General features: G+C 38.2%; 1 protein-coding gene and 1 pseudogene across 10 annotated transcripts; one reads left to right on the top strand and one right to left on the bottom strand.

The window, feature by feature from the left end:
* Positions 1-27827: 27827 nt before the first annotated feature.
* CPEB2 (cytoplasmic polyadenylation element binding protein 2) lies at positions 27828-98175 on the bottom strand. 10 transcript variants are annotated; one of them, XM_026514419.4, is made up of 12 exons: positions 96282-98175; positions 93101-93382; positions 92203-92292; positions 83612-83702; positions 67501-67551; positions 59747-59770; positions 45854-46024; positions 44586-44675; positions 39884-40002; positions 39278-39392; positions 36672-36853; positions 27828-31821 (listed from the first exon to the last, which is right to left on the bottom strand). In XM_026514419.4, the coding sequence occupies exons 1-12, from the start codon at positions 97962-97964 to the stop codon at positions 31594-31596; spliced, it is 3126 nt and encodes a 1041-aa protein (XP_026370204.2). In that variant the 5' UTR covers positions 97965-98175; the 3' UTR covers positions 27828-31593. The 10 variants fall into 10 exon arrangements, with proteins under 10 accessions (XP_026370204.2, XP_057165567.1, XP_026370206.2 ...); XM_057309584.1 differs by lacking the exon at positions 96282-98175 and adding an exon at positions 95785-95857; XM_026514421.4 differs by lacking the exon at positions 92203-92292 and having other exon boundaries at positions 93092-93382.
* A 9672-nt stretch (positions 98176-107847) lies between these two features.
* Positions 107848-123495, top strand: LOC123001900 (60S ribosomal protein L32-like; annotated as a pseudogene).
* Positions 123496-144179: the final 20684 nt, after the last annotated feature.

Below are 144179 nucleotides of genomic sequence, written 5' to 3'. Positions count from 1 at the left end.
AAAACATTGATGATGTTAAATGGCCATAAATAAATTTAACATCTACTAAAAATAAAAATCCTAAATATGTAAGAACTCGAAGTCTACATTATTAGAATGACAAAGTACATTCCAAGATAGCCAATATTGTGCTCAATGATAAAACTCCAGAAGTTTCTGCACTGAAATCAAGAATAAAACCAAGCTCCAAGCTCATAGCATCCCAATTATTATTTAATTGTATCTTACATGTCCCGGACAGCCTAATAAGGCCTTGACCAGATATAAGTGTCATAAATATAAGAAGGGATATTGTTATGTGAGGATGCTATGATTTAGTACTTACGAAAATCCAAATGAATCAGTTTTAATGCTTTTAGAACTAGTAAGAGGTTATGGGTAAAGAGGCCAGAGAGAAGATAAATATATAAAAATCAGTGGCATTTCTCTAAGCTAGCAACTGCTAGTTTGAAAATGTAAGGAAAATACAAATCAAAAGCAGAATGATAGTTAATTATAAAATAAGAAGCAATAATTTTGACCAAAAGAAGTGTGTATATTTATATGCCTTCACTAAAATATAAATGTTATTTGAATATAACTCTCCCTAGCCCCCGCATAGGGGCAGAAAAGGAACTGGAGCCATGCACTAACCAATGGGGACAGCCTAAGAGTCTTTCTTTCTATTGGGTGTCACATCAACAGAACAGGAGTCAGAAGCTGGGTCATTCATCTTAGGTAGTGGCCCCACTAGTGGTAAAGGAAGAACATTCTAGGAATAGTAACAGCCATGAGATGATGTTGTATCCTAATTGGTCTGATCTTTATCCAATGTTCCTGGTACAGACTTTCTGAAATCCTTGTAATTTCCCAAGTGATAGAAGTGTCTCTTGTTCAGGCATCCCTTGGACCACATCTGAATTTATGCTAACGAGATGACTCATGGTTGGCCCCTAGATAGTTTCAGGATGGGGACTGGTCACCACAAAGACCAACCACATGATTAGAGGGCTGAAACTTTGAGCCAGCCTAACCTCTACAGAAGGGAAGGGGACTGGAGATTGACGTTAATGATGTGGCCAACAATTTAATCCATCATGTCTACATAATGGGGCTTCAGTAAAAAAGCTGGACACCAGAGCTCGTTGGAACTTCCTGGTTGGGGAAGACATCAGTGTGCTGGTACGGTGACATGTCCTGATTTCACGGGGAAGAGGCACAAAAACTCTGCATTCAGGACTCTCTCAGTCCTTGCCCTACGTGTCCCTTCCTTTGGCTGTTCCTGAATTGTATCTTTTATAATAAAACTGTAATTATAAGTATCGAACCTTCCTGAGTTCTATAGGACTTCCTAGCAAACTGCCAAATCAGAAGGGACCATAGAAACCCCCAAATTGTATCCATTTGGTCAGAAGTGTGTTTGGCTCAGGGACTTCACTTGTGGCTGGTTTGTGAAATGATGATAGTCTCTTTGGAGCCGTGCCCTTTAACTGTAATTCACGTGAATTACACACTAATTCTGGGTGGGTGGTGCCAGAATGCAAGATGTTCTTCCCTGAGTTAGAAGAGTTGGAAGACATCTTTCCCTGAGCAAATAATGATGTTTATTTGCCAGTTAAAAAGACTTGCAGTATGATGTCTCATAGCCTTTAACAATAGTCTGCACTATCTTAACTAAAACCCTTAGGTCAGAGTATTTAGCCTTTTTTCCTTTTCCAGAATTTAAAATTTTTAGAAAGCTAGGCCCTAAAACTCCTAGCAGAGTCTGGGCACACCTCACAATACCCAATCCCTAATGCTTCCCCAGAGATACATAGAAAATCAATGCTGAGATAACAAGGACTATAAGTAGCTCCACTTGAATTCAAGTTAGCTGTTGCCACCATCTGAGTTAAGTAAAGCGTTTGTTCAGAGTTTTCTAGATTTCGGAGTTGTGGATAAGGACTCGAGGGCCTCTATATGCTGGAAGGAGATCTGACACGCAACCCAAACTCATCTGACTAGAGAACATGTTTTTTGTTTTGTTTTCAGAAGACAGACAAAGGTAGTGAAGAAGAAATAAAGGATGAGATGTGAAGATCCCGGAAACTAATCTTTGGAAAATTCTTTCAGTCTTGCCATGTGAAATCACTAAGAGGGAATTCAGTACTCATCAATGCCTAGGCCAAACAGAAACGGTTCGGTTAGGGATATACATGAAAACGTACCACGATAGTCCCGAAGGGGACGGCACTGTGAAATATATCAGAATCACTGCATCTCTAAGGCACAAGTGTGTAATAAATAATGCCTCTGTAGGCAGAATTGTAAGATGATCCCCAAAATACATATTAAAAAAATTATAACCTGGCCCAGGTCTACACACACCTTCTTCCAATTATTCAGGCAAACACTAATCTAGGTACTGCTATCAAAGGACTTTGCAGATGCAATGAAGCTATCAAATCAGTTGACTTTAAATATGGAGATTATCCAGGGAAATGTGGAGGGGCTAAGCTAATCACAGGAGTCCTTTGAAAGCACAGATTTCTCCTCTGGCTGATTGCAGAAAAGAAAGTCATAGAGACGCACCCCAGCTAGCTTGGAAGAAAACAAACACACATGATATGAAATTCCTACTAGGGCCACGTGACAAGGACCCGTGTGCAGCCTCTTGATGCTGATGGCGGTCTCAGGCTCATAGCCCAGTCCTCCAGGTGCAAGAAAATGAATTCTGTCAATAACCAGTGAACCCAGTGAACTTGGAAGAGGACCCTGAACTCCAAATGAGAACTGCCATCCTGGCTAATGCCTCTTTCCTGCCTGGTGAGATCCTGCGCAGAGAACCCAGCTACACTGTGCCTGGGCTTTGGACCTGGAGAGATCACAACCTAATGATTTGTGCTGTTTTAAGCCATAGGTTTCTGATAGCTTGTTACACAGAAGTAGAAAGCTACTACAAGTATCAGACAGGGAATACACTGGCCCAAGAAGTCCCTGTTTGGCATTCCAGCACGTGCAGATCTGATGTGTTGCCCCAAGGAAGCTGGACATTCTGGTTGAAACAACGCTCAGAAATGCCATTGATGAAGTGAAGGCTTCTAAAGACACAAATATCCCAGTGACCGAAGTTCTACAAGTACACCAATGTCAGCGTATGCAATACAAAATTAATTTGCACATAATTATGTAGTTCAATAAAATGCTTTGAATTACTTTTGTGTTTGACCTAATTTTATGTTCTTCAAAATTATGGATTATACCAATTTAAAATTTATTCTGGGTGGGTAGGGCAGATAACTAAAATATATTATTTTGTGGTGTTTGTGGTATTTGTGGTAATTTATTAAATTTAAAAAATATATGATTTGCATATTTGTTCTCATTTTAAATAAATATTTTTCCATACCTAATTTTGTATAGGATATTTTTGCCTACAAAATATAAGCTTCATAACCCACAAAACCTGGATCCACACCTGAGCAAGGCTACATTCTATAATCTGTTTTCCAAAGTACAGTTTGAGCAAACTTGGTGGTAGCCATTGTTACTCCACAGTCAATGCCCTCCCTCCTGCCTCCCACTGTCTCTTATTTTATTTTTATGTTTTCCCTCTTAAGTGCTCAGTGAAGCTGGCTGTGCTCTAATCCCGTCACGTGACTGGTGAGTGGCCAAAACCAATCAGGGCAATTCCTTCCATGAACCACTGATTGAAGTGTGCATGGTCACGTGACGTCAACCTGTCCAGTGAGATGTACGGGAAAGTTGGAGGGAACACTTCCGGGAAGGACGTTCCTCCTTAATAAAAGTAAGGAGCCACTGCCCAGCATGACTACGGGCTGTGGTAGGATGCCATGGTTCCCTGATCTGGGGCTGCAATAGCCACAGGGCTGACCCACTGAGAGTGGGCCACATGGGAAAACACAAAGCTTTGCAGACATTGTGGAGCTGCTGAGCTAACCCAGAAAAGCCCTGCCTGAGGATTTCCTCTTGGCGAGAGGTTAAGTCACTGTCCGTCGTTCAGGCCACCTCATTGTTGGGTGTTGTGTCGCTTGGAGCAGAAAGCCGCCAGCTGCAGTGGGGAAGCCCGAGAGGGAGACCATGAGGCTTGAGACTTCCTGAGGCGAGCCACTCCTGCTCCTCATGTATGTGGTCTTGAGACTTCCTCCTGGGACAGACTTGACTGAATGTCAGTGGGAATGCTTCACTTATTAAAACAAGTTCTGTCGCAATGCCAAAGGGTTGGTTTTTTTTTGTAGGAATTTAACAAAATGATCCCCAAATTCATCTGGAAATGTAAACAGAAAAGACAACAAAAGAATAATGAGGAAAAAGCATTGCTATGACCAGCCCTAAACATATTAAAACATGTAAAGCCATAATAGATAATTGATAGCATCCTATGCAAGAATATATGAAAGTTAATAACAGCGGAGAGATCAGAAGAGACCTCATTACCCACCAGCAACAGAAGAAATGCAAATTCAAATAATACATACTATTTCATTTCATTATAAAACTGAAAAGTATCCTAGACCCGTAGCGCTGGTCAATGTGTGTATGATGGCCACTCTCATCTTCTGCTGGGAAGAATATAAATTGGAAGGACTTTCCTAGAAAATTGTTTGGAAATTTGTAGCAAGAGCCTTAAGTAAATCTGTACGCTTTGATACAATTGTCCCACTTTTGACAATATATCCTAAGGAAATAATTCTAAATATGGAAAATGCTTTATGCAGGCAGATGTTTATTACTGTAATAATGAAAAATGGAAACAAATTAGATTTGCAACAAGCAGCGAGAATTTAAGTCAATTATGGAACATATACTCCCCTCTTGTGCAGGTATTAAAAATGATGGTTATGAAGACTAAATGAACAATGAAAAATGTCTGTAATTTAATATAAAAAATGATATAAAGTTATATACAGTGTAATTACATCTTGAAAAACAACCATTGTATGTGTAGGAACATGCTGAAAAGAAATGAAACAAAATATGAATAATAGTTGGATTTGAACAGTGGGATTATCAAGTTTTTTCTTTTTTTAACTTCCTAAATTTCTATAAAATGCTTTCATAATGAGTAATTTTCAAAAATCAGAGTGATTGTCTTCGAAAATGTCAAAGGTGTGGTTATTTAGTAATGGTTCTCCAGGAAAATAGAAACAATAGGAGGGGTGTGTGTGTGTGTTTGTGTGTGTGTGTGTGTGTGTGAGAGAGAGAGAGAGAGTTATTAAGGGATTGCCTCATGTGATTATGGAGGACAAGATGCCCCACGATCTGCCATGTATAAACTAGAGACCCAGGAGAACAGACAGTAAGGCTCCTGTCGGTGTCAGAAGTCCTGAGAACAGGGAGAGCAGATGGCGTGAATTCCTGTCAGGGGGCAGAAGACCAATGTCCCAGCTTGAAAACAATCAGGCAGACAGTGAATTCTCTCCCTTATCCCACCTTTTGTTTTATTCAGGCATCCGAAAGATGGGCTGAGGCCCACCCACACTAGGAAGGTCAGTTGACCTTACTCAGTCTACTGATTGAAATGTTAATCTCACCCAGAAACACCCTCACGGACACACCCAGAATAATGTTTGCATAAATATGTGAGCAAGTCAAGGCCCAGTCAAATTGACACGTAAAATTAATCATCACTGATATTAAATCTTTGACCACAGTAGTAGTATAATAATCACTTCACTCAATCATTCAGTATATATATGTATGTAGATTATATTTTAATGTATCTTTATATCTCTATTTCTATCTACATATGTGTGTGTGTGTGATCTCAATCTATGCCAGGCACAGTTGTAAGCCCTAGAGAAACGGCAACACAAGATCCATACCCTTACAGAGCTTATGTTCAAGAGGGTGAAACAGATTATAACTGAAAAACAAAGAAAGAAAGAATAGAACTTTAGGCAATGAAACATACTACGTACGAAGAAAAATAAAGGAGAGTAAATGGTTGGGGGAGAGTGTTGTTTTCAATAGTGTTGATGGGAAAACCCCTTAGAGGAGATACTATTTGAGCACATTCCTGGATGAAGTCAAAGAGAGAGCCCTTGACAAAGGCTGCCAGGTGGATGGGACATTACTGATGCGGACACACTCGCCAAGGTAGCTGGAGCTGAGCGCTGGAGGGGTGTGATAGGAAGGTAGGTCACTGGGGTGGGCGGGAAGGAGAGATTGTGTAGAGCCTTCAGGGCATGGGGCGTGGTTTGGAATTTCCTCCAAGCGTGCTGGGGGCCAGTAAATGGTAGTCAGCTGGAAAGTGACTTGATCTGATGTCTGTTTCACATGCAGGCTGGAAAGTTGACCCTGGACTGTAGGACAAGCAAAGGTAGAAGCAGGGAGGAGAGTTAGGGGCTGTTGCAGTAGTCCAAGTGAGAGGTGTTCCCTGTTACTGGAAGGGGATGTCAGGGATCCCTCAGAATTGACTGAGGCTGGGAAATGCATGAAGGCCAAAGGAGCTCTGGAGAAATGGGCAGAACTGCCACAAGAGCCTGGTCTTCATGCTGGGGCCACAGTGATTACAAGGACCACTCGCTGTCCAAGGGGAGTGTGGTTGGATCAGCTTGTGACGCTCCTGCCACGGGGTGGTTGTGGGGGACACCGTGCAGAGATAGAAGATCTCTCCCTATCGATTTCCATCGTGGGAAGTGGGTCATGCTTCCCACCAAGGCTACACCCAGTGGCCTTAAATGGAGATTTGGTATTTGTGGAGTGGAAGGATTGTTTTGAGAGGAGGCAGGTGTTGTGTGCTATGACAGGCAAAGAATGACATGTTCACCCTCCTAACTAAATAAACACATCTATGTCCCACAGGTTGTTCTGGGCAAGTTCTTGTTGAGATGCAGGGTACTGAATGCACAGTCAGTTCTCCAGAAGCGCTTGTTGAATAAATTCATTTGCTTCTCCCTTAAATCCTAGAAGCAATATCAGGTATATTTAAAATACTTGGAAATGCTCCCTCAGAGGGAGTAAGTGGATTCACTGAGGCCCCTTGGTTTGGTAAAACACAGGAAGTCAAGGTCTGAAAGGTTTGAGCCAGAATCTCAAATCTGACACTTGCCAGCTTTGTAAACTTAGGAACATGACTCCAGCTCTCTGTGCCTCAGTTTACACATCGGTGGAATGGGGTTAATGGTAGCACCGACCTCACAGAGGTGTTGTGAGGATTATATTAGATGATGAGCAGAGCTGATGTTATCATTATTAGAGCTGAGGTTCTTTCCCAGGCTTTCTGGCTCCAAGTAAATGTACTGTTCTTGGTACTTATCTGACTTGTTATAAAATTATGCCAGTACACAAAATCAAATCAACACAGTCATCTGACATTTAATAGGAGCCAATTTCTCACAACTACCTTGCACATAAAAGTCTGCTCATAACCAAGATCAGCAAGGAGCTGCTCTTTCTTTTCCAAAGGATCTTTGTTTGGTAGAAGCATCCTGGTATGCAGGGAACAGCCTTGCTGGGTGAAAGAACACACCATCACTGTTTCTCCTGCATGGGCTGGTCCTTTTGCTTCTTCCAAGTCCAGTTTCCCTGAGGGTGTCATATGTCTCCCCAAATGGACCCTTACTGCCTTGGAAACAATGTGCCAAATATTGAACAAAGGCTCCGTTTAGGTCCTGCCACTGGAGAGCTGAAATCAAGGGTCACATACCGTTTTGGGTTTCTCCATGTTGCATCTCTGTTCACTTTGGCACATATTTTCAGAGACTACAGACTACAAAGCTCTCCCACCCACCCCCTGACACACAACCGCAGCTCTGTTTTGAAACTTCTCTTCCTCTGCCGTTGCATGGTGAACCTTCCACCTGGTTGAGGAAAACTCTTTGTTAGTGGTGCCTGTTAGGAAGCACATCCCTTCCAAAAAACTCGAGTGTGTCTCAGTAATCACTGCTCATATCACCCCATGGAGTTATGGAGGGAGGCTGTTTCCATTCTGTTAGTAGAAACTTATGCCCTTACTTAGAATGGGAGGAGTCATGGAAGACCATCTCGTGTATCTCCTTTCTGCTGCTTTGTAGTGCTCGACAGTGTTACTTCCAGATGGTGACCCTGCTCTGCCTTCGTTCTATTCCATAAGCTAGCTACTGCAATTTCAAACAAACTCACATTGATTGAAAGCTCGTCCTACATGAACAAGGCCAACGTGTCACTTCCTTCTAGTGGTCTTCATTTGTCACTGAATTAAGAGTATTTTTATGACAAGAGCATATCATGTTGATAAAAATTATTTATTTTGTCCTAAGGAGGACTTAATAGACTTTTGGGGAGTACTCTTTTTATTTTCCATTTGCCCCTCTGGATCCACTCTTAACCCTCCTCTGCCCTGCTCTGTGACTGAAGAGACTACCTGTTATGGACTGCATCTGTGAGCACCCTTGCCCTCAAATTTCCTACTGGTTTCAGAGAGGTCAGGGCATGGGTTACCTCAGATTCCCCCATAAGCAGAGTCCAAGAATATGGGATGTATGTAAGTGGTTTATTTTGGATGTGATAACAGAAAGCAGGGGTAAAGGAAGAGGGAGAATAAAATCAGGTAGGAAGCAAAGTCAATATAAAGACCTCAGAGTTGGTTACTGTGGTGAACAACTCATGATTACTCCTACTAGCTCAGTGGTTGTGAGAAGAAAACAATATGTCTCAGCATTTTCCACCAGATGGGAATAAGGAAGAAGCAACTAACCATTGTCTCCGGTCTCCATTTTCTGAGGTTGACCCGTGGGCTATTCATTGCCTCCGCATTTATGGTTTCTCATGGATGAGCGCTGAGAGGGCTGTCATAGGCATTAGAGAAGCTCTGGGGCAAAAAATGAGGGTGGGGCACCTGGGTGGCGCAGTCGTTAGGCGTCTGCCTTCGGCTCAGGGCGTGATCCCGGCATTCCGGGATTGAGTCCCACATTGGGCTCCTCCACTGAGAGCCTGCTTCTTCCTCTCCCACTCACCTGCTTGTGTTCCCTCTCTCGCTGGCTGTCTCTCTGTCACATAAATAAATAAAATCTTTAAAAAAAAAATGAGGGAAGACCACCACGCACGTGAGTGCAGGCACTGTTAGCCTGAAGCAGCTCAAAACGTGCATGGAATTAATTGTTCACCAGAGCAATGGCTGGGGTTAGAGGTGAGGACAAGAGTGTGGGAGTTGGTATACCAGAGGTCTCCTGTACTATACCAGAAGTCTCATGTACTGTGGATGTATTCCCCTGGCTCCCTCCATGCTTGTTTGTTTCACTCTTTCTAAGATTATAGCTCCTGTTGGGTGGTGCACGAGAGTGAGATCTAGCTAATAACTCCATCTTTGAAAGCTCCATTGAGTAGGAGGCCTGCAATGCCAATGTTTACATTGGTAAAACCTGGTTCTGGATTAGGGAATATAATACTCTGCAAAACCACAAGACCCAGAAGAATTGACATCATAGGTGGGAGAAAAACCATAAGGAATGTCAACTCAAGATGAATCTGAAAGCAAAAATTACAAAGTATGTGATCAAAACAATTATCAAGGATTGCCTACAAACTCAATGAGCAGAAGAATGTATTCCTGAGACATTCTATCAGAGCCATCTTCTACTAAGGCACTTAATGATATAGATTAAATCCTCAAAACAATAGAGGAAGACACCATAGTCATAAAGGAAAAAAACCCCAAGAAAATATGAAATAAAAATAGGTAGGTATGAACCAAGAACAGAAGGATTTTGAGGGGGAGATGTGTTTTCAAAATAAACTTTTTTTTAAAAAAAGAAGAACTCTAAATATCTGTAGAATGATTGCAAATATAGTTTCCCTTATCCCCAGTGCCCAATTTCCTTTATTAACATATTACATTAATATGGTGCACTTATCACAATTAATGAACCAATAGTAACACATCATCATTAAGTAAAGTTCATACTTACTCAGATTGCCTTGGTTTTTCCCTAACATCCTTTTTCTGTTCCAGAATCCCATCCAGGATACCACATTATATGTATTAGTCATGTCTCCTTGGTCTCCTCTGGTAGGCAGCACAGCGAGGCAGGAAGCTGGCTCTCAGAGAATATTAACCATGTGGAAAAACAACAGAATGGAGATGGTGGCTCTTGGGCATGAAATGGTACAGCTGGAAGTGGATGGAGGTGGGCCCAGAGGAGGTGTACCTGCCACAAGCCAAGAACAAAGAACCATGCAAGGGAGTCTCAGTTGTTGATGCTTGTTTTCAATATCCTTAAAAATAGAGCTGACTAGAATTCAGCAATAGAAAAAAAGAATTATACATGGTGACTAAGTGGGATTCCTTCCAGGGATTCAGGGTTGGTTCAGTATAGAAAAATCAGTCAGTGTAATCCCTCATAAAACAGTGTAGAGAAAATCACATGATCATGTAAATTGCTGCAGAAAAGGTATTGGACAAAATACAACAGCCACTAATGATTAAAGCTCAGACAAACAGAAAAAGAGAAAACTTTGAATAAAAGAGCACCTAGAAGAACACCTAACAATTTATTTAACCATGAAAGACTGAATAGTTTTCCTTTAAGATGAGGAGCAGGTAAACCAGGTCCCCTCTCACCACTCTTGTATGACATAATGCTAGAAGTTTGAGCCAGTGAAATAAGGCAAGAAAAGGAAATGAAAGGTGTGCATATCAAAAAGGAAGAAATAAAACTGTCCCTAGTTGAGGATGACATAGCTGTCTGTGTAGAAAATCTCATATATGCTACAAAAAACCTGGAACCAGAAAGTGAATTCAACAAGGTCATAGGATACACAATAAATACACAAAGATTACTTTTATTTCTATGTAGTAGCAATTGACACATCAAAACCAAAATTAAAAGTACAATTCCAGGGGCACCTCGTGACTCAGTTAAACCTCCAACTCTCTATTTCAGCTCAGTCATGATAAGGGTTTTGAGATCAAGCCCTGTGTGGGGCTCTGTGCTGGGTGTGGAGCCTGCTTAAGATTCTCTCTCTCCCTCTCCCTCTGCCCCACCCACCTCTCTCCCTCTTAAAAAAAAAGTGTAATTCCATTTATAATTACTCATTAAAAAGAGAAATACTTATCTGATAAAACCCAGGTAGGACTTGTATGTTGAGCACTACCAGATGCTGATGAAAGAAGCCAAAGAGGAGATAAATAAATGGAGAGGCATACTGTGTTTATGGAGTGTAAGACTCAACTTGGTAAAATGTCAGTTCTCTCAGATTTATATACACGTATAACAGTTCCTCTCAAAATCCCAGCAAGATGTTTTGTGGATATAGACAAAGTTATTTTAAAATTTATATAGAAAGACAAAGGAACTAGAATAACAAACAATTTTGAAAAAGAAGAATAAAGTAGGAGGAATCTGTCTATCTGATTTCAAGACTTATCATGTAGCTGCAGTAAACAAGACAATGTGGTATTGGCAGGAGGACAGACACACAGATCAGTGGAACAGAATAGAAAGCCCAGAAATAGACCCACACAAATATGCCCCACCGATTTTGGACAAAGGTGTAAAAGCCGTTCAGTGGAGGAAGGATAGTCAATAAATAAACGGTGCTTGAGCAAGTAGACATCTACAGGCAAAAAAAGAAAATACACCTAGACCTAAACCTCATACCTCATAAAAAATTAACTAAAAATAGATCACAGACTTAAATGTAAAATGTAAAACTATAAAACTTTTAGTATAAAAGCAGAGGGGACAAAGATCTCTGGGATCTGGGGCTTGACAAAGAGTTTTTAGACTAGACACCAAAAGTACAATCCATAAAAGAAAAAAATGATAACTTTGACTTCATCAAAATTAAAACCTTTCACTCTGTGCAAGAACCTGTGAAAAGACAAGCTACAGAGGGAGCAAATATTTGCAAACCACGAGCTTGTAAAGAACTAGTATGCAGAATATATAAATGGCTCTCAAAACTCAACCGTAGAAACATAAACCATACAATTAGAAAATGGGCAAATGGCATGAAGAGATATTTCATGAAAGAGGATAAATGATGACAAATAAGAACATGAATATATGTTCAATATTGGTCATTAGGGAAGTGCAAATTAAAACCACAATGATATATTTTCGCACATCTATCAAAATGACTAAAATAAAAAAATGGTTATAATGCTGCTGAAGATGGGGGTGAATGAAACTGGATCATTTAAACATTGCTGGTGGGGATGTAAAATGGTGTAGCTGCTTTGGGAAACAATTTGGCAGTTAAAAAACAAAACAAAACAAAAAACCAAACATGCAGCTATCACATAACCCAGCAATTATACTCTTGGGCTTTTATCCCAGAGAAAGGAAGACTTACTCTCATACAAAACCCTTAACACCAATCTTGATAGCATCTTTATTTTAACAGACAAAAACTAAAGCAACCCTTATATATCCTTCAGTGGGTGAATGCTTAAACAAACTGCAGTACATCTGTATTATGTAATACTACTCAGCAATAAAAAGGAACATACTATTAATATACGCAACAACTTGGATGTATCTTCAAAGAATTAGGCTGAGCGAATAAAGCCAATCCCCAAAAGTTACACACTATATGATTCTGTTTATATAACATTCTTGAAATGGCACAATTACAGAAATGGAGAAGAGATTAGCGGTTACCAGGGCTTAAGGAGGAGACAGAGGCAGGAGGGAAGTGGTTTGAGCTATAAAAGGGCAGGGAAAAGAATCTTTGTGGTGATGGAAATGTTCTGTATCTTGACTGTGTCAATGTCAGTATCCTGGTTGTGATACTGTACTCTAGTTTTGCAAGATGTTGCCGTTGGTGGAAATTGGGCACATGGGCTCTCTCAACTGCATGAGAGATTATATGATTATCTCAAAATAAAAAGTGTATCTTGGAATTAAATAAAAATAGAGTCGAAGGGGTGTCTGCCTGTATAGCAGTCTAGCTAATGGTTTTTTCCATCCCGATTGCAGTGTCTAATTCTACAGTTTCTGCTGCCTAAGAGGTATTATATATGAAACAACACAAGTTACGTTACAGTGAAAGAATTCCCCTATTTACAGTTGTGGGTGATCAAACTAGAATCTAACTCAAACGTGAGTGTTCAGTAATTGAATGCGTGTGAAGGTACCAATTGGCGTCTGGCACAAAGAGGAGGTTCATTATCATCTGTTGACTTCATGTATTCACAGGGGGTTGAAGGAAGCAGCTACTATCAACCATTAAGAACCGTGAATGAATTCATTTATTATGTCAGCCCCTTTGCAAAATGAGCTCTAGCATTTTGTAGCTGTGTGATGTGGTACGAGTTACCTAAACTCTGTGTTTTGGTCTCCTTATCCATGAATGGGGATTTTTTTCATAATGAGTATGAAGTGCTCAGCTTAGTACCTTTCACAGAGTAAGCATTGCAGTGAGTGCAAACTCTTTATTAATATCAGCAGCAGCACGTTCACAGGCAACCCCAGGAGGGGTACGTCCGCAAGGAAGGTGGAGGAAGGGGAAGAAGGTGGAGGAAGGACGCCAGTGGGGTGTGTGGTGTTGAGCCTTGGACAGAATGAGGTAGGGAAGGGGGAGACAAGTGGGAGGAAGTCACAGCAAGGACTGGGATGGGAAGACAAAGGGCTGGAAGATATTGGTGAAAAACCTTATTGCCTTTCTATTACTATTCAGCACAGACGGATTTTGTCTTTCAAGCCCAGATATTTGAATGGCGTTCCTTTCTCTTCTGCAGCAACTTTGAAGAGAAAGTTGCCTGTTTTGAGTTTCCTTTGTTTAATGAAATTCACTTACCAAATATTGAGTACCTACTAGTGCCTGGGTCCCCTTTGGGTATTTTATCCCACTGTCGTATAATTTGGAACTTTTGGAGATTTCCATTTCAATTTCCACCCTCAACAAAGGGTCTCATTTGTGACAAGGGATCTGAAGGCTAATCCAATGAAGTGAAGCCAAGCTAAACAGTATGGCCTGGAAGAGGTGCTTAAAATCCCAAACATCAGCTTTTCATCTGTAAAGTGGGTAAAAGTACTATCTTCCCCAGGAGGTTAATTGAGGATTAACGGAGCTAATCCTGGAAAGTTAGCATGATTTCCAACACAATGCTGCTTTTATTAGAACTTACTAGATCTGACTGGACCTAAGCTTCACATCCAGTCTTGCACATGTGCCTTTGGCCATCAAACATCTCCCTTTCTTCTTTCTGTCTAGTTTTCAGATCGAAATTCCGATATCATTTACATGCCATATGGGTTTTGGGGTCTTGTGCAATCTATTTTCCATCTCTGAGGCTGTTTCTTCATCTTGTGGGGAGTATTACTACAGTGTAGCAATTAGATGCATGGAGTCAGGCAGCTCTGCACTCAAAACCCCCATCCATCATTTATTAGCTGTGTGACCTTGAATAGGTAACTCAGTCTCTCTGTGCCTCAGTATTATCATACGCAAACAAAGTGAGAATAATAATAGTACTTATCTAACCCGAGTGTTACGGGAACATACAATGTAGTGTATGTAAAGCCTTGTGCATAAGCACTCAAAGATCCCCTTTCTCCTCCTCCTCCTTCTGGATCAGTGCCTGGCACTCTGAAGGTAGCTGTTATGATTACATCCCTTGTTCCCAAGAGCAATACACTTACAAGTGCTACATGAATATGAAAACTCTGTGAGTGATTACAGAGAAAAATTTATTTCTGCTGCATTTCCAGGCTATGTGAGGTCTGTTTTCCCCCACCTACTCAGAAAGCTTCCAGGAAAATGACAAATCTCTAGTATTTATTTCAGGATCCCCAGAGCATTTACCATGGTGTCCAGGAAAGCATAAAATGGGATCTATTGGAGAAAGCGTGGAGGGCAGAGCTATAGAAAACAAGAGATAACTCTATAGCCCTTTGAATTGCTCCAGACGTGCCCAGTTCCCCTCCCACTCACACTTGCCCAAACAAATTAGAAAAAGGATTAACCTTGTTCAAGAACAGTTCCCCAAAGGGTTTATTTACCTAGAGAGCTTGATGGCCTGAGCTGGAGAATGCCAACGTACACACCACCTCTCACAACACAGACACTGTGCAAAGTGACATTTGCTGAACTGCGGGGAGACAGGCTCGTATCTAGCAAGTCACCTTGTCTTCTGCTCCTTTCTTGACTGGCATCAGGGAAATACAAATCAAAACCACAATCAGGTACCACCTCACACCGGTCAGAATGGCTAAAATTAACAACTCAAGAAACAGCAGATGTTGGCAAGGATGTGGAGAAAGGGGAACCTCTTACACTGTTGGTGGGAATGCAAACGGGTACAGCTACTCTGGAAATCAGTATGAAGAGTCCTCAAAAAGTTGAAAATAGAGCTGCCCTATGACCCAGCAATTGCACTGCTAGGTATTCACCCCAAAGGTGCAAATGTAGTGATCTGAAGGGGCACCTGCACCCCAGTGTTTATAGCAGCAATGTCCACGATAGCCAAACTATGGAAAGAGCCCAGATGTGCATCGACAGATGAGTGGATAAAGAAGATGTGGTGTGTATATATATATATATATATATATACGTATATATATATATATGTATATATATATATATATATGAACTGTGCTTCATATATATATATATATAATGTAATATAACTCAGCCATCAAAAAGAATAATTCTTGCCATTTGCAATGACATGGATGGAACTAGGGGTATTATGCTAAGTGAAGTAAGTCAATCAGAGAAAGACAATTATCATATGATCTCACTCAAATGTGGCATTTAGGAAATAAAACAGGATCATAGGGGAAGAGAGGGAAAAGTAAAACAAGATGAAATCAGAGAAGGAGACAAACCATAGGAGACTCTTAATCATAGGAAACAAACTGAGGGTTGCTGGAGGGGAGGTGGGGGGTCAGGATAACTTAAAGAGGGCACGTGAGGTAGTGGGTGTTATATAAGACTGATGAATCACTGAACTCTTATGTCTGAAACTAATAATACAGTATATATTAATTATATTGAATTTAAATAAAAAATTAAAGAAGCAAGTCTCCTCGAGCACCCTGATCCCATCTTCAGGTGATAGCTAAAATCCAGTGAGCTTTCTCATTTGTTGTAGAAGAAGGGAGTATTTAAAGGGACTTGATGTGGATTACACTCCATTCTGCAATATGTGGCATTCTTAATGAATTTCATGTCATCAGAAAGTGCACTACAGAAATAATTACTTCCATAGAAAGAGGAATAATATACTAAAACATTTCAGACTTGCAATAACAAAGGTTTTTTTCCCCTTGTTGGAATTTTAATAATAAAAGTGTTTTTGTAGCTAAAAATATATAGCTATTAAACTTAAACATGACTAAACAAATCTGGCATTTGATACCTTGTAGCTTTAGAAAAAAATAATCTCTTTTTCCCTCACCCTCATACTTGTTACACATCCTCGGCACCTGTATTTATTCACGTAACAATTGTCTATCACAGGTGCTGCTCTAAGTGTTGGGGCTGTGATCGTGCGCAACATGAACACAAGACTCTGACTTGAGCTACCTGGAAGCAATCAGATCAATACATCGATTCTGGCATGCAATGCGCTGAGAAGGAACCAGACAGGACACCGAGATGGGGTGAAAAGGATGGGCTCACTGCAGAATGCGGGGACACAGGAGGCCCTCTGCGAGCTGAGATCAAGGGCTGAGAAGGGACCAGAGGGAGAGCATTGCGGGCAGAGGGAATGGCTGATGTCAAGGTCCCAAGGGGATGAGAGCTTGGCATGGTCTAGGGAAGCTAAGCAACATCCAAACAAGGCAGCTGGGCTGCATGTGCACTAGTGTTTTCCTGCAGACGGAGCTGCCCTGCCCAACTGTGCTATAAGCAGTAACAGTCGCATAATGCAGACTGAATCCCCTCCCTGTCGTACTCCCTTGCATGTGATTCAGTTGAGGAAAAGTCGCACTGGAAGAAAGATGCCCTCGGACACTGAGGATCCTGGCTCTCAGGTCTTTGGATCAAGACTGAATTATAACATTGGCTTTGCAGGTTCTCCTGCTTGCAGGCAGTGGATTGTTGCATATCTCAATCTCCATCATCGCGGAGCCAATTCCCATAATAAATCTCTTATATATCTCCGTATTTACTATCGGTTCTGTCTCTGGAAAACGATTACAGGTGTACTGCTAACAGAACCTAACTCACTCTGGCCTGCCTTACTTGTAAGTACTCTCTTTAGAGGTAACTGGGTAAACAGGTAGGGGCAACACCCAGCTTCACTTCAACTTACTCAAGAAAACAGTTTTCAAATGTACCTGAAAACATGATAAGATGCTCAAAGGTGTATTTTCAAAAATCTCAGATGTCTGATCATTTCTAATTAAAATTTACTTAAAGTTTCAAATCAGAAAAACTTGCATTGCTTTATATATTCATAGACGTCTTGCTTTAAGCTTCAATTATTAAAGCTGTGTCCACGGTTGTAAGAATTATAATGTTTCGAATCGTAGAGCTTATTCAGAGACACCATGTTACTATTTGTATCTGAATATTATTACCATATTTCTGCCATTTGGTGTGTGATGCCCAGGTGCTAACATAATGCAGTTTTTCTTTCATCTCAGGTGAGTAGGGGAGAGCAGGCCCATACAGCCAAATATGGCGGTGGTGCTAGGGCCAGAATTCATGTCTCTGAACTGTGCTTCCTAACACCTGCCTAACTCCTTCCTTAAACCTGTTCTGATAATTTTCTGGAACAAAGCAAGTGGCCATCTATTTATTAAATGGTTGCCTGTCCAACAAGCTCCATTTATCATTGTGGTAAGCACATTTTGTCATTCTGCTGGATCTGAGCACTATGTGGGATGCTGGGGAAACAGCCATCGTCACTTCCCACGTGGGTCTCAGTAGTGGTGCAGACACGGGCCATGGTGTGTCCACTGAGCTAAGACAAACTCGTGAGGACAAGAAGAGGGGAAAATGGCAGATCCCAGCTTGAGTGGATGTGGGGTGGGGAGGAAGCTAATAGATGGGAGACTTCCTGGAGGAGGTAACCATGGAACCAGATCTTGAAAACCTCCATCATCTCATGACCTCAGGATCCAGTTCGAGCTCCAACCTCACTGTCTGCCCTGCCCAGTTTCATCCTCTGCACCCTAGAGAAGCACAAAGTAGGCTGTTTTGAACTCTTCACTCACTCCCCCCTTCCCTGAAATCCCATCTCACTTCTTTTCTCTTGGTTAAGTCCTACGTGTACTTCAGACCTAACCTCGGTTTTGATCTCTTCCATTCCTTCAATCATTAGATTGGGCTGCATACCTTGCTCTGCACTCTTGTGGCCCATTACATATATCTCATTGACCCTGGTATGGAAATTACCAGTCCGTTCCTAGAATTGTCCATAAACACCTTGTCTTCTATCTATCTATCTGTCTATCATCTATCTATCTATCTATCTATCTATCTATCATCTATCTATCTATCTATCAACAACACACAATGTTACTTGAGTTTCAGGTGTACAACGCAGTGAAATGTAGCTAGCATTTGTCACCATCTAACACTATTACGATATCATTGACTATATTCCTTATGCTGTACCTTTCAGAACTGTGACTCACACTTTCTGTAACTGGAAGCCTGTATCTCCCACCCTCTTTCACCCATTTTGCACAACCCCCACCTCTCGTCCCCTCTGGCAACCACCAGTTTGTTCTCTTTATTTATAGGTCTGATTCTGCTTTTTGTTTATTGTTTCTTTAGATTCCACATATGAGTAAAGTCATATGGTATTTGTCCTTCTCACTCTGATTTATTTCACTTAGCACAATACCCTCTGGGACCATCCATAACACCTGTCAGAATGGCTAAAATAGAAAAGGCAAGAAATCACAACTGTTGGTGAGGTTATGGGGAAAGGGGAACCCTCACACACTGTCGGTGGGGATGCAAGCTGGTGCAGCCACTGTGGATAAAATTATGGAGGTTCCTCAGAAAATCAAAAATAGAAATACCGTATGATCCAATAATTCTGGTACTGAGTATTTACCTAAAGAAAGGGAAAATACTAATTCAAAAAGGTAATATGCACCCCTATGTTTATCACAGCATTATTTATAATAGTCAAGATATGGAAGCAGCCCAAATGTCTATCAATAGATGACAAGTGGTTAAGGAAGACGTGGTGTATGGAAATACTTGTCTTATTCATCTTCTCGTGCCCCTATCTACTTATCTGTCTACCTTAGTATCCACTACTAAGTGCTTGATAAACGCTTTCAAATCAAACTGCAGTGTAACTTTACGTCACAGCTCTCCTAAAAATACTGTGAGCTTGAACAGCGTGGCCCGGAGTGAACTTTAACTTTACTCCAGAAGTGGTTGGAGAGCCCTGCTTTGTTAACCCCTGAGTAGAGTGTCCCGCACGGCTGTTGTTTCCGGGCGTGGACTGCAATATGTCACCGTAACAGCTTTTGCTGATGTGGCCACTGCTTCAAAGTGTTGCATGCTGTCACTGACGTGCCAAGTGGTGCGTCCCTTCCTTCCACACCTTCAGATAACACGTTCTTTTCCCTGTTCTGTCTTGTGAAAGACTGAAGAGATGGAAGGGTTCAGGCAGATCGAGGGCTGCTGTAGGATCTGAAGCCGTTCAGTAAGAAGCAGTTTAAGCAGCTGTTCTTTTGCAAGCGCAAGCTGAACAGTAATCGACTGTGTGGTATTGACGTGAGGACAGACATACAGATCAATGGATCAGAATGAGAGTCCGACTCTGAGAAACAAACTGAGGGCCTCAGAGGGAAGGGGGGTCGGGGAATGGCATAGGCTGGAGATGGGTAGTAAGGAGGGCACGTATTGCATGGTGCACTGGGTGTTATACGCAACTGATGAATCATCGAAACTTGCATCAGAAACCAGGGATGTACTGTATGGTGACTAATATAATGTAATAAAAAAACATTAAAAAAAAAAGGAAAAAAAAAGAATGAGAGTCTGAAAATAGACCCTTTATTTTTGGTAAAGATGCCAAGGTAATTCCATTGGAAAAGACAGTCCAACAAATAATACTGGGCTACCTGGATGTCTGTATGAAAACAATTAACCATGAACATCCCTACATAATTTTAACTTAAATTGATCACACCCTAAATGTAAAAACTAAAACTATTACACCCTGGAAGACAGCATGAGAAAAGCCTTTGTGATGCGCACTGGATAAGGCAAAGATCCCTTGACCAGAACACCAAATACAGAAACTCTAAGGAAAATAAAGAGTTAAACCAGGTTTCGTTAAGATTAAAAATAGTTGCTCTTTGCAGGACATAGTTAAGAACACAAGAAGGCGAGCCATAGCCTGGGAAGAAATAGTTTCCTCAACGTATGTTCAACAAAGGGCTTATATTCATGTGAAGAACACTCATCACTCAACAGTAAGACAACTCAGGTTTAAACAAACAAACAACAACACCCCCAAAAAAAAACTATACACAAGAACTTGAACAGACATTTCACAAAAGAAGAATTTGGAATGGCCAATAAGTACATGAAAAGATGTTCAGTATCACCAGTGATCAACAAAACACAAATTAAAACCACAGTGAGAGGGACACCTGGGTGGCTCAGTTGGTGAAGCTTCACACTCTTGGTCTTGGTTCGGGTCATGGTCTTATGGGTCTTGAGATCAAGCCCTGCATGGGGCTCCTAGCTTGGCAGGGAGTCTGCTTGAGGTTCTCTCTCTCTGCCCCTCCCCATGCACACATTCTCTCACTTTCTCTCTCTCTCTGTGTCAAATAAATAAATAAATCTTAAAAAAAAAAACCAAAAAATAAAAAGCCATAATGACATAGATACTACCTCACGTCCACTAGAATAACCAGTAAAATGATAACAATGCAGAGGTTGGGGAGAGTGTAGAGCAGCTGGGACTCTCTCTCACATTGCTAGTGGAATGCAAAATAGTATAGGCACTTTGGAAAATAATATGGCAATACCTTATAAAGTTACCTACGTTTATTATATGACTGAGGAATTTCACTGTTGCATAGGTATCTATGTGAGAGAAATGAAAAATATATATTCACACGAAAATGTGTGGACATTGTTCATAATAGCCAAAAGTTGGAAGAGACCCAAATGTCCCTCACCCGATGAGTGGGTAAACAAATTATGTACCATGGGGTACTAATCTGCAGTAAAAGGAGAATGACATATGCAGCAACATGGATCAATCCCAAAACATAATTCTAAGTGAAATAGTCAAGTGTAGGCTATTAGGCACTGCATGATTCCAATTACATGAAATTCTAGCAAAGGCAAAACTATAGTCAGAGAAAGTAGAGCTGTGGTTGCTGGAGGCCAGAGGTATGGCAGAGTGGGAGGACAAGTGTGACAGACATAAAGGAACGTTTTAGAGCAAGGGAGCTGTTCTGTATTCTGATTGTAATGGTCATTATGATTATATACAATTATCAAAATTCATCGAGCTATACTTCTGAAACTTGTGGATTGTATAATACCTTTATAAAAAAAGAGAAAAGAGAAAATGATACAAACTAATGCTTACTGGGAAAATTATCACTTAGGGGAAGAGATAAAATATTAATGTGCAAAACACCAGGTGGGAAGGGAAAGTATAGGCAGTCTTGTAACCAAATGTAGCAGTGTGATCCCGGATGTTCTACCTTCCTGGGCTTCTTGCAAACCAAATCTGACAGCAGCATGGCTGTTGCATGACCTCTTGTCTGGAGAAGGAGAGGACATGTGTGTGTCTCAAGACCAGAATGTAGTGAATGGCTTTGTCATCTGGTAGAGAAGGTGAAAAATATTGACACTACCGAGATTACTACTAACCAATTGTTTACTTGTTTGGAGCATACGTTTTACAGAGATTGCTTATCAGGAGATAGCATTTAGCTGAACTCCCTTGTATATAAATACATATTTCTTTAAAGATTGAGGTCAAGAAAAGACATACGTAGGACCAGGAGGATTTAGTCTTTGGGGATGTGCTGTGCCTGAAATTTCTCAAGTACACCAGTAATTAATGAGCTTCTCAATACATTTGTTGAATGGCTCCTACCACTGGTTAAATCAAACATTTCACATGACTGACAACAATAATAAAAGGACTAAAGGAGATATTTTAATCCTTGAAATCCATGACCGTAGGTAATTCTCAGTGGCAAGTACCTTTGAATGGACCAGGCATTGGTACTGGATGCTGGTTATGAGATAGTGAAAATACATGTCTAGAACAGGGATTGGTGCACTATTTTTGTGAAGGGCTAGTGTGTGGCCACATGGTCTCTGTTGCAACTATTCAACTCTACTGTTGTGGTATGACAGCCATAGACAATACATGGCTATAATCCAGCAAAACTTTATTTGTGAAAACAGACAGTGGGCTGGTTTTGGACCATCAGCTGCAGCTTGCTCATACTTGGTCTTGAGGGGTGATAAGCATTACATGCATATATATATATATATATGTCTTAGGCATACCATCATATATTGTAATAAGTACCATGAGAGTAAAGACGAGGTCACTATGCTAGAGAAAAATGAGGTACAAGGAAATTAGTTCCCGACTGGATGGAAGGGGGCCAACAAAATAGCATACGGTACAATATATCCTCTTGACCCCCAATTGTCAGTAAAGTCGACACTATTAAGAAATGCTTCTGCTAAGGGGATTTCTCATGGGAACCAGTGGCTGAGCTCGATAGTGCAACCCAGTTGACACATAGTCGACTTTGAAATGGCACCAATGGAGCAAACAGCAAAGAGGCCCCCAGCTGACATTGGGGTTCCATACATGTTTACCTGTGCTTAGGAGAAAGGTCTAGAAACGTACACACCAAATGTTAGCAATTACCTCTGAGGAATGATTGTTAGGTAGGCAGGCAGTAAAAGGGGATCACTTTATTAGAGAGACCGCTTCCATGTTGTAATCTTTTACAACAAACATGTATTATTTCTAAAAACTAAAAAAACTAAAAAAACAAAACAAAAAAAAGCATGACAAAAATTGTCTTTTCAAGGCATTTTCGGATGGATTTCCCAGCACTGAGGACAGTACAAACTCTATGGCAAGGACTCAAGACCCCTCTAGAGAGACCTGAAATGATTTTAGTTAGCTCACAATGACATCTCACTGCACCGATGTGTGCATGCCCACAAGACTTCAGATGCCTAAGGATCAAAATATAAAAGTAAAATATCAAGGTTTTGGAAGACCGTGTACAAGACTATCAACCTGATCTTAGGGTAAGGGCACAGTTAAAATGGTGACCACATCAGACTACATCGATATTAAGGACATCTATTCATTAAAGAGTCAAAAGGCCAACTGTGGAAATAAGAAGCTATATTCAAGACATATCACTAACAAAGGCTCATGTCTGGAATTATGTTCCCAAAAATCAGTAAGAAAAAAAAAACAATAGAAAAATAGGTGAGAAACTTAAGAGCGCTTCCAAAAAGAGGAAATCCAAATGACCAATAAACACTTAAGTAGTAAATGTGCTCAACCCTATCAGTAATCCAGGAAGTGAAAACCACCCCAAGAGAAGCAATAAAATAAAAATCTGGACTAGGATGTGGAAAGTCAGAGCTTATGCAAATTGCTAGTGAGTGTATAAACTGGTATAACCACTTTAGAAAACAGCACTATTTAGTATGGGGAAGCTTGTGTACACTATGACCCAAGCAGTTCACTCCTGGGTAATATTCTCTTGAAATTGGGGCACCCGTACACAAGGAAATATTGAGATGTTTACAGTAGTATCTTTCACAATAGCCAAAACCTGAAAATTATCTAAATGCCCATCGACAATGTTCTGTATCTGTACCATAAGATACTGCCTGACAGTGGGGGTGCCTGGGTGGCTTCGTCAGTTGAGCCTCTCTGACTCAATTTCAGCTCAGGTTATGATCTCAGGGTCATGAGACGGAGCCCCGCATTGGGCTCTGTGCTGGGTGTGGAGCCTGCTTAAGGCTCTCTCTCTCCCCCCTCCTTCTAACTCACCCCTCCCTCTCTAAAAAAAAAAATAAAAAGATACTATCTGACAGTGAAAATGAATGGCAGCTACAGGCAACACAAGTGTATTTTATGCAAAATAATGTAGAGCAAAAGCAGACACATAAATATATAGTTTTGATTCCCTAAAAGACTTTAAAAACTATACTGTTTTGGAATTCATGCTTGGGTGGTAAAACTAAACAGAGATGTGAAAGCTTGCAAAGAGTTCGCTTCGGAGAGGATGGGAAGGATGGTTATGCCTGAGAAGACACAAGTTTTCTGGATACTGTCAATTTTCTTTCTCTTAACTTTTTCTTTCATTGTAGTAAAATATACATAGCACAGCATGTACCATCTTAACCATTTTTAAGTGTACAATTCAGCCGCATTAAGCACATCCGCTCTGCTGTGCAACCATCACCATTATCCATCTGTAGAACTTTTTTCATCGTCCCCAACTGACCCTTTGTACTCAGTAAGCAGTTAACTCCCACTTCCGTCTGTCCCCAGCCCCTGGCGATCACCATTCATTCTACTTCTGTCTCTATGAATTTGACTACTCTGGGTACCTCATCTGATGAAATCATAAAGTCTTTGTCCTTTGCGACCGGTTTTTTAACTTAGCATAATACTGCCTTCAAGATTCATCCATGTTGTAGCACATTTAAGAAGTTCCTGCCTTTTCTGGCTGAATGATAGTCCACTGTATGTATCTACCACATTTTGTTTACCTATCCATCCATCAATGGACACTTGGGCTTTTTTCCACTCTTTTGCTATTGTGAATAATGCTGCAATGAACATGAGTGTACAAATACCTGTACAGTCCCTGCTTTCACTGATTTTCTATTTTCTTGATAAGAGTTTTAAAATTATCCATAGTGCCAATTCATGCTTAATTCATTTTCTACGTGTGCATTATACATTTCATAAGAAGATTTTTTAAAAAAATCCTATAGATCTGGAATTCAGTTACTATGGAAACTCACTTTCCGATTCTGTTTTTGCCTTTCTTCCTGTGATCCTCTCTCTCTTGTCCTTTCTATGAAGCAAGCAGTGCTTTCTTGCCCATTTAAAAATAAACCTTTTAGTGAGGTATGAAACCTACAGAAAATTGTGCAAGTAATAAACAACAATGTGACAAATTATTCACAAAATGAACAGTTTGAGTGTATGTGTTCGGTACATGAAGGGTGTGTGTCTGGAAACAAAATAATGCACATTTCAGGAGGTCAATAAGTCTTTTATCTATCTATCTATCATCTATCTATAATCTATCTATCTATCTATCTATCTATCTATCTATCTATCTATATCATCTATCTATCTATGTCAACAAAGCTTATTTAAATTGAAAAAGGAGTAGCTTCTTAGATCTAAGGAGGTAAATAACATGATATTGTAAAGTGTTAACAACTGGAGTTTAAAGTGTTTGCCTCTCAGGACTGAGTATTGGGGGTGAACAAGTATTGGGGGCAATATGTTATCCTTTTCATGATTTATATATTTGACTTTTAAAAATATATATGTATTACATATTGTAATTTGAGAAATAATTTCCTATTTGCAATAAATTAATCAACATCTACAATCTATCCTCTTCCACTCCAAACACGACCTTTGTCATCATTTCAAATGTTCATCTAGGGTTTTCTCTGTTTTGCTTAAATTACCTTGACTTTTAGTGTTATCTTGATATCATGTTTTAAATCATGTCTCTACTATTTGGACTTATTTACAAATTGTGGTAAGCTTTTTGGCCACATTTTATTTCCCAGCTATATATTAGACTGGTGCCTTTACCCACAACAGCATCTAGTATCCCATGTTGCAATTCTGACACCAATTATATGTTTTTCCCAACAAACCACCAAGCAATTCTCTGACTCCTGAAGGATGTCCTACAGTTCAACCCAAGTCAAACACTATCTGCTTGGAGATAGCATCAGATGCCACAGATTAAGGATTCGGTGCTACAGGACTGCACCCTCATCCCATTTCAGACAACAAAGTCCAGGCTGTCACCTGTGCTTCTGGCTGACTGGCTACAGGTAGATTGGAGGTCCAACAACCTCCTCTTTGGGTCTGACTAATTACGGGTTTATTACAAAAGGTTATAACCTAGTTACAGCCAGATGGAAGAGATGCTTAGGGCAAGATATGGGGAAAGGGTGTGGAGCTGCCATTCCCTCTCTGAACTACTGTCCCCAAATTAGCACATGGTCACCAACCTGGCAGTTCCCCGAACCCTGTCTTTTTGGGGTTTTATGGAAGTTTCATGATTTGGAGTGATGGATTAAATCACTGGCCATTGGTGATCGATTCAATCTCCAACCTCAGGCTCCTTCCAGGAGGTGGGTGAACAGGTGGAACTGAAAGTTCTACCCTTCAATCACATGGCTGGTTCCCAACCCTTGGGTGCTTTCCAAAAGTCACCTCCTTAACTAACTCAGGTGTGACTGAAAGGGGTTTGTTACGAAAATCTAGACCTCATTTTATCACTCTTAACACCTAGGAAATTCCAACGATTTTAGGAGATCTGTGCCAGAAACAGAACAAAGACCAAATATATATTATAAATCACAGTATCACATATTTTCCTGTTGCTGGGATATTTTGCTCTTATTCATTCTTTTTGGTGGAAGAGATCTTCAAGTAATTTTCTGAGAAATGGTTTGTGAGTGCTCAGTTATGAATTTTTAATTCTTTGCTCATACAAAAATTCCAAATGCTAACTCCTATGAGAAATTCTTAAGTAAAATCATTTCAAAGACATGAAATCACTTCATCAGTCTTTCCCTTTGCCCTCAATACATATTTACTCTGGTCTATTTTATATTATATTGAGTTTGAATTAACCTGCTTTTTCACCTACAGGGCTATAAAATGGCCTGGCAACCAAGGATCCAGCATTGTTAGTGTCCAACATTTGTTAAGTATTCAAAATTTATTCTTTTCTTAAATAACAAGGGGATGAGGGGCACAGGAAGATAAATAATCTTCAGGTCAGCAGCTGGGGAGTGAAGACAATGAGAAATTCCTGGCTAAGTCTTAAAAAAGGCCAGAATGCAGAAGAGGCTCTCATTTTTGTTATGGAAGATTTATTGGGCAAAAAGGAAGATTCCAGCATATGCCAAGATGCGGGTGTGCAGGCATGCATGATTTGCTTGGAGGACATGGGTGACAGTGACAGGCTCTGAGGTGCTAATATCAAGATTAGCCCGTTTAAGGAGTTTCTGTGATGTCTCGTAGAGTATGAGGAGATACTAAGTTTTTCCCTCTCTGGAATACCTATGTTCGCAAAGGTAAAGCAAAAAAATTGACTACGATCAGTGATTTTTAAAGTATTTTCTAAAAAAGCAATGACCCCCCGCCCCATGCCCGCACACCAGTTTGAGTTCTAGCTTTGTTAAAGTTAAAAGAAGAGCTGTTTTAGCCATCAGTAGGATGAAGAACTTACCCTATACCTATTCTTCTTTTTTGTCAATAATGTGGCCATTGAAGAACTGATGGGCTGTGCTGAAAAAAGTAGAAAAATGACAAGTGACTTCCAGCCAGACTAAAGAAGCATCCTGGAAACTGAGCACTTACAGCAAAATGATCAACAGGGTTTCATTTTTTGAATGCAGCATCAGTTTAAATATGGTGTAACACTGATGATCTGGGATGACTGCAACACCACGCTAGAATTTCTAGAGAATATATGTGTGGGCTAAGGGTGAGGTGGGGAGGAGAACTGATGCCAGGGGTGTCTGGGGTCAAAATCCTGAGAAATACTGGGCTACTGGTCTCCAAGATTCCCTCCCAGTCCTGACACTGAGCTGCAGAGGGCCCTGGGCTGCATATGATATATTCATGTCACAAAGCGCCCTAAATAAGTTTAGTGGCGTCGATGAATATTTTTGAAGATCTGAAGAATAAGATTCCACAACTATGCCAATAACTTAATAGTTTATTAGTCAGTCAACAATATTACAAATATTTAAAAATTACTTAATATAAATAGTTGGCAGCAAACTATTCCATTACAGAGTTAAATTACCAGTACAACAGACAGACTGGAGATTTAGACATCTGGAAGATAACAATAAAATAAACTAAAATATTTTAACGAAAAAATTTAAGCTGAAGGCGTTTACGTAGTGTCCATAAAAGCATGGGTTCTCTTTTTATTTAGAAAAAAATAAAAAACGGCTTTAACACCCCATTAGGAATATAAAATAAAATCAACTGAAAATATTAATTTGCATATCAAAGAACCATTTATAATTACAATCCAAACACTCCATAAACCACTTGTGCGATTCTATACAGAAACTGGGAATTAGAAACTAGTTGCTTTAATATTACAAAGATTTCAGCTCCAAAAATAATTCAACATAAAATAAACTTTAGCAATTAGTGTCATAAAATTATATATTTCCACATAAAAATACAAAATAATATTAATGACAAGAATATGAAAAATTATTCCAAGTATTTTACTACTATTAAAATAAAATAAAACCCAAAAAAACAAAATAGAAATATGCATGAAAAAAGTCTCTCCTTTTGTTAGCAAAACACTATCCAAAATAACTACAATCATTTACATCAGTACAAAGATTTCTGGATTTAAAAAATAGTTGCAATGACAAAAGGGGTATCTTTTCTGACAGTAAAAAATGACACTGTGGATAAAATCTGCAAAATATGCAATGAAAAAAATAAATTTGCATTAAAAAGGTTTACACTGTTATTTTTTTTTTATACAAACATTAGAAACAGTATTGCACATCACAACACAGAATCGAGGTTAGTCAGCCTTCCAAAATGTGTTATATTCAAGTTTTGTAGCATCTTTGAGGAGAGGCTCTGTGCAGCCAGATGCAACAGGGATAAATATCAAGTGTTTTCCATACACAAATATATAAATGCTAAATGTTTCCTTCTTAACAAAAAGTGTGGATTTTTAAAGTTTTTTTTTCCTCCACAGTCATACTTTTGGGCAGCAATATGAACATTTAGGGAACACAAGTGAAGAAGCTTTGAAAATACAAAAATACAATCAAAATTAATAATTTTCTACAAAAATAGTAAAATAAATATGATCTGTAAATTAAAAAAAAAAAAAAAACCTCCAATACAGTGTTTAACAGTTAGAAAATAAGAATGTAGTACATAAAAGGCAAAAAAAAAAGAGGTAGGGGTGAGGTGGGGAAGGAACAAAAGATTAGACTGACAAGCTTTAACTGTAACAGAAATGAAGGTAAAACAAACCATACATTTCTGCCATTTTTACCCGTGGCGAAAAGGGGGTTCTGTTTCATTTCCCTTCATTCCCAATATTTATTTCTGTTTAAGAAGGGAAAGTGATTTTCAACATCTCCAATTATTTTCATCATATAATTTATTTTAGTGTTCATTATTTAATACATGAAAAGGCTCTTCAATTTTAAACATTAAGCAGAAATTATGAAAATAAAGTTAAAAAATCTGCGAAATTAAATATCTAAATAATTAACATTGCAAAACTACTGATTTCTTTTCTAAATTCCAAAAATTGAGGTATAGCAAAGGAGATGTCATCAGTCAAAAAAAGTGTGCCATAAAATAGCTGACTGTTGGAAAAATCTCTCACAGAGATATAAAAATAGTGCATAACAAATGTCAAATGGATCAAGGTTGGCAGGGTTAAGGTTAGAAAAGAATACTCCAAAAATCTGGAGGATCATGGTTAAGTAACAAATAGGGAACATCGACAAATAAATTAGTAAAAAGCTCTTCTGAAAACAGCATCAACTTTAAACATTAAAAACTTGAACCACAACCACAATAAAACAGCAGAGTTAGACATGAACCACATATTTTTACAGTACAAAAAAGCACACCAGAGACAACCAATATTAAGATCAACACTTTGCTCACGTGAAGGATTGTCCCAAGGGATTGCAATAAGGCAACACCCTTGTAATTTTCTCTCTTTAGAGTCAAGAACCTTAGTTCTGCATTTTTAAAAAACATCTACCATTGTTGGGTGCTTTGCTTAGATTGCAGAGTAACTTTTACATTAAAATATAGGGGCTAGTTGCATTAAAAATGCTCTAAAGAGAAAAAATATCACGAATGATATTCTAATAGTGTTCAGTACCAAGAGAAACTCATTAACTATTGCATGTTTCCATGCCACTTTCTCAAAAAAACTGTAAGCAAAGTCATTACCAAAATTCCTTCATCAAAATCTAAAAAAAAAGCAATTCTTAACCATTAAGAACAATGTTCCATGCAACAGTGACCCCAGTTTAGACAGAAGACCCCAATATACATAGGTCAAACACGTAAGCAAGTTTAAGCCAGATTTCACCATTGTCTTTAAGGTAAAATTGAATTTTATGCAACTAGCCATCTGTATATTTCCCCATCTCCATTTTGACTTTACTTAGGTTTACTAAAGTTTTGCATTCTTCTATAAAGTTCATTTGTTTAGATATGGGCTTCCTGTGGGTCTTACATTTGGTGACTGGTTAGCAGTGTGCTGGCCATCTTTGGTTTATAAAGGATGTCTTAACCGTGAACTATCAAAGGGGCTAAAATCAACCTTCTTTAAAATTCTAGTATTTTTCTTTTATTCAATCTTTTATCTATACTATATCACTGCACATGAATTAGAACCGCACATCACAAAATTGCACAGGGATTACAAATATTACATCCAGTCTGCATAAAATCGAATTCCACTACCGACCAGATCACAAAATGGCTGCACTCTCTAATCTAAAACTAATTTGCATATTGTACACATGTAGGACAAATTTTTTAACTTGAAGTCACAATAATGCATGCAAGTTTGCTTTTTTTAAACAAATTTTATAATTTGTTCATGCTACCTAGATTCAAGAGAGCTTTTTTGAACATTTGCAATACCTCACCTCTTGTTAGTTAATAATTCTAGTGCATGCATAAGGTGTATACAGGTAAGTAAACATGCATTTTTTTTTCACATTCTAAAACTATGGCAGTTTAGGCCATATTGTGCTGCCTGCATTTTATCTGCAATGCAGTGTGTCTCTAACGTTTTCAATCCCGTATTAATAGGTGGCATTTACACATAACACCTATATAGCAGCAAAGCTAATACAGCTTGTGATTAAAAATGTTTAAAAATAGCTAATAAATCAGATTATCTTGAGGTATTATTTCTTGCAAGTCAAAATGGAGAGCAAAAAAATCAACCCTAATTTTTAGTTTATGTATACACTGAAAATAGCAACAATAAAAATAAGCATTTGTAGCAGACATATTCCATCTTCACTATTATTTTGCTACCTTTGGTAAATTACTGGGGCAGATCTTGAAGTTAAAAACCCACGTTTAGAAATAAGTGCACGCTTCACCCACTATATAGCAGCAGACTGTTTGCCCCTACGCAAAACATTCTCATATCTAATTTTAACTTTACATATAAAAATAACTTGGAGAAAATACAAAAAAACATTTTATTTTAACATGAAAATATCACAAAAATTAGTAAGCCTGAGATGTAGGGTTTTGGTGAAAAACAAGAGGCTTGTAGTGTTTTGGCTGCTGATAAAGATGCATGTATTGGTAGCCGGGGTGAAAGCAGAAGAATGCACTTATTTCTTCCGCATGTCGCGTCTTCAGACACAGTAAGCCACATGCACCCTTTCTTTCCTTGTTACACAGAGGCCGGTGTGCTATTCTTAGTTCCAGCGGAAGTGGATCTGACGTGGGCGATCAGCACCTTCCTTTACCAATGGCTTATGGAACTCACGTCCTGCACGGGAGTGGATATTTGCCCAACAAAACTCACAGTAATACTGCAGGCAAGTGACATTGGCACAGAAAAAGGGAGCAAATTTTCCACCACAGCGTGCGCCCTGGCATTCATCACACATCTGGTCATCTAGCACATATGGCTTTACCTCCACCTGGAAAGAAAGTGAAAAAAACAGTCTCCCGTTTAGTCTGCTTCAAAAATCATTTTAGCAAATTTAAAATGTTCAGGGTGTTCTCGAGAAAAGGACCAGCATTAAACGTTGAGAAAGTAGGCAGTTCCCCAGGGAAATAGCTTTACCAAGTAGTAGGTTAAAAAACAAAAAACAAAAACCAACAACGAAGTCACTCTGTTCTGGCACTAATCATCTTTTTCTAAGATGTTTCATGTTCATAAGTGATCACGTGATTAAATGATCACTTAGTTTTAGTTTGGTAATTTTATTTTGATATGTTTTCTTCAGAGGACTATAAACTGAGTGGTATTTACTATATTTTTCAAAGGCAGAAAATACTTTAAAAAACTACACATTTAACTGATTCGTAAAACATTCTACCCTCACCTTCCGTGAAGTAACGTCTTTAAAACACCTGTGTGTTAATATTTTGAGGGTGGGGTGATTGTGAGTGAAAAGAGAAGGGCATGGAAGACAAACAGTTTTTACACGTTTTCCCCTTCGTACCAGTAGCACCTGAGAGACAACCCAACCCCAAACCACTGCTGATTATGGCAACACTTCTGTACATACCCTGCTTGTAACTACTTGGTACACACACACCAGAACTGTGGCTAACTGCATGTCTAGACTTCTGTGAATTTATGAGATATAAACTCAAAGGCCCACTAAGAAGGCCTGAACCAGGAGAAGACCTCAGACCCCTGGTCAGCTGTGAGAGCTAAGCCTTTTAAGCCTCAGTTTCCACGTCTGTAAAGTGAGAAGCAGCCTAGAACCTGTTTCACAGAGCTGTGAGGATCGGATTACGCAGGTAAAAGCCTTCAAGGCAGTGCCTGGCACACAGCGGAGACTCTGTAGGTCAGTGCGCCTACTAATAATAACTACGAACGGAGGGCTACTGCCTTTGTCTGACTGAACGGTGCCAGGCAGCCTAGGACCTCAGCTCTTCCTCAGAAGAGTGTTTAAAGGGTTTGGTTAGAGGTGAAGCAGTGTTTGGCCAAGGTAAAAAATAACAAGCCAATAATTTCTATTCTGAATGAATTAATATTTCCATGTAGCAGAAAATGAGCATATAAGGGTATTTTCTGAAGGATTATTTGTCACAACAGCAACAACAAACAGGGAAAAACGTAAAAGCTGATGAAAAGGACTATAAAACATTTGATAGAAAGGTAATGGAATCAAGTTGTTTATATTTGCATTTCATTGATTAGGGTTGGATAAACATCTTATGTACACTGAACATTTTGCTTTTCTGAACAGTCTGTATCTTTTGCATATTTTCCTGCTGGAGGGTTTTTGTTTTGTTTTGTTTTTTTTAAATGAATCCTCTTTGCCAGTTAAGGATTTTTAATCTTTTTCCATCGACCTTTGGTTTTTAAAAAGATCTCTGACACGCAGTCTAAAATTTTTATGCTCAATCTTTATTTTTCAACATTTTCCTTTATGGATTCTATCTTGATTGCCAGGCTGCTATTTCTGCTTCATTACCTTCATTATAATATTATATAACTATATATAGTTATATATAGCATTGTTATAATATTATATAATAACTATAATTACAGAAATTACCAAAGAATATCTCAAAGTGGCATGAGAATTACTGGATTTCACTTTACTAGATGATAAACAAAATGAGCAGAGAGAGCTACTCCATACATAGCACCCAGGATCTAGCAGAAAATCTAGCATGACCGTATCTGAAAAAATGTGGTACATTTACATATGCTTTCTGAGTTTCTTTCTCATGATTGTATCTCTTGTCTTTACTGTGATTAAAGACAGAGTTTCTGCGTGGTTTACTTAGTTTCCATAATACCTCATAAAATTCTTGGTGCTCGGGAGTTAATGTAAAACTGTTGAATAAGATTTCAAAATGCAATGATTTCAATTATTTATATTTCAAACTTCTAGATATTATTTTATGAAGCTAATTACCTTCAAAGTTGCAGACTTTAAAGATAGAAAACTGGATTTCAAACTTATGATTTTTGAGTATTCTGATTATTTCTGATTAATAACTAAAAATTAACTCTTGCATGTGTGAAAAGGAGTTGGAGTTTCATCAATTCTGTACATATTCTTATTTTCTATTATGATGCCCTTCCCTATTTTACTTCGGAGAACCTATCTGTAGTACTTTGTCACCTGGATTCATAACTAACAAAATAATTCATATTTAATTATCCAACTTGAACTGTAACACAATTCCCTTCAGTAAGTATCAGAAGGCACAGTGAATAATATTACTCATGGAATAACATACCAAAATTACAACGAATTACACATTCATGGTGACGATGCTTCCCAGCTTTTGGGGAGATAGGAATTAAACCTTAAAGTGTTCATGAGCCAAAAGGGTAAGGTGAATGAACAATTTTAATCCTCCCCAAATCTTTGCGTTATCAGTTATAAATTTAAAATTAATCTGTTGTTATGGTTAATAACTACATTCATACTAGAGACATGGAAGGTATAAGATTAATGGGTTTTGTGTGTGTGTGTGAGCAATACTCGTGACTTACAAAACACTGAAGAACTCAACATTTTTTTTTTTTAAAGATTTTGTTTTTAAGTAATCTCTATACCTAACGTGGGGTTCAAATTTGTAAGCCCAAGATCAAGAGTCACATGCTCTACCAAATGAACCAGCCAGACATCTCTCAAATTATTTCAGATAAAATTCAAAATATACCTTAAGCAGCACATATCTTAAAAAATAAACTTTTCTCTCAGGCATTTCAATTGCCTTTTTAAGAAGGCATGCATGTGTTTCTCAATTCACTTGCTCTGCATCTGAGTTGCTCTTTAGGAATCAATACTCTGCCCCAAATAATTGGTCCTTCACTATCATTTTGGAAACAGGGATGAGGTAGGACACTGCAACAATTTTTTCCCTGTGCTCCTGCATGTTAAATAACTATAATTATGTACAATGCAGGTAACCTCCTCAGTTGACTGGATCACTTCTTTGCAAAAGTCAGGGTTAGACTAGACACATGGTCTAAAGCAAGGCCGCACCTTAGACTCACCTAGGAGCTTTACAAATTCCTGCGACCCCCAACCAATTACAACAAAATCTCTGGGGGTTGGGGGGTGGGGGAACCAGATGTTAAGATTTTTCTAAATTCCCAGGTGACTTTATTCTGTAGCTGAGGGTGAAAACCATTGGATTAGAGGAATTCCAGTTCAATAAATTTCCCTGCACTTGGAATTAAAGCAGAGACCTTCCACTCAGATTTTGCGTGTGTGTACAGTGTGTTTTTCAACATTTTAAGTAACAATGCAAAAAAAATCACTCTGCATGTATGAACTGAAGCTATGCTGTACTTTTTTTTTTTTTTCTAAACGGGATGGGTCGGTAATTCAACTGATGACTACTTTTAGAGTCCATGGTCTAGTCAATCCATATTCCTTAACCATCTCCCCTGCCTCCAAAATCGTCTTTTAATATACAGACAGCCTCAGAGAAGAAACTTCGAGAAACTGTTACACTGGGAAAATACAGACTTAAGTTATATCTACTAATTTGGATATTAAAAAAAGTTAAATTACCTCTTATTCTTAGCATATCTCATCCATACTAAAATGCAAACATGAGTATTTTAGAATACTGCTTAGCTGTATATAGGAATTATGAGCATATTTTAGTATGAAATAGATTTGCAAATGGACAACTGAGTTTGAGTCACTCCTTTTCCCTATTTTAGATGGTAATCAGTACTAGGAATTATTCAATGGGGTGGCTTTTAGTTGACAATCATAGGACTTCCTAAAGAGTTCTTATTGTGATTACCTAAACAATGCTACTAAAGAGTAAATGTTTTAAACTTTAGGATAATTATTTTGTGTGTTTAATTTTTTTTGTATATTTATTATTTTGTATACTTAGGGAAATATACACAGTGTATTTTTATTTTAAATTTAATGATAAAAGATAACAACACTTTAACACTCAGTGCCAAACTCTAAATGCTTCTACATATGAAAATTCATTTAATCCTTAAAATAACTTTGAAAGAGATACTATTATTGATTTCCACTTGATAAATGGGGAAAAAGAGGCATACTGAGGGTTAATTTCTTGAGGATTACAGAGCAGGTGGTGGAAATGGCATCCTGGGCATGCTGGCTCCAGGGTACAAGATTTTGTTTGTTTGTTTGTTTGTTTGTTTGTTTTTTAAGATTTCATTTATTTGAGAAAGAGAAGCAGACTCCCACTGAGCAGGGAGTCTGATGAGGGGCTCAATCCCAGGACCCTGGGACAGTGACCTGAGCTGATGGCAGACGCTTAACCGACGGAGCCACCCAGGTGCACCCAGGGTACAAGCTCTTAAAACAAGCTCTGCCTCTGTGGTTAGAAAGGTATTGAGACCTTACTGGTAGATTTAACAAAACAAAAAACAAACCCCACAATTTGACATGATTTTACAATGACATTTATATTTCGTATATTGTATCTAAAGTTCAAAGTATGGGGATGCCTGGGTGGTTCAGTGGGTTAGGCGTCTGCCTTCGGCGCAGGGCATGATCCCAGGGTTCCGGGACTGAGCCCCACACTGGGCCCCCAGCTCAGTGGGGAACGTGCCTCTCCCTCTGCCTGCCCCCCCCAACAAATAAATAAATAAAATCTTAACAAAAAGAAAATAAAAGTATGTTCAATAATTTTACATTTCAGTGATATTTTGATATAATACTCTTTAAGAGTTAAAGATGTATAAAAAAATTAAGTGTTTGAATTATATTATTAACTCGCTAGGGTAGTAAGCTTCGGATCAGCACCGTATTATATAGGATGTTAAATGCTTTCCCAATATGCAACTTACGCGTTTATCAATATCCCCATGCTGAAGCTGAACAAACCGAGCACTGATGGCAGCAATATAGCTCTGCTGATTGGAGAAAGCAACTCGACCAGCACCTTTTGGGTATTTTAACTCAGGATCTGTATCAATTCCTGCATAACAAACTCCACCATACAGCCGGTCCATGATCATAGCAAGTTCCACTTGAAAAGGAAAAGAAATTCACATCAAATGTGAGAGAACACAGTAAATCGTTTTTAAGTTCGTTTTTTAAAAAAGGAAAAGTCAATAAGATAAATGGTTTTATGCTGTTTTCTAAATCCAATCCTTTCACCTGCATACTGGACCCAATCTGCTCTCACTACAGAATTACTTGGCAATTCTCCTCTCTCCTTCCTGTATCATCAGTTTTTCCCTCTACACTGATCATTCCCAATCTTAAAAAAAACCACAAAACTCTTAATTCTATTTTTCTCCCTCTCCGTGACTGCTTAATTTCTATGTTCTCCCTTTACGGCCAAATTGTTAAAATTTTTTTCTTCTACTACTTCATCCCTTTCTTCCCGTTCCTTGTTCAACCTTTATAACCAGACTTTTGCCCCACGACTCCACTTTAATTGCTCATGCCACTGTCAAGTACAATGGTCAATCTATCTGGAAGCAGCACTGAATATAGCTAATCTCTACTTTCTCTATCTGGCTTTCAGGACACATTTTTCTACTAATTTCCATCTGACCTCACAATTCCTTCTTAGTGTTCCTTGCTGGTTCTTCTCCAATTCCTTGACTTTTCAACATCAGAATACTCTAAGTTTCAGTCCGTGGATTTCTTACTTGTGGCTATGGTGACTTCATCCCATGTCATGGCTTTAAATACTATCCATCTGTTTTCAGCTCCTAAATTCCTATCTCCAGCCCGGGCCTCTTCTCTGGACTCCAAACTCATCTACTATGCAACCGTCAGGAGATGGTCAACTGGAGTTGTCCTGGACAACTCATATTGACATTGACAGACCTTCAACACTTAGTGTGAAAAGGCACTCCTGATCTTCCACCATCCCACTGAATCCGTGCCATTGAGTTTTTGCTGACTCAGCTGACTCTATTTTCGTTTTCCCCACAATACACGCAAATCCTATGAACCTGATTTTCCAGACCTATCTAAAATCCAATCTCCTCACCTCCATCAACTAACATCCTGTTCCAAACTCTCATTATATTTCATCTGGATTGTGGCAATAGCCTTAACTCTTTGCTTCTGATTTACTGTCAAAATAGGAGCAAGGCCCCTCAAAATTTATTTTCAAAACAGTAGCAAGAGTAATTCCTAGATATCAGATATAAATGGCTTAACTAAAATTTCTACTGAGGACCTCGAAATGGTACCACAAACTTGCTTTCCAAACCAAGACCACAATCTTCCTTCTCCAGTGTTTTTTATCTCAGTAGAAGGCACCACTATCTATGTAGTGGCTTAAGACTGAAAGCTGAGATTCAGCCTTTGAGTTTACCTCATAAATTGTCTGTGACATGTGTTCACTTTGCTCCCTCACCACTGCTACCTCCAATCCAAGCTCATGCTATCTTTCTCCTGTCCTTCTCAAGAATGGGGTCCTAAAATGGTCTACCCATATCTACTCTCAACCCAACTGCCCCCAAAACACGTCATTAGCTACACTTATTAAAACTCTTCACTGATTTCCCCTTGCTCTGAGGATAAGTACCAAATTAGCTTATCAGACTTATATGACCTGACTCCTATTCCCTTTTTCAATGCCTTTTTGTGTCTCTCCCCTCACTTCTTATACCCCAGTCAGCCACTCTGGATTTCTTTCAGTTCCTCCAATGCCCTATGCTTCTCTCCACTAAAACTTTGAATATGCTCTTCCCTTTGTCTGAAACACACTCCTCACAACCCTCCTGCCACCTCAACTCTATTCCTTCTGCTATGTGTCAGCTCAAATACAAGTATCTCTAAATATCAGACTACACCACATTCCCTTGATGCTCTTCTATTCTCTACAGTCTTTCTTTGTAGCGGTTATGATCTGTAAGTATTTACATGTGTGAATGGTTCTTTTAACATATATCTCCTACACTGACTGGAACAGGATGTTCTCAGTGGTGGAAGGCACTAACACACTTCATTGGACACATGGAATCATAAAACATGCTCGTACAGTGGGCATTTAGGTCTGTAATTATGTTCCTAGATGACATTTCTGGTAAATCTCTGGTTCCTGGTTATTGATGAACAGAAGTTTATTACTTATCACAGCACTAGTAAAAAAAAAATCCCATACTTCAAATATCAGAATCAACCCACATAAAATAGACCCCAAATTCTTATATTTTAGAGAATTATACTTAAGAAGTATTTGGATTCTTCTTATAGCATCTGCTTGGAGTTAACTATTAATTTTGATAGATGAGTGTCCACTTCTCCACTTACTTGATGGTTTTAAGAATGCTTCTCAGAATTCTGTAGTGAACTACTCTTGGAGCATAAGGAATCTGTTCCTTGCCCACCCAATAGTACCAGGTACATAATAGCTCCCAAAAGTTTACTGAATTAATTCATATTTAATTTTTTTTAAAGAAGCAACATTTGTTAACATTCTACTTACCAGCCCTTAATGGCCTAGGGACACCTCCAACAAAAATTGTTTTTCGAGGATCCAAAGGCTGGGAACCATCCATCACAAAATCACTATCACTTAAGTTCCAAGGACGGATCTGAACCTGTAAAGAAAATCACATCATTGTAATGGGTCTTATTTCCTTGACAGCTTATGCTGCTTTGTGCCAGTTAACAGTGGTTCTGTTATTTTTCAAAATTTTGTACAGCTGAATTTGAAAACGAATTATTATTTTTATCTAGATACTATAAGTTTTTTTTTTTTTAAGATTTTTTATTTATTTATGTGACAGAGAGACAGCCAGCGAGGGAGGGAACACCAGCAGGGGGAGTGGGAGAGGAAGAAGCATGCTCCTAGCCGAGGAGCCCGATGTGGGACTCGATCCCAGAACGCCGGGATCACGCCCTGAGCCGAAGGCAGACGCTTAATGACTGCGCTACCCAGGCGCCCTAGATACTATAAGTTATCCAGATTTTTAAAAACTGAACTCTTAGCATGGTATTTTAACTTTTTTTTTTATCATTAATAATTGCTTCAAACCAGTTTTTGGAAAACTCGTATTTGTAGCCTAAAGTTCACATAGTAGTTACTTACTGGTTTGTCCTTGATGGTGGGGCTGGAAACACACAGATAGAGTTTTCCATCTTCTTCAATACAAGCATCAATTAGTGCCTGAACTGAGCTCTCTTCTTGAAAGAGAAGGAATGCATAGCCTGTAATAACCATTAAAAATGAGGCAATATGGCAAAGTAAGAGATTTCACCCCAAATTTCAGTACTATTTAGAAAATACATGCTTTTGGAAAAGAAAAAAAATTAAAACTATCAGATAGAACCAGAACCATTAAGATTTTCTATAAGAGAACACAGTATCCTATGGAATACACACAAAAACAGATACTCATTAATTAGCTATATTATATAGAGTGCTTACTATCCAATACTGTGCTAAGACCTTTACATAAATTATTTCATTTGATTCCCACGAAAAGTCTATAAGACATTATTCCCATTTTACCGAAGAAAAACCTGAGGTATCCAGCAGTTAAATGACTTGCCCCAAGTCAGTCACATAAGCAAGCACTTGGTGGAGTAATTTCAAACCCAGGAGAGCCCCCAAGGTCTCCTAAGATACTGTTTTCTCCAAGAACTTGTCAGGATTAACCCCTTGAGCATATCAGGAGCAGAAGATTCCTAGAAATGTCTTCAGGGTAAGACACTTTCTCGTGCACACTTTGGGCTAGACCACACTTGGAAAGGCCCAAGAATTTCCGTAAGGAGGGGGAAATAACCACAGTCAGCATGACAACAACTTCAAAATTGTACCAAGAAAACTACTTAAGGAGGCTGGAGTGAAATGGGTCCTCCAGCCTGGATCAGAACCTTAAAATCAAACTCTCAAACTGGGATGAGCAGTGGAACACTCCTTTCAAATAGCCTGGAGACTGTGTTTGGACTTTGGACCCAAACTCTTGCTCTGATGCCTGTACCTTGGGAAATATGCCCTTCTTCCTTTCTTTGTGATAACAGATCCTCAATCTTTAAGCAGAATTGACTTCATTATAAAAAGAACATATCAAAATTTACACTGCAAGTCCACCATTAGGTGATCTTCCTAGAAGCTGATAACTGACCAAAAATACCCCCTTTCCTTGATGAGATTTCTATGCAAACAAGCCTAGAGAACTGTAATCTGGTTCTAATATGAAGAAGTCATCAAACAGGCCATGCACATCTATCTACGCCATTAGATAATGGTAAATGTGAAGTCATGTTTTATGTAGAAATCAAAACACACAGCTTCATTGCCAACAATGGCTGTAATTGCCACAAAGGTCTGACGTGACACAAAAGTGCTTCATTTTAAAATTGTAATACCTGATTGCATATATACGCCATCAAACCAACCTATGCAATAGAAACTTCCAAAGGTATGATTATGCAAGATTAAAAATCACATCATAGACGTATCCAACTGCTAGAAATTATTTAAATATGCTTGAAAAAATAAAAAATGAAGACTGGTTTTAAATGAAGGCTTGAATTTGATACAAGTTAAGGATATGAGAGTTATAATTGTTTTGTAATAATTGAGAGGATTTTAAATCAGTATTTTTAATGTTAAGATTTGTGATATTAATTTTTGATATTAATATTTTAATTTTGCTTACTTTTAAAGCAATACTTTACATTCAATATTCTTTTTTTTTTTTCTTTAAGATTTTACTTATTTGAGAGAAAGAGAGAGAAAGCACGAGCAGGAGGAGGGGCAGAGGGAGAAGCAGGCTCCCTGCTTGGACCCAAGGAGCAGGGAGCCTGACGCGGGGCTGAATCCGAGAACCCTAAGATCATGACCCGAGCCAAAGGCAGACCGCTTAACCAACTGAGCCACCTAGGCACCCCTACATTCAATATTCTTAATATTGCTTAATGATTTCTGTGATTATTAGGGAAGAAATGTTTGTATCACAAAACTAAGCAACATGGCAGGTAAATTATGATCTAGCTAAGGCAAACCATTAAATATTAAAATACTCTTATCAAAAACATATTATACAGCAAGCTAATACTCATATAGGGTGAACCTCATTCACTGTAAAGGAAACATATGTACATGGTGGCTCCATATCCAAGGGCTCATGTCGCTGCCTTAGTTACAAGGCAGCTTCACTAACTGGATGCTTTCTGTACCAGTGTTTCCAAACCACGGAAAACGTATTACAACAATGACAAAACTGGTTGAAAGAACACAGTTTGGAAACACTGGTCTTTGGCAAGGACAATTAACTATAACTATATCAAAAACTATGATTTGCCTGTGCAACTTTCTTGAGGTCTTTTTGTTTTATTTTCAGTTTGAGAAAATAAACTAACCATCACCACAAAAACCACAATGACAACAACAATGGCAACAAGAGCAACAAAGAAAGCAATCATTCTGTTTGATTAAATTTGTGCCAACACATCTTTCTAGGCTTAGAGTCCATCATCCTAAGAACAAGAGGCTTAGGCAAAAAATGTATACCTGTCTCCACACAAACCAATTCTCATTCCTTTCTAAAACTGTATTTCAATTCCTGCCTGGAAGTCTGCTCAACTCCTTTATGTATATCTAGATTACACAATACCTTCAGATTTCACCAGAACTTCTCAGTAAAGCCTTTCCCACCTACTTCAGGTCAAAGGAACTTCTCTATCCTGTAGTATTTATAACTGTTTATATCATGTGTTAGTCAATTATTATTCTATGCATTACCAAGAATACAAAGATGAGTGAAGGCAGAGTCTTACAGACTATGGGAAGAACTGGATATTAGCAAAATCATCACAGATTTATAGAGTTGTAAAAATGTAACATCGTAGCTGTGACAAGTGCTATGAAAGAGCAGAGCAATGCTAGGAGAGCCCACAAGAGTGTGTGAACCCTTAGGTGGGTCCTGAAAGTATCCTGTGAGCAACCAATGTTTAAACTGAGACAAATGGAGGTATGTAGATGAAGACACATGAGGAGGGCCTTCAGGGAGAGAGAGAATATCATATGTAAGAGTCCTAAGGCAGGAGAGAACAAGGCCAGTTTTTGGAACCAGAAGGAAACAAGAAGCAACAGTGGGAGAAGAAATCAGAGAGACAGGGAGGCTGGGCAGGGCAAACACATTTTTGCCTTTATTCTAACTGAAAGAAACCACTGAAGGGTTTTAAGTAGATGGTCAAGGGACAGCACTATCAGATGAGTTTTCAGAGAGATTATTCTGGCTGTACCAGGGGAGAAAAACTGGAGAGAGCCAGAGGTATGGACAGACTAATCACATTCCTGAAGTGGGCCAGGGTACTGGTAACTTAGGCAGGAATATTAGAAACTAATTGGCATTTTTATTGAACACTCAAAAAAATTTATAAAAGGCCAAGAGAGTGAAACAATGGACAACAGATTAAAACTCAACTTAAAATTCAGCAGCAAATTAAAACTCAACAACAGATTAAAACTCAGATGAACAAATGAATGTCTACATCTATATGGAACTAATTTTCTCTCTAAACTAAGTATCAGGACCTCCAAGTCCAGTAAACTCCAAATCTGAGTGAAAATTTAGAGTACACGGAGAAAGGTCCATAGCTTTAACCAGATTCTCATAGAGACCTGGGATTCAGAATCCCTGCTCAAAAGATGTTCTTGGTTCCATAAGTATAAGATATAAAGGTATAAAACAAAAACCACTGCATTTTTCCATTTCTCTAAAAATCTACATGAACTGGTAACGGAGGTTCTAGAATTCTCAGTGACAAAAAAGTGAGATATCCCATATAATTCATTACCAGAAATCTTTTAATTAGTTTTTGTATGCCAATAGCTATTCTAATACGTTTTCTTTCCCAGAGCCCAAATCAGACCATTTAATAGATCTATTGGAGTCTTTTTTCCAGGTTTGAAAATTCACTCAGCCATGAGAATAATAGGGTTTTTGTTTTTCTAAAATTTTATTTCAATGATGTTCAAAGAAAAGTCTTAGTTTTTTAATCTCCTGCCTTTCTTTTTATTCACTTCAGAGAATCTTCCATTAACAAGCTGACTGGATTCATGTTTAATTCTCTCCACTCACCTCCCCTGCTCATTGTGGCCAAGGGGTACTTATTTCCTCTGCTCACTAATGGTGGCCTTGCTTTGCTCACATAAATGATAGTGTGATTTGTGATTCTTGTGCTATGGTGACAAGACACAGTAGTATCCTAGCAATAAGTTACTAGCACAACTAGGTATCTTCTTCAGATCAGATCTCTTTATATAATGGGGGTTTGGACCAGTCACTTTCTCCTCTAGCTAAATTCATCCACAGAGTAAATATTGCTTTGTTGTTATCTGCTACTGTTTGGAACGCTTAAGTAAATCTTGCAATATTTATACTATTCATGTGTTTATATTTTTCTCTCACTTCAAATAGATCTTAATTTCACTGCATAGAGGGACACTTCTTTAAATGTCTGTATCCCAGTTACTTAGAAGGATGCTTCAAACAGAGAAAAAAAGACTCAAAACAAATCATTGTCAAATCATTATAGAGAAAGCACGGCAAGTGTCTAATGGTTCCTGACTGGCTTAAAGTGAAACTATGATAGTCCTCAGGCCCATTCTTCCTCACTTGACATGTTACCAGCCTTTACAAATTATTCTATTAGTTTTTATATAAAGGTGTGACGATATGCAATTCTAAAAGAAAAGAAAGCACAAAGTAATTGATATTGTCTTATTTGCTCCCAGAAAACTGATTCCCTAGAAAATATTAACAATAAAAACCTCTTACCTTTTGGTGGAAAATAGGACTTGCTTTCGGCTTTATGAGGCCAATCTACTACCAAAGGCCCAAATCTTCTGAAGCTAGCAGTTATTTCGTCTTAAAAAAGTACAATAATACACATTAGGAATTAGTTTTAATGGTTCATTTTGAAAAAAAAATTTTATGTTAAGGATTAAAATTTAAAAGTACCAAGTACCCTAAGATAAACTAGCATATGAAAACTCAAAACACGTCTAATATCCTTACTAAAAGAACATGAAATAAATAGCTATTTCAGTCAAAATAAATTTATTTTTAAGTAGCACATTGGCCAGAGCAATCAATTCAGTGTTTTAAAATTTTATATAACATTATGTAGATACTAATGGATTAACAGTGTAACAAACCATAAATATTACTGGCTTGAAAAACATGCCAACATCATATCAAGTTAAATAAAGAGATGATTACTGCTTGGTAAATAAAATCTCATAGGGAAAGAAAAGGTCTGCTAGAACAAGACATGTAGAATTATCACACTCAAAATATACTAAGGTCTGACACACACCAGGTAGCTTCACTGAAACAAATACAGGTGAAACCCAATGATACGCTCTAGGTCATTTCATTACATGAAAACCTTATTATACTAATTAACACTTAAAACAGTTTTATGTATATTTGGATCATAATTGAAAAATTTCTCAAAGTGTAGCAATATCCTCTTAGTTGTGAATAAGAGTGGCAGATTTCCCAGAACTGCACAAACATTAGACAGTTTCAGTATTTTTAATCTTTACCTTGAATTATTTTCTTTTGTTATTATTACATATGATTGTTTTTACATCTGTTTAGCCTTTGCATTACCTGAATTTCCTGTTTATGTTCTGTTTCCATTACTCTTTTGGGTTTTATTACCTCTTTCTTACCTGTTTCTAACAGCCTATTTATCCTTAACGAAATTAAACTTTTGACTATCATGCACCGCAGGCATTTTATTTTGTGTGTGTTGTTTTATGGTAATACAAAAGATTTTAAGATTTTTTTAGAATAACTTTTTGTATGATAATCTTATTTACAAAAAAATATAGTAACAATATGCATTTTAACATATAAAGAAAAAATCTTTAAACTGTTCAATTACCTCTTATTTCATATTTCAACGAGTGACAAAATATTTTAACAGAGATGGATATCCATTCTGACCTCGAAAATCTCGAGGTAAAAAATTCCATACCCCCATTCACATTGTATTTTAGGGTTTTGTTTGTTTTAAACTCAAATTATCACACTACCTTCATCAATATCTGGAGGAAGACCACCAACAAAAACTTTTCGAGAGAAGCGTTCTATTCGTTCTCCATTTTGATGAGCTGAGTAACATGTGGGTGAATTTAAAACACCAACTTGATCGTTATGACCATCATCAAGCAGACCATCATCTATTGGAAAGAGGGAAGAACGACCTAAAATATAAAAACAAATATAACTTGGATCTCAGATATAAGGAAATGATAAAATCAAGCATTAAATAGCAATGACAAATTCAAAGGCTTAAAACATGAAGGTGACACAGGAATTAAAAAATAAGGGAAATTCAGAGAGTTTATGGTTTTAATTACCTGGATTCAAAAGAGAAGCTGTCTGAAGAATGACTTAGAAATAAATGTAATCATATGACAACAATTATACTGCAAACACTATATCACTTCAATTTTTTATGGAAAGCAGCAAGAATCTGATGTATGGGGACAGTTTAAACTGGATGTGTAACAGGAGAAACCTTTGAGAAATTGGTAGCAAAGGGGAAATGGCACAGACTAAATAGGTAAGAGCACATAATAAAAAGCCACTTGCAGACCACAGTAAGTAAGGACAAAGGCAACAAGTAAGACTTGCATACAAGGTTTTGAATCAATTGATTACACATGTGACAATTATATAAAAGGGTAGACAGGGCTTCTGCACATGTGCAAAACAGAAAAAGGCATCCCCTCTAGGATTCTGGTCCCCATCTGATCCCACCCTTCAGGGGTGCACCCTCTGTCCAGGGCATATCCTGTATAATTCTCTGCAGCAATCCTGATGCTAGACTCCATGGGGATCAAAAAAATAAAATGACCTAATAAAATATAGTCCCCTGCTCTCAGGGAATGTACATTTAGAAAAGATAAGATCTATACATATAACTATGGCACATACCCATAAGGAAGCTTCAAAGTACTTCAGAGGAAGTTTGTTGGAGGAAGGGAATAGTCTGGCTAATAAATGGGTAATTTCTTAAATCCCCAACTGTGGTAAAAAGGGACAGCTAGTGGTATTTATTCAGTGCATTAGAGAGGGTAAGATATTTCTAAGTAAAAATATTTATTAGAACATGGTTTTGAGTAAATTTTCCAAGTGGAAGGAGAAACATAAAAGAGGAAAACATGAATTTATTTAAGAAATAGGGAGCAGTCAAAATTGACTACTACATGTTGGAAATAAGGAGAGTATAAGTAATAAAAACAGCTTTGAGGCTAGTCAGAATACTTAGCCTTCAACATCAGGCTAAAGGAGATGTTTTACTTAGTATGTGATTAAAACAAACAAAAAACTGGATATGGGGGTTCAAGCAAGATAACTTTACTGGTGCTTTGGGAAGACTTATAGCAAATGTGGTTAAGGTGATTAGAAATGAACAGATCAGGAAGGATGGACAGGGGAGATAACTATAGCAGTGAAGAGAAGATATCTGGGAAACAAGACAGAAAAATGGGGAGGATGAGCTAAAAGAAAGTATTAGAACATGAATAATAAGAATCATTAAATAAATATAAAGACAATAAAGACCAAAAATGGTATAAGAAAGGGTATATGTGGAAGGAAACAATCAGCAAAACTAAAAGGTAACCTTTGGAATGGGAGAAGACATTTGCAAATGACACTGACATATCTGATAAAGGGTTAGTATCCAAAATATGTAAAGAACTTATAAAACTGAACACACAAAAAACGATCCAGTTAAAAAATTGGCAGAAGACCTGAACAGACATTTTTCCAAAGAGGACATATAGCTGGCTAACAGACATATGAAAAGGTACTCATCATCACTCATCATCAGGGAAATGCAAACCAAAGCTACAATGAGATTATCACTTCACACCAGTTAGAATGGCTAAAATTAACAACTCAAGAAACAACAGGTGTTGGCAAGGATGCAGAGAAAAGGGAACCTTCTTACACTGTTGGTGGGAATGCAAGTGGGTGCAGGCACTCGAAAACAGTATGGAGGTTCCTCAAAAAGTTAAAAATAGAGCTACCTTATGAGCCAGCACTGCACTACTATGTATTGCCAAAAGGATACAAAAACACTGATTCAAAGGGATACATGCACCCTGATGTTTGTAGAATTATCAATAATTAGCCAAATCATGGAAAGAACCCAAATGTCCATCAACTGATGAATGGATAAAGATGGGATATATATACGCAAATGGAATATTACTCAGCCATCAAAAATAATGAAATCTTGCCAACGGCAACAATGTGGATGGAGCGAGAGAGTATAATGCTAAGCAAAATAAGTCAGTCAAAGACAAATACTGTATGATTTCACTCATATGTGGAATTTAAGAAACAAAACAGATGAACCGGGGGGGGGGGAAGAGAGAGACAAACCAAGAAACAGACTCTTAACTACAGAGAACTAACTGAAAGCTGATGAAGGGGAGTAGGCAGGGGATGGGTGAAATAGGTGATGGGGATTAAGGAGTGCACTGTCATGATGAGCACTGGGTGTTGCACCGGGTGTTGTATGTAAGTGATGGATCACTAAATTCTACATCCGAAATCAATCTTACACTGTATGTTCAGAAACTGGAATTTAAATAAAACCTTGAAAGAAAAAAAAAGGGTAGGTATGTCAAACTGCATAGGCAGAGAAGATGTTCAGGATTAAATGTAAGGTAGGAGGTTGCAAATGGAGTGGAGAAAGTAAATAAGCCACATTTTTTTGAAGACAGTCAATTTTACAGAAATGACACTTGAAGGTTCTTTGTAATATCACTGAAGACAACTCCACAGAGAAATGATAAGGCAGTTCCTTGAGAAATTTATAAAGAAGTAATGGAACATTCAAGGAGCTCAAGAAAGCAGTGGTAAGAAAAGCACAAAGCCAAAATATTATTGTAACACACTGCCAAAGAAAAATGTGATAAATTAAAAAAAAAAAAAAAGAAAGAAAGAGGAGCCATGAAATAACAGTGTGAGACATTAAGATAATCATTTTAAAAAATGACAACTGTTCGAGGACATGCATGATCTTTGAAGGTAAGCAATTTTAGTAAAGTTGGATGGGAGTCACGCTGAGTGTAGAGTTTTATAAAGACATCAAAAGAAGATGATTCTTTAGAAGTTTATTAGAGAGGAAAAAGGGAAAATAAAAATGCAGAGAAACTGTTTTTATTTCAAGATGGAATATAAGGTGTTTTTTTTTTTGGATGAGGAGACAATACATAGAATCTATAGCATGTGCCTTAACATATACAAGTAATATTCAACATTAAGAAGTCATTAATATAACATCTTGAAAAATATGACTCTTAATGATACAAGTGATATAAACAAAGACCATGTGAAATGTGATGGCCTGCAGAGAACTGGGGTTGGGGTGAGAAGGGGGCTACTGTTAAACTGTATGTAGCTAGCCAGACGCTGGAAGTAAGAATTTTAAGTTTCTAACACCAAAAACAGGGAGGAAGATCCTATTTGTATAGGAATAAGGAATTACTGTACAGATTTAAATTCAATTTAAATAAGATGTTCTGAAAGATGTCCATGTTAACTAAGTATCTTCGTGAATATTTAACTTTTCTAATACCTTTGCTAGCAGAAATAAGGACTAATGTAAAACAAATGACAATAGTCTGTGTGATCAACAGAAAGAAAGCCCTTCACAAGTATTTTATCTAACTATTTCATTTAAGAAAATAAACCTCATCAAGATCCATTACAAATAATACTGTAAATAACTGGTTCAACTTCTAAGGTCAGACTTTAATAATTCTGTATTTTAAAAGGAATAAGATGAGGCAGAAAACATGCATATTAGTTTTTTTTTTTTTTAAAGATTTTTTATTTATTTATTTATTTGACAGAGATAGAGACAGCCAGCGAGAGAGAGGGAACACAAGCAGAGGGAGTGGGAGAGGAAGAAGCAGGCCCACAGCGGAGGAGCCTGATGTGGGGCTCGATCCCAGGACGCCGGGATCACGCCCTGAGCTGAAGGCAGACGTTTAACTGCTGTGCCACCCAGGTGCCCCAGAAAACATGCATATTAGTTTTTAATAGAAAAATTACAAATCCAAATTTTATACTTATTTCAGACATGTCAATACATTTGAAATCATTTCACTTTAAAGTGCCCTAACATACATGTGAATTTAGCAGTTCCATGAATATAATAAAAAAAGTCTTTCTAATAGACTTTTATCTTGAGCAAAAATGTAGATCATAAATATTTAGGGTCTAAATAGAAATACTAAATGCAGTGACAAAGCAAATCACTACATAAGAGAGGTGACCCAAAAATGGTTTAAATTTTTTGTGTTAACTGTTAATACTGTAATATAACCACGTTTTAACAATGGTTCTATATTACTAACTATAGTAGTTTTAACTATAACAAATAAATTATAGTTAATAAAATAACTATCAAAAATCTATTTGTCTAAAATCTAGTAAGCAAAGCTCAGCTGAACAAAGGATGTAATGGAAAGTCTAAGAAACATCACACACTGGCCATACTAACAAGAATTTTCATTGCTAGGGGCGCCTGGGTGACTCAGTTGGTTAGGCATCTACCTTTGACCTAGATCTTGACCCCAGAGTCCAGGGACTGAGCCCAGCACTGGGCTCCTTGCTCAGTGGGGAGCCTGCTTCTCCCTCTCCCTCTGCCATTCCCCCTGCTTGTGCTCTCTGGATCTATTTCTCCGTCAAATAAACAAATAAAATCTTAAAGAAAGCCTTTTCAGGATGCCTGGGTGGCTCAGTCAGTTAAGTGTCTGCCTTCAGCTCAGGACCCTGGGATCAAGTCCCACATCAGGCTCCTTGCTCACTAGGGAACCTGCTTCTCGCCCCCACCCCCCCCCCCCCGCCCTTGTGCACTCACTCTCTCACTCTCTCTCTCGGACAAATAAATAAAATCTTTAAACAAAATTTTTTTCATTGCTAGAAAATCATGACCACTTTCAAGAAGCCATAAAAACTATGGAATTAAGTACTCATTTAAAAGAAGAGTTAACTGAGAATACATCAACAAAAATATCACTTTTTATCTTGCCAATTATGTTTCCCTATAACCTAAATTAATATGATTATAAAAGGAGAACCACTAAATAATGACATCTTTTATGTGCAGCACACTTTAAACATGCTTTGTAAGAATGATACACACATATATTTAGTGCCTGAAAATGACTGGCGATAAATGTAAAATTATATGCATCGGGAGAAGTAAAACTGTATTATAAAAAGATTTGGACTAAAACACAACGGTTTTCAACCAAAAGTAAATTATCTTTCTTTTTTTTTGTTCTGAAAGTAGGATGTATTTTCAGGTTCTTACACTTCAAAAGACTAAAACTGAATGATAATGAAAACACAATATAAAATTTGTGGGAGGTCACAAAAGCTATATACTGAGAGGAAAATTTCCATACTTAAGAGAAAAAGTTATCGTTTTAAAATACATATTAGAAAAAGAAGAAATGTTTAGATAATCCTAGTTTCTGCCACAAAAAGAGAGAAAACAGCAAATTAAATACAAAGAGAGTAAGATAAAAGAAATAAAAAACTAAAATCAATGACATATAAAATAACATGAAAGCAAATCAACAAAGCCAAAAAATGGCTCTTCGAAAGCTTATAAAATTGATATACCTGTAAGCAAAGTTTATCAAATTTATCAAGAAAAAAAAAACTCAATTTACCAATACTTAATGGAAAAGGGGACATCAACCAACACAGAGCCTATGTACATAAAAGGCTACACTTCCTAACTAGTTTTGCAACCCTGATAGTAAGACCTTGTATGAACATTACAAGAAAAGAAAACTACCTGTCAATATCCCTTATGAACATAGAGTCAGAAATCCTAAAGAAAATACTGACAGGTTGAATCTAGAAATATACACAAATGGAAAACACATCATGATTAAATAGAGTTCACCCCCAGGAATATAAGATTGATTGAGTCAGTAAAGCGTGCCACTCTTGATCTTGGGTTGTGAACTTGAGCCCCACGTTGGGTGTAGAGCTAACGAACTAAACAAATAAAAGGAAAAAATAAAAATAAAAGTATACTGATATAAGATTAAAATTCTGCTTTTCTGTCTCTCTGTTCAAAAGACAAAGTTTTCCAAAATTGCTGGTTTGGACTTGATTAAAAAAAGCAAAAAAAAAAAAAAAAAATCAATTACTGTAATTCACATTAACAGAAGGAAACAAATATCACACAATCATTTCCACAGATGTCAGAAATGCATCTGATAAAGTTCAACAGCCATTCATGATTAAAAACTCCCAGCAAACTAGGAATAGGCAAGAACTTCCACAATCTGATAAAGTGCATTAAAAACCCAGAGTTTACATCTTCAATGAGAAACTATCAAATGCCTTTTCCCTGAGGTTTGGAAGAACGTTCACTTATTTCTATTCAAATTGTACTGGAGGTAGAACTAGTACAGTAAGATGAGGGGAAAAAAGTGTCAAATACTCACAAGGAAAAAAATAAACTGTCCTTGCTAAGAACATGATTTTATATGGAAAATTCAAGACTCAAACTACTAGAAATAAGTGCATTTAGCTAGGGGACAAATACAAAGTCAACTTACAAAAATCAACTTATTTCTAGACGACAGTACTAATGGAAAAAAAATTAAAATAATGCTATTCCTTATGTCATCAAAATACATCAAATACTAGGAACAAATTAAACAAAAGATATGCAAGACCTTTACACTGAAAACAAAAATTTGCTGAGAAATTCTGCAAGACTAAAGGAAATGAATAGAGAGAAGAAATCAACATGTGAGATGTAAATTCTCTCCAAATTATCTATAAATTTAATACAATGTCATTCAAAATCCAAGCACATTTTGTCTTCTAGAAATCTCAAGGAAATTCTGAAATTTATGATAAATCAAAGGATTCACAACAGTTTAAAAATCATATAAAAGAATAAAGTCAGAGGATTACACAAGCAGATTTCAAGACTTACTAGTTAGCTATGATTATTAAGAATGTAACACTGACGTTAAGATAGGAAAATAGTTAACTGGAACAAAATAGAGTCCAGGAAGAGACCCCAAATTTACAGTCAGTTGATGTTTTTCAAGGTTATCTATGTAGTTCAATGTGGAAAGGAAGATTTTTTTTTTTTTCAATAAATGGTGATGAACCAATGGATATCCAGCTGGAGGGGGAGAAAAAGGAACCTTGATTCCTATTCTCACACCATACCAAAAATAAATTCAAGACTTAAATGTAAAGGATAAAACAGCTAAGTTTCTAGAATTTCTTCATGATGTCTGGGGACAGGCAGTAATTTCTTAGGACCAAAAGGCACTAATGATGAAAGAAAACAACTGGACTTCCATCAGAATTAAATACTTTGTTGCTTATCAAAAGACCATAAAGTGAAAAGGCAAGCAACTACTAGAAAGTAGGACAAAATACATAAAGAACTCTCTTAAATGAAACAGACAAAAGACTTGTACTGAATTAAAAATGGGCAAAAAACGTGTACTGAAACTTTATAGAAGAATATAATGGATAGGTTATAAGCTTATGAAAAGGTTTCAACATCACCCTTAGTTATCAGGAAGATACAGATTAGAATAATGAGATGTCACTTTAATGCCTATCAGGATGGGTAAAATTAGAAAGCTTAACAATACAAAGTCTTATACTCTATTCGAGTATAAAACTGGCAAACTAGTTCGTAGTTTCTAATAAAGTTAAGCATACATTCAATCTATGAACTAGCAACTCCACTCTTAGTTATACATCTAAGAGAAATGAGTGCTTATGTACACACACACACACACACACACACAGAAAAGAAAAAGGGAATAAAATATTTATGGTAGTTTTTATTTACAACAGGTCCCAAATGGAAAACAACTCAAATGTCTGTCAATATTTGGGAAAGGGACAAACTGTGGTATATTTACACAGTGATTCTATTCACTAATAAAAAATAAATAACTACAGATAGTAATTTCTCTTCTATACAATCTTAACATCTTACAATTTCCCTTTGAGACTGAAGTTATAAGTATTCAAAAGCAATTATTTATGAAATTTTCAAATGTTTTCTTCTTTTAAAAGAAGAACTGGATGCGGTTGTTCCTAAGGTTCTTACCATAATAATTAGAAGTTTTTTCTCCAAATAATCTTAAAGGTGAGATTTTCATGCTGTTAAAACCAGCAACAACGGATACTGATTAACAAGCCCTACAGTCAAAAGAATTTTAAACTATAATTACAGTTGCATTGTTTGAAGGGTTAAGGCTTTTTTTTCCCCCCTATTTTTTGAAATCATCATTTGATCTTGACATCAAACACCTCATTTATATTTTCTGGCTGTTGTTATGAAAATCTTGACTCAAAATTCTCTATCATACTACAAGGTAACAAGGTTATACAGAATTCCTACTTCAGTGATTCTAACTTAAAATGTATATACACCCATATTTATTTGTAACATATATGTGAAAATATACACACATTTGTAACACATGCATGTATATAAACATGAAAATTAATACAATGCAATATGAGATTAGTTATAACCAAGATTAGAGTGAGATTCTAACTAGGAGTTCTTTAAGAGATTTACAAAGAATGTGATAGTTTTAGACAGAAAAATGTTGAGGAGAAAAAAGAGGGGACACTGTAGGTAGAAGATACTTGAGTAAAGAAACATTCCAAAGGCCATATCAAGGTAAAATATAGAAAACTGGAGACATTCTTAACTATGTGCTCAAAAGCCCTACTTGTGAATGCAAGTAAAATACCTCACAGTAAGTTAGTCACTTAAAATGTACAATAAAAATTTTGAAGGTAAAATAGTTACAATAAAGATTATAGAGGAGGTAATAAGAGATGAATGAGAGATGAAAGAGATGAAAAAAAAAGATAAACGAAGACTGCCCAATCACTGCCAATGAAAGAGTGTAAGATTACTTCCGTGTTGCCAGGGCTCTTTAACAGATACCCAAAATCCTTCTAACATGAAGGCAACATTATAGGATCTACAGTCCTCTAACAAGACTAAAAAGATATCTTCTACCAAAACACAAAATTGGCAAAGGTTTTAGAGTAAGAAAACAGCCACTACCACAAATACAAGCCTTGTTTGTTATGGATAATTAAGATTCTAATTACTCATTTCAAAATATTTTAATAACAAGGATTAGAGAATGCTTGAGACTTTTCTATATTCCCATAAAAAATGTTTACTCCATCCAATAATAAAAGTTACATGATGAGCTTCTGAAACTGAAGATGGGGCAAGACACTAGATTATGACTAGGCTGTTTGTATGACAGGACAGTTGGCCCCGACACCTGGTTTCCTGGTGTGGGAAGGTATGTACTTACAACAGGGGTTGTAAGCAATTACTAACTTTACACTGGTGGCTATGTTAATGTGCCCAAATCATAGCTATATTGACTTATCAGATTTTGACCTTATTTTGGAAGCCCAGACTAAGGAAATTTCTCAACATATCCAAAGGGGGAGGCAGGAAAGGAAAAGAAAACATTTGTACAAAATTCGGCAATTTACAATTTGAATCTTAGCATAGTTCTTTGATCTCAATGCATTATCCTGTACTTTCATTTACTAAATGTTGTCCTAAAAATAAAAAAAAAAACTATATAAATATAGGGTGAATATGAATATCCTTCCCATCTTCCAAGATCCTAAAGTCACTCTATTGGAGCAGAAAAATCTACCAATGTGATGGCATGATTTTTATCTAATATGAAAAGATCAAAAAAACTATCAAAACAACAGAGACAGATCCAAGACTGAACTCTCTCAAGACCACCTACTTAATCAGGTAGAATCACTAAGAAGGTATGCTTTTCCAAAGAACTGAGGAAGAAGCTATAGGGTACCCTTACCACCTAAAAAGATTTTGCCCCAATAATAGGTTCATCTTTTTCTCAGAGAGGATGGATAAGACATTTAACTTTAATAATCAATTATAGCCTAGTATGTCCTTGTAAATTATTTTCTAGACATAATATATTTGACAAGTTCACTAAAATTTTGTTTCTTTTGGATACTGGTATGGCTGGGTACAGAGTAGGTAGAAGTTGGCCTCTTCAAGGCGGAGGGGTAAGCAAATTTTTTTCTGTAAATATTTTAGGCTTTTGTAGGCCATATTGTTGTATGTACTGCTGTAACTACTTAACTCTGCCATCATTGTAGCTCCAAAGCAGCCAGACAAAAAGTGGATGGGCACTGCTGTGTTCTAAAAAAACTTTGTTTATGGTTTGGAAGTTTCGCCTGTGGGCCACAGTTTGCTGACCTCTGTCTTCCAGTATTACTCTGGCTTTTTTTCATGCTTTGTAGATTTTGCCTATTCTCTGACAGTTATCAAAAGTATTTCTCAAAGAAGAAGAATCTCAGCCTTGATTTCATCATAAAAGTATTTGATAGTGGTGATATTTAGGGGGTGTACTCTGGCTACTTTACAAGACTAAGAGTTAAACAAATTTGAATCAAATCTAACCAAATCAGAATGCTGGGTCAATTTTAAAGCAATACATGGTATACTGTATTATTAATATTCCTTGTTTATTACATTGCATAAATCTGAATGGTTACACTAAATCCAACCTCTCTAACTGAATTTCCATAATTTCATTCCCTTTTAAAATCCTTTCTCCTATTTCGTTCCATATACAATCTATTAACTCAAGCTTTGGGATTACCTGCTAGAACAGACTGCATTGTGATGTTTAGCCCTATCAACTAAAATAGGCTCTATTACTTAAAATATCCTATATATTTTTGTTCCTTTGGGAGCACAGTAGCCCTTTAATCCTTTATTAAAGGGATAGATTGCAATATAAAAATATTTGAGGTGGAGAGAGAGAATTTAAATTACATTTTACATCTCCCTTCACACTCCTACCCTAACCCAACCCCAGACCAGTGTTGTTCACTCTTACCTTCCTCCTCCCTGATCCTGATCCCCAGACAGCTCTGAAGTAGAACTTTTTTTTTTTTTTTTTTAAAAAGATTTTACTTATTTATTTGACACAGAGAGAGACAGCTAGCGAGAGAGGGAACACAAGCAGGGGGAGTGGGAGAGGAAGAAGCAGGCTCATAGCGGAGGAGCCTGATGTGGGGCTCGAACCCAAAACCCTGGGATCACGCCCTGAGCCGAAGGCAGACGCGTAACCGCTGTGCCACCCAGGCGCCCCTGAAGTAGAACTTTTTATGGCTCTCAGAGTATAGAGATACATAGGACTTGGGGCAGAAAGAAATATTTGCTCTTTCTTAATTACTTCCAGTATAATTACATTTTGAATATTCCTAAAGTATATTTTATATATTAATAACTAGAGCCAATTTGATTTAAAGTTCTTCTTGACATTATTAAGGAAATTAAAATATATAAAGTCATTTTGGTAGTAATTTGGTTTGACGGCAGTCAAGTGGGAAATCTTTTAAATGAAAACAGCTCCTCTATGTCTGGGTTTAAAGGTGAGTCAAAGGTGGCAAGAAAGAACAAATAATTCTTCCTAAACTGCTCTACAAGGTCGAAATGCCTTGTGAAAACAATACTGTTCACCCACCGCTGCACTGGTAAAGAGCAATGTCTTATTTTTGGTAAGAATTATATCAACTCATTGTGACACATCCCACATGAGCAGTAGATCTGATATGTATCAGACTTTTTTTATTTTTTAGAAAAGAAAATGATTAAATAAAATTAGTTAATGCAGTTCCTCTGATGGACCAAATGTTAAACATGAGGCCCACACAAGGGGGATCTTGGTAGTTAAAGGTTATCAGTGTGATAATGATATTGTATCTAGCATAGAAAAAGGAAAAAATGAGTAGAAAATAGCAAGAGAGCCAGGCTACTTCAAGTCCTTTCTGAGTCATTCCTTTGGTATGTGTGTGGGTTTGTTTCTTTTTCTTTCTTTCTTTTCTTTCTTTCTCTCTTTCTTTCTTTCTTTCTTTTAATGTTTTATTACTGTGTCAAAGTACTTTCAAATTCAAATAAAACCTCTCAATAAGTATTTCTAATGGGTATATTTTTCATATGGCCATCAAAATTGAAATTTTAAAAGCAGACTCCGACTATTCACAGAGGACCAACTGAAAAACTACTAATGCCATATAATTTGAAAGGGAAATTCAGGTGTTACCCCTTAATGTTAAGCCAAGTAAGTGTGACAACTATCAGTTCTGTCCTAAAGAAAGCTTCTCCAGAAGCCTTAAAACCATGTGAGTCTTCTTTCTTCCAAAGCTGGCAGGCAGCTCTGAAGTTTTTATCTCTATCCTCTGGGGAGCCATAAAGAGTAGTAGTAAGTTCCCACCTGAAAGGAGAAAATTTTGCTTTTTCTTGATATCATAATCGTAGTCTATAATTATTGAATTGAGATAAAAGAAGATAAACAACAACATGACTGTCTGATACTGTGCTCCTAAGAACTTCCTAGATTGTAATATTTATGCTGGAGTATGCCAAATTAGATTAAACATAAATTACTATGGTTAAAAAATGAAAAATGTATAGAAAGAAAAGATCCTAAATTAAACTTCTCTAGAGTTTCAAAAATACCTAAAAATCACAGCCTGATAAGTGGGTTTTTCCAAAAGAATTGAAGCTCCATAGTCCACAGATGTGAAAACAGGTACTGAAACTCTAAAAGTTTAGAGTTTCCCCCTCTTCTCAGTTGCTAACAACAACCTTTAGAAGGTCATTCAGCTTTAGTTTTCCGAGTTTTGAGTTTCTATATCCTGTAATTTTTTTAGCCAGAAAACTAAGGAACCAAGAGATTCAGTCAAGCATTTGAAGAAACCAGATTCCAAAAATGAAGTTAAATTTAGACAATGTGAAATACAAAACTGGAAATACTACTTAAGAATATATAATACTTGTTTCTGTCATCAGTGGTGGCAGAAAGTTTTAGGTTGTTTGTTTTCAAAGTGCACATACTCATGACTACATGAAAAGAAATTGAAGCACTGGCACATATTTATAAAATTTATCAAAAGGCACTATTATTACTGTCTATCCTCCATGGCTCAAGGGAGATTTTAGGGGTCAAGGAAAATCCTTTTTTATTCATTTTGGTACTTAAAACAGCTATTTAAATATCATGATTATTGTGCAATCAGAGGATAATCTAGTGGTATAAAATTACTTTTGCTTCTTCTCATCCCATCTACTTTGCTCCCTCCCAGTCTGCACATGAGAAAGAGAAGCCAAGTTTTAAGCCCCAGAACATGTCAGCGGCTATCCAGAAAGGTTTAGTAGTCCAGCCTCTCACGGTCCTTATTTTGTCCTTAAGATAGCAAGACCCCAGAGGGGAAGACTGGTGCAGGAGAGAAAGAGAGTATGTGAATGAGTGTGAGTGTGCCTACGTGGTGTAGAGAGAGGGAGAAAGAAAGCATTATATTCTTAGAAGACACAGAAATATCAGCAACATGATTTCTATACATTAGTGTTAACAACAGCCTATTTGGTATTTACTTTCAACTGGGTCAGACATAAAACTAATAGAGTTGTAAATGATGTACCAGAGATAACCAGTTACAGATTTAGAGAGTAGAAAAAGCATACTGCATGTCACCTTCACTACAATTTATTAAACATATTTTTTAAGAAAACTATAAATAGTAGCTTTATTTTAAAAGGTATAAAAATTACTTTAAACAGTTAAAATCTGGACAGTTTAAAAGGAAGACATTTATTAAATAACAATATTAGAATGACAATGTGATTTAAAGGTTAAAAGATTTAGGATTCAAAACTTTGACAAGTGTGCAAATCAAAATAAAACTTTTCTGTGAGTTTTCAGACAGTGCATTAAAAATCTAGGCTAATTACAGCATTGATCAGTAAAACCCAATTAAAAACAGTTATACCATAGCAAACAGAAATGAATTACCTCGTCTTCGCCCATAACTCCTTGCTGCATGTAAACAAAGGACAAATTGTAAAATGTCAGAACTAAAAACAAGCCCACCCATACAAATATTCGTGATATGAAAAGCTAAGTGGGCATCTGGTAATCAGTGCTACTTTGTTTTAAGATCTAGGACAATGTCACTGTATAATATCTGTATGGTGTTTTACCATTTACAAAGCACTTTTATTACATATACTGAACTGTACAAAAAATGAAATTAATAAGAAGTAAACCATTTATTCTCATTCATGCTTAAATTCATGAATAAATATTTCTTTAATCTGATCAGTATAGTAATATGTAACACCTTACAGTTAAACAGCATCCCAAATAATGAATGGAAACAACCTGAATTAAATCCTTATTTTCCTAATTATAAAGAGTGATAAAGCAGATACAGTCCAACAAATAGCTACTCAAACCCAATTCACATTACGCCAAGCCTTGTGTGAAGAAAGTACTGGAAGACAGAGAAGAATGAAAAGATACAACAATATTAAACTGATACTCTGCAGCCTGTAGAGCTTAGACAGAAGGTAAAGAAATCAATCCATGTTCAGACTTGCTTAGTTGAAGAAATGACTAATGATACACTATAGCTAACAATGCTTTCAATCCTTTTGGTACGTTTTATAATCTCTAGCTAAGTTTTTATGTCTCTATCTCTGGGGTAAGAGAGATTCAGACACAAATTATTATTAGTATTATCATAGAATAGCACATTTGTTAAATACTGTAAAAGTATAAAGCAGAAAGGCATTTCAATCTACATTACTAGCAGTTTACATAATTCCTTAGGGGAAAAAATACTGCAATTTATTCTCCATAAGAAACAACCAGTTTGATAAAATCCACAACATATTTTTAAATAACTCTTCCCCCTAAAAATCTGAGTATATGATGAGTATTTTTACCCTGGAATTAATATATGAAATCAAAGCAGTACCAAAACAAAAAACAAGTGTTAAAATCAAGATCTTAACCCAAGTTTCATGAGTTTTTTAGGCGTGGGAAACTTTCCTTCTGAATACATCTCAAATCAAAATATATATTGAAAGTCATTAGAAATAGAGTTTCCCCAAAGTATAAAGCAAAGATCAAAAGAAAACATGTCACATCGTTAAATATATTCTATTATAGAAGTTTTACAAAATATAAGGCTTTAAAATAAAGAAGTATGTCCATACGTAGGAATATAGCATTAATTCCCCTATAGTAACAGTGGGAAAAACAAAATTGTCAACCCTTAGTCATTTACACTTCAAGAAATAAGTCAAGAAATAAGTCAGTAAATACAAGGTTTACATCGGAGTCTTTTATTAAAAAAACAAACTTCATTTGCATATCTGCCTCCATTATCTTATTTAGCTAGAACTACTGTAGATTTAACCTTTTCGGGAGCTCCAATTACCTCACAGCCTAGCAGACTGACTGACCTGTACATTAGTTTATATGTAAGCTTACCTGTGTGTTTGTGTGTACATACAGCTTATAAGCACATTACCTGTGTATATTACATATCGCTAACCAGACCTATATATTAGTTTAGGGTAAGGGTAGGGGTGGAAGTAACATTTTTGCTGTGGAAGTCTCCCAACACTTAAAAAAGCCTTAAAAAAAATCAGTATCTCAAAGAGATGGGAGATCAACTGTGGAAAATCTAATAGCAATTTTAAAAGAGCTAACAAGAACAGACCACGGAGGAATCAATTCACTGAAGTCTTGATAGTTGTATTAAGTGTGGAAATGGTCAATAGGCCCCAGTCACAGCACCAGTCTTAGGAGTTAGGCTCCTTACTTATCTCTATGCATGATCTAAATGGTATTAATCCAGTATAAATTTGCTTTATGCGATTTCATTCATGGGGGTAGAAGGTGGATCATTTACAAAGCAAATAAAATTATTCTCATCAAGTTTAAAGTCAAATTATGAACTATAATGAAGTAATGACATGGCAAATAATTCTTGACCTATTGAGAAAATTAAAGACATCATAACCAGTTTATATTCTTAGCTGTTATATTCTTTGCTGAGGCTATTCAATACTAAAATAGTCAAAATATGTACAAATGTTCATAACATCTTAGGTTTCATCTCATTCCTACGCTTGAACATATTATTTAGAAAATTTCTCCAACTATCTCATACCTGAGGAATTTTAGAATCCTGTAAAGAGCTATTCCACTTATTTTTTGGACAACTCTCAAATTTCAAATCTCTACATTACCAAAAATAGAACTGACTGCATGAAGCTAAAACCATGTAAAACATTTCCCATCCGCTGTCATGGAAATAACCAATCTGCTACCATCACACTAAACAATGGTGTGTATACTCACTTTCCTACCAGTGTTCTTATGGGAATTTCTGGAGTATGTTCTTCTGTAACTCAGATTCAGAATTATTAAAAGCCCCCAGTAAGAAAAAATCATTAAATTATTATTATGTTTTAATTAAAGAAGACTTCTTTAAACAATATGCCCCTCCAAACTCATTTAGAATATGACTTAGAAACAAAAGTGAGCAATTTTTGTATAAAAACTGTATTTAGAATATTAAATTTCAGGTACATAAGGTTTATAAAGCATTATAAAAAAGTACAACTCATTCAAAATAAGGAACTGGCTATTTAACATACATATGTAAATATATATGTGTGTGGATACATATATATGCATGTATGTTTAATTATAGTATTTTTTTTTTCATGGAGATAACAAGACGGCTGTGAAAAAAGACCTTTTTTACACAAGTGACTTTACAATTAATTTGGTCCTGCGTTATCAATAATCTTATTTAGGTTCTAACCCATTAAAAAGAAATAGGAGGACTCTGACACTCTTTTTGGCGTCTCTGTGCCCTTACAACTGGCTCTTAGCTACAGCTGTGGTGCATGAATTACTGCAGCTGGAGGAAAAAATGGGTAAACATACTAAATTAGCTAGAAATATTTAGGTTAAAGTTCTCTTGGTGTGAAACTAAAGAAATTCTTATTTCTTGCTCTAAAAAGCCAAAACCAGGGAGAGAAATATACCCCCAAATTATAATCCTTTTCAAGATCCAAAATAAATCTGTTATCTACTCCACTTCCAACAGCATAAAAAAGAACTGATTACGTACTCAAGTTTCCTATTTTCATGACTTAATACAGTACATTTAGAATATCTGCCCTCAGAAACACAATTTCATTACAGAGTAGATTTTTTTAGTTAAAAAATAAACATAACTTCTTTCCTCCCAAAAAGTCGAGCAAGCTCTTGATTACAAACATGGCTGTATGTGGTTAATCAAAGCAATTTTAAATTTCAAACTAGCTTGCATCACCCCATACTTCTGCTCTCTTTTCTCCTTTTGAAAAGCCGTATGGTCTAATAAAGATATAAGCTATTTTTCCTTGGGAGAGGGCTGAGAGGAACACAACATGATCCAAATAGAAATAAATACTTGAATGATACATCATTTTGAATTGGTCCTCACCACTACGAAAAACAGGGTGGCTCTGTTTTATTTTGTTCTTTCCTACTGATAATAAAATATGTGAGATTTATACACTTACAAATATAAACATTCAGGCTGTCGTTCTAACTTCAGATAGTACTTTTGTTTTTTAGACAATCTACTCATTCCTATACAATGTGACTTCCCTAAAGTGCTTCCGGATGTTAAATTTGGACTCTTCTACAATATTATTCAATAGTGGCAGTCTCCACCCGTCAATTCAACTTGATTTCTAATTAGATTGAGGAACATGGTGTGTCAGGAGCCCACTTGCAGTTATAGTTCTCTGGCAATTTTTATTGTTAATTTTTTTTTAATCTATACAACTTCATGAGACCTACAGATGTGGGATTATACCTCTTCTTCTTTGAGTTAACAGAGGCTCAAAGTTAAGGATTTGCTAGAGGTATTGCACAGTTTTACCTAGTCTGACCAATTTCCTGACCTTTACCCCATTCCCTGTTTATTTCTTAAAGGAATAGTTCAAAGTTTAACTACAATGTCAATTGACAAGGAAGGTAGAATCATGAAAGCTTTACGACATTTGCCTTATCTGCATAACAACTGTACTACTATTTATATATTATTTTTTATTAAATGGACTCAAGCCTAGCACCTAGTAATAGCCTAGTAACATCACAGATTTCTGCCAATTCTGTTTTCTCTAAGGAATGTTCCTGAATTGTAGTAGTCATGCATTTATTTTAATACACATTTGTGTACCACTAAAGTCATCTTGGGTACCATAAGGGACATGCACACCATACTTTAAGAAACACTGCCCAAGAGAGTCATTTCGCTTTTGACCCAAATTTTGTTCCAATTATAGCTCCTTCCAAATGGTTCTGGTTTGGCTTCCTGCAATAACATAAAACAAACCTTCTTTGGTCACTATACCTAACTTTCTTCAAATACTTGAAAACATTGGTTCCATCTTTTTTTAATTTTATATTCTCCAACACTTTCATCTATTCAGAGAACATGAATGTATTCTTTCAAAGTCATTTTGTCACCTTTCATCATCACCCACTGCCATAGCTAACTCTTACTTATAGGACCTGTTCTAAACACTTTACATGAATGAATTCCCTCACTTCTCAAAACAATCCCCCTGAGGCAGGCAGCATTTTGTCTACTTCTGACATAAAAGAACCTGAGTCAAACTGAAGTTAGGTAAACCGTCCAAGGTCACACAGCTAGAAATAGAAATAGCGAAGTTGGGTTTAAACCCAGATAATCTACCTCCAGAGTCTGTGGTACCAATGACTGCTTTGTTTTGTTCTGTTTTTAAGTTCAATTACCCAACATATAGTACATCTTTAGTTTTTGATATACTGTTCAATGATTCATTAGTGGTGTATAACACCCAATGCTCATCAGATCACGTGCCCAACTACTGTTAACTATTGCTAAATCACCACAAAAAATACTGATGTATAATTTATTACCAAATATTGATTTTCAAAGTCAATAATATTAGTTATGCTTGTTGGTTAAGTAATACAACTTAATCAATTGCTAATAGTGAGTTTAAATCTGTGACATACTAAAAATTAATAATTTAAAAAGTCTATGTATTGAGAATCTGTAATTTCTTTCATCAGTAATATTTAATAATAGCTTAGTATAGGCAAAGGCTTGGTATTGATAACACTTAATTCCCATATTTCCTAGGGAGACAATATGCTAGGAGTATAGCTAAATTACAAGAATTAAAAGCAGCTCAAGGAAAATTTCCCCTTACTTTTTATTGCCATTTGCTTACTTCTCTCTTCAATAACTTAGATGTCTACAAAAAAATTACTTACATCCTTAATATTCAAATATCTCTTTACCCTATAAATATACCCAATATCCTGATTCCTGCTTCCCCCTTAACAATGATCCCAAATGAGCAAAATAATTTTTTTCTCTTGAACTGTCCTTACTGACCTAAACACATTTTGATGTCCTGGTTTCATTACCTTTTCTCTCTCCTAGTCCCTTGCGAGGAAAAGTTAAAAATATCCAGGACAGCTTACTGTATTGAGTATGTAATGTGGCCCTAGAGTAGAGTGGCAGGCTATGAAGAGTGCTCACATAACAAAAAAGCAGATTTGTCCACAAGATTCAACTCTTGCCTAAAATAAAATATTCTTTTGTCTACTATGTGCTAAAATACTTCTAACCTAACATCTAGGCTATTTATGAAGGCTTCAGACAACTGATGAAATCAATTAATTTAATAATATTTAATGCAACCATGGGGCACCTCGGCTAAGTGTCTGACTCTAGCCTTTAGCTTAAGTCATGATGTCAGGGTCCTGGGATGAGCCCTGCATGTGACTCCTGTTCAGAAGGGAGTCTGCTTGTTCCCCTCCCTCTACCCTCCCCCCCAGCTCATGCTCTCTAAGTAAATAAATAAAATCTTTAAAAAATAATAATAATAATGTTTAATGTGGCCAAAAATGTAAGTTGTAAAAACAGTGCAGCTCCTAAATTCTTTGCTCACATATAACTGATGTATTCTATTGTGATTACAATATACTTCTGAATCGCCCTAGTATACTATGCATAAAGAAATCTCAGAACATCTGTGAATGATCTAACAAACTGTCTCATACAGTACCTTCCTTCAAATGGATCTTAACAGAGTATGAGAAATACACACATTCTATTTTTTCCACTGGATTGCTTTTTTTAGAAGTTACAATAGAAATGTGAATGATCTTTATCACATAGAATGTCTCGAAAGAAAATTATTTAAGGAAGTCAGGATAAATACATAAATAGTTTATTGTTACCTAAACCCATCATTATTTTATAAATCTCATAATGAAAATAAAAATTATGATCTATATGCAGTTTGTAAACTCAATTTCAACACTGTGAGTTTTAGTAACAGATTTAGAGTTCAGAGACCAGCTATTGAAATGGCATATATTTTTTTTTAATTCCATGGTAGAAGGAAAGTTAATTGAAGAAGTCCTGGAATGGGATTTCTAGTACCTTTCTGGTCAAAGACTACGTAAGCACTATAATTCACTGAATTCATGCACGTGGCCTGCTGGACTATTGTAAGGTCTCGCCCAGACATGGCCTCAGCCAGAGAGCACAGTCAGGTCCCAGGGTGAGAACCTTGACAATTCAACCTCTAACCATTCTTCAAGATCCTAACAGATAACCCTGTGCTTAGACTAAGCTGGTGTGTGGTGGACAACTCAATATATAACAGTCCAATGTTAAATGAACCAGTCAATCACATCACCAGACACTGCTTCTTCCATTTTTCTCTCATTCCAAAAGTCCTACCTCTCTTGACAATCTCCCAGGTGGCCCGGACTTTATTCCCACTTTTCCGTCACTACAGTCTTTACTTAGTATTAGTTCACATGATCGAGCTTTATACTGGCCTTTTTTTTTTAGACTTTATTCGCCAACTTCACTGCCATCTGTTCTCAACAAAGCTTTAGTTAAAATAGAAGAGCCAAGCCATTCTAATTATATAATTATGTATTTTAAAGTAAGTACTATCTCTACTCTTCCTTCTTCCTACTTCCCTCTCTTCATCCACCCTCTGATTTAAAAATACCTTTGTGAAGGATATTTTCATCCTCCATGTCCACTCCCACAATCATGGATGTGCTAAGTACTGTGACTCTGAATACAATGTTTGTCCAACAGAAAGAAAACAAACTTTAATGAAAGTTTATTTATCCTGTTTCTAACTCTGGTGAAGTTCACTGTGTAACTTTCTAGTTAGAATAAATTAAGTTAGTGTGAGCACCATATTTACACAGAATCACTAGCATATTCATTCCTTGATTAACATAAGCACAAGTACTATACTAAGTAACAAGTTCTATGCACTTTACAAACATCATCTCATTTAATTCTCATAATAAACCTTGAGATTGTTATTCCCATTTCATAGATGGAAACTAAGGCTCACAGAAGTTACTGAACAAGGTCTCACCATAAATTAGAAACCCAGTATTCATACTCAGGACTCTCTCCAAAGTCTGTGATCAATGAATTAAATCACACTGTCACAAATACACTACAATGACTGCTTTGACAGCCAGAATATATTCAAATTCATAATTCTGCTTTCTGTACAGAAGTTGTAGCTTTATTTTTATACTTATAAAATAATTAACTTCTGTGTATGGGGAAGGTATAGAGAACTATGTTCTCAATCATATTTATTTACATGAGTTAAATTGGAAACATAAAATGTTTTTATAAAACTTACCATTTAACATCAACAGATTATCAGTTCCTGGATGTGGATAGCTCAATCGACCTTTAAAAAGACAGGAAAGGGAAGTTTGAAGATTATGGAGCTACTTAAGCAAGAAAAGGGAAGTGGGATAGGGAGGAAATTACTGAACATGGTATATTTCTTAAATTAAAAAAAATTTCTTAACTCAAAACATATTAACCGAAATCATCTTTGAAATTTGAAAGCATAACACAAAACATCTAACCTTAGTTCCCAGGTCATAAGAGCACAAAGTGACTCAGAAGCAATGCCTGGAGAATAAAGGCTATTTGTTTTTTGAGATGTAAAAACAATGTAGGTATCCTAGTCCTCCCAACTTAAAATAGGATGTAAACATTTTTTAATATTTTCAAAACTGCTTATAATTCTCTCCACAGCTTTCTTTTTCCAAAAATAAAATCTGAAGAAAAGGAACTTATATTCCTAACCAAAAGACAACTAAAATATTAAAATAAAAAATGAGTACCAAAACTCATCACAACTTGCCATTTAATCAATATAATTTCATATATAGTTGTATTTAAATAAGGACGTTTGATAAAAAGTCTTCAACATATTATTACAAGTGATATTGCAAATTTAATCTGTTCAAAGTTTACAACTGATCTAAAAATTAAAAACGGAAAATATTAAAGCTTAAGGCAAAGTAGCCTAGTATTTCCTTTGAGCCATTCTTCATTCAAGAGTTTGGCACTTAATGCATGCAGAAGGGACAGCAGTACTGCAGACTGCTGTGGAGAAGAAGAAAAGGTACGTCTGAACATACTGCGGGGCTCATTCAGCATTTCTACATCATAACGCTTGTTTGATTACATGCCAACATCGAGGGTGATCATTGTTTTTAGCCCATTAAAATAGAGGATTTTCCTCTAATGCCTGAATCTCAGATGGACTATTAGAAAGGTTCATTAAAATCTACTGAGAAAACGACTAAAATTAAATGTCTGTGCGATGGCACGTCAGCAGCTTTCAGCACAGACCTTTAAAGACTCTCTGACAGTTTGGGATGCGATGCTGCCAGAATAGTGACCAATAAATACCCGAATGAATCTGACATGGTTAATAAGGAGCACGGATTAACTGCATCTACCTCAACCACCTCAGCAAGCACTCTAGACTGGAACGCCCTGTATTACACCCAAACATCCCATGCAAAACATAGACTGTCTGTCGGGTTTTGTTTCAATTATGAAGCTAAAGAATTCAATCATCTTCCAATGAAGGAGATAATCCAATTCTGTCATTAAAATATATATATTAGCGATATAGATACACACACACACACTCTTCATCTGGGCTCTGATTTAACTGTAGCAGATTCAGACTTGATGCGGTGAAACAAAACAAACGTTACTGTCCTTCAAAAGACAATTGACCACCTCTTATTTACTTCTGCATTTCATGCAGCATGACTTCAGTTAAACTAATAAAGCCATAACACTCTAAAAACATGCAAATAAGTTTATTGTTGCAGTACCTTAGTATGGAGTGAGAAAGAAGATAGCATGTACAAAAGGTACAAGATACAAACAGAAAGCAGACCTTTTCTAAACTGGATTTCAATAGCACGGAGCTTTACTTTGTCTGAACTATCATAGCTTATTTTGGAAATATGCCTATTTCTAAACATCTTGTTGCAGATGACCAAATTTAGAGAGCAATATAAGGCTGTGAAAAATTACTGTTATTTTTGACTTGAGATGGAAAAGCAAGACCTCTAGGGAAGTGTTAGCCTGTATTGCTATATCTAGTATAACAAATTCATTAAGTCTTGTACACGACAGTGTGTAGGATGCTGAGGACACAACCACGAGTGAGTATCTGCTTATGATATGGTACGAAAGACAGGAAAAAACAACTTCAATAAAATCTGCCAAGTGTACAGTATGCTGTATAAAAAACAAAGGAGTATTTAACCAACCAGACACTCAGGCAAGACCTGCTAGAGAAGTAAACTGAGCAAAGCCTTAAGCCTGGTTCCATTTCAAAAGACACTCAACTTTCAACTGCCATGTAATCATCTAACAGGTTCACTGTTTGCTTTACCGACCGCAAGACAGAAATAAGATATTTTCATTGCTAATAGTCTTTTGACTTCCTGGCTCTGAATGGACTTAAAAGGCACACCTTATGTAAAAAGTTCACAAGGTAGATACTTATTTGCAGGATGTATATTTGTATATATGTTCTAAAATACAGTTCTCCAAATAGGAAAATCTCTCAATATAACTAATCAAATACTCCAAAATGAAATAAGCAAACTCAGACTCATTTTTCAATTACCCAATCCCTTTTCCTCTACCACAGCAAAATATCAGTATGTCTTAAGAGACGTAACTTTTACAGTTCTGTTTTACCTGGGATAGTATTAAAATTACTTTCACTAAGAACATGATAATTTATAGAAATAACTAAAATTTGAAGGCTTACTCCGTGCTAAAAGCTTTTCTAAGTTCTTTACAACCAATTACTTAACCCTTACGGCGATCCTATGAACTAGGTACTTTATCTTCTCCTCTGAAGGTGAAGACACTGTGCCACAAAAGGTTACAAAATTCGCTCAAGGTTACACCGCTGGCACATAGCACTGGCAAGACATGACCCTGGGCAGAGTGTCTCTGTGCTCTTAATCATGATCTTATAATGACTTCCCAGTTGATAAAATAATATAAGAAAGGTATGTATGGCTGGTTATAGGGCAAATTCCTATCCTAAATACATTAAAAGTATTCACCGAGTGACTATGTAGTATATTAGGTAACTTTAATACAGAAAAAAAATCACATTGCTATAAAAACCAGTTTCTCCCTCTTGTCTAAAAGCCCTGTGGCACAGAGACTGCCAGTTGTACACTAACCCCTGTACACGTCAATAACAGGACCCCCAAATCCTACCAAGGCACAGGGCTGCCCAGAGTAAAAAAAAAAAAGCTAAATTTCCCAGTATCCCCTGTAGTTAAAGTGTACGCATGGGACTAAGACCTGGCCAATGGGATGTAAAACAAAGCTGGTGTGTGCAATTTCTGGGAAGTATCCCTAAAAGGGAAGATTTTTTTTTTTCCTGCCTGCTGGGATGCAGATGTGATGGCTAACCTGAATCAGCCATATTACATTATGAGGCCACAGCTGGGTGCTAAGGACAGGAGAACCAAAAGACAGGCACCTGGATGCATGAACATCACCACACCACTTCTACGGTGTTGTGTTTTGGTAAGAGAAAAAAAAATATCTTGTTTAAACTGCTTATGTGTTTTCTGTCGTGCCTGAAGAACCTATCCTTACAAATAAAGCCCTCTAGTCTAAATTTGTGCAAACTGAATTTTAGGTAACCAGATTATTATTTATTATTGTGAAAATATGATATAATATTTTCATGATGGTTTTAATATATCTATAATTAATGGGTATCTGCTACTCTTGGCACTTCTTTTACATTGATACTACAAAATTTAAAAATAGATAATTTCGAAAAATATATATTTATTCTTAGGTGTCAGTGAATAACTAGAGGACCTACAGTATCTTAAAATTTGTCTTATTGGTCTGATTGTAATTATCTGTATAATACATATAAAAGAGGCAATCCATGTTGGCCATTTTAAATATATATTCAAGCAGCAAAAAACACAGGAATATGACAACTGCATTCAACTTATCACTTATACAGATGAAGTACCAATTACTAAAACATAAAACAGTATTAAAGACATGTAATAACTTAAGCCAGCATTAAAGACTATTTCATATATATTTAAGTTCCTTCTCCAAATTACCCACTTACTCTCAATAAAAAGTACTTATAAAATAGAGATGATAAAATACAGACACATCACTTCTCTTCAGTTTTAAACATACTTGTTTACAATTGCAGAAATGTGAATCAGAAAGGATAAAATGAAGCAATCACTTTCCCAACATCTCTTAATGTTTGTGTAGGATCAAGCTGAAAGCCTCCGGTAACAAGCTCTAGTTCCCCATTTGCTAAAGCATCATATTTCCCTTCCCAGATACCACACACTCTTGGTTTGCTCTCATTAGCTACTCCTGAAATCCTCTTTGCTGTGTCTTCCTCCTCAACTTTTAAATGCTGAGGCCTCAGTATTCACTCCTCGGACTTCTCTTTCTATACCACCTCCCTAGGTGATGTTATCTACTACCAAAGCTTCATACATCATCTCTAAGCAGATGACTCCCACATTTCTATTTCCAACTGCAACCTCTCACCCCATACTTCCCCGGAGTAGCACAGAGCACTGTCTTCGTTCCATATGAATGCTCATCCCCAAACCCTGGGTTACCTCTACACTTCATTCTGTGTAATCTGTGTACAAATCTGTCAACAAATCCTGACTGCTCTATTATAAACACACACCTAGATCTGATTGCTCTTCCTCAGCTCCTTCTTGGCTTCCCCAGCCCAAGCCATCCCTATCTCTTCAGAGTACTAGAATAACCTGACAGTCTAGTCTCCGATCAGCAGCCCGCGTGATCCTTTTAAAATCTAAATCAGTTCATGTTCCTCTATTGCTCAAAGCCCTCCCACACCGGCCCCTCACCCTCTACCATTCCAACCACGCTGGCCTCTTTGCTATTACTCAAACTTGCCAGGCATATTCCCATTTTACGATCTATTTCCTCTTCTATTTAAAATGCATTTGCCCAGATATGACCAAAGCTGTACCTCTCTTGCTTCATTTAGGTGTTTTAGGAGATACCATCAGAGGACATTCTAAAATAGCAGCTTCTTTCTTTCTCTATCCCCTTGACACTATTTTTTTCTTCATGGCACTGGCTCTTTTTGTCTCCATCCTTCATTAAAACAGAAGAGCCACGAGGAAAGGACTTTGTCTTTTTTATTCTCTGTTATTTCTAGCATCTAAAACAGAGCCTAGTACATAATAGGCCCTTAAGTATTTGTTAAGTAGATGAATGAAATATCTCACTGTATTATGTGACTCATGAGCTCAATCAAAATATGTGTTTGTATGTGGGGCATAGCAAGGACATTCTCTCAGTAAATGAAAAAAATCACAGAGTAAGTTTTTATTAGTTCATTTCTAAACTCCTTAAGAATGGTAAGGAGAGGGAGGAAGACGAGTCTTCCTTTTTTCCCTTTGTCAAGATAAATTTTTCCCTTCTCCATAAATATCTTGTTTTAATGAATACATTTAAAACATGACCTCTAAAGTCCCAATATTCACAGTTAATGATGCCAACCCATTCCTCATTAGTGATGATAAAATTACTAAAGAACAATGTCACACATTCTGCCAACTCCTTTTAACAACAAAAATAACTAAATCACATATTAGAATTATAATGATACTAGGTTAGAATATTAAACCAAATAATAAGAGAGGCAGTATGGTACAGCAGTTAAAAGCACAAACTCAGGAGTCCAACCACTTAGCAGCACTGAAACTTGGACAATTACTGTTAGTAAGCCACCATAGTCACCCAACTGTAAAATAAGAGTAAATATCTACATCTTAGCTGTGAGAATGACATACACTAATACATACATGTAGAGTCCTCAGAGCAGTGTTTGGCATGTATCAAGACATGATATGTATCATATGTTTTATATTGTATGCATATGTGTATTTATTATACACATGAACAAGTTATACAAATGAAAAGATCTAATACTTCCTTCTTATACCCTTTAAATATAAAGCATTGCTTCCACTGGTTTGGTTGTCTCTTCTAATATTTTTTCATTTTCTATGTTTTACCTTTATTTCTAAATCTAGTTAGAAAATGGTTCACAGGAAGTCTGGTAAAATCCACTTAGAATGTGGTCATTACATGACAACCTTGAATAACTTCAATCTCTGTTCAGATCCAAGGGGCAGGACAGTCATTCCTGACCTCGCTCCCAAATCTCAATGCCTGCCTCATAAAAGCCTAAGAATAAGATCATACAAATGCAGAAAAGACCCTTAGGTCCAAAGTACCAGATCCCAAGAGAGCAAAAGAATCATTCCTTAATAAAAGCCATCAATTGAAGTGAGTTTCCAGGAAAATTAATCTAGTTAACTCATTCTTAAAGCAGGGTCCTATCATAAATTTTTTTCATTGAATCATTTACAACTTTTAAAACTTTTATCCAATCAATACTAGAAAACATACCAAGAAACACCAAGGAATATAGAATTTCAAAAGGTTTGTTTCAAGTAAAGTATTACCACAAAAGAATGACAACAACAAAAGACTAAACTTAAGTCATTAATCATCTGCTAAGATAATGTATCACTATCAAGTTATTACAACAAAACTGGTATTAATTAAGATATATGCAATAATATTAAAATCAAGTTGAACTAATGGTTGCAAAAGTTTAAACTGTGATACTTTTATGAATGAAAATAATATTAAGAATAACAAATGGGCAGTCACGCACTGCCAGTGGCAGTGTAAGCCGGCATAAAACTTAAAAATAAGTTGGCAATATGTGTGTGGAGCCTCAGAAACAATTGTATTAAGTCTATTTTTGGAAATAAACACAAAAAAGGCTGACTGATTTTTATTTAAAAATTTGAAATACCTAAATTTCCAACTGTAGGGGAATGGTTACACAAGCTATTTTAAATGCATGTAAATATTTTTTAGAAGTTCTAAATAAATACTGATGAAAAATAAGAATTACGATAGAAAAATGTTTAATCATTCAACCAATAATTTATTGAGCCCTTTCCATTTGTTTGGTACTACAATAAATGCTGATTCAAGATACAGCAAAAACAGAGGTGTTCATTGCTCCCACGACACAGTATCATGTGAGAGAGACACACGTTGAAAAAAAACCTACTGAATCAAAAATAAATGAGCAAGGTACTCCATTTAAAAAGGAATATGATTCTTGAACAATCTTTAACGAAGTAATCTACTAGTGACTAGGAGTGTTAGGGAGGCTTCACTAAAGAGATATGTAGACTAGGAATTACAGAGATTTCCAATTGCACATGGTGGTCTGAGTGCATGTGTGCATCTTTGCTGCTTTCTGAAAGTCCTAAAACAACTGTACAGAAGTTTTAAAGAGGCATAACTTCATCAGGACAAAGAAAATGAGACAGGATCACAGAAGAACTACGTCAACATATTTTTGGAAGCTGTGAACATGAATGGTTGAGTGGTTAACTGCCTTTGTAGACCAGAGAAATCACTGACAACACTGAAACCTAAACTGGTATGTGCGTGGGAAGACTACCCAGAAACAAGCTGTTTACTGTAGCAGATAGCTGGAGAGGATCAGAAATAAGAAGCTCTAGTTCTCACTGAGAGTAGACGTGGAGTGGAGAATCAGAGACACACACAGCCCCCTTTCTGGCTTTTCTAAGGCAGCTAGAAGTCAGGTCTCCAGCTCCCAGGCAGAAGAATGGAAGACACAGATCCAGTGTTCATTTCCCGAACCAAAGGAAAAGACCCAAATACAGACACGGTGAGAGTTCTACCTGGTTGGCTTATAGCAATGCTGACAAGTTTAAAAACCCCAGCTACATACACAGAGCTTGCAATCACCATTTTTGCGTTTTTGTTTTTTTTTTTAAGATTTTATTTATTTATTTGACAGAGATAGAGACAGCCAGTGAGAGAGGGAACACAAGCTGGGGGAGTGGGAGAGGAAGAAGCAGGCTCACAGCAGAGGAGCCTGATGTGGGGCTCGATCCCATAACGCCGGGATCACGCCCTGAGCCAAAGGCAGAAGCTTAACTGCTGTGCCACCCAGGCGCCCCCATTTTTGCGTCTTATCTTTAAAAACGAACAGACAGCAAAAGATCCTAAGATAGTTGACCAACACCTCCAACACGAGTAAAACAAAGAATAAAACCAAACAAATAGAAAAGAGGACTAAGAGGAAGTATAAACAATACAAGGAAATGGAAAAATAACTTTCAGACACTACAATATAGTGTTCAAAGATAAGTACACCAGAGAATTAACATCAAGGAAGAAAAGGAAAGTTCTGTGAATTTTTTAAAAAAGTTCTTCAGAGGGTCTTAAAAGTTCTTCAGAGAAAAGTTTTGAAATACAAAAATCAATAAAAGGGCTGAAAAATAATAAATGAGGAAATGTCTTCAAAAGCAAAACAAAAGATAAAGCAATGAGAAACAGAAAAGCAGAGGAGTATAGAAAGTTTACTATTTGAAGAACAGCAATTCCAGAAAAAGAATACTAAAAACAGAAGGGAAGAAATTATCAAAGAAATATCAAAAATGTCCAAGAACGGAAAGAAATGAATCTCCAAATTAAAAAGACCCAATGAGGGGCGCCTGGGTGGCTCAGTTGGTTAAGCCATTAAGCGTCTGCCTTTGGCTCAGGTCCTGATCCCAGGGTCCTGGGGTGGAGCCCCAGGTCAAGGGGGCCTCCTGCTCAGCAGGGAACCTGCTTCTCCCTTTTCCTCTGTCCCTCCCTGCCTTGTGTTCATGCTCTCTCAAATAAATAAATAAAATCTTAAAAAAAAAAAAAAGACCCAACGGATGTGCAGTGAAGGAAATAAAGAAATGGAAGGAAGGAAGGAAGGCACCCCCCCCCCCGGCACATTAGAAGATCCATATATCATTATTATGAAATTTCAGAACCACAGGCATCAAAATATCTTAAAAGCTTCCAGAAAGACAGACAAAAAATTTAAAAACACAAAACAAGCAACCAATCATACAAATGAACAGATTTAAGAATGGTAATATACTTACAGTAACCATGTAAGATAAAAGACAATGAAGCCATGCTTTCAATATTCTCAATTACTAATACGTAATTCCACAGCAGCCTATCATCTTACATAGCGGAATAAACATGTTTTTATAGATATGAGATCTAAAACGTATGTCCCACTTAAAGAAGGTACTGTAAGAAAGGCGTAAGAAAACAAAGGTAGAGTATTAAGAAAAGGCTATGGAGATCATGACAGGATTCCAGAGGAAAAAGGGACTCCTAGTGTTATGGAAGTCCCACAGTGACAGTTATGAAAGGCTACAAGAAGGATGCCTTCAATGGCAGGAAAAAATAAATCTAAGACTATTTGAGGTTTTCAGATATATTGAAAGAAGCTTCAGGGTTCCATTGATAAGTTTTGGGATGAATTAGTGACAAGTATTTAGATAACAAAGCAATCAAACCATAAGAGACAATGATTAATTCCAGGAAAAAGATGTAAGGAGGAAAAAAGTTACATTATTATACAAAACATATGAGGTTCATTTACAAAGATCTACATTGTCATCATAATACACCTCCTAATTTAAACCAAAATGGTCCTATAATCATTTTGAGAGGACAGAGCAGGGTAAGTGTTGGGGGATGGGTAAGCCAAAGTACAGAGTCAACAAATAATTTCTAAAATGTAGGAAATTTACAAGCCTAAGCATATTATTTACAAATAATTACAAGAAGAATCCATTAAAAAAAAAAAAAAGTTGAAAGCAGCTACCTCTAAGGAATGGGAATCTGTAGCAAATAGAGAAGAATGAAGACTTCTATTTTGTTATATAAGCCTTATAGCACTATTTGACTTTTTAACCTAGGTACCTGTATTTTTTAAACTAATTTTTTTTAAAGTTAACCAGGTTTGAGGACTGATAAAGATTTGATTATTGCAAATATTTTAAGCTTATATGTAGAAAAAGAAAAGATTAGAAAAATTATACACTGAAATATCAAACGTGGTTATTTTAGTCTGTGGAAATAACTGATGATTGAAAAAAATCTTTTCAAGTCTTCCCAAATTTTCTTTAATGAACACATATTACTTTTTTGTAATAAGAAAACAAATATTTAAAAAAGGATAAAGTCCTATACTCTGGAGGGAAAACCTTTGTTAGAGATTCTCAGATGCTCTTCAAATACTATAAGCAACTAAAATCCATAAGCCTAATTATCACAAGTACTCACTTCGACCATGACAAATTCTACACAAAAAATATATTTCTTGTTTTATTTTCAATTTAAAAGTAAAAGTTATAAGCCCATAAAGTCCTAATGAAGATTTGTGGTGAAAACATGCTTTTAGTAAACCCATATATGCTCTGAATAAATAACTGCAATTAAAAAAAAATTCATCGTGGTTTCTAATGGATTTTACCTGTTGTAACTCAAATTGTTTAAATAGTCAAAACTGCCTGGAAGAAATAACAACTCAGCTATGTTTTAAACTTAATAATACTGTTGCTAATTACATAAAAGTAATATTGTTGCTAATTACCTATTGTTGCAGCTACCTGAGAAGAAATACAAATAAAACTTAAAAATCTCTATTCATGATGCCACACTTCAAGAAAGTTTTCTAAACCAAGAACTTTTACAAACACATTTTCCCAATTTCCTTTTCAACCTTCAGACATTCTCACTGACGACAAAAGTTAAAATCTTGAAAATGGTACGTTTAGTAAGATGAATTAAATTCTGAGTAGCTGGAGGGTAAAGCATTAACATTATCAGGCATATTACAACAGTGATCATCTTAAAGTCAAAATAATTTAACAAAATGTATATGGCTTCTATATAAATGATTTATTCTAAAGCTGTTAATGATTTTTTTCTTATTTATCAAAGACCTGTAGTCTATAGGAAAAAGAAAAACAAAGTACAGGGGAAAGAATATGTAAATTTGACTCCTTTTTAGACTAAAAAGAAACATTTTCTTTAAAGACTAAAAGCATATTACAGCAATCCCTCGTCTTTTTTTGAAGATATTCTATTATACAGGATTTTCACTTATACTTTCTGGCACTTGTGAAAATTTTGACTTCAGGAAACACAAGTGGGCCAACAAAAAGTAAAACAGTTCTGAGAGATGCATTCCTCTCTCTGCCAGACAATCAGTGAGGGGAGTGTACGAGGAACTTAAGAGAATCAACATAACTACTTGGGCATATATGTTATTGGTATTCGTTTTATTTCACACTTTGTTATATTTTAATAAATGTCATTAAAACTTTTACAACTTTTCATAGATCTCTTCAATCTTGTTCCCCTATTCCAGAGTTTCTCCAAGTGTGCTTTTAACACAGTCTCTTGGGGTGGGGTCCTGCAACCTAATGAATACTCTGTCAGAGTTTGAGAATCTCAGCCCAGCTTGAAAGATCTTAAGTTCTAAAATGTAAATTCTCACACCACAGACTTTTAGAAATTTATACAAGTTATTCTGTGACTTAGTACCTCAAATTTACATGAAGGCCAGTTGAAGAGAATCAGAGGGAAAAGAACAATAGAAGAAAAGAGGCAAGAATTTATTTGATACCACCACAACCACTACTGCCTTACACAGAAGTAATTCCTTATTTTCTCAGTAGTTCTCTTCCTTAAAATAGCAGAGATTCTACTTCAGGAGTCTTGGAAAACAGAAGTTTAGCAGTCAAGTAATAAAAATGATACTAGACACACAAAAATACATAGTAAACAAAAAGTTTTAAAAGCATCCACTTTAAAACATGTGTTGGCATAAAATCATACTTTAAATCCGTTTTCCTGAATTCCTTTAAATTGTTCAGGGAACACTGGTAAAGTCATTGTGACTTGCTAAAACAGATCTTTCCGAGAACTGTTACATCACGGCATTTCTTTCCACAGTTTTCAAATCTTTTTTTTTTTTTTTAGTTGAAATTAATTTTTTTTGTTTACTCTTACACTTTTGGGGAGGGGGTAAAAAATATTTGGTAAAAATGCTTACACAGTAAGACCTTTTTGCAAACTGCTGAAGGCAGGGAGGGAAGAGAGCCTAACAATAATCACTGTCTTGTTCTTTTGTTTAAAACAGAATGAACTGACCCACACATACGTAAAAAGATCACAGATTATTTAACATAGGTATTCAAATACAAAAACTGCAAAATCACAAAACTGCAGTTGGCAAAACATGATTTACTTTAACCATTAAAAGAATCCATATTTGTTCTTCTTTTGAAAAGAAAAATATTTGCCAAGAATGAAGACAGTCAGCAGAAAACAGGATGTTAAAGGCAAGAAACCAGTGTAGAATAAATAAAACAGATCAGTGTCACTAACACTAAGGACAGCATAAAATGGTGTGTTAGTGTTCCTGATCTGGAGCGAGAGATGGCACGCTCCCTAGGGCTGGCTGAGCAGGAACATCCCGTCGGCATCAGGCAGCCCTCAACAAGCTATGCCAGGACTTGTCTGCTTTCAGTTCCGACAATGTAACAAGCTCTTCCATGCACCCTGGCCCCTCTGTCTAGTTGACACTTTCCCCCAATATTTTTTCATCTTTGTGCTGTTCAAGCTTCAGATCTTAGCTTTCTTTACTCCACAGATAAATTAGGTACCCCCCTCCCCTTACCTGTTAACTCCCCAAGCACCTTATCATCTCCCTCCACAGCACTTCTAACATTCTATGGTTAGAGGTATGGATTTTACGTATATAAATATTACATAAGTATATTACATGAGTGTGTGTGTGTGTGTGTGTGTGTGTATACATATGTAATACATATAATGATAAGGTCCCTCCTCTTTCCCTAGTAGTCTATAAATTCCACAAGAACAGAGACTATGTCTGTTCTACACAATTACAGCCAAGGTCTTCGACACTACTTGGTACAAAAGTGGGCACACTTAGAATAAAGTGCATCCAGAGCTCCATTTTGTTTGCCATCTCTTCACACCTGTAGAGCTGCAATGAGACAGCCTTCCTACCTGCTATGCTAAACCACAGAACCTTAACATTCAACAATGGAGGTTCCCTACTGACCTGTAAAAATCACTGGAGGGTGGGAAAATGGAAATAAGCTGTAGTGAAGTATTTTGGGCTACAATGGGGATGGGAGGTCCCTCTGTTAGTACTATTAGTCAGTTCTCAGGCCAGTAACTTGCCAAACTTCCTTTGGATTCCAGAGAGCTGCCTGATTGTTTTCCTTTCTACTGGCACTAAGTCTTACCTTGAGTAGTTTTCTCCTTTCCTTTAGAAAAGTAGAACCGAATGCAAATTTATAGTTTCTGCCTTTCATCTCTGTGGAAGCTAGCCTCCATGACAGCCTCCACTGATGCTTGCCTCCCAGTATTCACTTCTCTTGAGTAGCAGACCCTTACCCAGTTGAGCAGGGATGGCCTGTGTAGCTACTAGGATGTCATGGAAATGGTGGTGTGACATTTCTGAAGCTATGTCACAGAAGACACTTGGGACATACACCTTGAGCTTTATCTTTGCTCTGGGGGATCCAACGAATACACTGTGAGGACACTCCAGAAGTCCCGTGGAAGGGTCCACATGGTAAGCAACTGAGTTCTCCTGCCAATGGCCTGGGCTAACTTGCCAGCCACAGGAGTGAGCCACCCTGGAAAAGGAACCTCCAGCCCCAGTCAAGCTTCCACATGACTGCTACCTCATGAGATCCTCAGTCAGAACCAAGCAGCTAATTTAGCTCCCGAATTCTAACCTACAGAAATCGTGCGAGATAATAAATGTTTATTGCTGTTTTAAGCTGCTAAACTTAGGGATAATTTGTTATACAGCAATACATAACAATATAATCTCTCATCACTTAAGCTCCTTATCATTAACTTAAGTCAGAAACTTTTATCATAAATAGAAAAGGAAACAAGAAATTAATTTAAAAAAATTACCCTACAACTCCCTTTTCCCTTTCCATTAGACCCCATAAGGAGGACAAAGCAAATGGCAGACTTTTTGGAAACATTTAAAGAGGATAAGATTCATTCATCTTTTTTGGGGGGAAAAAAGAAAAGAATTTCCTTGTATTAAACAGGAATTTTCTGAAAGGAATGAAAGATGAGATGGAAGAGATGGGACAGAGACTGAAATGCTGTCCTGAAGATGAGGAATGGAAAAAGAGGCAAGTTCAGAGATTGGCTTCTTCTGTTTTGTCACAACCCTGCTTTTAGCAGAGTTTACGAGGTCTCACCCAGAGAAAATGTGCAATGATCAGAATGCGAGGAGGAACATATACAAAATGATATCCTAGAAGGTAGTGAAGTCTGTACTAATAAGAAAAGAAAAATCTTTATGTAGCAGCGCTTGGGTATCAGGGTCATTTTAAATAAGTATATGGTGGCAGTATGCAGAAGTACCAGTCTTATTTCTATTTCTATGTAGAGAAGATTTCTCAATTTTTTTCTTTTAATTCCCTGCCATAATAAATGTAGAACATAAAATACTCCCATTAGAAACAGAGATTCGTTACCATAATTCTAAAAGGTGGTGCTGAGCACATTTTCCCCCTTCCCAAAGCCAAAGATAATTTTTCTAACAAAAGAGTTTTGAATTCATTTGAGATTTTTTCTTAATTATTAAATTCTTCTGAGCCTTAGGCTGCTTCCATTTTCTTTTCAAAGTCTTCTTTCTAGGTTTCTCTCCAGTTTTATTATAACACAGACTTTAGAAAAAAAAGAAAACCTGAGATAATTCTCCAGCAGAGAATGTTTTCTCTTAACATTTTCAAAAGACCTTTTTAAAGACTGGGAGAAACAACAATGAAAAACGTTTCATTATTCTCTGGTAACAGTTAAAGATGACTTTATCTTGTATAAGAATTTCTGAGAGTTTTCTTTCTAGATAAGCCAAAGAAATGAACAGGAAGAACTTCGTAATCATAAACTGCTGGATTCTATTATTAAACAGTGGATCCAAGACAAATGCCATTAGAACTGTCAGAGTAACAGTGAAAGAGAACAAGACCCCAATATACAGATACTAAAAAAATTAGATTAGCTTTTGGTTAGAAGCCCCCCCCAAAAAAAACCCCCAAAATATAATATTTTTTATTACTTTGGGAGAATTACCATTGCCACATACTATTAATAATCACTAATGATCTCTTGAGTTTTTCAAGCTCCTTAAAAATAAGGGAATTAGAAAGATAAGAAACTCTTTTATAAACAAAATCCAGAAACAAAACAAAATAGTTAGATATCTGATCAGTATTACCAACTCAACCTTAAGCCACCACCTTGCTGCCAACACTGAAGTTCTAGAGTTTTGGGCTAAATCTTTCAAGGGAATTCTTACTTGGCTTTATAGAATTAAAAATTGGAAAAACTACCGAGTAGTCCATGGTTTTGATTCAATGAGAGATGCTGAGCCAGAACCAACCAGTTGAACTGCTCCTGAGATCCTGACCCACGGAACTGTGTGACGTAATAAATGTTTATTATTGTTTTAAGCTGCTAAATTTTGGGATAATTTATTATGCAGCAATAGATAGCATCTCTCTTATCACCCAAGTGCACAGTTTGCTAGATTTTCACCATGAATATAAAAGGCAATGAGATATATTGTGCAAAGAAATGTAAAATAATTAGTAACATGTAATGTACAGACAAATGAAAACAAGTATGTTAATGAATATCTTCAGATACAGTTAATAGTAAGACTAATACTGTAAGATCGGTGGAGCTGATTCTTTTTCCTAATCGGCCCCAACTTTTTTTTTTTTTTAAAGATTTTATTTATTTATTTGACAGAGAGAGACAGCCAGCGAGAGAGGGAACACAAGCAGGGGGAGTGGGAGAGGAAGAAGCAGGCTCCTAGCGGAGGAGCCTGATGTGGGGCTCGATCCCAGAGCACGGGGATCACTCCCTGAGCTGAAGGCAGACGCTTAATGACTGCGCCACCCAGGCGCCCCGGCCCCAACTTTTATGAAACCTCAGAGAAGCTACTATAAAAGATCCCCTTTCAAAACCCTTTGGCAGTAGAAGAAAAGTGGGGAAAGGAAGTTAACTTGGGGCAATTATAGGTTGGAATCACTGCAAATTGTAAATCCAAGTATTCCAAGGATTTTTTTTTATTTCTGTATTAGATAGAATTCTAGAAAAGTGACTATACTATACACTTAGATCCTCTACAGAACTGCAAAATATCTCTAAACAGTGGCTTTTTCTTAAATAACAAGTCAAGAGACATGGGTTTACATTTCTCTCTGCATAAATCGGAATAAATCTAAATAAACTACAAAGAAAAAAGTGGGACATTTCACAAAGGTTTTTATTAACAAACATAATAGCATCTTATAGATGATATAGGTGCTACTTAGTGCTAATTTTCATATAAAAAATGGTGAGATAACAAAATTTGGTGCACGATATAAGAAATAAAAAAAGTCACCTACCCTTAAGAGGATCATGCTCTGCTCTCATAATATCAATAAGGGAATTCTCCAAAGAGTGCATATTCAAACTGTCATACATTCTACTTCGATCCTAGGAGAGAAAAACAAAGACTCAATATGATGTATGCAACTTTTTCAAAAACTGATGATAAATATACCATCTAAACCTTCTTACATAAAATATGACATCTGATTAATATAATATTACTAATCACTTGCATCCCAAGACAATACCAGTAACTAAGGATCTCAGGAGCTATAATATCTCTTGTATTGGAGACTACTACATTTACTATATTCATTGCTAAAATCACATATCAAAAGTAAACTTATTTCACTGGAGGCATTAATATAGTAAAATAATTTCTATTATGATCTCTACCAACTTATAAAGATTTCTGAAATGTTATACACACAGAAAGCATTTTTAGTTGTTATTTAACTTCTGAACTTTTCTCATGTATCTAGAAAGACACAGGCACTTAGAAAATAAATATTTTGGGGGCAAGGAATTAATCCCATAATGGCACCATACTTTAAATATCTATCAAACAGTGTACATTATTTAACTCAGAATTTCACAATAATAAATACATAAACATACCATATAGTTAATATCAAAAGCATGAACTATTAATATCAGAACAAAGACTAACACCTAGAATATTTATATCCAAATCTCGCTCTCTGAAGCCCTCATATATTGGTGTCTGCATTTCTAAATCCTCTTTCCCTCTACACCCTGCAAAGAAGGCAGGGATGGAGGGAGGAGTGGGTGGAAAGTATTCTCATCTCAACAAGTTTCCTACCTCAAGTCCCAGAACAAAGTCTTTGTGTAGCTGGAAGTCTTGTTTGCTAAATGTTAAATCTGTCAATCTGCTTACCAGAAGGAATTTGACTCTTTAATGCCTATGAATCTATACTATTATTCTTTTTTTTCGTTTTTTTTAAAATATTGATATATTTTATTATGTGACATGAAAACATCACATTTGTTAATATTTCTGATCTCATCAGAAAAGTCTTAAGATGGGAAGTTATCAAGTTCACTGTAGTGGATACACATTTTCCAAAATGTAAGTTTTTATTTTTATTTATTTATTTATTTTTAAAGATTTTATTTATTTATTTGACAGAGACAGCCAGCGAAAGACAGAACACAAGCAGGGGGAGTGGGAGAGGAAGAAGCAGGCTCCCAGCGGAGGAGCCTGACGTGGGGCTGGATCCCAGAACGCTGGGATCACGCTCTGAGCTGAAGGCAGACGTTTAACGACCGCGCCACCCAGGCACCCCTCCAAAATGTAAATTTTTAAAGCAGCAATTAGAAATTTATCACTGGCAATAAATACTGTCAGTTGTTTTTCTTTTTCTTTTTTTTTTTTTTAAGATTTTATTTATTTGACAGAGAGCACAAGCAGGGGGAGCAGCAGGCAGAGGGAGAGGGAGAAGCAGGTTCTCCACTGAGCAGGGAGCCCAATGCAGGGGCTTGATCCCAGAACCCTGGGACCATAACCCGAGCAGAAGGCAGACGCTTAACCGACTTGAGCCACCCAGGCATTCTGCCCAACACACCCTCAATGCACTTGAACAAATATCCATGGGGGACTACCACAGCAAGCTCTGGCCCGTGCCCCCTAAATCGCCAAAATGTCAGTGATGACTCCCACCCATTCAAATGTGTGTAGGTGTTTGTACAAGTGTATGTATATGAAGGAGAGGCAGGGTAGGCCATTTTTAACTCTCAAAACATGATTAATACATAAAAAGAAAATGAAAGAGTAAGAAAAATGGGGGGAAAAAAGTCTCTACAGAAATCAGAATTAGGCACTTCTTAACCTGAGTCCATGAACTTCAAGAAGGACCATGAAATCTCTGAGATTATATACAATATTCTGTATGTGTGTGTACACATAATTTTTTCCAAAGGAGTCCATAATCCAGAGACTACTTAGAGCCAACCTTTCAGAAAGCTAAACATAAGAAGCTTTTCCTGAAAATATATTTACTCCATCAAGTGGAGTAAATAAATTAGAATTGTGAGCTTTTAAAGCTAGGGGGCCAGAATTAGTACTGTAGACTAAACAAATTGCTGTTGAGGAATATAGAAGTGTGCAAAGTAATGCTAAATGGTAGAATGCTAGACCAGTTGCTCTACTCCAGCTTTATCACCATGCGGCTATATTGCTACTCCTACTTAACTTTACTTAATTTTACATCATTAACAATGACTTTGGTGGGGGAGACACAGAGAATCACTGAACTAGAATAGGGGTTCTCTCACTTAAGCATGCTTCAGAATCATCTGGAAGGGCTGTCAAACCCACAGATCGCTGGGACCCAGCCTGGGGACTCTGCTCAGACAGAATCTGAAATTCAACATGTATGGAGTGGCCCCTGCAAATCTGTATTTACGGTAGGTTCCCAGGCGATACTTCAGACTGCTAGTCCAGGAGCCACACTTTTAAGAAGTGCAGAGCTTCCTGATCTTGAGTAAGTTACTAAACCACGGTAGGCTCTGTTCTATCCTCTAGAAAAGAAAAAAAATTGTTTCAGACTAGACAATGCCTAAGTCTACTTTAAAAATAATAGAAATAATAGAAAAGCAAAAGACTCAGAGTACTATGTAATAAATGAAATAAAACTGGAATAGAGATGAGCATGGTCCTTGGGCAAAAATGACATACCATTTTAGTAATCCAAATATTTCCATCTTCCGTGCTTACACTATACTATATTCGTAACTAATCTGTTGATTTTCCTGCCTTACCCCCTGAACTAAGTTAATTAGGGGTAGGGACCTTCTAATTATGGGATATAGCTAGCTCTCAAATGTTTTGAACGAATAGTACTTTATCTCTACTATAAAAACTTTGTGAACTCAAATTGAGTTCTGTGAGGGCAAAGATTGTTCAGGACCATGAAGTCTACTTAGCATTCTCCATGGAACAGGTACTCAGATGTAATCAACAAAACTAAGACAAGATGTATTAAAAACATATTTAAAATAGAATTAAAAAACATAAGCTATCATGATAAAAATTGTATATATAATTAAGTAAAAAAAAAAAAAGCCTCAGTAGGTATGTGGTATATACAGGTTCTAAGATATATTATAAATATTTTATATTCTATTTACCTTAAATTCTTGCAAAGAAAACGTATTATGGTTCAGGGATATCTTCTCAGGATGATGTTTTTTGAACAGGATCAGACTATGCCCCCATCACAGTGGACCTATGAACTTAATTAATGGTGACTATTACCACCACCCAAATGGCATTTCTCACACCTTTTTTTTTGATCACACACTAACTCCATTCAAGGAGTATGATCTTCCTTTAGAGCAAAATTTAAAGTAAAATTAATGAAGTAACTCCATATACAGTGTCAATGGCAATGTTCAAGCTAAGAAGGGAAATATATTAGCTAGCTATTCAATAAATATTGGTGACCATTAGGTAATCAACAGACAGCGGTTATTCAAAAAAGCTGCCTGTATTGATAGCTTTAGCTCTAATGCCTACATCCAACTGAAATAGTGTGATGCCCACTTAATAAGGACCCTTATTTTCCCTTGCATTTCAAGTCTCTCAACATGAAACAAACTCCTGCTTTAGTAAAGAAAATAACAAAGCTACTATAAAACTATTAGCTTACTTATACTTTGGTGAGCATCAGCTGCACCCCACATGATTTTTAAAGCACCAAACACAAAATAGCCTTGAGCAGGAAAAGAGCTCATGACATCTCAAAATCACTTTCTACATTTAACGAAACCTACAGGCTCATGTTCAAAAAGTACAGATAATGCCATTAAATAAAGTATGGGGATTAGAACATAACTTCTGAAAAAAACAACAACAGAAACAAACCTGATTATAAAACAAATCAGGATATTAGAAAAATTTATGTTGACACAAACTGCCACTGGTTTAAAAACTAAATGGAAATTGTGAAACTATTTTAAGGTAAACATAAACACACCAAAACTGATTAGTGCACATATGGAAAATCAAAACAATGTAACTTACATTTATTACTACATGACTATTTGAATACAGCCAAGATGTTTCACAAAAGTAAGAATCTCTAGGAGGAGAAGTTTACCCCAATCTATTTTAAATATGAAAATTATCTGACAAAGAATCAACTTAAAGGGGTTTTCAGAAACTGAGATTACAGAATCTCACAGCAATGAACAGGCAAAACTGAGGAAAACATTTTCGGGAAAATGACAATCTATTATATTCTAATATTTTATTATTTTCATAAACCCAGACATTTGCCATAAAGACTTACAGAAGCAACAGTACAGTCCTAGAAAGGCTGAAAAACACAGAAAGAACAAAGTAATCCTAATTTTAAATAGGATAACCTAAAAAAAGATTAGAAATGCTAAAAAATAAAGAGGTCAAGAATATTAAAATCAGTACAACAAAAAGAACTTGAACTTAATTAAAAGGGGACATTTCAATGGGATGTTATATTTTTACTTTGATATATTCAAAACCCTGTCTCATTTCAAAAAACACAGTCAAGCAGAACATTTTCTTCTTGAAAATAAAGTATTCACCCAAACAAAAAGGTGATGGATTATAGGAAAACCCTGTATTGTCATATTTAAAGATATACCAGATGCTTTAACATATATCTAAGTAGAAAGATCAGCTTTTGTTGTAGTGTTGAGTTTTCCAATTTTTGCTTTAAAATAACAAAGTTGTACTAATACTATGCTCCATCTTCTGTAAATACTGTAATACTTCTGTAAATACTGATTTTACCTGACGACACGTGGCTACTGCACTCTACTGATTTAGCAGCAGGTGACGTGCTACGTCTTACTGCACAAAGTTGAGTTCAGTCTCCTACTCTATCAGTCTCTGGTTGTTTCACACAGACACCCGCCCTTCTTCATCCGACTGGACTTTCACCTTCTCAAAGGTAAAGAACAGAATTTCTCCCCATATATTCCCAGAGTAGTTAAAACACTACCACATACCTAACGAACATACATTTTTTGAGCTTCCTTTATTAATCTGAACCTCGACAAAGTGCTATGACAGTGACTCTGAAAAACATTGTTCTAAAAAATCTGTAAAGGTCCCAAATAGCTAAAGCTATACTAGTATCCACAAGGATTAAATGGAAAGAAAGGCAAGTAGAAAATATGCCGTATAAGAATGTATCAAGTACAGTTAAAGAACAGAATGCAGGATACAAAACTTAAAAAGAAAGCATCCATTACCTAAGCAGGTACAAGAGAACTGATTCTTTCTCATTTTCAGTAAGTGTTAACAGTTTGTTGATTACCAATGCCCCCTGAGGTTCATCTCATTTAAGGACCACAATTTAAAGAATGCTCTATTAAACGAAAAATTCTACTTGGTCTGCTACTATATATTGTTTTTTGTGTAAAATGAATAAAGACACCAAATAATATATTTTTCTGAGAGGTCCCCGTATTATCACCTATCATGTTATCACATTAACAGTCTAGATATTACAGACTGGTGGGAAATATCTTCAATTAATTCAAGGTAGTTTATGTGACATGCTCAAGAACTTCCACAGGAACAAAAATCTAGAATTGAATATATTGATAATTGATATTGACAGGCCAACACCCATCTTATAAGGCTTCCCTAGCCTTATAGGCTATAGCCTTATAAGGCTAGCACACTTTTAAAGGCATTATGTTGCTTTGTTTACACGAGAACTGATATACCATATATAAACCTGTAAGTAATAATCTCAGCTACTAGTATATTTACTTTTTGATTTAAAATATTCAAGTATTAATGAAAATATTGTAATCCCAATATCTAATTGAAAAATCAATTTTAAGGCAATTAAAATTCATACATCAGAGAGTATGACTTCTTGCAAGCGTAACTACCTAACAGCATTTTAAAGAAAAGTATTCTTAGCCTTAAAGAAATTAACACAAATACCTAAAATTCATTTCAAAGTCAGCAATGTGTTTAAAACTTTACCTTTGTTTTTAAAAAGTTTTAAAGCTTTTCCATAAGAAAATAATTAAAGTAAGGAAATGCCAACCAACCCTAAAAATTTTGTGTAACTGAGTAAAACCAATCTACGAAACTATTTTTTCCTATTTGCTGAATGTTAATTACATGTCCAGTTCTTGGTACAGGTAAGGCCTCAAGTATCCAGGTACAGGAATCGAGACTCCAATTCTAGAATTTAGTATATATTATATGCCTAATCAATTTGAAACTAAAAGAAATAAAAAGTTAATGTTTTAAAATAACATATTTATTAACTGAGATATATTAACATTAAAATGTTCTATATAATGAAAAAAAATCAGAATGAAAATATTGCCCCAGATATTTAAGTGCTTAAGAATTTTCTATAATTTTAACTTTGCAAAATAGTGAGGAACTACCCAATGGTTTAAGATACCAATTGAAGTTTGTAGCTGTTGCTGTATTTTTAAGAACCTCAACTTCAAATACCTCAACCTTTTATGGAAAGATAGAAACACAGAACAAATTTTGTATAATAAGTACCCTTAAGGTCCTCAAAAGAGAAAACCACATTGCTTTTAAGACCAGTTGGGAGGTCATACACTGTACCTTGACTGCTTCAATCCAATTCCCACCCCTTCTCCCCAATAAACCAGGACCTTTGTATTCTAAAAATAAGGTGTGTGTGGGGGGGGGGGGGAGGTGTACAGGGAAGAAAAGAAATGGCCAAAATAGATCAGAGAAAGTATAAGAGCTAGCCAAAAAGGCCTTTCATGATCTAGTTCAAGGTTCTCCTTTTATAGATAAGGGAACTATGACCTAAAGACATGAAAGCCCATAGACTGTATCCTCAGATGTCATAAGGACTGAGAAAGAGGAAGAAGGTTCAGGTTTCAGACCTCCTTTCCTTCTAGTTCAGTTCACTTCCCACTATCTTTTTCTTCACCACCTCTTCAACTTCATCACATCACACCTCTGGCTCAAGGGTCCAAAGGGAATGCCTATCTCAGCAGTTTACCAAAAGAAAAAAAAAATATCTTTAAGCACCTAAATCCTTTTATGTAAAATGAATTTACCTAAAATCCCAGGTTATAAAACAGGTAAGAACAGAGTGGCTTTGAGTGAAATCTAAGTGGAAGCGCTGGAGACAGCCCAGAGGCTGACTTCCCTTTCATTTTCACCTCTATCTACTCTCTAGCACTCCACCAACTGAAACCACCTCAATTACCTCATTTCTCAACATGTGCCCCGCCCCTATGGTCCCTTTATGACAGCTAATCTGTCTTCTCTCTTCTCCATAGTTAAATATCCCACATACATGTATCCTCTTGCTTCTTCCTAAACATGCTCTCCAAATAATTATGTCCTTTCCTCTCTAAAAACATGTCCCTTGCCACCTTCAAAATGATTATCATAATTTTCCTCTTCTAACAGACCATCTCCTAGCCATTTATGTATTCAATTTGAACATAAAAGTGCTACCATAAAAATGTCACTAATATGGCCTAACTAGGCCAGAGTGGAGAAGAGAGTAGAAATAGATGGATAGCTAACTTAAATTATTAACAAAACAATAAATCACAAATTACATGAGATAACTACTTATTTCTAAGTGGAGATCCTGGTAGGACTATTTTGGTAAAAAGGCAGGACTTTTCTAAAATAAGTGTTAATGATAGATTATTGAAGTTACTACTAATACTCCATATTTGAAAGCTATTGACAAATGTATTATTAATCTATTTATAGAGTCCTTACTTGTAAAATCATCTCATGGTGATAAATTAACTAAGGAAGAGTCTTAGCTAAGGGTAACATAGCTCCATTCAGTGGGCTCCCACAATGTCAAGTCTATGCTCATTCAAGCTTCGGCTCTGTAGTAAAGAATCCTCATGTAGGACTGAGTTTTCTACTTGTCCTGTAATACTCATCACCGGGTACCCAGTATGAATTCAAATTTAGTCTGCAGGAAAAGAGATAGCATTTTGTAACCACAAAGGGCTTGAAGGTAATTTAAGACCGATTCCTAGCTTTTTGATTTAGGGTTTTTCTATAGGAAACTGATTATTTGGAAGAAGATAGTATATAACAGCAGTGACAAATTTTAGAATAAAGAAATATTATACATGAGGTTTTTCTTAAAGGTAAAAAAAAATTGAAGCTAGGCCTTCTTTAGAAATATACCTTAAGACAAATGTCGATTTCATGACAAAAATTTACTAAAAACTTCTATAGAACACTGATGAAATGTAAAATTGAATGTTAAATAAACACATGATTTTGTCCCCAACTGAAAATAACTCTGAAAGATAAAATCTGTTCAGTTTGACTGATGTTTAAAGTCAGGTGCTCTTGGGTATTTAATTCCTTTTTACAAAAACAAATTCTGTTTTGGAAATATAAAACAGTTATGAATTACTTATAAATCTGAAAATGAAGCATTTTATATTAAATAAGTGACCTTTTAAAAATAAATTGCTTTAATGTTCTTTGACATATGCTTAAAAAGGTATAACTGGAAAGTAAATAATAAATCTTACTCATAATATAAACACTAAACTCCTAGTCAAAATCCTGAAAAATATACACTGTGCAGCCTACCTGGTCTATTCTGGATGTTCCGGCTGCAGTGCACCAACTATCTTGGAGTGAATCTGAGCCCCAAGCTGGTAACTGCAAACTAGATCTCACCTTCAATAGCATAGAAGTTTTCATCAGAAATAAGCAGTTCTCTTCCCCACACCCACCCACAAAAAAAAAAAAAAAAAAAAAGAAAAAGAAAAAGAAAAGAAAAGAAAAAAAGAAAACAAAACAATCAAAGTTTCTTCTATCTTGTGTCTTTGGTCCTCTAAAAGACTTAGGGGGAAAAAAAATCTCATTTTAAATAGTTATAAGGACCTTTATTAGCCTACAATATCAATAAAACATTAAAAGGCCTGAAAAAAAAGTCTAATCATCGTAACTATTAGGCCACATTTAGGAAAAAATGGTCATTGAAACAGGAAGGACAAATTCTAATTTGATGCAAAAAGCCCTAATATTATTTTGCCATAATCACAGCTGTGCTAAGTATATTCTAATATATATATACATATATATATACAGCTGACCACAGTCAAATCTATGCACAATTACTTAACATTCTATCTTAGCTATATTGGAGAAGAAATTCATTTTGGTGGCCTATTAAAGATGAATAAATTAAGGCATTCTTGAGCTGCCAATTAAAAGCTTCATCATGTAGTTAAGAAATACAGCAGGTTTTTCTAGATTTTATGAAGCTTCTTTTCTACTGTGTGTTTAGAGAATTTTTTAGTCTCAATTTTCTCTACATAAGTACTTTATCTTTGGGCAATTATATGCTTAAAAATTAAAACTCTTTTGTTTTAATCTGTTAATTTCACCATACTACTATTACTACTACTGCTGCTACCACCACCCAATTTCTTACTTTGAAAGATAAACATTAGAAATAAGACCATTTACATACCATTCTTACCTGTAAGGGTAAGAGTGTATTACTATTGTTGTCTGTTCTGAACACATTATCTTCAATCCAAGATTTTGGAGTCAACGATGGAGTAGAGCGAGTAAATTTCGGTGGTGCTATGACATTACCAGAAAATGGTTTCTTCAATGGCGATATCTGATTCATAGTTCCTGGAATTCCCATGTTTCCAGTTCTACGATGATCTCTGCCATGCATTGCTCCCCAGGACATACTTCCAGTGCCCCAGCCACTGCTCTGATGGTTGCTCCAAGGAGATTGTTTCAGAAGAGGCTGAGAAAAACACATCTGTTTAAATTATAGGCATTTAAAGAGTTTGTAATTCAAACTCAAATTTAGGCCTGTGCTAAGAATATATATAATCTTAAAAAAATAAAATCTCTAGAGCAACAGAATATATCGTAACAGGTCATGAAAAGTAATAGGTTTGAGATCTTGCTATATGAAAACATTCATTTAATGCTAGGTGAGTTTTCATCCTCTTGTCCACTTTAATTATAATGAACCAAGCAGATGTTTCATGACAATTATTAAAATAGAACCATGCAGTTACTTTTCTTTCCCTTCAGAATTGTACACATAAGCAGAAAAAAAATAAATACTTGAAAATTGAAATTAACTTTGAAGATCCTTAAAGATATGCCCTACATTGTGATCAAAACAACCACATTCTGCTAGGCATACAACTAAAATATGGTCATCAATTAATAAAGGTATGAGTAATGATAGGAGTAAAATATTTAGACTTTCGGGTTCCAAAACAAATTGCACCACCTCAACAGTAGGTAATGGTAACATTTGGTGGTGGTCTCTTGCAGGAACTAAAAACACCTTTTAGTATAGGGACAGTGTAGAAAACCTGTCTTCTCTGTATTGTTTATTCAACTTTTAAGATATTTTATTCCAATTTTAATGTAGTTTCTTTTAAAGCGTTTTTGTTTTTTCTTTCACTTAATCATCCATGAACAGTTAAGCAATTATCTAATGTTACCCATAGGTGGATCCACTGAGATATACTAAAGATAAACAACTATATGCTTTGATTATTCTAGCAGAGATCTTAATAATACAAATCTCCATTCAGTTCATTCATTTTGGAAAGTAAATTATATTCCAAATTAGAACCTATGACCAAAAAAGTTGAGAATCCACCAAGAGGCAATAACTGTAGTTTTTTGAAAAGTATTATTTGCTAGCAATTATGTTGTCAATAAGCTTACAGCTAACTTTTAGCTAAAGGAAGTATGGACCATGCAGTTGCTATAAGTAAATAAGTTGCTATAAGTATTCTTAAAATGAAACCTCTTTCTTGTAAGACAACTTAAAAAAAACAAACAAAAAAACCTTGATCTATAGTACCTTTAAATTTTTTTTTAAATGCCAATGTAATCATGAATATACACTGCCCCCTCCACATAGTTCAAAAGTATAACTCAGGGACCATGAACAAATCACTCCATTCTTGAGGGGCCTTACTTTCCTTACTGATACAGTGTTCAAGTTCTCTTCCAGTGATCTAAAATTCCATATGACAGCTGTGTGACCTCTTAAACTTCACTGTGAGAACCATCTTCTGACAAAAAGCAGATTATAGTTAAATATGAATCATGGTATACGGTCTTCTAATGTTCTATATCATGGTTCTAAGAATACAAAAGTACCTATAAATAATTTTCTGTGGCAAGCTTCCAGTTTAAAAAATTAAGACCCTGACACACAAAAGATAACTGCTAGAGATTATGGAAATCATGGGAAAGTGGAGTATTATTTCAAAATTCCATATTTTCAATCCTCATAGGCCACATTCTTGTTTCTCGGGAAGACACCAGTGATTCTAAATGAAAACTGTTAACTGTTACTCTGGTTGATTTAAATGAACTCTTAACTGTTACTTTGGTTAGATAGTATTCACCTTTTAAAAGGTTAGCCCTTGAAAACTTTAACTGGTCAATGGAAAAAGTTATAGGAGTAAGCAGGCACTGGTTAAGGTCCAATTTTTCTTCTCTCCCAATCCTTAATCACGAAAATGACCTTAAACACACTAATCACTACAATAAATGCTGACTGGATCAAAAAAGAACAACAAAATACTCTTTCAATGTCAATTAACCAACCCAGCGGTCATTCGAACATTGTATTGAGAAGATAACAAAACAAGAGCTTGAATCATAAAGGACCCGGATGAATAAAAAAACCCTGCCCGGTGTTCTCATAATTGCATTATCCGCTTCAAATATACATACCCCATAATTCAAGAAAAGGTAAGGCCACCAAAAAAATGGGAGTGCACCCTTTGACGTGTATAACACGAATCCCGGATTCAAGTTTAGTTTTGTCTTAAAGCCACCAAATATTCCTCACACATGAAGAGGCGCAGAAACTAACCCAATCTCGGAGCACCTCGGCTGTAACCGAGTGAGCCCCCGCGGGCCATCCTCTCTACAGTCGTCTGACAGCTCGGGACCGAGCCCGCGGCGCGGCGGCCGCCGCTCTCCCGACGCCGGGCCCTCGGCGGGCGTAGCGGCGCGGCGGGCAGGGCGTCCCGGCCGGCCACCGCCTCCCCGGCCAGACCTTGCCCGGGCCGGTGCAGAATGAAACAGACTCGATAGAAGAAAGCCTTTCCGTCCGTCCCCTCATTGGACGACCGGGAAGAGTCACGGGCTCCCCACACGCACCGTCTGCGGTGATCATGTTCCTCCTTCCCAAGTTCGCTTCCCACGACCGCTCGTCCGAGGCCGCCGCCCGAGCCCCCCGAGCCCGCCGGCCCTGAGTCCCCCGCCCGTCCTCGCCGCGTCTCCCGGGCTCGCGGATCGCGGACAGGGGCCCTCCGGGTCACGGGCGCCCGCTGCGAGGGACGGCCGAGCCGGCGCACCCGCCCGCCGCCGCCCTCGGTCCGGGCGCCATTCGGCCCCGGCCCCAGCCCCCACCGCCGCGCCGGGCGTTCGAGGGGGCGCCCGGCCCGGACGACTTCCAGCGCGACCCGCCTACCCGAGCCTCGCAGCCCATGGTGGCCACTGCCCGCCCGCCCCGCCGGGGGCTGGTATCCCGAGTCCTGTCACCCTTCTCCGCCCCCCCCCCCCCGCCAGTCCCACTCTCACTTGGGCGAGTGGCCCTCGTCGTCCCCGGCCCCGGCCCCGGCCCCGCGGCTCAGCCCGGCCGCCGCCCGCCGTACCTGGTGGTGGTTGTAGGAGTTCCTCTGTTGCAGGAAGGCGGCGGCCGCCGCCTGGTGCTGCTGCTGGAGCTGGGGGCTGACCGGCGACCTCCGGCTCTGCGGCTGCTGCGGCGCCGCGGGCGGCGGGGGCTGCTGCTGAGGTAAATTCATGGCGGGCGGCGGCGGCGGGGGCACGGCCGCCGCCGAGAAGGGGCCGCCGAAGCCGCCGCCGCCGCCGCCACCGCCACCGCCGCTCGCCGGCACGCTGAGTCCCGCGCAGCCGTGCGGGGACACGGGCGAGAAGCTCGGGAAGAAGGCCGGGTTCATGGACGACGGCAGCCCGGGGTAGAAGCCGTTCTCTGAATCGGGGCTGGGCGGCGGCATGGCGCTGAGCGAGCCTCCGCCGCCGCCGCCGCCGCCACCCGGGGTGGCGGCCGAGGAGCCGGGCTGTTGCGGCTGCGGCTGCGGCGGCTGCTGGGGCGGAGGCGGCTGCTGCTGCTGGGGCGGCGGCGGCTGCTGGGGCTGGGGCTGGGGCGGCGGCGACGCGGTCTGCACCGACCAGGGGGTGCCGAAGCCGGGCAGTGGCGGCGGCGACGCGGAGCCGCCTCCCCCTCCGCCTCCGGGGGGCCCCCCGCCCCCGCCGCCGCCCGGGTGCGGAAGGTCCGGGCTCTGCAGGCTGCTGAAGGCGCCCGCGCCGAGCGCCCCGCCGGGCAGGAGGTTACTGGGACTGTTGAGCAGAGGGTGGTTGGGGGACTCCATGGAGCCCGGCGCGGGGTTCACCGGCGGCGTCGAGGGGGCCAAGCCCGCATTGGAGGGCTCGGCGGCGCTGCCCTCGCCCGCGGCCGGGGTCTTGCGAGGGCTGCCCGCGCCTCCGTGGCGGCGCCGCGGGGCTGAGGGCGGCGAGGGCTGGAGCTGCGGGAGCGGGGGCAGGTCGGCCGGGCGCTGCCGCGGGGCGAAGTCCTGCGGCGGGAGGTGCGGCGGGTGCGGTACGCTGAACTGCTGCTGCTGCTGTGGCTGCTGGCGCTGGGCGAGCTGCGCCGGCTGGAGAAGCGGGCCGGGCGGTGGCGGCGGGCTGAACCGGCCGGGGCAGTGGAGCGGCGGCGGCGGCGGCTTCGAGTCCGGAGGGTGGGGAAGGTGGGGAGGGCTGAACTCTTTCCTCTTCTGGCTGCTCAGCTGCTGCTGCTGCCGCTTACTGAAGTCCTGCGGGGAGGAGGTGCGGCAGCAGCAGCAGGAGGAGGCGGAGGAGGAGGAGGGGTGGTGCAGACTCGGTTTGAAGTCCTGGGAGGGGAGGAGGTGGGTCACACCCGCGTTCGTGCCGCCGCTGGGGTGGTGGTTGGGGAGTTTCTCCGCGGCCGCCGCCCCCGAGAGCGGCCGCGCCGGCTGCTGTGTCAGCCCCAGCAGCAGCTCATCCTGCATGGTCTGCTGATGCGCCAGGAACGGGGAGGAAGAGGAAGCGGCGGCGGCCGAGCTGCCCGCGCCGCCGCAGCCGAGGGGGATAGGAAAGGGGGAGGCGGCCTCCGAGATGCCGGTGACAGGCAACGGCGGCGGCGAGAGCGGGCCGAAGGGCGTGGCGGAGGACTGCGGGGCGGCGGCCGCGGCGGGCCCCGCGGCGTAGGGACGGTACGCCCCGCTGCTGAACAGGGACCCGGGGCTGCTGCTTCGGAGCGGGGCGGTCTGCAGCAACCCAAACCCGAAGTCCCTCATTTATCAGGCCGGCGGCAGCGGGAGGAGACGCGCCCCGTCCGCTGCCCCGCCTAGGAAGCCGCCGGATCTGGGGCGGCACGGCCGTGGTGGAAGGAGGGGGAGTCAGTGAGAGGGACACCGTGACTGAGCCAGGGGCACCTACTTCGGCCCCGCCAGCCCTCGCGGCAGTCACCGCCGCCTGCCGAGACCGGCTCGGGCACCGCCGCCGCCGCCGCTGCCGCCGCCGCCGCCGCCCTCGCCGCTTAAGAACTCCGGAACGTGCGTCAGCGCCACCTCACAATCGCACCGCCCCCCGCGGTGCGTCCCGGCACGCGCGGGCGCGAGGCCGCCGCGCCCCCGCCGCCCCGCCCCCGCCCCGCCCCTTATTAATATGCAGGCTCGGCCGGGTGCGCGCTTGCGCTCCCAGGAGGGCAGGGGAGCGCGGGAGCGAGCGGCGTGTCTCCTCGCGCCCCTACGGTATCCAGGGAAAAAGGGAGGCCGGTGGCGGTAGCGGGCGGCCGACTCGAGTCTGAGCGCCCGCCGCGCGCGCGCACAAGGGCGAGCGCGCGCGGGCGGCGCCGACGGTTCCTGGGCAACGGCCCCTCCCGGCGCGGAGTCCGCGCAAAGGCTGCACTTAGTCGCACGCGCTCCGCCCCGCCCCCGTCGCCCTCGCGGCCCCGCCTCCTTCCTGTCACCTCCGTCCCGCCTCGGTCACATGAGGTTTGGCCGCTGGGACGCGGGCTTCCCGGGGCTCTGCTCCCCGCGGGGGAAACTGAGGCCGGGGAACCCGACTGGGAGCGGCTCCGGGTCGCGGCTCCCGGTCACGGTGGTCGCGCGCGGCCTGCACTTTGCGAGCGCAGGGGGGACGGCGGCCCCTCCCGCCCTTCGGGCTCAGACCGGGGGTCCTTAGGCCAGCTAGGTCTTGTGGGCACTGCCTGCCTGGCAGACCACTGAGCGGCTCTCTCTCCAAGCCTCTCACGCCCTACCACGTCGTCGCCCTAGAAAGCGCCTTCTCGGGCTTGTGTTTGTTTTTAGCTTCTCGTGCTGCGTGCTGTTTGGACCTTCCTGCAGCCGCTTGAAGGTGTTTTCTGCAGGGCAGACATGAAGCCCCAGCTGTACACCAAACGTTTTCACTTAGGCAATGAGGAGCAAAGTCCCAGAAACCTAACCGGGCTCCGTGATGGCTGTCTACACACATATATGCATATAATAGGTTAGGAGGCGAGCTCCCGTGGTAATCCTGGGCCAGTTCCAAGCCTTCGTATTTCATAAAACCATTTAATGTGCCATCATCAGGACTGCGGTGTGTGGGACTTATGCCCACCACATTCGTTCTGGCTCCCCTGTCCCTGCCCCCCTAGGGAGACTCAAATTTAAGTATTTCCTAAACTTTATGAGTTTTCAAGGGAGAAAGATTTCTCCCATCAGAGAAAAAAGGAGGTTCTGACTCAGCAACAGACTTGTTGAGGCTTGCAAAATGGAAGGGGAAAAAGCTTTCCATGGTGGAGCTCTTGTTGGATGCAATAGAAGAGGAACTAATCCTGTGTATTTCCTTTTCAAAAGAAGCATTTAACAGAGAGAAAAAAAAATATGTGAGGGTCTAGATAAAGAATAACGGAATGATCCTGTTTTGCAATTTTAACTTTTTCTTAGTACTTAGAGAAGTGAAACTATTGAAAGAATCCCAGAATACAGATTAACCCCAAAAGCAATAGAGGGGGTGTCCAGACTACTTGATTTTTAAAATTCTTTTTGTAGTTGAGATATAATTGACCTATAACATCGTATTGGTTTTAGGTGTACAACATAATGATTTGATATATCTATATGTTGGGAAGTAATTATCACAGTAAGTCTAGTTAACATCCACCACCACACATAGTTACATTTTTTTTCATGTGAGACTCTACTTGATTTTGATTTACAACTGGACTAAGATTAAATAGTGTTCTAGATTATAAAGGTATACTCCTATGGAGGTAGGCAGAGTGTACATTTTCATGAGTCTAAATTCTCTTTTCAATTTTATTTCTACTTATTTCAGTATTTCTAATTTATGTAAATCAGAATAAGTATGGTAGAAAGAGAACAACATTGCAGAAGGAAAATATGTTTCATGTATTATGTTTATGTCTGATGTCCTGTCTAATGAACTTTGATATTGCCTTTACAATAGGAGAAAGTATTCTTAAAAAACTCAAATTGTTCAGAAATTGGTCAGGTGTATAGAAAATTGGTTCGAGTTAATAATCTCAAAACCATTTTTAACAATCAGGCAAAATATAGAACTGGAGAAGTACTCTTATTATTCTGAATTACAATGTCTAGAAAATAACTTGAGTTCCTTACAATTAAAAATATAAATGGCCATTTCCATAGCACCTATTGACATATTCTTAACTATTATTGATTAATGTATTTTACAGGGAAAAACTGCTTCACAACTAAAGACTTTAAGACTGTCTTAAAAATGAACACATTTTTTTCTAAGTGAAGTTATATTTGGAATCATCTGCAGATCCAACAACAAATCTTGAAAGAGGAAGAAAATATAGGCATGAAAATTAGCTCAATCATCCACTAAAATTGCAGTTAGTGTAATGTACGGAGGAGTGAGAGCATACATTTACAAGCCAAATGCTGCCATTCTGAGCTAAAGTTTGAATAAAAACAAGATTTCTTGGTGTTCTAATACTGGTTTTGTTTTGGAGGATTTAGAGATCTCCAAAACAGAGAAAAGCCATCACGTTTAGTATTATGTAATAAGGTCAAATTTCATTTTAAGTACACTAAATTCCAAAATCCATCTGCCAGGCCGCTGCTCACCACTTTAACATCTCAGAGTGTTGTGAGGACCACATTTTTTTATAGAGAAGAAAGTTACATCCTGAAATCTCTATCTTTTAATTCGGTGATCATGCCGTCATTGAAAATATTCAAACAGAAAGGTTTCTGATGGTGGAGGTGGAGGTGGGTGAGAGGGGAGGGATTGTGGTCCTCTAGCAGCTCCAATGCCAAAATCTTATGAGGCTATATTCGATGTTGACCATATGATCGTTAACTCAGTCCCTGACCTTATTCAACAGTCTCTTGTTCATTTCCTACCATTGTCCTGGGCCAGTGTTATAAAAAATATTTTCGCTAAAACCTAGGACACACATATACACTCGTGCACCTGAAATAAAGCTTTGAGCAATTCGTACTCTTTAGCCATGCAATAAACTCTATTTTTAAATTCTATGTACTCTGTTAAATCACTAAATTGATCTCAAATCACTAAGTTGATTTTAAGTTCCATGATTAGGCCATGAGCTGAAATTTGTTAACACTGTCCTAGAAGACTATTTCTCACCTTCTCCTCTATCTCAAAGCCTCCTGACACCTTCTCTCCTCCCCTCATTCTCAGCTGACCTGACTTTCTATGACCCTGAGAAAATAGAAGCAGTTCTAGGAGAACTTCCACAGGTCCTCAACTGTACCCTTTTCCAGTCACTGTGCATCTGTTCCTATACACCTTCTTCCTGCCTGCTACATGGAGGGCCTGCCCAGACCCCACACTCCCATCTAAGGCCATTCCCTCCGCTGGTGCACCAGATCCTTCCCACGCCTGCTCAAGACATGGCTTCATAGACATCCCAGTCTCCTAGCCTTACCACATTGAACATGTCCAGTGTTGAACTCCCCACCTTGGTAAATGGTACTCCGTTGTTACAGTTGCCCAGGCCAAAATTAAAAAATAAATAAATAAATAAAGAGGTCATCCTTGATTTTTATTTTTCTAACAGCATATTCAAGCCATTAGTGCATGCTGTTTGTCCTACCTTTAAGTTATATCCAGAATCCAACCACTTCTCACCACACCCACCACAAGCAGACCAGGCCAGGCCACCATAATCTTTCCCTGGCTTGTTGCTCTTACCTCCTAACTAGCCTCCCAGCTTCTGATTTTGTCTCCCTACAGTCTATTCACACAGCAGCCAAAGACTCTTCTCAAAATGGAAGACAGATCATGTTAACTTCCCTGACTAAGTACTTATATTTTCCTAGAATAACAGTCAAGACATTTTCAATAACCAAATGGTTATTCATGGTTGCCTCCTGCTTCCACTAACTCCTCTATTTCCACCCACAATGGAATCCTTATTTCTTTGACACACTAGGCCAAGTCAGCCTCAGAGTCTTTGCCCTTGTAATTCTCACTGCCTGGAATAGTTGTCCCCTAAATATCAGCAGGGCTCGCGCTCATGTTTTTTGTGTCTCTGACTCATTTCTTTTAGGTCTCTGCTCAAGCTCATTTTCCCAGGGATATCTTCCCCCACCACCATTATAAAATAGCAATTCCTTCCTTCCACTCCAGCCTCCCTATTACTCGTAAGTGGTTTGGTTCCCCCCCCCCCAATCTGGCACTATGGACTTACATTGTTCATCTGTCCTTCCTGTTAGATCTCAAAGCCCGTGAGGGAAAGGTACATCATTTTGCTCACTGCTGCGTCTTCCGCACCTAGAACAGTCCTGGCACACAGTAGGCACCCAAGAGTTGTTAAATTGTATGCACTGCTCCACAAATGAGTTAACAGTTTTAGAAAATAATAGCTGTAAGTATACTATAGTGATATGAGGCTCTTTATTTGTTGGCAGGGGTTACAGTGATATGAGGCTCTTTACTTGTTGGCAGGGGTTACAGTGATATGAGGGTCTTTACTTGTTGGCAGGGGTTACTCAAACACTGTGCACGTGCTGCTAGGAATTATAAGCAAGGCAAGATAGTCCCAGGCATCGTCAGAATATGTGTGTGAGGAGATAGGGCAGCCCAGGATTGTAACACCAGGGAATAGATAAACCCGGACTCCAGGAGGCAAAACTTCTGTTTTAGGAGCTTAGAGGCGGATTCCAGGCTTTAGAGACTGGGATATTGAGGAAGGATACTGAAATGCAAGAGTTCATCACAGGAACTTGAGCAAAGACAAGGAGTCAAAGCTCCAGTTCATAGGAACAGAATGAGTTCACATGGAATGGCCGTGAGGCGAACATGATGCCGAGCCGCCAAGCTGCCAGTTTCCTGCTACTGCCCTGCCTGTAAATGGGAAAGGGTTAGTCTCCACTGCAGGCTCATTGGCCTGGCTTTGGGTTGGGGGGAAAGATAAGGCCCATACTGACCTTGTCCAACGTCAAGTTGCTTTATTGACACAGCACCCCAGAGTACCACCATCTTTAAATTTCTGGTCCTTTTTCTACTTTTCCAAACTTCCCTTCATACTGTCCTCCATTGCCTTCCTTCTCTTTACACATCCCTTGCATGTTGGAGTTCCTTAGGCTTATATTCTTGGTCCTCTTCTCTACTTCCATATACTCTTTCTAGGTGACCTTATCCACTATCATGTTTTCAAATATCATCTATATGCTAATGTCTAACAAATCTCTTTCTAGCCCAGAGGCCAAATTCATATTTCCAACTGCCTATTAACCAGCTTGACCTGGATGTCCCTCAGACGCATCAATTCAATATGCCCATACCTGAACTTACCATCTTCCCCCAGACCCTCTCCTCTTCTTTTGCTTCTTAGCTGGGTTGATGGCATCATTACACAAGTTGCTTGAGCTGGAAACATGAGTCATCCTCTTCTTCTCTCTCTCACCCTCCAAAAACAATTGGTGACCATACTCTGTCAATTCTGTTGCAGAAATACTGCTCAAATGTTGTCCGCTCAGTCTACTCCTCTACCTTTGCCTTAACTCTCAGTTTTTTCTCTGTCCTGTCCTAGTGCATAGCCTCTTAGCTGGCTTTCCTATTGGTTCCTTTTCTGAATCTGTTCCCTTTAATGGTGTCAAAAAACAACTGTAATCCTGTCACACGTCCTGGTCAATAAGGACCTCCCTCACTTCTACCATATCACATCCAAACATGCTGGTGAATAGGACCTTCCAAAAGTTATTTGCAACTTGCCTCTTTGCCTTTATCACCTGTCACTCCCCATAGGACCCAACTCTCTGGATCAGACATGTATTTTCATAGCTCTGGTCCTTTGCACATGATGTGTTTACTTTTTGGAATGCCTCTTACCTGTTTTCATCAGTTAATGCTTCCTTACCATTCAAGACACAGTTCAAATGCCATAGACTCTCTTGCCTCTCCCTGGACAGTGAGTTAAACCCTCTTCTACGTTCTCTGACAACATTGTCATAATAATTTTTTTTTTTAGAACACTTGTCACATGGACAATAATTATCATCTCCTTGGCTATCTGCCCTTTTAGACTTTGAGTTGCTCTAGGTCATGGACTTTCCTTATGTACCTCTGCATCCCTTTGCCTGCCATTATACTTGAAATACAAGGGCTCAGTAAATTGTTTGGATTAGTAAATTGCCCAGTGAATGTTGTAGGAAGGGAAGATGAAAAGAAGGAGAGGAGAGAAAGAAGGAAAGAAGGTAAGAAGAAAAGGAGAAATAAGGGAAGGAGAAGAATGTTTCCAAAGCACACTTACAAGGAGATATGCCATTTTCTAGAGAACCGTAACATTAGTGACTTACGTTTGTTAGAGGAAGAAAAAAAAAAAAGAACAGGCCATAACAACAAACAACAAAATCTCACTCCCCTTCCCATTGTTTTCTTTGGCAATACCAATCTGAAAACTCCGTTCTCATTATTATGCTATGGAAGAATGAATCCACTGACAAAGGAAAATAACTAGAATCGTTCCCTGTGCTAACATATAGACTCCAAACACAATAGAAGGTCTTCACAGTTTATGTCACCCTTTGTGGAGCCTGCAACATTTGTCATCTAACTCTAATACTCCCACCTAGGAAAGGAGCCATCATGTAATTCCTGCCCTGTGCTCATTGGCACAGACTGACATAACCGTCTATCACTTCTTGTATTTTTAGGTGTAGTCACTTTGACTACATTATAAATCTTTGGAGGCAGTGGCTATGCCATATATATTCCTTTTTTTTCCTAGTTCTTCTTGATGCATTTATGCATCAAATAGTTACCCAGAAACTATTTATGGAGTGTCCGCTATGTGTCAGACACGGTGCTAGACCCTGGGGATACAACCATGAGCAAAACCAAAGACACATGCCCTATTCCGTGGCATCGCAGAGGCTGTTGATATTGGCTATGATAATTCCCGGACCTAATTGTCTAGACAGAGCCATAAACAGTGAGATTCTAGGCCGAAACTGACCTACTAAATTGGACTCCTACATGCTGCAACAGAGCCTTGCTGGACTGGTCATGGGTGGAGCCCCAGGATGAATACGGAATATTGAGCTAAGGCAAATTCAGGAGAAAGGCAGAAGAAATCACACGCTGAAATACAGTGTAATCCTAGCTGGAAAAGGATTTTCACTTTTTATCTCCCTAACTTGTCACAGTGTACTTGGTAACTAGATAAAGCAAATAATATTCCTATTTTAGAGTTGGAAAATGAAAGCCCAGAAACTAAGTAATTTGCTTCCGGTAGTTTGCAGAGCCTGGGCTTGAAGCCCCCATCTCCTCATTGCTCAGTCTGCTGCTCCATTAGCTGTCCCTTGGGCTATCCCACGAGATATGCAACATGTCTGAGCCAAATAGAGCCATAGGGACAGGCCCCAAGAACAATGTTTCTTCCTTCTACTAAAGCATAAGGGATGGGAAGTGTAATGCTTTAAAACTTTTCAGTAACACCTCACTAAATGAATAACATTTGGCAGTAATGAGATCTCAGAATGAAAGCATTTTGTTTTCAAAATACATAGCCCACAATAATTCAGAAATACTTCTCAAATGGGCATACTAATTTTTCTCCTATTAGAATAATGAGGCCTGGCAGTATATATTGGATATATTGCATTTAATTCTTTTCTTTTGTTCTAGAAAGCTAACTCCTTCACTTGATAAATTATTCTCTGCAGAGCAAAGTGGAGAAGCATTTTGACTAAATATTAAATATTTATACTATATGTAGATGAAGAAAATTTCATCTAACAAATTTGATCTTAATATTTTTAGAATCTTAGAAAGATTAAATTTATTTTTTTTTTCAGCTCTGAATGTTTGGTAACAAAGAAAAATCATGACATTTATTTGGTACCAGGCATTACCTCCCTCCTTTTTACAAGGATTAAGTATAAAGACAATGTCTGAATAACATTCAAGGTGGATATTTAATATTAGGCCAGATTCATGCTTCATCCTTACTGCTATCAATTCACTTTTACTGTGCTCCAGGTAGAACTGTAGGAGTTTATATCACCTTATATCCAAAATTCAAGTATAAGTGTAAGTCATTGTATTAAATTTGCAGAACATCATCCATACCAAGAAAAATAGACCTCAATTTTCAATGGAAAATAATTATAGACAAATTTGTATGAAATAAAAACTTCAGAAAGTTTTCATAAGTATAGGAATCATATATATAAACACTAATGATTTTTAGGCCCACAGTTGATCCATAATTCTCTCACTTTAGGAGACAGGGAAGAGGGATATGCTGGACACATAGGGGCTCTTGAGTCAGAGACCTGGCTTTCAGTCCCAACTCCCTCTGTTACTGTGTAACTCTAGCAGTAAAGTTTTGGGGACCTTAGTTTTATCTTCTTTGTGACAGTGAAGGGAGCAACAACCATCATCGGGGAAGTGTGGGTTGTGAAGATGATTAGAAATATTTTAAGCAGAGATTCTTCTATAATGCTTGACACAGAATAGATGTTTAAACAAAGGAACAAAAACTTTTAGCTATTACCTGCCATGTGCCATGCAGCTTAAAGGAAAGAGTAGACTCAAAGCCCAGATAGAAGAACTCAGTGGTGGGGGGGGGGGGGGGGAATAACAAAAGCAAAAAGAAAACAAAACGATTATCCAAAACATGCACATAAATGATGGTAATGACTTGATCCTTAAGGAAGACAAAGGATGTAAACAGGGCACACTCTAGCTTAAGGACAAATTTCAAAATCAGTTCTGATAACTACAGGGTGGAGTTTGTTAACCTGCACAGGTTAACCATTCTCAGTCTCACTTTTCTCCTCCTGTAAGTAATAACAGGAAGCGGTGCACAAAAGATACCCAATGCTGTTAGAGCACTGGTCTTCAAAGATAAGTCTAGATCATCTTGGTCCCATAGATGTATAATGTGCCACAAATGCAAGCTGCATATGTAATGCGAAATTTTCTAGTAGCCACATCTAAAAAAAGAAAATGAGACAGGTGAAATTAACTTGGGTAATATATTTTAAGTCAACACACAAAATGTTATTAGTTCATCATGTAATTCATATAAATATTTTATATCTTTGATATAAAATTTTCTGCATCTATTGAGATGATTGTGGTTTCTGTGGTTTATTCTATTAATATAATGTATTACATTGATCTCCAGATGTTAGCCCAATCTTGCATTTCTGAGAAAAATCCCTCTTGGTTATGCTGTTAAATATATACATCTGGATTTGGATTGCTAGTATTTTGTTGAGGATATTTGCATCTATATTCATAGGGGATATTTGTCTATAGTTTTCTTGTGATGTCTTTGGTTTTAGTATCCAGGTAATACTGGTCTCATACAATAAGTTGGGAAATCTTCCTTCTTCTTCTAATTTTTTGTAAGAGGGGAATGTGAAGGATTGGTATTAATTCTTCTTTAAATGTGTGGAATTCACCAGTAAAGCCATCTGGGCCCAGACTTTTCTTTGTGGGAAGTTTTAAAATTGCTAATTCAATCTCTTTGTTATAGGTATATTCAGATTTTTTACTTCTTACCTCTGTTTCAGTTATGTGGTTTTTTTTTTTAAAGATTTTATTTATTTATTCGACAGAGATAGAGACAGCCAGCAAGAGAGGGAACACAAGCAGAGGGAGTGGGAGAGGAAGAAGCAGGCTCATAGCGGAAGAGCCTGATGTGGGGCTCAATCCCATAATGCCAGGATCATGCCCTGAGCTGAAGGCAGACACTTAACCACTGTGCCACCCAGGCGCCCCCGGCCTGTTTCAGTTATTTGTGTCTATTTGGAAGTATATCCATTTCATCTAAGTTTTTAATGTGTTGGCATACAATTGTTCATAGTATTCCCTTAACAATCCTTTTTATTTCAACGAGGTTGGTTTCCAGATCCTCTCTTTTATTCCCAATTTTAGTAACTTGAGTCCTTTATTTTTTTGTCAGCCTAGCTAAAGGTTTTGTTGATTTTTTTCAAAGAGCTAACTTTGGGTTTCACTGGTGTTCATTATTATTTCTGTTCTCTCTTTCATTTGTTTGTGCTCTAAATCTTTATTATCTTCTTTCTGCTTGCTTTGGTTTTAGTTTTTTCTTTTTTTGGTCGTTTCTTATGGCAAAAGTTTAGATTAATGATTTGCGATATTTATTCTTTTTATGAATGTAAGCACTATATAACTCTTCCCCTCTGATTGCTGCTTTAGTTGAGTCTCATAAGTTGTGGTACATTGTGTTTTGTTTTCATTTATCTCAAATTATTTTGTAATTAGCCTCATGATTTCTTCTTTGACTATTTGTTGTTCAGGTCCATTTTGTTTAATTTTTACATATCTATGAATTCTCAAATTTCCTTCTGTTATTATGACCTAAATTTCATTCTACTGTGTACAAAGAACATAGTTTGTATGATTGCATGCTTTTAAATTTATTGAGATTTGTGTTATGGCTTCTTAACGTAACGTCTATCCTGGAGGATGTTCCACGTGTACTTGAGAAAAAGATCTACTTTCCTGTTGTTGACTAGAGTCTTCTATAGATATGTGTTATATTTAGTTGGTTTATAATGTTCAAGTTTTCTGTTTCCTTGTTGATCTTGTGCCAAGTTGTTCTATCCGCTACTGAAAGTGGGTTATTGAAATTCCCAAATATCATTGTTGAATCATCTATTTATCCCTTTAATTTGTGTATCTTATTTCATGTTTTGGGGACTCTGTTGTAAGGTGCATTGTGTTTATCATTGTTTTGTATTCCTGATGGATTGTCTCTCTTATTACTATGCCCCCCCCTTTTTTGTCTCTAGGAACAAATTTTGTCTTTAAGTCTATTTTGTCAGATACTGGTATAGCCACTCCAGCTCTCTTTTGGATACTGTTTGCATAGTATATATTTTTCTATCTTTTTACTTCCCACTTATTTGTATCTTTGAATCTAGTGTGTCTCTCAGATGGCATGTAGTTGGATCAAGTTTGCTTCATTTTACCATTCTCTGCCTTTCAACTGGAGAAAGACACACATTCTTATTAGAAGAACGATGCCATCATTATTTCATAAGCTGTACACTCATTGCTCTATTACAAATTGGCTAATGAGAACTAGCATATTGATTCATCTTTTACAATTTATGAACATGGATTATTTATATTAGATCTATATTATTTTCATCTTGACTACTTTTCATGATCTTACAGGATTCATTTTGTAACTTATTTCTCAATGTTTTTATAATATTGCAATGCTTATTAGCACATTTATTTGAACTAAAAAGATAAATGCAGAATTTTTCTGAAAGAAATTGTGCTTTAGCTTATTGGTTTGACAATAAGATATATTATGGACAATTTCCATAAATTGAGCTAAATATGCAGCCCCACAGTTTGGATTTCATGTATATGTATAAAATCCAGGAAAAAGTATAATGGAAATGTGAGTTCAAAGAGAAAAAGGAAAGGTCTAAAATTTCCAAAATAACCTTTTAATATATTTTAATATCTGGTCATGGGTATTACCTTATTATAATATTCAAATTTCATTGGAGATATTTAAAATGATATAGTCATTATATTTAAATATATGCTAAAATTACATTCTTTGCAACAATTTGAACTTATGATAAAAAGTTTTAGATGACTTAAAATGTACAGACACTTAAAACTATTCAAACATACACGATTTTTTAAATGTTCAAAATTTCTCTAGGTGATTCTTGAGGAAAAATGTTTGAAGACTAGGCACAGGGGCGCCTGGGTGGCACAGTGGTTAAGCGTCTGCCTTCGGCTCAGGGCGTGATCCTGGTGTTCTGGGATTGAGCCCCACATCGGGCTCCTCTGCTGAGAGCCTGCTTCTTCCTCTCCCACTCCCCCTGCTTGTGTTCCCTCTCTCTCTGGCTGTCTCTCTCTCTGTCAAATAAATAAATAAAATCTTTAAAAATAAAAAAAAATAAAAAATTTTGAAGACTAGGCACAAAGAGCAAAGGCATTCCAGATTCATCATTTCTAGTTGCCTTATTTACTGATATATTACTAGTGCCAATCAGAACCCCATGATTGAATGAAAGAGTGAATGAATGAATGAATGAATGAATGAATATTGTGAATAGTAACATTACAAATTATATACTTGCTGCTTAAAAGAAGGAGGCTCTGGAGGTAGATTTTTCCTTATCCAGCTTAGGTAATTAATAGTTGGTAGGTAGAGAGAGCAGGGTCCTGATGGAAAAGGGGGGGAAAAATCTTCTTTCCTAACTTGATTATATTAGAAGACAGCCCTGAATGACTAACTTTACCCTTGTCAGACCCCAGGAACCTGAGAGAAAGATTGAGACCAAGATTTAAGGGATGCCAACAAAGTATTATGATCCATACATAGCAAACACCTTGAATTCTCTAAGTATTTTGTGACCACCTACTTCTTGTCTGGCACTCCGCTGGGCACTGGGCATGCAATGGCGAAGAAGACAGGGTACATGAGGAATACATTTAAATTAAGAAGTCTAATGAAGTGGGATAAATGCTATAAGAAGAAGAATATATTAAATTACTTCTATTTGACCATTTTTTACTTACCAAAAACTGGTAATTCGTTTGGTTCAACCCACATGGAAGTGTAAACCCAGATGAAAGAACAATAGATCTTGAGGGATTTACTAATCAGGGAAAGTGATATGCAGTTAGTGGCGTACGGACTGAACACTGAAGGATGAGAAAGAAGGATGGATGAATGGCAGATAAGACGTTTGAAATAGCAGGATCAACAAGAGCAAAAGTGGAGAGGTATAGAGGGTACAGATGTGTTCTGGAAAGGTGAATTGTGTTTTTTTGTGTGCTGAGGTCTGAGAAGTATGAAAAAAGTAGAAAGGAGCCTGAGACTTATGTTAAAAGTCCCATAGGCCTAAGAAGACACTGTTGGATCAGCAATAGGAAGCCACTGAAGATTTCCTAGATGGATTATTGTGAACAGACATCAGCTTTAGAATAACTCAGGTGGCTGAATGGGGAGAGAAGGGGGAAGGGGAGGTTGAGACTGCAGGCACTGAGATACTGAGGAAGCTCCTGTGATAGTCGAGATGAATGTAGTAGGTATGTATAAGAGCTGTGAAGTGGGCCACAACATTTCTCTGATAGAATCATCATGGTTTGGTCAATGATGAGGTTGAAGAGTTAGTTGAAATAGGTACAGGGTCAAGTATAGGGGGAAGAGAGTAAGGGTCAGGTACAGGGGGAAGAGAGTAAGCTACATGGAGGTATCCTGCAGTGGGAGTGGAATTCTGGGCTAGAGGTCTTGACTCTGTTCGTGCACTGTTGATAGCTGAAGCCATGACAGTGGATGCAGTTATCAAGACAATCTGTCTTGGGAGAGCAGAGTAAACTAAGAGCAAAAGAACAGAGAAGAGGGTTAGGAATGGATCTGTGCCCTATGCTTTACCCCATTGTATCTCCATCATAACACTTGTTTACCTGAGAGTCTGCCCTTCACAAGTCTGTGAGATCTCCAAAGGTGGGTTGTAGATCTTATACATTCCTTAGCATCCTGCAAGCTCACACATAGTCAAGGGGTAGCCACTTAAAAAAATCCTTTCTGGATCATACCCAAACTTTCATGGAATGCTTTCTAAGTTCTAGGCATTGCTCTAAGTGCCATGCAGGTGCCCTTCCACTTCGTATTTCACAGATGAGGAAATGGAAGCATGAACTTGTTCAAGGTCACAGTGAGTGGGAGCCTGGATTTAAACTCAGGTGGTCTAACACAAGAGAACACCTGGGGTGCCTGGGGGGCTCAGTCGTTAAGCGTCTGCCTTTGGCTCAGGGCGTGATCCTGGCGTTCTGGGATCGAGCCCCACGTCAGGCTCCTCCGCTGGGAGCCTGCTTCTTCCTCTCTCACTCCCCCTGCTTGTGTTCCCTCTCTCGCTGGCTGTCTCTCTCTCTGTCAAATAAATAAATAAAATCTTAAAAAAAAAAAAAAAGAGGACACCTGCACCTAACTCCCATGCTATACAACACGAGGAGTCAGAGTGACATCTGCATGTCACTTGGCAGCTTAGAATTGTCTACACAACAATGTTTTCTAGAAAATTCTAATATCCTTAGAGTAACTTTGTGAGATGGAGGAAGGGCACAATATTATTATTGAGGAAATGAAAGCCAAAGTTAACTGAATTCATGAGGAAACACAGCTAGGGAGTGACAAAACCAAGCAAAATCCCCATCTCCTGAGTTACACCCCATGTCTTGTTTCAGTTTTGCTCCCTGTGAGTCCAGTTGTTTCCCCCATCCCTCAAGAAGATGGAATGCTTCAGCAGGTGTCCAGAGGAATCTGGAGAGAGGGGCTGTGGAAAAAGCACAAAAACTCTTTGGCTAGCAGGTTCTGTTTCCTTGAGGGACTTAGGAACCTGGTTCTGGTAAGACTGAGATGTCTGTGGGTCTAACTTGCTTGTGAATACTAGCATAGTCTCTCTTTTATTAATAATCATGAGTGTTCAAATTTAGGCACAACCCAAATGTAAAAAAAATTGGTTTGTTGACTTCAAGTATAAATGAAAGATGATCTATTGACTTGTTATTTATCCATCCTGCTTGGGGACATACTCTGGAATATGTCCATGGTGAAACATCAGGCATCCCATGACAGTCTAAAGGCCCCACCCTCTTTAGAGCCTTCTGTGGTTCATTTATTAAGGAGGATAAGTATGCCCTCTTAATAGGAGAATGGAAAGAGAACAATGGATGCCGAATTTCTGTAAGCATTGGTTTAACCTAATCCCCTACGACACATCGACTCTTCTGTGATGGCTGGTCTCCTTAGATAGGGGAGACTCACAAAAAGATCTCAAAGGAACTGAAAATGAGATTGATAATAAGCTTTATACCTGTGTTCAGCTCAGTCCAGTTTGGAAAAAAAAATGTCCTGGTGCATCTGACAGATACTGCCTTGTTTAAATTTTATGAATCATAGGCAAGGTTGTTCTGCCATTTCTCTGTCATTATACAAGATTGGCTATCTTGCCAAGTTTCACCATTGCCAACATAGACTCTGAAGCAACAAATACCACAGAAGATTCAAAGAAGAAAAATCTCCTATTTTGTAAGTTAAGCGTAGACATATTTATACAGAAGGTGAAAATATATCCTCAATGTAGCCAATATATTTAATCCCATGACTTCTAAAATAAGCTATGTTATGATAGTTAAAACAGAGGCACCTGCATTCTTCCTATTCAAGGAAGGATGGAACGAAGAAAAGGAATTCAGTAGTTCTTGTCTGTATGTTAACTAACTCATATAATTTTAACTGTTAACAACTTGTAATATTAAATATTAACATTTACGTAGTACTCTCTTACATGCAAAGTGCTATTCTAAACATTTAATCCCTTTACAACTCTATGGTAAAAACTTTATTATTGTCCTCATTTCACACGTGAATGAACTGAGGCAGAGAAGTGTTAAGCAGCTTGCCTAAAGCCACAGAGCTAATAGTAGAACCAGAATCCCAGAGCTCCTACTCTTATTCTGCTGTGCTAAAATTGTTGTGAATCCAATGACTTCGTCCCCACTGAACTGAAAAGACTTTCAAGAAGTGGTGGGACTTTAGAAAATCTTTCAAAGATGGGAACACATTTAGAAAAATGGAAAGCTAGAAAATTTACAATGTTTGTAAGTAAACCCTCTCTTGTGTAGCTTTGAGGGATTCTCCTACTTACTCAGACCACTGAGGCTCGCTGAAATCTGGAGCAAGGTCTCTCTATGCAGCAGAGTCATGATGGTGTCTCAGGTCTATGATAGGCTGATGGCTTTGTCCTGGGATAGTTTTCCTATTGATCTTATTGAAATGGGGGCCATCGATTCCCACAGATGCATTCTTGCCCCCTGATGGCACCCCTCAGACACCATACAAATGGATGTCATTCCTTCTTTCTTCCCTTCCTCCCTTCCATTTCTCTAAGTCAATGAAATTACTTAAAATAGTCAGGTTCTATGCCAGGTGCTGATAATTAAATAAATACATATGTAAATAAATAAGACCTTTATGAAGACTCAAACATGGCTTTAAAAATGGCCATCTGAGAAAAAAAAAAGGGGGTGCCTTGGTGGCTCAGTCGGTTAAGTGTCTGACTTGATTTCGGCTCAGATCATGGTCTCAGGGTTGTGAGATCAAGCCCCACGTCGGGCTCTGCATTGGGTGTGGAACCTGCTTAAAAGTCTCTCTCTCCCTCTGCCCCTCCCCCTCTCCTTTCTCTCTCTTCTTCTCTAAAAAAAAAGATGGCCATCTGTTCATGGTATAAGCAGGTGCAAAAGTGGGAATGGTTACTTCAAAACTGAAACATTGGGAAAGGCTTCATAGAAGAGGTTGTACTTGAACTAACCCTTAAAAGATGTGTAGCTTGGGGCTGGGATGATCAGAGCAGAATGAGAAAAGCACTCCAGCAAGAGAGATCAGCAAGAGCAGCAAAAGATTGAAAGAGTAAAACAGTAGGACGTGTTGGAGGAAGTGGAGAGAAGGTTGCCTGAATGGGGGAAGAGTGTGAGGTGCAGCCATTAGAACAAGGTTGGAGAAGGAGGCAAAGGCCAGACCAAGAGAGACAAAGAGAAGTTTCATCACTGAAAATCCACTTCCAGGACCTAAACACCAACACGATGCCTGTGTGTGGTGACCATGTTTTAAAAATTACCTGCAGTTCATCATGCAACATCTGAGCTTCAAGATTTCAGGAATACTGGATGCTTTCATGAACATTATAATAACCTCCTAACTGGTCTCCTCAGTTCCACTCCTGCCCTCTTACAATCCTTTCTCCGGTAGCGTCTGTGGCATCCAGGTGCATCATTCACTTTCTTATGATCTCTCAGTGTTTTCCTTGCCTTGGCCTAAGAGGTCCTGTGTGATCCACAGTGAACTCGTACCACTGTCCCCCTCTCCCACATGCTCAACCACACTGGTCTTTCAGTTTCTCAAACACCTCAAGATTTCCCCTGGCCCAGCAGACTCTTCTCCCAACTGGATGGCTGGCTTCTCCTCTTTTATGTCTCACCTAAATGTGACTTCCTCATGGAGATCTTCATGGACCATCTGCTCCAAAGTACCTCTTTTCTCAGGCCATCCTTTATTTCCTTAAGAGCCCTTATCACCAATCCATAAAATTAAATTAATTAATCAATTTTAGTGTCTGTTTATTTCACAGAATGTAAGATCCATTATAGATTAATGCCTACCTTGTTTTGACTTATTCCTGGCTGGTTCCTTAGCACATGGCTTAGATCATACTCTCAAAAGAATAGTTCTATGGTAAATGAATATAAATATCATGAATCTTTGGTATGTAATTTAAAATAATAATCTTTTTCCTTCTTTTCCTAAAAAAGAGAAAAGGCTAGGGGCTCCTGGGTGGCTCAGTTGGTTGAGCATCAGACTCTTGATTTTGCCTCAAGTCGTGATCTCAGGGTCCTGAGTTTGAGCCCCAAGGCTGGCTCTGCGCTCAGTGCAGAGTCCGCTTGAGATGCTCTCTCTCCCTCTCCGTCTGTCCCTCCCCCTGCTCATGCACGCTCTCCCTCTCTAAATAAATAAATAAATAAAATCTTTAAAAAAGAGAGAGAGAAAGGACTAGATTAGTGGTTCCCAAACTGTATTTTATTCATTAATGAATTAAGAAAAAAAAAAGAGCCAAATTAGGTTGCTAAGATTTTACTATGAAACAAGTCTACATATGAACAGCATACGTAGTAAAAAAAACACGTACACTTTTGCCCCTCTCTTCCTTGCTGCTGCCTGCGGAGGGGGCAGCTGTCTCTTACTCAGCATCATGGTCGTCCTCAGACCTCCAGTGAAGCGTAAGATCATTAAAAGAGGTTCAAGAAGTTCATCCAGCACCAATCAGACTGATGTGTCAAAATTAAACGCAACTGATGAAAACCCAGAAACATTGACAATAGGGTGTGCAGAAGATTCAAGGGCCACATCTTGATGCCCAGCACTGGTTACAGGAGCAACAAGAAAACAAACCACATGCTGCCCAGTGGCTTCCAGAAGTTCCTAGTCCACAGCGTCAAGGAGCTTGAAATGCTGCTGATGTGCAACAAAGCTCACTGTGCAGAGATCACTCACAGTGACTCCTCCAAGAACCGCAGAGCCATTGTGGAAAGAGCAGCCCAGCTGGCCATCAAAGTCAGCAATCCCAATGCCAAGCTCTGCAGTGAAGAAAATGAAGAGACAGCTATGTACATGTCATATTTGTGTTAATAAAACCATAAAACTACCAAAAATTACACACTTTCTAAGCCTATCATCATTTTACCAAATAGGTGGACAGCTAAGGCATTCCAGACCAAAAAAGGCATAGGGATGGAACTAGTATGATGGCTTTGAGCAAAGTCAATAAAATGGTTGGAGGAGAGTAACCAATAAAGAATTTGAAGAATTTGGTAGGTTTAGACAATGGAGAGTTTCGTGCAGTATGCAAGAGCATTCTGACTCTACGGGGAGTGAGGAGCTCTCTAGAATAAAAGAGCTAAAGCAGGAAAGCTACATGCTTCCATTTGTATGTAAAAATGATCATCTGTGGCAGTGTAGCAAATGGCTTGGGGGAGTTGAGATATGAATCAGGGAATTCACTTAGAAAGTTGTTGCAGTAACCCATAAGCAAGATGGTGGATCAGTCATGGCACTGAGGATGAAGGGGAAGGAATGGGTTTTTGCTATTAACTCTTCTTGGAATGATTTCTGTGAAACTTTAATAAAGCCTTGCTTCCAGTTTTGGCTTGTCTCATCTACCAAGGGGCTTTCAAATAAATTTCCATATTATTTATCTGTTGGCCTCTTAACTACCTTTTTTGATGACTCTATGTTTTTAAAAAATCACTTAACTATAGAGCCTTCATTGTGAGGATAAAAAGAATAAATGAATGTGAAGGCATTTTGCAAAGTATTACACAAATGGAAACTATTTTTATTCTCAGTAAGTCAATTTAGTTCACAAAGAGAAAAAAATCACTTCCCTACATGTGAGCTCCCATAAGCAAACTCCCCAGGCAGAATGAATCACTCCTATAACCATAGCACTTTTTTGTACTTCTATCATAACACCTCCATTAATTATAAGTTGTTTATGCATTGGTTTTTCCTTGTAGCATATAAATCCTCTAGCGGCAGAGAGAGAGTCTTATGAATCTTTGCAACCTGGTTTGTGGTAGACAGTAAGTGCTCAGTAAATGTTAATTGCATGCATGAATGAATGATTAGTTCCCAGGAAAGGATAAAGGCACGTTGTAGGGAGCTGAGGGGACTTCAAAAGTAAAATAAATAATAGAGTAAATGCGCTAAAGTGAGAAGATTCAGAGTGATTGGTGATCATATATTTTATTTTAGTCTAGAAGATATACATAGATTTACTAAACTTCCAAAATACGGTATCAACTTGCTCTTAGTAAAGTTAAATATTTTGTAACACTGATAATTAAACATCCTTTTGAAGTATTGTATTCTTTACCCATTCACTTGGCAAATTTCTTTCCAGTGGCTGCTAAGTACAAGGCACTGTGCTATGGTTTATAGATAGTCATATTCCTGTCCTCATGAGGTTTGCTGTCCAGTGGAGGGGAGGAAAGAAGGCTGCTCCAAACCAAACAGTGTCTTAGGAATTTTACATATTTTATAATAATTACCACTTATTGAGTATTCCTTATATTCATGACAACCTTGTCAAGTAAGCATTATTATGCTCATTTTCCAAAAAGAACCCTAAGCTAAGGGAATTTTATTAATTTAGCTGGGATCACTGATCTAGGAAGGGACTGAACCATGTCGATTGATCACAAGGAAGAGCATCAAGGGTTATTTTTTCATTTCGGAATCCAGATTTTCTGCCAGTTACCAAAGTTAATTCAATAAATACTAACAGAAGACCAACAAGGACAGATGTATAAAATGATAATGAGTTATAATGATAAAGTCCCCACCCTCATGGAGTTCTGAGTTTGGTGGAAGGGTTTAGAAAAGTGAACATAATCATAGGGTGGGATTTTAACCAAGACTGACAAATCTTGGGGGGGAAATGGTTCTCAGGAGCTGAGTAGTATTGCGGTGTGGTGTGAAAAGTGTCCTGGGCTTGGGGGTTAAAGGCCACTATTTAAGACCTCACTCCAGTTCTCCTGCTTAGGGGACTGTGAGCAAAACACTTACATTCTGGGCCTTACTGTCTTTGTTTATTAAACACAAGCAACAACAGGTGAGGTTTCTACCTTATTTCAAAAATTAATGGGCTGAGATAAGGGAAAGCAGTTTCTAAAGTGTAGTACAGATGAATGATAAAGAAAGCCAATTTCCTAGAAACATCTCTTTGGTGTAAGAGCCATCAAATAAGAGAAAGCATAGAGAAGTGATTTATAAGTTCTTATCCCTAGTACATAATCTGGTGCCTGTCACATAGTAAGTGCTTAATAAATACTTACTGAGCTTAGCTCCTGAATGGCTGCAAGAGAACAGAGGGGACCAGATCTTCTCTCCTCCAGCTAATGGGGAGGACATATTGCACCCAACTTCTTGGCACCTTATGAACACACCAAGCAGCTGTCAACAAATATATTAGTTATAATCTAAAGTGCCACTTAAATTGGGTATTTTTGTTTGTTCATTTGGTTGTTTTTTCAGAGATCATGTATGTGACTGTGTATGTGTGTCTAAAAGAACATATTTGGGGGGTTGTGATGACCAGTCCTCCTATCTGTTTGGTTCTGTTAAGTATCTATTTGCTCCTCTCTGCTGGTAAATTCTCACAGCATGCAGTACTATTGGGGTCTAGAATAGTACCATATATTCTCCATGGATGTTTGTATTTCAACAGGTATTATAGACATAAGCTAGGGGATAAAGCTTAAGCCTGGTAATGCTATGCAGTAGCCAGAGAGAGGATTTATTTGAGGAAGGCTGGCTTACTTAGCAGCATCAAACCACACACCCGAAGGCCGTTATCTATCTGCTTAGCAAGACCAGCTTTTAGTTTGGATCATTGGCCAGACATGTACATGCCTTTGCTACAGATATGAGCAGTAAGTGCAATAAGTACCACCTGCAAGTCTTATTGTGTGTGATTACAATGTTAATATTAGTAAAATCATCTAGAATTCTTTTTTTTAGCTTTTACATTTTATTTAATGTGACTCAAAACTCTTTTATAATAAAACTTTAATAGAGATGAATATTCACAGCTTCAACTTCCATGAAGATAGTTGATTTTTCCCTGTTCTTCCCTCTGAGTACAACTAATAACCCCTGACATTATTTATAAAGCAAACATAGAATGTCTGTTAGGCAAGAGAAGAGGGCAAACTGTCTAGGGACCTTGGAACCCAAGGAACAACGAGGTAGTGAGGTCCTTGCATTTTCTTTTTGTCTTACATGTCCCAAAATTGGAATTGGAGAAATTGCAATACTGGAAAGCTAACAGGTACAGGGAAAAGAAAGCCCCAACAAAAGCCTGCTCTCTGAAACCAAAGGACCAAGAAAAGGGTAGTCTCACATCACAGATAATTTTTAGACAATAGCTGCTCTACTCTAGTGAAACGCCACAAGAAAGAGATTGTGGCCGTACCCCCTACCCATATCAGCAAACACCAAGGTAGCCTAGGGCTCCACCCTAGCTTGAATATAACAAGATACCCCTCCACTCACTGGGTGGCATTAGAGAAGGACTTTCATTCTTGCTAAGTAGTCATGAATCCCCATTCCATCCACAGTGTCATGTGTGAAACCTAGCTTTGTACCCACATCCTGCAATAATGAGGTTCACCTCCCTCTCCTCACTGCAGTTAAGATGTCACTCCAATTCTCCTGGCTGTAGGACTGTGGAAAAGACACTTTGTGGGCTGATTTCAGAGGAGCTAGTGGATAGTCAAGATTTTACCAGTGTCTAGTGGTAATGAGGCTATACAACCCCTATGGTGACATTGGAGGGTGTGTGGGAAACATTTATGAGACACTCTTACTTCTCTCTTTTGGGGTTATTGAGGAGGCCTAATGGATATCCCACTTCTTTCCAGTTGGATATCCCACTTCCTCCCAGTAGTATCATGGAGCCTCCTGCCCTGTCCTCCTCAGGTGTCAACAGAGGCCAAGTGAGGCCCTAGTCTATCTCAACCTGGCAGTACTGAGGCAACACCCCCACTTCCTCTACCAGAACAGTACCACAGAAAGCTCACAAAAAGAGAAAGCTGAAGTAAAATCTGGAGTTTCTTAACAGAATACTAAAAATGTCCAGGTTCCAGCTGAAAGTAACTTCTACTACCAAGAATCAGGAAAATCTCAACATCAATGAATGAGTGCTAACACCAAGATGACAGAGATACTAGAATTTGGGAAGTCTTCAGATATTATTTCTTTCAGCTTTCTTTTCTTTTCTCTCTTCCATATTCTGGTGATACAAACATTAGAACATTTATTATAGTCACACAGGTCCCTGAGTGTCTGTCTGTCTGTTTCTTTTTTCAGTTTATTCTCTTTGTTGTTCAGATTGGTAAATGTGTATTGTTCTTTCTTCCAGCTTACAAATTCTTTTTTCTGTCCCTTCTGTTCAGCTGATGAAATATTAAAGCAGCCATCATAAAAATGCTTCAATGAGCAATTATAAACATGTTTGAAACAAATTAAAAAATGAAAGTCTCAGCAAGGAAACAGAAGCTATAAAGAAACCTAAACTATAAAACTTCAAAATACAGGAACCAAAGTAAAACACTCAGCGGATGGACTCAAAAGCTGAATGGAGGGGTCAGAGGAAAGAATCAGCAAACCCAAAGGAAGAAAACAGAACTACTCAATCTCAACACAGAGAGAAGATAGACTAAAGTAAAAGTGATCAGAGACTTGGGAACCTGTACAACAAAAACAAGAGACCTAATATCTGTGTTACCAGAGTACTGCAAAGAGAGGAGAAAGAGGCTGAGAATGGAAAGTGTTTGAAGAAATAGCGGCTTCCCAAGTTTGGCAAAAGGCATAAACCCTATAGATTGAAGAAGCTGAGTGAACTCCAAACAGAATGAACTAAGAAAAAATCCACACCAAGACACATTATGGTCATACATCTAAAAGTTGAAGAAAAACTCCTAAAGCAGTGAGAGAGATAACACCTTAACTATACAAGAAACACCAAAGGACAGTACATTCCTCATTTGAATTCACAGAGGCCAGAAGAAAATGGCATGACATTTTTTAACTACTAATCCAGAATTCTAGATCTGTAAGAATATCCTTCAGGAATAAAAGGGAGATATTCTAAGATAAAGGAATTTGTCACTAGGCAAACTACTCTAAAAGAATGAGTAAAGGAAGTTCTTTAAACACAAAGAATCTTGGAACATCAGGAAAAGCAGAAGGAACGTGATAAGCACATATAAGGGTGTCTTTGTCTAAATTATGTTTGATGGTTGTAACAAAAATAGTAATACTGTCTGATATGGTGCTAAATGTATGTAGAGGAAACATTTAAGATAATTATATTTTGAGTATAGTAGGGTAAAGAGACATAAAAGGAGTGAAGTTTTTATACTTCATTCTAACTGGTAAAATGTCGACACCAGTAAATTGCGATAAATTCTATATCTATCACGTACGGGAGCCACTATAAAACTGTGCAAAAAGATATACTCAAAGACACCATAGATAAATCAAAATTGAGTTCTGAAAGTGTTTCAGTAGCCCATAGGAAGGCAAGAAAAGAAAACAGAAATGAAAAACAGAACAAACAAAAGATGGAATTAAATGGCAAACCTAAGTCCTAACATATCAACAATTATTTTACAGGAAACAAAACTCATAGAACTGAACAAAGAAATAAAAAAATCCATAGTCATACCTGGAGACTTTAACGCTCCTCTCTCAACAACTGACAGAATGGCTAGACAGAAAATTATTGACATAGAAGAACTCCACACCATCAACCGGTAAGATCAAATACACATTAACAAACCACACCACCCAACAACAGAATGCATGTTCTTTTCAAGCACCCCATGAGACATATACTAACTTATGAACCATATGCTGGGCCATAAAACAAACCACAGCAAATTTATGAGAATGAGAATTATTCAGAGCATGTTCTCTGGCCACATGGAATCAAACAAGAAATCATTAACTGAAAAGCAACAGGAAAATCTCCACTTAACAATTAGACAACACACTTTTAAATAACCCATGAGTCAAAGAGGAATTTTCAAGGGAAATTAAAAAAAAAAACAACAACAAAAAAACCCCTGATGGAGCACCTAGCTCATTTGGCTAAGCATCTGACTCTTGATTTCTTTAGACCAAGGTCATGATCTCAGAGTTGTGAGATCAAGCCCCACATCGGGCTCCACACTCAGCGGGGAGCCAACTTGAGATTCTCTCCCTCTGATCCTGCCCCCACTCAAACACTTTCTCTTTCTTTCTAAACAAATAAATCTTTAAAAAACATATTGAACTGAAAGAAAATGAAAGTAAAATATATCAAAATTTGTGAAGTGCAGCTAAAATAGTGCAGAGAGGAAAATTTATAATGGTAACTGCTTACATTAGAACATAGGACAAATTTCAAATTCATAATCTAAGCTCTCACATCAAGAAATTAAAGGATGAGAGAAATAAACCCAAAGTGAATAGAGGGAAGAAAATAATAATGATGAAAGCAGACACTAATAAATTGAAAACAGAAAAGTAGAGAAAATCGATGAACAAAAAAACTGGCTCGTACAAAGGATCAATATAATTGGCAAGCCACTAGCGAGCCTGACAAAAACAGAAAGGAGATTCAGATTACCCGTATAAAGAATGGATCAGAGGATATTACTATAGATCCTGCAGGAATATAAAAGATAATAAGTGAATCACTCCACACAGAAAAATATGCCAGTTTACATGGAATGTACCAATTGCTCAAAAACCACAAACCATCACAATTAATCTAATAAGAGAGAGAATTTGAACAGCCCAACGACACTTAAAGAAATTGAATTGGTAATTTAAAAACTGTCAAAAAAGAAATCTTCAGGCTGGGATGGTTTCACTGGATTATTCTACCAAACACTTGAAGAATAATTAAAATACATTCTAGGGATGCCCGGGTGGTGCAATTGGTTGACGTTCCAATTCTTGGTTTCAGCTTGGGTCATGGTCTTGGGGTTGTGGGATCAAGCCCCATGGAGTCTGCTTGGGATTCTTTCTCCCTCTCTCTGTAAAATAAATAAATAAATCTTTAAAAATAAATCTGTGCTACAGAACCTCTTCCTGAAAAAACATTAGAAGGTAATTCTTCCCTATTCATTTTCTGAAGCTGATATTAACTCTGAAATGAAAACTCAAAAGAGATAGTACAGAAAAAGAAAACTATAGATGAATATCTCTCATGAACATAAACATAAAAATCTTTTAAAAAATATTAAATCTTTAACAACATCTTTAACAAAATATATTCAACAAAATAATAAAATATACAAAAGGTCTTTAATAAAATATTTAATATATATTAAAAATAGAGTTAAGCAATATATATGAGGAATTATGCTTCATGATCAAAAGATATTTATCCAAGAATGCAAGACTAGTTCAATATTGAAAAATCAATCAGTGAAATTCACTATATTAACAGCTAAGGAAGAAAAATTAGATGATCTTGCTAACCAATGCAGAAAAAGCATTTGACAAAACTCAATGCCTGTTCATGATTAAAAATTTTTTTCAGAAAAGTCGGTATACCAGAGGACTTTCTCAACTTGATAAAAAGAACCTACAAAATAGCGACAGTTACCATTATATTTAGTGGTGAATAACTGAATGATTTTGCTTTAAAATTGGGAAAAAGTGATGGGTGCTAGCTCTCATCACATTTAATCAATATAATACTGATGTTCTAGCTGGTGCAAATAAGACAAGAAAAGAAATAAAAGGCACACAGATCAGGAAGGAAGAAATAAAATTGTCATTCGTGGATGATATGATTGCCTACATAGAAAATTTTAAGGCATCTACAAAAAGCAAATAATAAAACCTGAAACCCCTTAAAACCTCTTGAAGAACTTAAAAGTTCAGAACGATGATAGGATACAAGATAACCATACAGCAACTGTTTTCTATTAATTAATTAATTAATTAATTTTCATTTGTTTTGATTATTATATCCCACATATAAGTGAAATCATACAGTATTTGCCTTTCTCCATCAGACCTATTTCATTTAGTATAATATCCTCAAGTTCTATCATGTTGTCGCAAATGGCAAGATTTCATTCTTTTTTATGGCTGAGTAGTATTCCATTGTTTATATGTGTATGTGTTGGGGTGTGTGTGTGTGTGTGTACACCATATCTTCTTTATCCATTTATCTATCAATGGACACTTAGGTTGTTTCCATATATTGGTTACTGCAAATAATGCTGCAGTGATTATAGGGGTACATATATCTTTTTGAATTAGTGTTTTTATTTTCCTTGGATAAATCCCCAGAAGTGGAATGGCTGGACATGTGGTATTTCTATTTTTAATTTTTTGTAGAACGTCCGTACTGTTTCCCATAGTAGCTACACCAATTTACATTCCCACCGACAGTGCACAGGACTCTATTTCTGCCACATCCTCGCCAACACTTGTTATTTCTTGTCTTTTTGATTCTAGTCATTCTGACAGGTGTGAAGTGTCATCTCATTGTGGTTTTGATTTGCATTTTCCTGACTGTAAGTGATGTTGAACATCACGTCTTCTTCGGAAAAATGTCTATTCAGATTCTCTGCCCATTTTTAATGGAGTTATTTTTTGTTATTGAGTTGTATGATCTTTCGTGGTTCCATGTCAATTTTCAATTTGTTCTATTTATGTGAAAAATGCAATTGGAATTCTGATGGGAATTGCATTGAATCTGTAAAGTATTTTGGATCACGTGGACATTTGAACGCTATTGCATCTTCTACACTAGGAGGCCACAGGAGCAGTGCGGAGGAGTGGGGGAGGAGTGGGGCGGAGTCATGCTGCCCAGGGTCAGGGGTCAGGCTCTAGCAGGAGGGGTGGGGATACGCAAGACGGTCAATCCTGCTAGTCAGCAGGGAGAGTGTGAAGATGGCTGCCGCCCACACTGGCTCCTGCAAGGTAGAGGGGAAACGCCCAGAATGTGCCTGCCGGGGACTCCATCCCCGGAGAGAATCCCAACAGGCTTCTGCTGCCGACAGCTGCGTTAAGGTTAGCACATGAATCTCGTTCTGATGTGGTCTAGGCGCTTTTCAAACGCCGCTTTTGCGCGCGTGGCGAGTGAATGAGTCAGCACGCGAGCCCTCTAAGTGGAATCTCCATTCCCTACAGCCCTGTGTTTCTCCTGCAGGCAAGCCCTGCTGGTTTTTGAAGCAGATGTTTTGGGGGCTCGTCTTTCCGGGATAGATCCCAGGAGGTGGGTGCCTGATGTGGGAGAGCTGTGGGGACTCTGCCCGACTGTGCGTTGCCGGTGGCGGAGGTGGGGTTTTTCGCGATGTTGTCTCCGCCTCTCCTACCCCTCTAGATGTGGTCTTTGTGTCCTTCGCTGTGCGAAATCCTTTCAGCTGGTTTTCAGGCTTTTCTCAAAGAGATTTGTTGCGTGTAACTGTAGATTTGCTGTGTCTGAGGGAGGAGTTTGGGATCCTCTTAAGCTGCTTTATATCCTCGTTGAACTGCCTCATATTTTTATAAACTAGCAATGGACACACAGACACCAAAATTAAAATATAATACCATTTGCAGTTGCTTACAAAATTAAATAGTTAGGTGTAAATAAAACATGTGTACAGGACATGCATGTTGAAGTATTATAGGACAAAATACTGATGAAAGAAGTCAAAGACGATCTAAATAAATGAAGAGGAATGCCATGGTCATGGATTGGAAGAATCAGTATAGTAAAAATGTCAATTCTCCCCTGATACACCAATTTAATGAAATTCCTATCAAAATCTCAGTAATGCTTTTTGTAGATCATATTATTCTAAAATTTACATGGAAAGGCAAAGGCACTAGGATAGCAAAATTAGAAATTTTGCTGTGGGAATGTCATTATCGAGGGGATGAAAAGATAAGATACAGACCCGGAGAAAATATTTGCAAACCACCTATCTGACAAAGGACTAATATCTAGACTATATAAAGAATTCTCAAAACTCAACAGCAAAGAAACAACCTGGTTAGAAAATAGGCAAAAGTTATGAATAGACACTTCACCAAAGAGGATAAACAGATGGAAAATAAGCACGTGGAAATTGTACAACATCATTAGTAGTACGGAAATGCAAATTAAAACCACGATGAGGTATCACTGCACAAGTATCAGAATGGCTCAAATTAAAACATAGTGACAATACCAAATGCTGGTAATTGTACAGCCACTCTTTAGCAAGTTCTTTATAACCTAAACATGGAACAACCGTGTAATCCACTCTGGGACATTTATCTCAGGGAAATGAAAACTTATGTTCATGTAAAAAGCCTATATATGAATGTTCAGAGAAGCTTTATTTATAATAGGCAAAACTGGACACAACTCAGATATCTCCTAGAAGGTGAGTAGAATGGCATAGGTGTACACACTGTGATACATCCATATACTTACTCAGCGTCTGCTTGCTGTCAGGATTCAACTAGGGGCTTAAATGCATCGGTGCCTAAAAATCTTGGAAAGTTAATATTTTTATCACAGTTTCATAGACTAGAAACTTGAGGTTGAGGTAGATTACATGGCTTACTCAAGGGCAAAGGCTGGAATTTGCAACCAGGATTTTTTCGATATTCCAAAACCCATTCGTTTCCCACTGCAGAAGGCTGTCGTGAAATTAGGTGAGGGGCTCTGTGTGTTTGCAGTGTGGAAGGATGTAACTAATGGTGTTTTATCCTGTTTAAGGTTTGGTTCTGTCAGCAGACCTTTAGTACAAGGTGACTAAGAACAGATTTACCTTTTCTGTTGTGCACATCTGTTGTGCACATCTGTTGCTTTTACCTAGGCATCTGCTAAGTCATGTCCTAACTTCTGAGTCTGACTTCTCTACGAAGGAGGGTGGGCTCAAATTCTCCTCTGTTGACTCATTTTATCATGTAAAAGAATTAATTCTTGTCCTTTGTCGTAAGTTTGCAACTTGTGGAGCCTACACTCAGTTGCTCACAGAACTGCCTGAAATGACTTTGTTTTGCAATGTGTGTCCCTGCCTTTCAGAGTTAACTAAAACACCACCCTTGACGTCCACAATTATTCAGCAGGCGTGGCTGAAAAAGTTGATGCATCATCACGTTTCAGAGTCAGAAGGGATCAGCATTCAATTAGAATAATCACCCCATTTCACAGAGAGGTAGTGACTTGTCCAAGTCACACATGTATGTTTAAAATGAAAACATGAGTCTTAGGTTTCTTGGGAGGCTCAGATCTGAGTGTTACCAGCATTACCAGCATTACTTTCTATGCCCCATACTGTGAACTCTAGTTATTATCGGTTCCCAGGTTTTCTGAGAGAAGTTCATGTTTTATGAATTGATGACCATCAACAAAATATCGATTTATTTCAGAACGAAAAAGCAAAACTCCAAGGCCCTTAAACTGAGAAGGAATGGCAGCTACATAGTATAATGGAAGTATAAAATCTTACGATTAGATGATTCTAGAAATTGCAAACGTGTGGCTGGAAAAATCCAAGAATTGCAATCAGCAGTTCTAGGTCAGATGACTTGCTTTGTGACCTATGTGGCTCTGTGTCCTTAGCTGTGCCTCTTAATTTTGATTCCTCCAGCAAACTCTTATTTAGTGCCTGCTTTATGCTTTTCATTTTGCTTGGCTCTGGAGATTCAATGCTGATCAAAATAATAATAATAATGCCTGCCTCTACCTAAGTCATAGTGTTGGTGCGTGAGAGAAATGAGGTAGTAAATGTGAAAGCTCTTTGTAAAGTGTACAATTCCAAAAAAATTAGACATAACCTGATACCATTTTCAATTGCAAGTGTATGTGGTATCACAAATGGAGCTTTGAAGATAATGAAAACTTCCTGAGCATAAATTGAAAATACATTTATATTGTGAGATTGTGAAGTCTAGAAATGGAAATTGGACAGAATGCTTAATAATAAACAATTGCAATGTGCCAATCACTTGCTTATCATCAGTGTTTCCCACTCAAATATAAATGCAGAAACTTTTCTCTCTTTTACTACTATTATTTTAGCTCTTAAAACAGTACAGGCACTGGTATGCACAAAATATTAGTTGAATAAGTTAATAATTTAATGAATCTCTTTTTGTGTATAAATGTTAATTTTTTAGGGTAAATGACAAGAAGTAGAACAAGGGGGCATAAGGTTATATGCGTTTAGTCTTGATAGTGCTAAACACTTCTAATCAACTACTAATTCATCCTTTAATTGCCTAATTAATTTAAAAAGATATTTTACGCCTGTATATTTTGACCACTTTTACACCTGGCTAGCATATATGTATTTTTTGGGACTAGCATTCCCCTCTTTTAGGAATTATGCCTTCTCTTATCCTTCTGGTGGGAGGTGTCAAGTTGAATGTAATCATCTTCTGCAGAGCATTGCATCAGGAGTGGGCCCAGACTCAAGCCAGTCCTGGAATCCCATCTCTCAGGTTATCAATGATTGGTTCAGGTGTGGCCAGTGGTTCTAATCAGGGCCAGTGAGTCCCTTCCTTGAACTTGAAACTTGAATTAGTCATTTTCTGTTGGTTGAAGCCATAAGACATAAAATTCAGAATTTGCTGGTTGTCATGTTTTTCACCCAATGGAGAAAGCCAGTTGACACCAAGGAAAAGAAATCTGAAGCCAACATGCAGAGAGGATCAGAAGGGATGAGTCCAAATGCTGCCTGAGTGCCTGTTTCCAGGGATCTCAGTCAAACTACATGAGCAGCACTGAGATTGAAATATCGCAATTTCTTTTTAATGATTATAATAATAATTTCCTTTTTTGTTTGTTCAAGTTAGTTCAAGCTGGCTTTCCCCCATATTTAGAGCCAAGAGTCATAATAATGAAGTCTGCTGAACAGTATCTTGACTCATAGTATCTCATATGTAGCAACATATAAAAGTACCCATTTTCCCATTTATTTACCTATAAGATAGATATGATATGTTATATAAGATATAAGATTGATAAGGTATGTTATCAATATTGGAGATTTCTTGTCAATGTGGTGGGTGAAGACAATGATATCACCTCACCTCATTATTTAAATCTGTGTTCCTTAAGAATTAGCTAAGTTGAGAATGTTGTCAGATCTTGATTGGCTATTTGTAATTCTTCTGTGAATTGTTCATATAAAATTGTTGGTCATTTTTCTGTGGGGTTGTATTTTTCTTATTAATTTGAAGGAATTCATTAAATACTATAGCTATCGATCTTTGTTAGTTATGTATGTTGCAATTATTTTTTCCTAGTCTGTTATATACTTTTTAAGAATTTTGTTCATGTATATGTTATCATATAGAGGTTAATAATTTGCATGTATTCAAATCTATTATACTTTTCCTTTATGCTTTTTTATTTTTTTTGACTTGTTTAGGAAGGCTAGTCCTACCTCCAGATTATTTTTAGAAATCAAAATTCCCAGGATTCCTGGGTCGCTCAGTTGGTTAAGTGTCTGCATTTAGCTCAGGTCATGATCCCAGGGTCCTGGGATTGAGTCCTGCATGGGGCTCCTTGCTCAGCAGGGAGCCTGCTTCTCCCTCTGCCTGTTGCTCCCTCTGCTTGTGCCTGCTCTCTCTCTTTCTGACAAATAAATAAATAAAAACTTTAAAAAGACAAACAAAATTCCCTTTTTTGCAGATACATACATTTATTTTCCACATTTGATTTTACTCTAATCCAATCACTATACATTGCCCTTTGCATATATAACACTTTGCAAGATAGCTGTTGCTATCTCTACTTTTCAGATTATGAGAGGGAAAATGAGGTTCAGAAAGTTGTCCAGGGCATCCACAGTAATGCTGAGATTCTGACACCAAGGTCATGCTCTTTCAACCTTGTGATGCCATCTCTGCAAAATATAGCTGAGAAGACAGATCATTTATAATTACTGGAAATTTACCTTCTTTATCTTTTCATTCATTTTCAAAGTGATTTGGGTGGCTTATATTGCAAATTAATATTACAAAACAGATATTGTGTAAGGGAACTGATGTGAGGTCAAACTGTGATGTAAACGAATTCTCTGCCTAATTATGTACTTGATTAAGGATGGATGGGTGGATGGATGGATGAATGAATGATAGCATCACTCAGGGACTGGGGGTGGCAGGGATCACACTGACCCCATCTGTGCTTGGAGAGCCAAGGTTAAGCAAAAGCCAAGGTTTGGAGTAAGATGAGGAAAAAGCTGGGTGTCAGCTGTGTGCAGCAGCCTGTCAAGGCAGAGCTGGCTGTCTGGAGGTCTCAGCTAATCACTACTGTTCCCATAATCATGGCTAATTTCTCTGAATTCCCAAAGCACCCCCAAAGACCTCTCATAGCTCTTTGTCCTTGTCTGTTTTGCCCAATAGGCTATGTCCTCTCAAGTTTGGCTCTGAGTCTGTGTTCTATGCCCCTTTGCCCTCGCAGAGCAAGGTATTTAGAACAGCACTGTGGTCTGTGCACAGGTCGAGGGCCAGTGGGGGGTGCTAAACTTTGGAATGTGGTCTGCGAGCTCATTTCAAGAGGGAAAAATTTGAAAGTCACCATATTATTGATGCTTGTAAAAGAAGTCCCAGTATTATAATTTTGGTGGCTAAAAAGCAATGCCAATGTTCTTAATGAAAATCTATTCAATAAAGTGGGTAGGTAATTAAAGTTACAAGAATAGTTATTTTTTTGGTGGAAACTAACACAGCCATTTTTCTTTTGAGTGAAAGAAACACGGCCTCTAAGTAATACGTACACACACCCCCCCCCACACACATACCCATATGCACATATACATGCATCCATATTACGCCTGAATTTGCCTTCACACAGAAGGAGTTTGCTCACCACTGGAGCCCATGCTCAGCGAACGCTTAATCCAGTAAGGGTTCGGTGCGCTAGTTTTCAGACACATTCAACTTTCCCTATCGATGGATCCCACCAGAGGCCCACACTAGCCTCACTTCTTCCTCCTGGCTTGGTCCTTCGGGAGCAGAAAGGTGTACGGTAATGCCTGACAGCTGCCCAGTACAGTGTCAGCCTCTCAGCAGTGTTCTTTAAGTGATGGCCTAACCAAAAATTGCTCAGCAGACATTGCATCATATGTGCGTTTCGCTCATATAAAGGCAGTCCAGGGTATACCACCCAGATCTCCCTTGAAGAGAACCTGCTGTGGGGAGCTCAGCTGATAACAGCTGTTGGATTGTTCCCATCTGACAGTGCCAAGGCCATGCTTGCCTTAGATTCCTCCTAGCTGACATCTGAGCATGGCTGGGGGACAGGAGCCAGCCCTTTCCTGCCTGACATAGGATTCTTCCAACAGGCAGTGTTTGCTTGTGGACTCCCCCACTGGCCTGGCTGAGACTTTGAGAATCAGACAGTGATCTGAGGCTCTTCCCAGTCAATCCTCCTTCCTTCCCTCTCTCCTTTCACAGGTGTCTGACTGTGTCATGATCTGAATGTTCTCCCTGTTCACCTCTGCTCCCTTTTCCTTTATCCTACAGGTGTTTCTCCAAATAAACTCCTTGTGTCCATTCTTGGTGCCTGTCTCTCAAAGAGCCTGAATTGATACAGTAGTTCATAAAAAAAGGGGGGAATTTTTGTTCAATAAAGATTTTGTAGCATTTATATCATGCCAGGCATAGTTCCAAGCATTTTACACATACCGAATCATTTCGTCCTCACATCAGCCCTGTGGTGGATTATTATTTCCGTTTTGCAGATGAGAACACTGAGGTACAGAGAGATTATATAAACTCGTCCAATGTCACAGAACTATTGTAACAGCTGGAATTTACTTCCACTGCACTATGTTGTCTCTTATGGTAGGAGTCCTTTGCTGTGCTGAGATAGCAGTATTTGAAGATAAGTATTTTTTAAGGTTTTTATTTAAATTCCAGTTAGTTAACATACAGTGTGATATTAGCTAGAGGTGTACAATAGAGTGATTCAACACTTCCATGTAACACCTGGTGCTCATCACAACGAGTGCACTGTTTCATCCCCATCATCAATCCCCAACCCAACACCCCACCCACCTCCCCTCTGGTAACTGTCAGTTTGTTCTCCACTGTTAAGAGTCTGTTTCTTGGCTTGCCTCTCTCTCCCTCTATCTTCAATATATCCTCTAAATTTTGGTCAATTACCTTGTATGATACCCAGCTAAAGAAATGAGTTTCTCTAACACTAGAAGGAAACTGGCTGCACTAAATTTGCTAAGAAAGAAAGTCTTCAGTGTGGCAATTGCTGATTTCCAAGAAGATTTTCAAGAATTTCGACTAATTTTCTGACATTAGAACATGCCCCTGCCCTCTCTCTTACCGTGCATCTTGACTGAAAAACCTTGCCTGGATGAAGCAAGTCTATGAATCGTCATTCTAAACAGCTAAGTGCTCCAGACTACTGGGGGTTAATTAGCAAGACAGTGCTCTTCTCTGGAAAATGTACTAGGTAATGTACATGCTTCTAATAATTTAAACCTCTGGACCACCTGTCAAAGTGCTGCCCGTTTTAGAAAGAAAAAACCTGAACTGGACATGTCGAATAAATTGCCCAAAGTCAGAGCTGGTAAGTAGCTGAATCATATGGAAACCAACCCTTATCAATTAGCTTACCATTTTTCTTTACTTGTATTTGCTTCCGTCTTTTTAAACTTTACCAGCTGACTAGAGTCTATCTTTCTGAGCCCCAAACTGTAAATCAAAACTAGCCTTGCCTTGCTGGCCTGTCTTCACTATGGCAGTCATACCCAGTTTAACCTTTTCATGATGTCACAGGGACATCTTTATGAATCCTAATTACTTCAGTGTTGACATTAGTGAAGTTATTTATGATTTTAGATGAGCACATCTGTCATTCAGTTTTTTCATTCAGCACATGTTTGTGGAATACCCTTTGCAGTAGGGAAATTTCTGAAATGGGTGCCAAAATTCCCTGCGCCGGGTGTACATGTTTCAGATAATCCCCAGGACTATAAATATGATAGATTTTGCTCCTGTAATTGGGTTATATTACCTGGCAAGTTGACCTTAAGATCTGGAGATTATCCACGTAGGCCTCATTGAATCATGTGACTCCTTTGAAAACAGAGTTTTCCAGCTGGTTATAGAAGAGGAAGTCAGATAGTCAAAGCACAGGAAGGGTGGAACATGCAGTTGCTCGCTGAAAGATGGAGGAGGCCGCGTGGGAAGGAATGTGGCTAGTCTCTAGGAGCTAAGGATGGCCCCTGGTTGACAGCAGGGGAATGAAGACCTCAGTCTGACAGCCTCATGGAGCTGGATTTTGCCAACAGTCTGAATGAACTTGGAAGAAGATTCTTCTCCAGAGTACCCAGAAAGTAACTCAGACTGGCTGACACCTTGATTTCCGCTTTTAATGGCCTGACCAGGTTGTAGAACTTGACTACCCTGAGCCTGGATGCCTGACCTGCAGGACTGTGAAGTAATAAATGCTGTGTTGGCTTAAGGTACTAAAATGACGGTAATCTGTTATGCAGCGATGATAAACTAATACACCCTGTATGTGCCAGGCACAGTTCTTGGTGCTGGGGGTATAACATGGCCTTTGCACTCACAGAATTTATGTTCTGGGAAGAGAATGGGGGATGAAGAAGATGCAGTGAAGGAAAACCACAACATAAGCATACGCTGAAAGATTGGATTGTGGTTAGTGCTGTGGAGAGAATTATAACAGGGTGATATGATTGAGAATGTCTGGGTGGTTCCTTCAGATCACTTGGTCAAGAGAAGTCCTTTGAGGCTGCCATATCTGAAAAGGCTTGCATGACAAGAAGATTCTGGGGAAAAAAGTTGTCCAGGCGTAGAAGGAACTATGGCAAGGGGCTTCTTGTGGAAAGGAACATGGGATTGACAGAAAAAAGGAAGCATGGCTGGGACTGGGATGATCAGAGTGCCAGTAGAGGAGGTCAGAGAGAGGTTAGAGGCCAGATAAGGCAGGACTCTGGGTCTGGGGAAGGAATTTGGATTTGATTCTGAACGTGTTGGTAAGCCATTGGAGGACTTTAAACAGGTTATGATATCATTTACATTTTCAAGAGTTTGTACAGTGTGGAGGCAAGTAGAAACATTCCAATTAAAATCAGGAATAGAGCAGGACTTTCTTTTTGTTGTTGTTTTTGTTTTGTTTTGTTTTCACGTAATTGAAATATTTTGCCAGCTTTTTATGCATAGAATATATTTAAATTTTTAATGCATTCTTGGGCTCAGGGATATTTCCTTTTAACTTGCTGTTCTTTATCTTCCCTTCTATGTGTTTATGTTCTTTTTATTGAGAACATTAGAAGAAATTTACGGAGAACAATATCCAAATGTCTAAATAAGAATTGACATTTTAACATACTGACATGTTCAAGTTCTTATGTTTTTTGATAAAATAAGGAAATACTATGTGTAAAAGTAAAGTTCATTTTGTCCTTCATTCGTATTCTATTTTCTTTATAAGAAGTTAAATGCATCCATAGATTTTGTGTGTATCCTTCTATGCCTTTGTTCAGTTTTTATTTATTAATTTATTTTTACATATACATGTGTATTTTTACTGTTTGGTGGATTTTTAAAATTAAAAATTCTGTATTATATGATTTATTTATATATCATACATTTATGTAAAAGTTATAATAAATGTAAAAAAAAATAGGATTGCAGAAGGCAATTGGTAAACTGGGCAACTATTTCAGAATGGATTGTAAACATTCAGATGAGCAAAGATGGTGGCTTAGACCAGGGCAATGGTGGTGTAAGTAGAAATAAGTGGACAGACTTGAGGTGTGTTTGAGATAGTCTTGCTAGGCCTTGCTGATGGATTGGATGTGAGAGAAGAGAGAAAGAGTAGACTCAAGATATCTCCTAGATATTTTTAGCTTGAGCAATTGAGCTGATGACATTGACTAAAATAGGGAGGACTAGGGGTGCCTGGGTGGCTCAGTCAGTTAAGCATCTGCCTTTGGCTCAGGTCATAATCCCAGTATCCTAGGATCAAGCACCGCATTGGGTTCTCTAATCAGTGCGGAGTCAGCTTCTCCCTCTCCCTCTATGTGCACACACTTCCTCCCTCCCTCTCGCTTTTCTCTCTCAAGAAAATAGATACAGTCTTTTAAAAAATAGGGAGGACTAGGTTTGGATGATGGAGAATCAAGAGGTCTATTTTGGCCATATAAAATTTGAGATGCCTATTAGACATCAGGTGGAGATGTCAAGTCTGTAGATGGGTTTATAAGTCTGGAGTTTGTAAGGGAAGCTAGGACTGGAAATATAAATGTGGAGATGACCAGCAAAATGAATCATGCTTAAAGCTTTGAAATTACCTAGGGAGAGACTGCAGATAGAGAAGAGAAAAAGAATGAGGACTGGACTCTAGGGTACTCCAACATTTAGACATCAGAAAGTGGAACCAGCATGGGAAGCTGAGCAGGACTGGCCAACAAATGAGAAGGAAACAGAACAGTCTGGGGTCCTGGAAGCCGAGAAGAGAAGGGACAGGTCAAGGTGTGAAATCATGTCAGTGACTCCATCCAGCTCTGTTACTTTTGATCTCTACCACAAGCCCAGTGCAGTAAGCAGTGACAGAACCACTGTTTTCACTTTAGAGATAAAGAACAGCTTTGAGAGATTAAATGACTGTTCTCAAGAGACCTGTCTAATCAGGGGTCCTTCAGAGTATATGGTTCCTGACCCTGGCCCTTTAAGGAAACACTGCAGCTGCCCTGTTTTTTTTTTTTTTTTTCCCCATTGGGTTGTATTATAGTAGTGTCCTGAGGCCTATGACCCGTTTAACTCTCTGTGCCTCTACAAAAACGGATGCTGGGTTTTTATAGGTTTGTGACCAATTTCTGTGGTTTTCCTGGCTCCCTTGTCTGTTGCAAGGATGCCAGCTAGCACTTCTCCCTGCCCTAAATGCCCCTGCCTTGAGTGACCCAGGCTTGCCTTCTCTTATTTTAAATTTGTTGAACACTTAATGATTTACACCTGAATGTCAAATGGGTGGCAGGTAAACCGTCTGCTCCATAGATGCTGCTAATATATATTAGAACTCTTTAATTTTTACATCATGTTTGGCCCTGCTTAGTAATTGTTAATCAGGTTATAGTAAGTGAAACAGAATGCTAAGCTGGGGTTTTGGTATTCTTGCAAAGATGTTTAGGCCTTGGAGTAAATAATAGTACTGAATTTTCTCTTTTCTTTCATGGCAAATAAATTTGTACCAAATTCATCTCTTTATTGCTAGTGCTGGAAAAGTACGCTAGTTTATATTTGGCTTTAATCTTTAGGAAGTAATCACTGGAATCAAACAGCCTGAAACCCATGATTGAGAATGTTATTCTTTTTGGTCTCTGCTTGGTTTAAGGAACACTCAGCTACTGAGAAGAAAAGAAAGGGCAAAAAATTAAACAATGAAAATCACACAGAGTAAGGCACTAGAAAAAAGCACATTTGCAAGATATGGAGGTTAAGTTTACACATGCAATGATTTGGTTGGTTTGGTAGGGTATAATGAAATTAAAAACATTTGTTTTAAGCGTAAACCTCAGCCAAAGTTTATAAGGAAACTCAATGGACCAGGATTGTTTTTAATGAAAAATTTTAATATACTAGTTTAGATGTTTAGTTCATAATAATTTAGTTCTTTCCAAAATACTTGTCATCTTTTTATTCAAACTATCTCCTTGATTTTCTGCCTAATGGAGAAGGTAGTCAAACTATAATATTAAAGGAAAAAGATGTCTTAAGATTGGGAAGTATTTAGAAGCCCGCTTCCTCCTTCTGTGGGGAAATATGTATTCCATTTACAGGGACAACAGGACAGCAAGGAAGGAGACTCGCATTTTTGGAGTTCTGTTACATATGGAGCACCATATGAGGAGTTTTATGGGCAGTACTTTGGTTTTGATTTAGGTATATTATATCCTTTCTTCCTTACGATGAAGGAACAGAGAGAGGTTGATCATCTGGCCCCAAGTCACACAGCTAGTTAACATTAACTCATATATAAACAGGGTGGTGTGTGTGAATCTGTCAGATACAGGGCTTGGATCGGGGTGGGAGAGGAGAAGGAAGCTCTTGTTCTGGAGCACACCTCGATGTCCCAAACAGGCTTTGCCTTGTCCCCACAGCAACGGCTGCAGAGGAAGGCAGTGTCATTCTCACTGTCCTCGCAAAGGACTTGATTTCTGCAAACACCCTTTTGGAAGAAATGTATTCATGGAGGGGGCAGTCATCTGAAGTATCTGAAAATCCCTGTGTTAGTTTGCTAGGACTGCCTTCTTCAAGAACTGTAAAGGGAGTGGCTTCAACAACAGAAAGTCATTGTCTCAAAGTTCTGGGGGCCAGAAGTCCGAGAGCCATGTGTCAGCAGGGTCGGTTCCTTCTGAGGGCCCATGAGGATAGAACCCATTCCAGGCCTTTTTCCTTGGCTCTGTCTTCACAGCATCTTCCCTCTGCGCATGTCTCTGTCCAAATTCCCCCTTTTTACAAGGACACCCGTCGTACTGGATTAGGGCCCATCCTAATGATCTTGATTAACTCTGTAAAGGCTATCTCCAAATAAAGTTGCATTCTGAAGTACGGGGGGTTGGGAACTTTAGGAATTTAGGGGGAAACAATTCAACCCATAGCACCTGGGTATCTTTAGTTCATGAACATATTAATTCATTGACCCCTCACGCCAGACCAGACATTGGGCCAGGAATCGTAGTGTCAGGGCAGCCAGTTTCTTACTCTCTATCAGGGAAGGCAGATATTAAGCAAGTCCCCGCAGTAAAATGTGAAGAGTGACGTAATGGGAGGACTACCAGAAGCTGCAGGAGGTGACTAGGAGTTGGCCAGAGGAAGGAATGCAGGGGAAAGTGTTTTTAAGGCTTCCACCAAACAAACCACAAGGGGAGAAGAGCATGATAGCGTCCCCTCAGGGGTTAGGGTGTGTAAATCTAGGGCTGTCCACACAAGTGGGATATTCCTTTCACTGAGGTTTCCTACTCCCTCTTTCAAAGCATGGATGCATTTATATTCTATGCTGTATATATGCATGTTGGTTTTTTTAAATACATAATCAATGTTTTAAAATCCTGTACCACCAAGGAAAAGCCAGGCCTGAATGGCTTCCTTCCTGTCACCAGGAAGATCCACCATTTTTATGTCCTGTTGTATCCCCCAGGGAACTCATTTTATCCCAATTTGATAAACATGGCTCAGATAAGTGTAGACTTCATGCTTGGATTAATCCTAGGCTCTCAAGAGTTTGGATTTGCTTTGGTTTGGCTGGCTTAAAAATCTCAGAGCAGCTTAAATTAAATTTGAGTTGGTGTTGATAGATGTTTTAAAATGTGCTGTTATGTGTACTAGAGGGATGTTACTGGTAGTTCCATAATATCATTTAGTGGTCCTTTTATGAAAAACCACAGGAAAAATATTTTCTCTGAGGACTCTGGGCCAGAAATAGCTTTGCTTTTCCAAAGTATACTATGATTCTTTTTAACTGATCGAAGTTCCTTCTTTGCTTTGGCTGCTAGGAAACTCAAAACTAAATTACCATTTCATCTTCAGTATTTGTTTAGGGACTTGTACTGTTTGGAATGTGTCTAGTAACATTATCATTGTTTTCATCTTACTATTTTACATTTATTATCCTTTCACCTTTGTTTTTTTATTTATAACATACCATTATGTATTATTGCATAGTATATATGATTATATATAATATAAGATAATATTGTAATAATACTATTATATTGCATCACAGTGTCTCTATCATTTTTTAATGTATTCTAAATGCAGTGGACATTTGGACATTGCTCTTTATATCTCTTATATCCATCCTTTTCTTCCTAATTGTAAACTATCTCAGTGTGCATTCACTGATGCATCCCTTCCCATCACAGCCTGTGGTCTCAGGGAGGCAGCTCCATGCTCAGCACCAGAGGTGGACACGAGCAGTCTAGGGATAATCCCTCCAACATGGCACAGTGGTTCAGGAATGCAGGCCTAAGAAGGTCAGCACCTGGCAGTTACCTGGACTTGAGAACTGATTCATGAATGGGCATGTGACCCACCTCAGGCCAGAGAGACAAGAGAGGTAATTTCTTAGGCCAGACATTTTCTGTCTCCACATAGACTACTGGAATTGGAGGGAAGTAAAAACACTGAGGAAAGTATGATCCCCAAACTGTACAGGAGCTGAGCTAATGTCTGTTAGTTAATACATCCTGAAGGCTCACTGGTCTCTAGGCTTCTTCTTTGCTGCTCAGCAAAAAGTAAAAAAAATATATATATATAAAAATAGATATCTACCACAGAGTCTAATCAACATACTGGGATTTTTAAAAAATGCTTTGGTATCTAGAAAAGGTTAATATTGTTTCAGAAATTTTAGATTTGTATGTTTATGTGTGTATCAAAATGTACGAACTAGAAAGCTTGCTTTCTAGTTATTTCTCACTGTACCTCTTCTGAGCCAGATACAGTTCCCTATTATTTAAGCCATTCTGAATTGTTGTTTTGTCATTGTTTTTTGTTTGTTTGTTTGTTTGTTTGTTTGTATTTGTTTCTGTTCTCACTTAAACCACCCCAAAGGCAGAACAAGGCAGAACATACATACATACATAGATACATACATAAATAAAACAAGGCAGAACATAAGTAAATAAACAAGGCTAAAATGGCAACAAGAGGAGTCATTCATAGTGGGATCTCATCCTAATTTTCTATTCTCACCTCTTGGAGTCTCTTGTTATGTATCTCTTTTCTTTCCACCAGTTTTGTCCCAAGTCCAGAAGGATTGACCGTTCTCTGGATGCATCATGCCTTCTGACTGCACATCTGCTATTATCCATCGCCACAAGGTCTTGTTCCTGTGGGTTAACAAGAGTCAACTTAAACATCACTTCTTAAGGAAGACAGACCTGAGCTTGCTTTTTTAAATGCTTCCTTAGCACCTTGTCCATCACGTCTCCATTACTGAAGCCATGACATAGCTTTGTAGCCACTTATGTGCCTCCATTGCAGGAAGTTTCTTGAGGGTAGGCACGAGGTTCCCTCACCTTGGCATCATTTCTATGTAGTACAGTGCCTGACAAATAGCAGGTACTCAATCCCTTTTGTATATAGTTCATTTTTGTTCAAGGCAAGCAACTGGAAGTTGAGGAACAGAGATGCATTGGGTTCTTTAGTAACAGAAGAGGTTTCATCCCAGAGGATAAGATACCTTTTCCTATACAGTGGAAAGTGCTCAGAAAGTTCAGGTTGGATTCTATAATTTCAGAATGTTAAATTTGGGAGGGTTCTTAATTTAACCTTTTCATTTTTCAAATAAGAAACCTGAGACCCAGAAGAATGAGGTAGCTTGCCCAAGGTTGCAGAGCTTATTAGACTCACAGCCAGGAGGAGAACCCAGGTCTCCTGCCCAGACTGCTGCTCATCCAGCTACTTTTCTGCCATGCTGTGTGCTCTCAATACCTTGTGTGACCTTGACTTGAGTCACCTAAACCTCGCTGAGTCCTTGTTTTTCCATTGCAAGAATGGAATTTTATTTTCACCGGATAGTTAGCTGGAACCAAATGATATAAATACATGAAAACACTTTGAGAACTATAAATGCACCTTCAAAGCATGCAGTTTCATCAGAGGATGCTTCTCAGCCCTGGGTACTCTGCAGAAAAAGTCACTCATTCCCTTTGGTGTCAGGAAACATTGTTGAATCCTGCAATTTGGCGTCTATAAAGAGTAAAATTCAAGACATTACAGCGAGCATCTTTTCCCCGTTTGTTTTAACAAGCATTGTTTCATTTTAATAATCTGTGACAAAATGTCTCGCTAATAAGAAAAGCATGCTAAATGCATGAGGTAAAAAGGAATACAGTCAGCACTGCAGGCTTTTCCTGAAACACTTCGCTATCAACTCTTTCGTCTGGTGGGAGATCAGTGCTGCCAGGTAGGCTTGTGTGGGATTTGCCAGCCTTGGAGATTTTGAAAAGAGTTGGAATCAAATTGGGTTGCTGACTTTGGTGCCACTCAATGTGCCTAGTTTATGCATAAAAACTTTGTTAAAAAAAAGTCTGGATATGGGATGTTTTGGGATATGAGCATTAAATGAAAGGGATGGCAAACCAGCTATTTTCAATCCTTCCTTTTCTTAAAAATGTTTATGTAGAGGGGCGCCTGGGTGGTACAGTTGGTTAAATGACTGACTCTTGGTTTCAGCTCAGGTCATGATCTCAGGATTGTAGGATCAAGCCCCACGTCAGGCTCGGTGCTCAGCGTAGAGTCTGCTCAGCACTCTCTCTCCCTCTTTCTCTTCCCTTCCCTCACTTTCTTTCTCTTTCTCTCTCAAATAAAAAAAATAAATAAATCTTTAAAAAATGTTTATGTAGAAAATTTAGCCAGTTCTCATGTATTATCAAAACCTGTTGTGTCTAGATACTTGCTAGGTGCTGGGAATTAGAGGAAAATTAGACCCACTGGGTGCCTCCCACTCACAGCTATAGTCTCTTGAGGAAAAGAGATGAACGGGTAATGAGAGATATTAAGGCAAGTACAAAGCCCTGAAGGGGAACACAGTGGGGCTCCTCGTTATTACCAGGGATTGACTGGCATATCAGAGCATCTCGAGGCCAGCTTTTAAGGCTGACAGTCAATCTGTTTTACGATATAATCCCACTTCCATTCCTGAACTTACAAGGTGCCTTCTTTGTCTCACTCTGAACTGCATTTAACAATAATGATAACAAAATAGCTACTATTTAATAAGTACCTGTGTGAGAGGTTCCTACGTAGCACCTTGCACAAATACTCGTGTTTAGTTTGACCCTTCAAATAACTCTAGTTTCTGTCAGGAAACAGAATCCAATTTCATTACTCCATCTCACTGACTCTTCACAAAATTTTCTTTTCTGCTTATCTAAATCATTTTCTTTAGCCAAATTTTCCCTACAAATATGTAGTTGTGTAGTTAGATGCTGCTGCTGCCGACAGTAGTTGATGTTTATTTGGTGCTTACTATTTTGCTAGACATGGTGCTAAACTCTTCACAAAACATCATTTCCTTTGATTGGCTCACTAAGGTTATGAGGTAGGTCCTGTTATTCTCCATATTTGACGGATGAGGAAATGGAGGTCCAGAGAGGTTAAATTTTCCCAGTAGATACACAACTGCTACGTAAGAGACCTGGGATGAAGTATAAATCCTTCCAGATCTTGAGCTTGAACACTGAGTGCTTTGCTACCTCAGTGTCTTTTCTGGAACAGGCAGAAGACCTTATCCATGGGTAGATTAAATTAAATATTTGCTAGAAGACCATCATTTAGAAATCTGTCTGGACTGCTCCTTCTACTCCCGCCACTTGGATAACTCCAGTGTTCCTTTGAAATTGACATTAGGCTTCCAGTAAACCATAGCACATTGTTCCCACAGGCTTATCTCTTCTCCTTTCCTTGGCCCTTGAAATAGTGGTAGAAGTGTAGATACCTATCTACGAGGACAAAAAGAACGGGAGAGACAATAATGAATAGAATGGTTCAATGACGTTTCTGAAGATAGGGAACAGATGCAGACATGGCAAACAACTTAGAAGGGTAGAGAAAGTTCCCACTTAAATACCTGCAGGTGACTTGCTATGGAGCATCCAGAAGGCTCTGCAAGAAAAGCACCAGGAGCACTAGAAGTCTGGGAGGCACAGGTGAAAACTGGGTGATTGGCAGATGCCTAGGTCCTTCCATAATCTTTCATAGCCAGAGGTAGTTTCTTTCTTGCCCTTGGAGAATTAAACTAATGAGACTCTGGTCTCAGGGTCACCAGGATCTGGTAAGATCGAGGTGGTATGGAATAGGGCTACAACAGAGGATTATGTATGATCTATCTAACAAACTGTGAGACCCTCAGCACCCTCCCCCTATTGCCTTGGAAGACCAGCATCCAAGCATATATCTCTTTCTTGACTCTCTCTAGCAGCAGACTGGAAGATCATTTTGTAGAGAAATGAAGTAGCTCCAGAGAAAAAATTTCCAGAGACAGACACATGGAGCTTTCCATCCGTGAGGATGACATGCCCTTTCATTAACCCAAGTAGAACCCAGCAATTAAGTTTCTGCCCATGTTCACAGTGCTTCAAATAAGACATTTGGTGCTTTACACTTAAAAAAACTAATGGCCAATCCAGGATGACTAGGTATTCGAAGAAGGCCTTCCACAGGAAGTGAGGAAAACACCAAAAAACCAACCAGCCAATGAAATAAATAATCCAACAGAACAATAATGAAAAAGGAACTCAGTGAAGTAGGAACAATACTGGCATCAGAGGAAGACTTCAAAAAATCCTCAACTAATATCTTCAGAAAGGTAAGAAAATTTGTTGCATTGATAGAATTTCAATAGGATGCTTGGGAAAAGAAAATATCAGAACAATAAAGAACTCTTGGGGGAGAAAAGAGGATATTTTTATTTCATACTCCCCCTCCTCAAAATTGAAAAGTCCACAAAAATATTGAAAAATACCTTATTGCCCAACAAAGGGAAATGATGGACAAGAAAGAGGAAAAGATAGGAAAATTAAAAGCTGAATCCAAGGACTCCCACAACAATACATTAGGAGATTCAGAAGGAGATGAAAGAGAAAATGAAGAGAATGACCTTATCAAAGGAATAACGTAGGAATGTCTTCTGTAACTGAAGTGTGAGAGCTTTCACATTGACAGGCTCCTTGACTGCTTCTTATAGGCAAAAAGACTTTCTTCCAGCCAGACACATTATTTTGAAATTTTAGAACATTTGGAATGAATACAAGAGAGAAAGACAGGCAGAGAGAGACAAAAAAGAGGCAGAAGCATGAGAGACTATGGACTCTGAGAAACAAACTGAGGGCTTCAGAGGGGAGGGGGATGGGGGACGGCACGTACTGCATGGTGCACT

This window comes from Ursus arctos, unplaced genomic scaffold (assembly GCF_023065955.2).
Source record: "Ursus arctos isolate Adak ecotype North America unplaced genomic scaffold, UrsArc2.0 scaffold_9, whole genome shotgun sequence".
Lineage (NCBI taxonomy): Eukaryota > Metazoa > Chordata > Mammalia > Carnivora > Ursidae > Ursus > Ursus arctos.
Note: the sequence above shows the minus strand (reverse complement) of the source record. Positions and strands in the feature narration are given on the sequence as shown.

Coding starts and splice junctions, on each gene's coding strand:
- CPEB2 (XM_026514419.4), bottom strand. CDS start 97,964: ATGAGGGACTTCGGGTTTGGGTTGCTGCAGACCGCCCCGCTCCGAAGC. Junction 92,293..93,100: donor ATACACTCTTACCCTTACAG/GTAAGAATGGTA, acceptor ATGCTATTGAAG/GTGAGATCTAGTTTGCAGTT. Junction 36,854..39,277: donor CCCTAGGCCATTAAGGGCTG/GTAAGTAGAATG, acceptor TTCCTTTTCAAG/TGGAACTTGCTATGATCATG.